The following is a 144,179-nucleotide window of genomic DNA, read 5'->3' as shown; positions in this document are numbered from 1 at the left end:
TCATATCCCCCCCGACTTAATCATGGAAAATGACAAAGTGACACAACACTAATGAAGAGCCAATCACATGATGTTTAGGAGAGCAGAGTCCATATGTCAGACTCCATCTGCAAACGTACATCAACCTTTGAGAATTACCTTATTGATTGAGGAGGGAGGAATCTATAATTCACAAACACAAAGCAAAAAATAACACGCAGCTCATCAATCAAACAAAATGGCAGAAAAGAAAATGTTGGAAAAAAAAAAGTCAAAAGGGAAAAAAGTTTCAAAGTACACCTGTCATTAAAATTCATGCGACGTGGTACCCAAACAAAACTGGCGTCCTTTTTTTTCCACAAATAGAACTTTCTTTTGGTGGCATTTGATCACCTCTGCGGTTTATTTATTTTGCGATATAAACCAAAATTCGCTATAATAAATATCCCCATTTTCTTTTTTTCAAAAAAGCTATTTTTTTCAGAGTTTAGGCCGATACGTATTCTTCTACATATTTTTGGTAATAAAAATCGCAATAAGCGTCTATTGATTGGTTTGCGCAAAAGTTATGGGCCTAGATTCACGTAGGGCGGCTTTACGTTGTGCGGGCGTAGCGTATCTTATTTACGCTATGCCGCCGCTACTTAGAGAAGGCAAGTGCTGTATTCACAAAGCACTTGCGTCCTAGGGGCCAGATCCACGTAGACCGGGCGCAACTTAACTTTCTCGATTTAAGTTACACCGCCGCAATTTTTCCAAGTTAGTGCCCGATCCACAAAGCACTTACCTGGAAATTTGCAGCGGTGTAACTTAAATCCGTCCGGCGCAAGGCGGGCCCAATCGAATGGGGCGAGTCCCATTTAAATTAGGCGCGCTCCCGTGCCGAACGTAGTGCGCATGCTCTGTCGGGAAACTTTCCCGACGTGCATTGCGGCAAATGACGTCGCAAGGACGTCATTTGCCTTAACGTGAACGTAAATGGCGTCCAGCGCCATTCACGATTCACTTACGCAAACTACGTAATTTTTTTAAATCGCGACGCGGGAACGACGGGTATACTTGGCATTGGCTGCCCCTGCTAATAGCAGGAGCAGCCTTACGCGGAACCCGACAAACGCAAACGACGTAAAATGCGTACGCAGGGCGCGCGTAGGGTTGTGAATCGGCGTTAGTATGCAATTTGCATACTCTACGCTGACCACAACGGGAACGCCACCTAGCGGCCATCGTAAGAATGCAGCCTAAGATATGACTGGCATAAGAGCCTTATGCTAGTCATATCTTAGGCTGCAGTCGGCGTATCGAGCTTCCTGAATCAGGAGCAGTCGATACGCCGGCGCAACTAAGCAATTGCGCTGCGTAACTATGGTTACGCAGACGCAATTGCTTGTTGAATCTACCCCATTGTTAACTCAACACTCAATAACATTTTATTTAACCACTTCAGCTCCGGAAAAATTGGCTGCTGAATGACCGGGCCATTTTTCGCGATTCGGAACTGTGTCGCTTTTACTGAAAATTGCGCGGCCGTGTGACGTGGCTCCCAAACAAAATTGGCGTCCTTTTTTTTCCACAAATATAACTTTCTTTTGGTGGCATCTGATCACCTCTGTGGTTTATTTGTTTTGCGATATAAACCAAAATTTGCTATAATAAATATCCCCATTTTTTTTTTTTTTCAAAAAAGCAATTTTTTTCCTCAGTTTAGGCCGATACATATTCTTCTACATATTTTTGGTAATAAAAATCGCAATAAGCGTCTATTCATTGGTTTACGTAAAAGTTATGGGCCTAGATTTACGTTGTGCGGGCGTAGCGTATCTTATTTTCGCTACGTCGCCGCTACTTAGAGAGGCAAGTGCTGTATTCACTTGCGTCCTAAGTTACGGCGGCGTAGCGTCAATCGGCCGGGGTAAGCACGCGTAATTCAAAGTAGGCAGGTCATGGGCGTGTTGTATTTAAATTAAGCGTGACCCCATGTACGTTCGTGAATCGGCGTATCTTGCTCATTTGCATATTCGACGCGGAAAACAACGGAAGCGCCACCTAGCGGCCAGCGTAAATATGCACCCCAAGATACGACGACGTAGGAGACTCACGCCGCTCGTATCTTAGCCAAATTTAAGCGTATCTGGTTTCCAGAATACGCTTAAATATACAACGGTGCAGATTCGGACTTACGACGGCGTATCTACTGATACGCCGACGTAAGTCTCTGAGAATCTGGTCCATAGCGTCTACAAAATAGGGGATTTTTTTTTATTTTTTTTATTAGTAATGGCGGCGATCTGTGATTTTTGTCATCACTGCGACATTATGGCGGACACATTGGACACTTTTGATGCTATTTTGGGACCATTGTCATTTATACAGCGATCAGTGCTATAAAAATGCACTGATTACTGTGTAAATGACACTGGCAGGGAAGGGGTTATCACCATCAGTGCCACCTCATCAGTGCCCCCCAGTGCAGCCTATAAGTGCCACCTTATCAGTGCAGCTTTTCAGTGCCCATCAGTACAGCCTATCAGTGTCCAACGGTGCAGCCCATCAGTGTCCTTCAGTTCCACCTCATCAGTGCCCACCAATACAGCCCATCAGTGTCCATCAGTGCCTACCAGTGCAGCCCATCAGTGTCCTTCAGTGCCACCTCATCAGTGCCCACCAATGCAGCCCATCAGTGCCTACCAGTGCAGCCCATCAGTGTCCTTCAGTACCACCTCATCAGTGTCCACCAGTGGAGCGCTCCCGACTCTGTCCTGCCCCCTCCCCTGGCCACAGACAGAGCAGCCTGAGCGGGCACTGCGGCCGTACTCCATTCAGCCGCTTAGGCTGCTCTGTCTTCAGGTAAGTGACAGGCCCAGCCGGGAGATCCCCCGGTGCTCTTGGGGGACCGGGAGCCCCCGCAACCAAATAGGGGAGACTCCCGCGACTTTGGATGTCTGTAGAGTTTACCATAGAGCAGCTACAAACTTATAAACACTGCCATCTACTGGCTGAAGAATATATCTGTAGTTGTACAAAAAATAAATGAACAATGTATTCCAACATTTCTATTTTCAGAGTGACCCAGCTCTATTGTTCACCTGCAGATGAGGTCACAACTGTGCTGTGTAGCAGATGTTGTCTGGGTCGCAAGACTGGCTGAGCAGAAGTACAAATCCCTTAGCAGGTAAAATATTGCATGTACTCTATGGGCCAGATTCTTAAAAGGCTTACGACGGCGCAACGCCATTTGTGCCGTCGTAAGTCCTAATCTGGCCCGGCGTATCTATGCGACTGATTCTTAGAATCAGTTACGCATAGATATCCATTAGATCTGACAGGCGTAAGGCTCTTACGCTGTCAGATCTTAGATGCAATTTTTTTTCCCGCCGCTAGGTGCCGCCGACGTCGTTTTTCCCGTCGTCTATGCAAATTAGCTATTTACGCGAGATTCCCGAACGTACGCGCGGTCGACGCAGTGAATTTACGACGTTTCCGTAGCATTTGCGACGCGTAAAGTTGCCCCTGCTATATGAGGAGCAACCAATGTTAAGTATGGCCGTCGTTCCCGCCTCGAAATTTAAAAAAGTACGTCGTTTGCGTAAGTCGTCCGTGAATGGCGCTGGACGCCATTTACGTTAACGTCGAAACCTTGCGACGTCATTTAGCGCAATGCACATCGGGAAATTTTAGGGACGGCGCATGCGCAGTACGATCGGCGCGGGAAGGCGCCTAATTTAAATGATCCACGCCCCCTACCTGGATCATTTGAATTAGGCGGGCTTGCGCCAGAGAATTTACGCTACGCCGCCGCAACTTTATAGGCAAGTGCTTTGTGAATCAAGCACTAACGAGATACGTTACGCCGCCGGAGTTTTACTCCATTCTACGAGAATCTGGCCCTTAGTTTGGCTGTCTGCCTGGAACCCATCTTCAATACCAAGGAACTATGGGCCAGATCCTCAAAAGGGATACGCCGTCGTATCCCTGTTTCTATCTATGCGACTGATTCACAGAATCAGTTACGCATAGATATTCCTAAGATCCAGCAGGTGTAATAGTTTTACACTGTCGGATCTTGGGATGCAGTACCTCGGCCGCCGCTGGGGGCATTTCTCGTCGAAATTCCGCGTCGGGTATGCAAATTAGCACTTACGGAGATCCACAAAGCGGTTTCCCTTCGTGAAGTCTCCGTAAGTTGTTAGTTTGCAAACGCAAAATTAGGGCTACTTTTACAAAGTGTAAAGTTAGTACACCATATAAAAGTAGACCCTTCTTTCCCGCGACGCTGTCAAATTTTTTAAAAAAATTTTTTTTTCCCGCTGCATCTCTTTTTTTTCCCGACGCAACTTTTTTTACCCGGCGCGATTCACAAAACTCGGCGTAACGTAACTTCGCGCAATGCACGTCGGGAAAATCGCGTCGGGAGCATGCGCAGTATGTCCGGCGCGGGAGCGAGCCTAATTTAAATGGGACCCGCCCCATTAGATTGGGCACGCCTTGCGCCGGACGGATTTAAGTTACACCACCGAAAATTTCTAGGTAAGTGCTTTGTGGATCGGGCACTTAGGTAGAAATTTTGCGGCGGTGTAACTTAAATAGGAAGATTTAAAGCGGGAGTTCACCCATTTGTGTTTTTTTTTCTCTTTTCCCCATAGCTGGATGCTCGTTCGGTCTAGGGCAATCGGCTATTTGTTTTAAAATATGAGCAGTACTTACCCGTTTTCGAGCTGCATCTTCTCCGTCGCTTCCGGGTATGGGTCTTCGGGACTGGGCGTTCCTTCTTGATTGACAGTCTTCCGAGAGGCTTCCGACGGTCGCATCCATCGCGTCACTCGTAGCCGAAAGAAGCCGAACGTCGGTGCGGCTCTATACTGCGCCTGCGCACCGACGTTCGGCTTCTTTCGGAAAATCGTGACGCGATGGATGCGACCGTCGGAAGCCTCTCGGAAGACTGTCAATCAAGAAGGAACGCCCAGTCCCGCAGCCCATACCCGGAAGTGGCGGAGAAGATGCATCTCGAAAACGGGTAAGTACAGCTCATATTTTAAAACAACTAGCCGATTCCCCTAGACAAAACGAGCAGGAATCTAAGGGGGAAATGTGTTCTCCATGGGTGAACCTCCGCTTTAAGTTAAGCCCGCTGGCTGTGGATCTGGCCCTATATGATCATTTCTTTTTCAAGTGTGTCTCTGAAAACTTTGCTGTCATCTGCAAGGAAGAAAGACAGCCTGGTTAACGGACACATTGTTCATGCATGACCGCAGGTTTCAGAAATTGGTTTTATTCCTGCCACACGTAGACATGCAAACACAACTGGAAGCCCAATGTCATCAAGGCAGGGAAACAGAGGAAGAGAAATTTCACTTGTCACATTCCTTTTCCCCCTCTGATTCTTGGCATGACTGTTGTAACCTTTGAGTCATCTGCCCGGTTCTGCTGAAGGTAGCGCCGCGTTTTACTGACATCCAGATGGAATGGAATAAATAGCACACAACTCTCCGAGGAATCTCTCTCTGTGTGTCTCTGTAAACTTCGAAAACTCAAAAATAATCTCACGGGCAGTCAGGTAGAAATGTGCAAATCTTTTGCTGGGGAGAAAAAAGTAAAAAAAACAAAAAAACAAAACGAACAATGAAAAAAAAAAAAATCTGTCACCAAGAAGGATGGAAAAGTTAAGGGCTCAAAGAAATAGAGAAAACGCGGGCACTGGTTGTTACGCTGTCGTTGCACACAGAACTGCAAGCGGCACGGTTGTCCAAGGTGCGCTCGTTTATCATTTACAGGCGCGGGGACATTTCACGAAGTTGTCAAAGCCATTGGGCATAAAAGGCTTAGAGTGGAGAGCCGACGTGTGAGCCTGCCTGCCAGCTAGTTGTTTTTTTCTCCTAATTTTGTGTTAAGCCATTTGGGCAAAAATTGTTTTTTTCGCTTAGATGTAAGAGACAGCGAAGCGGCAAGCCGCGAGTAAAATCATTCAGTGCTATCTAGGAAAGGTTGAGACTGGCTAAATCCATAACGCCCTTTCAGCTTACCTAGGTTTTTATTGAAAACTCCCATTGTTTGACCGAGCAAGACTTTCAAAGGGTCTCTGGGTGGAGCTTCTTCAAAAAGATCATGCGTAAATATATGCAGAAAAATGTAAGTGAATTTGAGTTTGGAACTGTTCAGAATCACAAGTTTCGTCAATGGGCAAAAAGCAAACTTGCCGGCAATATAAAAAAAAGCCCAAAATATATACAGTACTTGGAAAGAACAGACCAGTCAGCCTAACATCAATAGTATGTAAACTATTGGAAGGAATGACAATTGACCATATCCAAGAATTTGCTGATAGAAAATAGTAAAATTAGTAGTAACCAACATGAATTTATGAAGGACCCTTCTTGCCAGACCAACCTTTTGATATTCTTGTGCTGGAGGAGTCTTGAGAAGTGAACAAAGAGGCCCGGATTAAGATACAATAGTGTATCTCTCGGCGGGCGTAACGTATCTCAGATACGTTACGCCGCCGTAAATTAGGGCGCAAGTTCCGTATTCAGAAAAAACTTGCACCCTAAGTTAAGGCGGCGTAGCGTATGTGGTCCGGCGTTAGCCCGCGGAATTCAAATGTGGAAGATGTGGGCGTGTTTTACCTATATTAATAGCGACCCCACGTATTTGATGTTTTTTACGAATGGCGCATGCGTCGTTCATGAAAGAATCCCAGTGTGCATGCTCGAAATTACACCGCAAATCGTCAATGCTTTAGACGTGAACGTAACTTATGTACAGCCCTATTCGCGAACGACTTACGCAAACGACTTAAAATTTTCAAAATTCGACACGGGAACGACGTCCATACTTAACATAGGATACCCCTCATATAGCAGGGGTAACTTTACGCCGGAAAAAGCCTAACGTAAATTACGTAAAAAAATGCGCCAGGCGGACGTACGTTTCTGAATAGGCGTATCTCCCTAATTGGCATATTTCTCGCGTAAATCTACGGAAGCGCCACCTAGCGGCCAGCGTAAATATGCAGCCTAAGATACGACGGTGTAAGACACTTACGCCGGTCGGATCTTAGGGAAATCTATGCGTAACTGATTCTATGAATCAGTCGCATAGATACGACCCCGCAACTCAGAGTTACGACGACGTATCCGGAGATACGCCGTCGTAACTGCTCTCTGAATCCGGCCCAGAGTGTACATAGTTGTCCCTAGTAACTTTGCTATTATTTCACTGGGTATCCCATAACCCCCATCCCCAATCCAAGTTGAATTTCTCAGATAAAAGTACAAAAACAAAGCCATTGTCTTGGAGTGTCTGGGAATAGAATGCTGGGTCAGGCAGGGTGACAAGTGGGCCACATCACTTAGCAGCCCCTATGGGGGTACCGCTGAATAAAAACCGTGGCTATAGCTAGGCTTAAAACCAACCAATTTGCTCTGTCAGCTACCGACTCATTGCTGATGCTCAGGTTGGGTAGAGTTGTTGCAACCTCAAGGAGATCTTAGCAAAGTCATACAGTATGTAGACTTAAAACATCTAGCTTAGGTTGGCAGAACGTTCCTAGAGTACTGCGTGATAAACATAGGTGTGCGCACAGGGTGTGCCAGATGTGCCCAGGCACACCCTAATCACCCTGTGCTGCACAGATTCCCCCTGCTGCTTGGCTACGGAGAAAGGGGCTCTAGAATCTCTGTCCTCAGCCCCTTTTCTCTGTCTCAAAAGTGATATATCAGGGGTCTGTTTAGGCCCCTGATATCTCACCAAAGCCCCCCAATGGTGCTCCTGAAAAATTGCAAAAGAAAATAATAAAACACTCTTGTAAAAAATATTGTAAAAAAATAATAAAAAATATAAAAATGTAAAAAAATTAAAAGAAATAATGTCTCGTTGCCATCTTCAGCGACATTATATTATTTTTTATTTATTTTTATGGTTGAACTAGATCAGGGGTGCCCAACCTTTTGAAGAGTGAGGGCCACTTAAGCAACTTGGTAACCAGTCGAGGGCCACAATGAGCAGAGCAGGCGGATGACAGGTCACGGCTACTCTATATAGGCCCTCTGATCCACCCAGATGAAAGGGGATGAATTCCCTTCTGTTTTTCAGATTGGAGGTAGGCGGGCCTAAACAGACATCTGTCGTGCTATAGAGGTGAATTGAGGGTCCCATTTGGTTGGGCTGATCGTGTGTAAAGGGCCTAAGACGGCTTTCACACCGATGTTCTGCGGTTTACCTAAACTGCAGGTGCAGCGTATTGCACCTGTGTCTATCCTGCGAATTAGCTGAACTTTGCCATAGACTCCACCTGTGGCAAAAGCCAGCGCTGTAGAGGAGGCATCGGCTTATGGGGCTCTGCTCCGCAGCCGCTTTCTTCCTCTACCACCAGCTTCATTCACAAAACTGATGCTGTAGTATGGGGGGTTGGCAACCTGCGATCTGAGCTTGCCAACCCACCATTCCAGAGCAGGAGGTCACGGGCCACATCAGAGGGCTCCACGGGCCACTGGTTGGCCACCCCTGAACTAGATGGACTTGTGTGTCTTTTTTTTCAACCTGACTAACTAAGGGCCAGATTCACAGAAGAAATACGCCGGAGTATCTACTGATACTCCGGCGTATTTTCAAATTTGCCGCGTCGTATCTTTATTTGTGATTCACAAAGAAGATACGACGGCATTTGGCTAAGATCCGACAGGCTTACGGCTTCGTGCGCCTTCGGATCTTAGGCTGCAATACTTCGGCCGCCGCTGGGTGGAGTTCGCGTCGTTTTCCAGCGTCGGGTATGCAAATTAGCTTTTACGGCGATCCACGAAGGTACTCGCGTGCGTTACGTCGTCGCAAGTCGTTTTTTCCCATCGCAAAGTTAAGCCTGCTTTTTCATGCCTTAACTTTAGACCAGCCATGTTAAAGTATGGCCGTCGTTCCCGCGTCGAATTTAAAAAAAAATTTTCAGCGTAAGTACGTTACGCACGTCGCCATTCACAAACACGTAATTTTGCGCAAAGCATGGCGGGAAATTTCAAAACGGAGCATGCGCAGAATGTTCAGCGCGGGAGCGCGCCTAATTTAAATGGTACACGCCCCATTTGAATTAGGCGGGCTTGCGCCAGACGTCTTTACGATACACCGCCGTAAGTTTACACGCAAGTGCTTGGTGAATCAGGCACTTGCGCTGAAAACTTGCGGCGGTGTAACGTAAAGACGATACGTTACGCCACCGCAGTTTTTGCTGAATCTGGCCCTATGTGACTATGTAACATCGAAGAAAAAATAACATTAAAAATACAAAGAAATGCCAGGTTGGGGGCCTCGTCTTCCTTTGTTGTGAAGCCGTAGCTGATTATGTGCATGTGCGAGACATAATGAACCATTTCCTAAAAGAAGTGTAACAGCATAATGAATTTTTCAGAGGCAAAAATAGAAGAGGCAGGTTTTAAAAATACATGAGGTGCACATTTGATTGCATGTCAAGCCTCTGAGTGGGGGAAAAAAATAAAAAAAAATAAAGAAAAAGTGAAGGTAAACGGCAGAAAAGGTTTTCAATACGCGCTTGGAATTTAAATCATCCGGTCCGAGCAAGCGAGGGAGTGCTAATGACTGATTAGCTAATTACCTTTGCAAAGGAAAAATTACATATGCATACTTGAAGTTGGTGTGTAACAGATCCATTTGTTGTGTCTATAGCGGAGCTATAAAAAGCAAAATAGAAGCTTTTAAAAAAAAGACTTAATATTATAATAAGATGAGTAATTTTTAGACACAAAAAAAAAAAAAAACGCATGCCTCTGGGTTATTTTTCAATAGTCGCTTACGCATTATACATGACAGTATTTTGCATGAATATTATGCGTGCCTGCTGGAAAATTGAATCTTATGTTTCTTTTTTATTTATTTATTTTTGTATTATATTCCCTGGGGTCATTTCTGACGTCTCACCAGTTGCCATAGACATTAGAGAAACACATGATGTCTTTCAATTTGTGTTGATGGATTCTTTATGGTAAGGCTATTTATAAAATAGTGACTCTGACATTCACTAAACATTCACTGTAGGTAAATTAGGGTTGTCCAGATACCGATACCAGTATCGGTATCGGGACCGATACCGAGTATTTGCGGGAGTACTCGTACTCGCGCAAATACCCCCGATACCTAAATAGAATACTTCCCCCCCCTTTCCACCCCCCGCCGCTCCTGCCGCATCGTGCCGCCGCATCGAGGGACATGGCTAGAGGGACATTGCTGCATATGTGAGGGACATGGCTAGAGGGACATTGCTGCATATGTGAGGGACATTGCTGCATATGTGAGGGACATGGCTGCATATGTGAGGGACATGGCTAGAGGGACATTGCTGCATATGTGAGGGACATGGCTGCATATGTGAGGGACATGGCTAGAGGGACATTGCTGCATATGTGAGGGACATGGCTGCATATGTGAGGGACATGGCTAGAGGGACATTGCTGCATATGTGAGGGACATGGCTGCATATGTGAGGGACATGGCTAGAGGGACATTGCTGCATATGTGAGGGACATGGCTGCATATGTGAGGGACATGGCTAGAGGGACATTGCTGCATATGTGAGGGACATGGCTAGAGGAACATGGCTGCATATGTGAGGGACATGGATAGAGGGACATGGCTGCATATGTGGGGGACATGGCTGCATATGGGGGGGGGGCATGGCTGCATTTGGGGACACATTTAAAAAAAGTATCGGTATTCGGTATCGGCGACTACTTGAAAAAAAGTATCGGTACTTGTACTCGGTCCTAAAAAAGTGGTATCGGGACAACCCTAAGGTAAATCTTCTAGGTGCGTGTGTTTTTAATGGCAATAATTCATTCACCACACAGGTTAATGTTTGCTGAAAGTAACAATTACTGCTTGATAAATATATATATATAACTGCCACGGGAGGAACAGTGGATCAGTACCAGTATATGCCACCCCTGCCATCCCTTCTGTCCCTGTTCCTCTTCTTTCTGCTGCCCAGGTCCCCCCCGGGTTCTCCCTTGTTCCCTCCTCCCTCATTGTTTCAGGATGGAGAGCTGGGAAAAGGCCAGTAAAGATGTCACACATGCATATGTGTTGGAGCTTTGAGGTGCACACCCTAATGCAATAGGCTGCACACCAGTGGCGTCGCTAGGGGGTGGCTACTGGGGCTATAGCCCGGAATCTGGGGCCCAGAGTCTTATACCTAGGGTTGGCTCTGGGCTCCATCTGTTCATCTGGTGGCCGGGGGAAGAACATGACTAGTTAATGTTATCAGGCACAGAAGGATCGGGGCTGCTCTGTGCAAAACCAACTGCACAGAGCAGAAAAGTATGAAGTTTGTTCTTTTAAGTATACTTTTAATATCACTATAAAAAGGATAGTTCACCTTTACAAAAAAAAAACTGCCTATTCAGGTAAGGGATGTTTGTATATTAAAACAAACTGTGCAGCTCTGACAAAAGATAAATAATACCCTTGCTATAGAGGTAGGCAGTGGCGTTGCTAGGGGGTGGCTACTGGGGCTATAGCCCCGAATCTGGGGCCCATAGCCCGAGTCTCTTACCTAAGGGTTGGCTCTGGGCTCCATCTGTTCATCTGGTGGCTGGGGGAGAAACATGACTAGTTAATGTTATCAGGCACAGAAGGATAGGGGCTGCTCTGTGCAAAACCAACTGCACAGAGCAGAAAAGTATGAAGTTAGTTTTTTTTAGTATACTTTTAATATCACTATAAAAAGATAGTTCTCCTTTACAAAAAAACTGCCTATTTAGGTAAGGGACATTTGTAGATTAAAACAAACTGTGCAGCTCTGACAAAAGATAAATAATATCCTTGCTATAGGGGTAGGCAGTGGCGTTGCTAGGGGGTGGCTACTGGGGCTATTGCCCCAAATCTGGGGCCCATAGCCCAGAGTCTCCTACCTAAGGGTTGGCTCTGGGCTCCATCTGCTCATCTGGTGGCCCGGGGGAGGAACATGACTAGTTAATGTTATCTGGCACATGTTCTTATCTATATTCAGCAGTTCCGACAATTTAATCATTGTCCCGACGTCCACTTCTATACCGATCTTTTCCCGATTCCTGTTCTGTTAATCACTTCAGCCCAGGAAGGATTTACCCCCTTCCTGACCTTTTTGCTATTCTGTACTGCGTCGCTTTAGCTGACAATTGCGCGGTCGTGCGACGTGTCTCCCAAACAAAATTGACGTCCTTTTTTTCCCCCACAAATAGAGCTTTCTTTTGGTTGTTATTTGAGCACCTCTGCCATTTTTATTTTTGCGCTATAAACAAAAAAAGAGCGTAATTTTTTTTTTATTTGCTAGATTTTGCAAAAAATCGCAATAAGCGTATATTGATTGTTTTGCGCAAAAGTTATAGAATCTACAAAATAGGGGATAGATTTATGGCATTTTTTTATTATTATTATTTTTTTTACTAGTTATCGGGACTGCAACATTATGGCGGACGCATCGGACACTTTTGACACTATTTTGGGACCATTGTCATTTATACAGCGATCAGAGCTACAAATAGCCACTGATTACTGTATAAATGACACTGGCAGGGAAAGGGTTAAACACTAAAGGGCGATCAAGGGGTTAAGTGTGTCCTGGGGAGTGATTCTAACTGTGGGTGGGGTTTGTCTCACTAGAACATGACAGAGATCACTGCTCCTGATGACAGGGAGCCGTAGATCCCTGTCGTGTTGCTAGGCAGAACAGGGAAATGCCTTGTGTACGATCGCGGGACACCATTGAACATCAAGTTTGTGGGACCCGCGGGCACGCGCCCGCCCACTAGGCAGCAAATTTAAAGGGACGTACAGGTATGTCCATTTGCCTGCCATTCTACCAACGTAAATCGGCGTGCGGCAGTCGGCAAATGGTTAAAAGCAAAAACATACTTTGGCGCAGCAGAAGTCCATCAGGTTGCCGAAGGAACCAAAGCGCCCTGCCTTACTCAGTAGAGCCCTTGTATAATAGTTCCTCCTGCCTGCAGCAGACTGATAATGTCGTCTCTGTCTAAGCAAAGTCATTGACTGGAGCTCAAGGACGACTTTTTAATGATAAAAGGTGGAGCGTTCTTTTTGGAAAATTATATTGTTGCTGTAAAGGTCCACTTTCCAGATCCGAATGCCAAAAGAGAAAATAATAAGGATGGATAACCTCTAGCAAGTGAACGGAGATCAGTCTTCAGTAGCTGTTATAAATCAGCAAGTTTATGATCCTGCAGGACACTCAACTATAGAAAAGATTGGCACAAAGAACTTTCTGCATTTTGAATCATGCTTCTCTCTTTACATTAATTCCAATTAAACAAAGCCAAAGTAGTAGCAGTGTACACAATGATGCATACAAACATGCATTGACATATCTCCTCCAGAACGCCAGTCGGCATTGTTTATGGTCAGAACTACAGTGGCATCTCCTCATCTTCCAAGCTCCAACTTTCCTAGGAAAATAGAAAAAGACCAAGTGCTCCACCTGGTCTGTCCACTTTCCCTCAATACACTATGGTTTATCACCTCCCCTCCCCTCACAACCCCCAGGAATCCCCACTTCCCTTCCCCCCTCCCAACACCTGCCCCACATTACCCTCTCCTTACCCACCCCCCTTCTACCTCACACATTCCCCTTCCCCCTCCCCATTTCTCCCCCCTCCCCTCTCCCCCTTCCCCCTCTTTTCTTCTCCCCCTCCCCATTTTTTTCTTCCCCTTCCCTCCTCTTTTGCCCCCTCTTTTCTTCTCCCCCTCCCCCTTTTTTTCTTCCCCTTCCCTCCTCTTTTGTCCCCTCCCATATCCCCCTTTTCCCCCTTCTCTTTCCTCCCCCCTCTCCCTCCCAACTCCATCCTCCCCTTTCCTGTTTTCCTTCCCCTTCCCTCTCCTGCCCCTCCCCCTCCTTCCTTCCCTTCCTCTCCCCCTTCCCCCTCCCTTCCTCTCCCCCTTCCCTTCCTCTCCCCCCCTCCCTCTTCCCTTCCCTCTCCCCACCTCCCCTCCTTCCGTTTCCCTTTCTCCCGCCCTTCCCAGTCTTATCCACTACCTTTCTTTCTGTTTCCCCCCTTCCCTCCTTCCCCTCTTTTCCTTCACGTTTGACTCCCCTTCCCCCCCTTTACTCCCCCCTCTTTTTTCCATTGCCCCCTCCCCTCCTTCTTACCCCTCTACCTTTTCCCGCCTCCCCTTCCTTCCCCTTCCCCCCCCTCCCCCCCCCCCCCGTGCCTTGCACATAATTCACGTGGTGTCCCAATTCAATTAGATACTATGTGTTTTTACATGATTATATTATTTTTGTCAGAGAGCGGCACCTATATTCCCCTTCATTCGCCGCGGGGGGTTTTGTTGTGAGCTTTCGCTGGTTCGCGGCCTCAGCTGGGTGAGCAGGTCCTTTTAATACAAATAATGATTACACATAAGGGGCCAGATTTAGGAACATTGTCGTATCTTTGTGCCGGCGTAGCGCATCTCATATGCGATACGCCGACGTAACATTGAGAGGCAAGCTGAGTATTCACAAAGCACTTTCTCCCATATTTACGCCAGCGTAACGTAAATAGGCCGGCGTAAGCCCGCCTAATTCAAAGTAGGCAGGTAGTGGGCGTGTTGTATTAAAATGAGTCGTGACCCCATGCTCAGAATCACGTTGCATATACTCCCTAAGATACGACGGCTCAATGCGTACGACGTGAACGTATCTTACGCCCAGCCCCATTCACGTACGACTTATGTAAACAACATAAAATACGACGGCTGTTCCGACGTTTCCGACGTCCATACCTTAACATGACTTACCCCTGCTTTATGAGGGGTAAACTTACGCCGGACGTACGCCTTACGTAAACTGCGTTTACGTAAGGCGTTTACGTAAGGATTACTGCGACGGGCGTAAGTACGTATGGGAATCGGCGTATCTTGTTCATTTACATATTCAACGTGTAAATCAATGGAAGTGCCCCTAGCGGCCAGCGTAAATATGCACCCAAGATACGACGGCGTAGGAGACTTACGTTGGTCGTATTAAGCCAAAATTCAGGCGTATCTTATTTCCTGAATATGGCTCATAGATACGACGGCGCATCCTAGTCTAGTTTTATGTAATAAATAATTTTATGATACTACATGTGCTCCCCCATCTCTGTGGCGCCTGGGTGCGGAGCACCCCCTGCACCCTGCCTAGGATCGACCCTGGTTTGCGCAAACGTTATAGCATCTACAAACAATGGGATATTTTGTGAGCACATGAACTGATTGGCTCCTTGTGCTGCTTCTTCGTCTCACACAGCTCTGCTGTACAGGGACTGCAAGAGGCTGATACCAGGTGAGAGTCAGGTACTTACACTGCTTGCATTTAAAAAATCTGTTTAATGATGTATTAGTGATTACAGAGCTGCATTAATTTGTGTCTATTATATCTGCCCAGAGTTCATTTTTAAATCTTGCAGACAGAACATTTGAATCACGGTGCCTTTACTTTTCACTATAGGTCCACTTTGATGATTTTCAGCTATAGACTTATTTCACTTTGTGCCCTACTTTCTCAAAGTTTCCTTTATCTGTTTTAATCTTGAAGCTGGGAAGCGTATTTCTCATTATATATTTGATCTTGTTCTCTGTTCTATACAGCTCGCACGTTCACAATTATGGGCTTAATATCTTCTAGAACACTTGAGAATTTTTCATCTCATTAGCTTCTCCCACCCTTATGTCCAACAGCGGCTGATGTCCCTCATTCATTATGCCTCCTGTGGTCATTCAACGTCCTCATCAAATTGTTCCTGTTGGTGTTCAACTGTTCATTTTCTAGCGAGAGACGATCAGTGAATCCTAAAAAAAAAAAAGAAAAGGAAATTAATGAGAAAATGAGCGGTGTATTTCTTGTAATTATAGGGGGCGAAATGAGGGAACGAAGAAAGGAAGTTAAGAGAAGAGAAAGGGGGAAGGAAGGAAGGAAAAAATGGTGAAAAGAAGTAAGTAAAAGAGGAAGGAAGGACTAGAAGGTTGAAAAAGGGAATGGTGGAAGGAAGCAGGAATGAAAGAAGGAAGAATGGAGAAAGGACTAGAAGGAAGAGGAAGAGAAAGGTGGAAGGTGGAAATGGAAACGAAAGAAGAAAGTAAGCAAGACAGGAAAAAGGAATGGTGAAAAGAAGTAAGTAAAGGTGGAAGGAAGGGTGGAAGAAAGGAAGGACTAGAAGGTTGAGAAAGGGAATGGTGGGAGGAAGCAGGAATTAAGGAAGGAAGAATGGAAGGAAGGACTAGAAGGAAGAGGAAAGGAAAGGTGGAAGGTGGAAATGGAAGAGAAAGTAGGAAGGAAGAGAAATGAGGAAGGAAGAGAAAGGAATGGTAAAAATAATTAAGGAAAGGTTGATGGAAGTTAGGGAAAAAGGATAGAAGGAAGGGCAAGCAAAAGTGGAATGAAACAAGGAGGGGAGGGAAGAAGGACTAGAAGGTTGGGGAAGGAAATGGTGGAAGGAAATAGGAAAGAAGGGTCAATAAAAGTGGAAGGAAGAAAGGAATGGAGGAAGGAAGGAAGTACTAGAAGGTTGAGGAAGGGAATGTTGGTAGGATACGAGGAAGGAAGGAAGAAAGGAAGACAGAAAAAAGGAAGGACTAGAAGGAAAAGGTGGAAGGTGGAAATGGAAGAGAAAGGAAAAGTAAGCAAGGAAGGAGGAAGGAAGGGAAAGGAATTGTGAAAAGAAGTAAGGAAACGTTGAAAGATAGGAAAGAAGGAAGGAAGGAATGAAGGACTAAAAAGTTTGGACGGAATGGAAGGACTAAAAGGTTTAGGAAGGGAATGGTGGAAGGAACACAGGAAGGAAGGAAGGCCAAATGAAGGTGGAAGGAAGCAAGGAATGGAGGAAGGACTGGAAGGTTGAGAGACAAAATGGTAGAAGGAAGGAAGAGGAAAGGTGGAAAGAAGTAAGGAAATTTTGATGGAAGATAGGGAAAAAGGAAGAAGGAAGAAGGCAAATTAAAGAGAGAGGTGATTTTTTTTTGAGGTAAGGAAACATGGAAGGAAGTTAGGGAAGAGAAGGAAGGCAGGATGGAAGGAAGGAGGGAAGGAAGGGAGGAAGGAAGTAAGTTGAAACATAAAAGGGTTATTCCATAAACAAAACATGGAAAGTTCACAACACTTTATATAAAGCATTTGCAAAACCATACAGTTCCACATCAATGCTTAATTTACAAATTGAGGTCTGTTGGCATTGACAATAGGGTATGAACCCGTGTATAAAATTTGGTTACAGAAGCTTGTCCAGAGGGTGGTGATATATGGCATATCTTCGGAATGGACTGAAGTCATAAGTGGGGTACCTCAGGGCTCTGTCCTAGGATCAGTTCTGTTTAATTTGTTCATAGGTGATATAGAGGTTGGTATAAATAGTTCAATCGCAGTGTTTGCTGACTATACAAAGCTAAGCAGGACAATATCTTCACAGCAGATTATAGAAACTTTACTGGAAGACCTCAATAAAATAATGGGATGGGCAACTACATAGCAAAAAGGAGATTCGCGGTCCAAGGGCCTAGACTATGGAACGCTTTACCAACCAGCATTCAGTTGGAGGAGAACCACTTGGCGTTCAGGAGAAAGATCAAAACTCATCTCTTTTGATACCAAAGGAGACAGGAACAACAAGCGCCCAGAGGCGATTAAGTTCGCATGTGCTGCGCTATATAAGTTTTCAACATTGAAAAATGTAAAGTAGGAGCTGCGGTGGCTCAACGCGATTGGCACTGCGCTGACAAGCCATTCACCTCTGCAGCTAGGGGTTCGGATCCCGGTCTCGGCTACATGTGAATTGAGTTTGGTGGTCTCAGCCCGGCTCCCGGTGGGTGTGCTATGCGAGGTAAGCCTGTGCTTAGTACGCCCACCCCCCTCCCACAAAAACCATCACACTTAAACGCACTCGAAATTGGGTTAACATGAACGCACTTTGACCATGCGGTCTCTAAAAAGAGAGGCGAAGGACTAACAGGGCTGGTTGAGCGGGCAAATCCTCTCACTCCCTTATAGGGAGTCCCTCTGCCCCGTTGGGCATCAAAGCGGAGCAGGTAGGGCGGGCTGTGTGGGAGGACCCCCTCACACACCCACCATTGCCACCCGGGGCATGGAGAAAAGTGTTAGATTGCCTCTGGGGGAGGCCTGCCTACTCCCAACTCCTGCAGTCCGGCTCCTCTCTCGAGTACACGCACAAAATACACTTAAAAAAAAAAAAAAACTTGTAAACACCAAATCTCAGAAAGAGCCTCGGCCCCTAAGTGGTTAATATCACTTTAAAAAAATTATTTTTTTAAAGTAATGCATTTGGGGGTAAAAAAAATCGGAATGAAGGTTACAGGGAGAACCTCTGAGAACCGAGGATGGAAATACATCTGAGGGGCCTATTAGATCACAGACTAAGCAATAGCATGCAATGCCAATCTTCAGCAAGCAAAGACATTAACGTACATTAATAAGGGTATTTCCTTTAAAAAGATAATAATTCTACCACTTTATAAAATTTTCGACCCAACGTAGATTTATTGTAGATTTATTGAAACAAAAATATGCTCATGACTGCCACCAAGACAAGAACATTGGAGAGGTGACGCGTTTCGCGCTTCAATAATGCTTCTTCAAATCAGGGTATGGATCGATTTTGCCGGTGTGAAGCCTTTTCTTCTTTTCCTATTGTCAGAGTGATAAGGTTATGGAGTTCCCTTCCACAGCTGGTGGTGGGAAAAGGAAGTGTCGATACTTTGGGAAAACGTTTAGATGAGCATCTTAATGAATGCAATATACTGGGATATGGGTTTTGGTAATGACATAAACACACACCTACACACACAGCTTGAACTGGATGGACTGGTGTCTTTATTCAACCCTACCAGCTGCAGTACGTAACTATGTAATTATAAATCTTTGTATCCTTCACCTCTTCCAGGAAAACTGAGATAATGTTTGCTGTGCGTATGAAGATGTATTGTTGCAATTTATTCACCATAAAATATACTCTGTTACATTTTTAGCAATCCGCTATATCACAGCATGCATTCCAACTAAACAGTGATTACATGTTATTTATTCCCTACCAGCTAGATTTTTAAAAAAAAATAAAAACATCCTTTTATTATACATAACAAGACATACTAAAAACATTCTCACATTTTCCTAAAACCATACAGACGTGTTCCTTTCCCTTACTATTTATGTGCTATTCAATTATATTGGACACCTCATATAGTATAGATTGGTAGCTACCTTGGCAATATTGCTTATAAGCCCAGGAAGGTCAATTTATTATTTCAGCTTAAAGTTCTGTAGCCGGGTGGCCACTGGCTTTGTGTGGATATATCTACTGCCCATTCACCCCCTCCCCTCTTCCGCTGTGTTGGCCATTGAGAGGAGCACCGGGCTATGTGAACTTCAACCGGCCTCCTTCCTCTCAGGCCCCCGTACACACGACCGAGTTTCTCGGCAGAATTCAGCCAGAAACTCGATCGGAGCTGAATTCTGCCGAGAAACCCGGCCGTGTGTACACTTTCGGCCGAGGAAGCCGACGAGTTCCTCGTCGAGCCAAATAGAGAACATGTTCTCTATTTCCTCGTTGTTCAATGAGGAAAGTCGACTCGCCGAGATCCTCGGCGGCTTCACACAGAACTCGACGAGCAAAACGATGTTCCTCGGACGTGTGTACGGGGCCTTACAGTCACTCAGTGTGGGGAAACCAATGTGAGCAGACCTGTGTGCTGTGCTTAAAAAAGATAAAATTAGTGGACAAGTATCAATTGTCAAAAAGCACCTCGCCCCAATTATTATTGAAAAATATGAAGGAGGCAGGGGGGTACCAAAAGGACCCTGGGGCTATTTTAGTGGTGCAGATAGAGATTCACAAAATCAAAGGAATTATTTTATGTAAAAATAGAAAAAACATTTTATTAAGACAATTATATGACATAAATATATGATAAATAAATTCAATCTTGATTAGATACATTATAGAGAATCAAGATAAAGCATTGATTGGTCGATTCGCTCTACATGTTTCACTCTTTTTGAGCTTCCTCAGGAGAGTTTATAGACAATGCTAAGTGTCAAAAAGAAAAACATATAATTAATTGACTGTAAAATAAATTAAATAACAATGTCTGGATAGAGGTAAGTAAATACATTTTTGAAAATATAAAAGGAAAAAGTTAATAGGTTACATCAATTGGGGCAGAAAGTGCATATTATCTGTGTGCTGTGCTTGCCTACATTAAAGGAAAGGAAAAGAGAAAGAGGAAAAAGAAAGGAAAAGGGAAAAGAAAGGAAAATGAAAGGGAAAAGAAAGAAAGGGAAAGGAAATGCAAGGCAAGGAAAGGAAAATAAAAATAAACGAGAGGACAGGAAAAAGGAAAAGGAAAAAAGAATAGGAGGGGAAAGAGGAAAAAGAAAGTAATAAAATGGAAAAAAGAAAAGGAAAGGAAAAGGAAAAAGAAAACCAAGGAAAGGATAAGAAAGGAAAAGAAAACTAAAGGAGAGGAAAGGAAAAAAAAAAGGAAAGGAAGGAAAAGGAAGTAAAGGAAAGGATGGGATTTCATTTATGACCTTTTTCTTTTTAATTTTTACCCTTTTATGTTCTATTTATCACTATTTTTATGCTCATCATACTTAAAATCCTGTATCTCAATCTACCATTCATTAGTACAATGTAAATAAAATAAATCATTTACGCAGAATAAGATAATATGTGCTTTTAACACTTACTATTGTAAACACATTTATAAGATTACTATTTTCTGTAAAATTACATAAGATTATAATATGTTTTTGCTATATGTCACACTGTTATACTTGTTAATTCTCAAATAAAAAGAAAAGGAAAGGACAGGAGAGGTAAGGAAAAAGGAAAAAAGAAAAAGAAAAGGAAAGGAATAGAAAGGAAAGGGAAGGAAAGGAAAAGAAAAGAAAAGGAAAAAGGACAATTGAAAAGAAAGGAAAAATTACAGTAGAAAGGAAACAAAATGAAAGAACAGGAAAGAAAAGGGCATCAAATGGGAAAGGGAAATGAAAGCAAAATGAAAGGAAAGGAGAGGTAAGGAAAGGGGAAAAGGAAACAAGAAAAAGAAAAGGAATAGAAAGGAAAGGAAAAGGAAAGGTAAAGAAAAAGGAAAAGGAAACAAGAAAAGGAAAAGGGAAGGAAAGGAAAGGTAAGGAAAAAGGAAAAGGAAACAAGAAAAGAAAAGGAATAGAAAGGAAAGGGAAGGAAAGGAAAAAGGACAATTGATAAGAAAGGAAAAAGGACAGTAGAAAGGAAACAAAATGAAATGGAAAGAACAGGAAAGAAAAGGACATCAAATGGGAAAGGGAACTGAAAGGAAAAGGAAAGGAAAGGAGAGGTAAGGAAAAATGAAAAGAAAACAAGAAAAAGAAAAGGAAAATAATAGAAAGGTAAGGTAAGGTAAGGAAAAAGGAAAATTAAACAAGAAAAAGAAAAGGAAAGGAATAGAAAGCAAAGGGAAAGGAAAGGGAAGGAAAGGGAAGGAAAAGGGAAACAAGAAAAAGAAAAGAAAAGGAATAGAAAGGAAAGGAAAGGAAAGGAAAGGAAAAGAAAAAGGAAAGGGAAGGAAAGGAAAGGAAAGGAAAAGAAAAGGAAAAAGGACAATTGAAAAGAAATGAAAAAGGACAGTAGAAAGGAAACAAAATGAAATGGAAAGAACAGGAAAGAAAAGGACAGGAAATGGGGAAATGGAAGGGAAAGGAAAAGGAAAAAGTAAAGGCAAAGGCAGGAAAAGAGAAAGGGAAAGGAAACCATTTTTTTTTAAGTGACATCACAACTCTTTGATGTAAGTGGCATCAAAAGATCTAAAGATACTTTTTCCATACAAATGTAACGCACATAGTTTGCTCACTATGATCACAAACGATCACCAAGCAGCTGTGAACTGTGAGCTGAATTTACTCTACTTATTCAGCCTCATCTTCTTGTTTCCTAAACGGTAATTTCTAGTATGTGTCACTGGCATAGCGACAGGGGGGGGGGGGGTGAACGAGGGGTTCTCTGTTATTAACTTATCATATGGAGAAAGTGTAAATTACTTAGCGGATAACCTATCATTCCTTTCTGAGGGATGCAAATAGCAGACTGGCTCCCCATGTATTTCCATTCTGTACGTGGGGGCGGTGTTCTGAAGGGCGCGCTGACTCTCCAGCCATCACATGCTAGATTAAACACGGCTGTACAAGTGATAGCACAGTATTTGATCACACACCATGATTCTGCAGGAAGAACGGCTATTAGAGGATCAATAGAAATCCATCTCATGTACCTTGAGTGAGGAACCAAACAGAGAACGCGGGGAAACATATAATTACAGTGACAGCTTTGTGCTGCTTGCTGAAATGTATCTGAAAGTACAATAATGAACTGCCTAAACTCATTTGTCTTTAAAAGTCATGTATTACAGGTAGATAGACAGACGGATGGACAGAGCGATCAATAGATGGAGAGATAGAACGATGATAGATATTGAATAAATAGATAGATAGATAGATAGATAGAGAGATAGATAGATAGATAGATAGATAGATAGATAGATAGATAGATAGATAGAGATAGATAGTGCCAGGAAAAGGTCATTAGGTCATAGAGCCCAGGGCGAACATGCCAACCCCCCCCTCTATGTATGAGCATTATGTGTCAGCAAAAATTCCTCCCAAAAAATTTAACACAAATCTGCATGTTTACCCCCTAAGCGTAAATTCCCCCTCCTCCCAGGACAAATGCACCCCCCTGCTAAAACCTCCCTTCCCAGAACAATTCCCCCTCCTAGCACAAATACTCCCTGTGACAGAACCCACTGTCACAGTGTGTATTGGAGGGGGCTGTAGGCTGGCCTCCTACCCACAGACTTTGGCCCAGAAGAGACTGAGAGACTCGGGGACACAATGGCATTAAGATAAGGTAATTTAATATAAAGCTACATCCCTTCTCCCCCCATCCCCCCTCTTGTCGATGTGCTTAATTGTGTTGGGTCATGGCACGTAGAGAAAGGATCTGGAGACACATCCCAGCAGGGCATGTGTAAGGAGGGGCTGCCTGCTTATCGTAATCCCTTTATGTGTTTCAACTGTAGTTTCTGTTTCAATGTACCAGTATTGAGTTCCCATTGGTTCTTCCTTGTCCCCTACCCCCCTCTATGACAAGGCTAAGGGGAGTGTCCCTAACTGTGTTTAGAGGTGTATGTTTTGTATTTAATGAACAGTTGATGCTCTGCATGTTTAACCCTCAACACCTTAACCCTTCACACCAATCGGAAGAATCAACTGGCAATCACCTGGTCACCTCCGCCCATTCTGGGAAAAACCATCACCCCTAGCACCAAAGTCAAAAGTCTCGGAGTCATCTTTGACACCTACATGACAATGGATGCACAAATAGGGTCAGTAGTCAGCGGATCGCACCATCTGCTGCGCCTACTACGCAGACTTATTCCATTTATTCCTAAAGAAGACATAGCAGTCGTGGTGGGAACTATTGTTAACTCCAGACTTGACTATGCAAATGCCCTTTACCTCGGACTCCCTGAGTACCAAATCACTCGCCTGCAGGTCGATCAGAATATGGCCGCGCGACTTGTGACTGGGAAAAAAACGTGGGAATCTATCTCACCCTCACTGAAAAGCCTTCACTGGCTGCCAGTGAAAGACAGAATCACTTTCAAAGAACTCTGTCTGACGCATAAATGTATTTGGGGAAATGCCCCCAAATATCTATGCGAAAAAATAAAAGCCTACAACCCCAATCGCGTTCTGCGATCCTCCAACCAAAATTTACTCCAAATCCCCAAAACCAGATACAAGTCCAAAGGAGAAAGAAGATTTGCTGTCCTGGGCCCTCGACTTTGGAACACTTTACCAACCTCCATTCGGTTGGAGGAGAACCACTTGGCCTTTAGGAGAAAGATCAAAACCCACCTCTTCTGGGCTCAAAGGAGAAATGGTCAAACAAGCGCCCAGAGGCGATTCAGTTTGCATGTGTAGCGCTATATAAGTTTTTCACTCACTCACTCACCTGTGTGGCTTGCCTTGTGATTGGGGGGTTAAGGGCTGGTTATGGCGAGTCTTCCAGCTGCGGGTGCGTTTGGAGAACAGGAGACACAGGTCTGGCGTAAGTGCCCAGCCAGGGTATCTGAGATCCGTCACACTCCCCCCTCCAAATAAATTCTCTTCCTAGCACAAATATTAAGTCATCCTTACTAGCACAAATCTCTAGTCTTCGGAGCATTTTGCCAGCAGCTGGAATTTTTCAAGAGATCCGTATTATGTTTTAGGGTCTATGTTAGACCAATACTTTGCAATGTTGCACAGTATCTCACCAGCTTTTTGGTTTCTTCTCAGTGGAAGGCCATCAGATATGTTATGCTTGCAAAATTCCTTGCTAATGCCTCCAGATATTGAAGCAACTCTCAAATAATCTCTTCTTGGCCGGCTCACCTCTTAACTTTTTTTTATTTATATTCATATGGTGATTGTTCCATTTGTTTCTAGTCTTCGAAGCTGAGAATTTTCAGAATATATATATTTTTTTGAAACTATGTGAATCTAACATTTTAACAAGGCAATGTTGTATTTTACAACATCTCACCAGCCTTTTGGTTTCTTTTGGCCGACCTCACCGTAGGCCGACCGGTTATTTTCTGCTCACAAATTCCTTTTCTAATGCCTCCAGACATTGAAGCAACTCTCAAATAATCTCTACTTGGCCGGCTCACCACTTAACTTTTTATTTTATTTTAAATTCATATGGCCATTGTTCCATTTGTTTCAAGTCTTCGAAGCTGAGAATTTCCAGAATATTTTTTTTTTGGCACTTGGTGAATCTAACATTTTAACAAGGCAATGTTGTACGTTACAACATCTCACCAGCCTTTTGGTTTCTTTTGGCGGACCTCACCGTAGGCCAACCGGTTATTTTACGCTCACAAATTCCTTTTCTGATGCCTCCAGATATTGAATCAACAAACAAAGAATCTTTTTCTCGGCCGGCTCACCTCTTAACATTTTTTACTGTATATTCCTATGGCCATTTTTCCATTTGTTTCTAGTCTTTAGAGCATTTTAACAGCAGCTGAAAATTTTCTGGAAATCTGTATTTTTGTTTTTTAGGGACTATGCGAAACTAGCATTTTAACAAGGCAATGTTGTCTTTTACAATATCTCACCAGTTTTTTTTTTTTAGCCGGCTTCACCGTAAGCCGATCGGTTATTTAATGCTTGTAAATTCCCTTCTAATGCCTCCAGATATTGAAGCAACTCACAAATAATCTTTCCTCAGTTGGCTCACCTCTTAACATTTTTGTAGTGTATAATCATATAGCCATTGTTCCATTTGTCTCTAGTCTTCGGAGCATTTCAACAGCAGGAGGAAATTTTTTGGAGATCACGTATTATGTCTTTTAGGGACTATGTTAAACCGATATTTTAACAAGGCAATGTTGTACTTTACAATATCTCACCGTTTTTTTTGGGTTTCTTTCGGCCCACCTCGCCATAAGCCGACCGTAATTTTATGCCTGTAAATTTCTTACAAATACCTCCAGATATCGAATCAACTCACAAATAAGCTTCCCTCAGCCGGCTCACCTCTTAACATTCTTTAGTGTATAATCATATCGCCATTCTTCCGTTTGTCTCTAATCTCCGGAACATTTTAACAGCAGTTGGAAAATTTCAGAAGATCCGTATTGGTGCATTGCATAAAATATTGAGGTGAATTTAATGATTTCTCCTCTCCCCGAGTCCAGAACTAGCTGCAAAAATAAACATTAAATTAAACTCTGTTTAAGGCATCCTGGAAAATAAATGTCAGAGTACATCATGGAAAGAAAAGAATGCAAAAATCAATGCTTTTTAAATTAAACCGACATTCTATATTATGACATTAGCTTAGGATCAGTCTGCCCTTGTATTTTAAATGGTTGGTTAGTTTAGTAAAGTTTTTTTTTTGTATTGTAATTCAAACTTCTGCTGTTTCCTGACATATACCAAATGTTTGCTGATTGGAAAAAAAAAATAGCGTCTCTTAGTTATTGTCAAGTAGAGTTCTAGAGTTAGTTTGGTTCTTCAGGGCCAGATTCACATAGAATTGCGGCCGTGTAACGTAACCCGTTTACGTTACACCGCTGCAAGTTTTCAGTGTTAGTGCCCGATCCACAAAGCACTTACCTGTAAACTTGCGGCAGTGTATCGTAAACAGGTCCGGCGCAAGCCCGCCCAATTCAAATGGGGCGGGTACCATTTAAATTAGGCGGGCTCCCGCGCCGGACGTACTGCGCATGCTCCGTTCGCAATTTTCCCGACGTGCTTTGTGCGAAATTACGGCAGCGCGACGTGTTTGTGAATCGCGACGTGCGTAACGTACTTACGCCGGTAAAAAAATAAAATTCAAAAGCGACGCGGGAACGACGGGCATACTTTTACATGGTGGAGTAATTTTAACCCCTAATTTTGCGACGGGAAACTAAGACTTGCGCCGACATAACGATGGGAAAAACCTTTGTGGATCGCCGTAACTGCTAATTTGCATACCCGACGCAGGTATACGACGCGAACTCCACCCAGCGGCGGCCGAGGTACTGCATCCTAAGATCCGACGGTGTAAGTCAATTACACCTGTCGGATCTTAGGGCTATCTATGCGGAACTGATTCTATGAATCAGCCGCATAGATAGAACAACAGATACGACGGTGTATCAGGAGATACGCCGTCGTATCTGTTCTGTGAATCTGGCCCTTAGTTCCTTATGTAGTAATGGCCCCTCAAGGGCTGATGGATTTTTTTTCCCCATGAAAAATTTTTATTGCAAGAAAAATAACCATACAAAGAAGAGCACATTTATAACAGAATTGAAGTACAGTTAAGAACCGTATATACTCGAGAATAATCCGACCCGAGTATAAGCCGAGGTACCTAATTTTACCCCAAAAAACTGGGAAAACTTATTGACTTATAAGCCTAGGGTGAGTATAAGCCTAGGGTGAGAATGCAGCAGCCACTGTAAGTGGAAAAGAGGGTCAACAATGCCCATTTGCACGCCTCCCTATGCCCATTGCAACCTCACTGTGCCCATTGCCACCTCACTGTGCCCATTGCCACTGTGCCCATTGCCACCTCACTGTGCCCATTGCCACTGTGCCCATTGCCACCTCACTGTGCCCATTGCAGCCTCCCTGTGCCCGAATCAGTGTACCTGAAATTTTTACAGGATGAGGGCGTCCATTCATTGTTTAAAAGTCACAATCTCCTCCTGGTCCCGTTCCGTGATAGGCATTTCCCAGCAGACACTGTGTTCAGTATTCCGCCTATCACGAACATTCTCTTGTCCGAGGATGAATAGACGCTCGTGATTGGCGGAACACTGAACACAGTGTCTGCTGGGAGTCCGGGGATGAGAGGACATCCATGATAGGTGGAGCACTGAACACAGTGTCTGCTGGGAAACGCCTATCACGGAAGGGACCAGGGGGAAGTCGCGACTTTTAAACAATGGACGCTCGCGGGCTTCGAGTATAAGCCGAGGGGGGTATTTTCAGCCCTAAAGAAAGGGCTGAAAAACTTGGCTTATACTCAAGTATATACAGTAACTATTTTCCAATATATAAAAAAAAGAAAAAGAAAAAAAATCATGAAAAGGGAACCTAAGGACTTAATTATGGTGAGTAGGGTTACAGAGTCCTAAGAACCGACATGCATAATAAGTGCTCCAGTTGCCTATATAAAGAAAGTAGGGTGCCTAGGCACCCTCACACAGTGGGAACTCATGACAAAAGGTAAACTTTTCAGGCCAAATTAACATTTCCAAATGTTCCCGATGAGATATGAAATTTTCACTATATTAATTCAGGTTTACTCCTTATTCTCATTAGATATGCATGCACCTGGCCAATCTATAGAATACAGCAACCTTGAGCTACCGATCAAAATCTGTCTTTTAGTGAACAACAGGCAGAAAATCTAAATTTGATCAGTCGCTGTAGATTGTTGGATTTTGTATACCATTTCTTCTCTTTCGTCTGTAGCTCCTCCATGCTACAGGCAGTCAGAGGCCGTTCTGCATACAACTGCCATTTCATCCCCGGATGAATTTCCATCTGTTCAGCAATGGATCCCTGATGGTTATTCATCTGTTGCAGGTTGTGTTGTCTGCCATGACCCCAGCCAAGCACATCAGTGTTTTCACTGACTCCGGTCACCGTTGCATAGATACTCATCATCGTTTGATAGATGAAGATACAGCGCACTATTACAACTCTCTCCAAGGGTGGAGTATTTATCTTCCTCGTATCCTCTGTCTGGTCTGCAAACGTCTGGTAGATGAACACAAGCATGGGTAGACCTGTATGATACATATTTACCACATCTGTTTAATATTTAAATCAAAATTCCAGCATCGAAAAAATATATCGCCCATTGACATTAAAAATAAATACCGTATTTATCGACGTATACTGCGCACTTTTTTGCCCTGAAAATCAGGGCAAAATCGTGGGTGCGCGGTATACGCCTATACCCCCTTTCCCGCGCCGAGTTTTGAATACTGCGCCGACATATACCGAGCACAGTACACTCGGGTATAGTCGGGCAGTCTCGGCTCCTTCCGCGCTCACGTCCTGGACGTACAGGACGTCAGCGCGAGAGTTGCCGAGCATTGCCGACAATACACGAGTGTACTGCGCTCTGTATATGTCGGCGCAGTATTCAAACTCGGCGCGGGAAACGAGCGGGGAGGACGCCACAGAAGGACGCCGGACCCGACGAAGAGGACACCCGAAGCCGCAGAAGGACGCCGGACCCGACGAAGTGGACACCCGAAGCTGCAGAAGGACGCCGGACCAGACGAAGAGGACACCCGCAGCCGCAGAAGGACGCCGGACCCGACGAGGCCGCCGATGGTCGCCGCGCAAGACACCAAAACTGTAAGTACAAAAAAAACTTTTTTCCACAGGATTCGGGGCAACTTTAGGGGTGCGCGGTATACGCGGGAGCGCGTTATACCGCGATAAATACGGTAAGCAGCTTTTTTGCTGCAATTCATACCTATAGTCTGGTGCTGTCCACAAAGTACTGTAATTCCTTTCCGCCATTAGCCTTAGCCCAGGTTGTCATGGGCGCAATCACACAGCCTGGACTCTGGACACTGCACAGCAGTGCTCATGTGCTCAGGGGCGGACTGACAACTCATGGGGCCCCCGGGCAATGGAAGACTATGGGGCCCCTGGGCTTACAGATGGCCACCACGCCAGGAGGCAGTGCAGAGGCGGGGCAGCTAAAATCTCGGGATTTTCACATCAGAAGCATGTTGGTTTCGGACATATCAGGGACAGATGTAAAAAAAAATACAGATTTTTACATACTGTCCCTGGTTTTACTAAGCCTGGCAACCCTGATGGGGCCCCCTAGTGACATGGGGCCTTCGGGCAATGCCCGAGTGACTCAATGGTCAGTCCACCCCTGCATGTGCTAATACATGCACTGCTCAATTTTTTACATTATTTTATTGGATGTGTTTTATAGCAGCAAGTACAAAATAGTGTTTTTTTTTTCAAAATGTATGGTCTTTTTTTGTTTATAGCGCAAAAGATAAAAATCGGCCCAGATTCATAGAGCACGGCGCACATTACGCCGCCGTAGAGTAACCCATATACGCTACACCGACGCAGCGCAGAGAGGCAAGCACGGAATTCAGAAAGCCAGTGCTCCCAACGCTGCGCCAGCGTGGCGTGGGTATCAAAGGCGCAGGCCGGCGTAGGTGGAAGTGGGCGTGACCCATGCAAATGAGGCGTGACCCCATGTAAATGATGGGCCGAGCGCCAGACAAGTACTTATAACGAACTGCGCATGCGCCGTAGCGTGGACGCATCCCTCTGCGCCTGCTCACAACCACGTCAGAAAACAACTGCCTAAGATACGCCGGATCACTGCGTACGCCGTGAACGTAACCTACGCCCAGCCAGAAACGCGTCCAATGTAACATACGCCGGCTTGTGTTCCCTGGTGCAGACCTGAGCATGTCTGCTGCTGGGTTACACCTCCTTTATGGGGCATAACTTTACACCGGACGTACAACTTACGCGCACCTCTCGTAGCCTGCGTCGGGCGCACGCAGGTTTGTGAATCGCCGTATTTTCCTCATTTGCATGTTTGAATAGCTAATCAATGGGAGCGGCACTATGCGCCCAGCCTAAATGTGTGCCCACCCTACCCCGGCGTAGGCAAGTTACGTCGGCGGGTTTAAGCCTGTTTTTAGGCGCATCTTAGTTTGTGGGTCCGGCACACAGATACGACGGCGCACATTTGCACTTACGTCGGCGTAACTTGATATACCTCGGCGTAAGTGCTTTGTGAATCTGGGCCATCAATTCTATTTGTGTACATGATCGCATGACAATTGTCAATTGCAATTGTCGATTAAAGTAACACAGTGCCATTTTGCAAAAAATGGACTGGTCATGGAGGGGGGTAAACCTTCCGGAGCTGAAGAAGTTAAAGTGGATGTAAACCCAATTTTTATTTTATTTTTTGATGTCACAATGTACGGTATAAGATTTTCTATCATCTATGCCCAGTCTTGCCACACAGAGTTAATCCAGCTCTGAGGAATCCTCTTTTATTGTTCAGTGAAATAAAACGGACTTACAGAGAAAAACCTTAATCCGTTCCGCCCCCTTGCTGTGAGTGACAGGTTATTTACATATCTCCTGCACTAACCTGGAGACAGGCATTTTTTTTTTAATTACCACCCCCCCCACTCCTTTTCTGAAGTCATGTGGTTACTTTTCTGGATTTTGACTGGATGTTAGTGATCATAGCAGAATTCAGTGTAAGGGGAGTGTAGAGGTGGGCGGGGAGTCTACTGACATCACGACTCCACCCACCGAGCTCCAGACAACAGATCCACCCACAGAATCTGCAGTTTTTCAGTTCTTATAACAGACAGAGGGGAAACATCTGACGGGTAAGGATACATGCAGGGCATGGGCATCCGCTGAAATTTTTTCAGGAGGGGGGGGCACTTCGGCAGCGGCGATACAGTCGCATTTAACCCTTTCTTCAAGCGCTAGCGGGGTTTAAAAGTGCCCCACTAACGGCCGAATAGCGCAGCTAAAACAATGGTAAAATGCCACTTTTTAGAGGCGCTTTACCGATAACGCGGCCAGCTGGCAGTGTGAAATAGCTCTTGAGATAATTCAGCTTCACTCAATGCCCATATAAATATAGCCTTGAAAATGTACAGACCCCCCTTCAGCACAGACCCCCCATTCTGCACAGACCTCACCATTCAGTACAGATGGACCCCCCATTATGCACAGACCCCTCCATTCAGCACAGATGGACCCCCCTTCAGCACAGACCCCCCCATTCCACACAGACCCCTCCATTCAGCACAGACCCCCCCCTTCAGCACAGATGGACCCCCTTTAAGCACAGACCCCCCTTCAGCACAGATGGACCCCCCCATTCAGCACAAACCCCCCCTTCAGCACAGACGGACCCCCCCTCCCCCATCCCATTTAGTACTTCAGATCAGCCATCAACGCGGCACAGGCAGCAGGTTCCCTCCCCCTTCACTCTGCTCGCTGTGCCTGTGTGACATCCGGCCCAGGACTGCTCAGACAGCCTGCGGCCGCGAGACTCTTCGACACCTTCCTGATTTTCCAGGGGGGGTCTTTTGCCTCCCCCTGCCCTATAGAGCGGATGCCCATGATGCAGGGGGCATCTATATCCTTATAGATCAGCACTATGGCAGTAGTTTAGAAAGGATGAGAGTGGGTTTACATCCACTTTAATTTAGAAAAGGGTTAATATGTCCACCCAGCTAAAAAAACTCAACAACAATATAATTAATTGAAACATGCAATACAGTTTGGTTCTTCTATTAGAAATCCCTCTAGGCGTGTTTTTGGCAAGACTGTGATGGCAATCAGCAGTCCAAAGAGCCTCTTTTCTCTTTGTGGTCCTGAGGCTAGAGGTCCGTCTTGTGTGCATTTGCCTTTACAAGTTATGCTTAATGAGCCGAAAATCCTTGGCAATTTGTTTTTTCTCTTTATGCAAAAATTTTGATTTAAAAAAAAAAAAAATATCTAAAAATGATTCAGTTGACTATTTTTCCCTTTTTTTCTTTTTACCTTTTCCCTTTTCCTTTATTAGAAATGCTTCTAGTCTTGCCTGTCTGATTGTCCGATTCATACGGAGAGACTTTAAATCCGACTGAAGGTCGAGCTATAGCTTAGCTGTCAAGCAGTTGAGTTGTTAAAGAACCCCGCTGGTTTGTCTCAGCATGCACACCTTCACGAGGAGTATTGGAAACCCAAGCTGGACGACACTAAGCCAAAGTCTTTGTACTATAGTCACTACCTAGAAAAATTATTTTAAAAATCAATGTGTCATTTTTATTTATGGGTGGGGAGATTTACTTCTTGCTTTAAAAACTCAAAGACAAATAGATAAATTCACAGATAGCTTGCTTTTCAATGTTTTCACCTAAGATTCACGCAACTTTTTCCCAAGATGAAGACTCAGTTAGAAAAATATCAGAATCTTGGGTGAAATTTGTGTTAAATTGGGAGCATCACACAGCGTCTCCCCACAGGGATGTAGTCCAGTGTTGCCAACCGTCCGTATTTTTACAGACAGTTCGTAAAAACAGGCACTTTTTCCCCCGTTCGTAAATGTCCGTGGTTGCGGAAATGTGCCAGTAAAAATAGCCGAGGTCGGTTCGGCTTGGAACTGCGCATGGAGATAGGAGGCAGGGGCTGATTGGAGGCAGGGGGTGTTAGAGGCAGGGGGTGATTGGAGGTAGGGGGTGATGGTGGCTGCGGTAGCACCGCAGAGGGGGATGGAGGCAGCGGGCAATAAGGGCAGGGGAAGATTGGAGGCAGGGGGTGTTAGTGGCTGATTGGAGGCAGGGGGTGTTTGTGGCACCGCAGAGGGTGGGGGATGGAGGCAGGGGTTGTTGGTGGCACCGCAGAGGGGGGGTTGAGGCAGGGGGCCTGGGGGAGATTGGAGGCAGGGGGTGTTAGTGGCAGGGGGTGATTGGAGGCAGGTGGTGTTGGTGGCACCGCAGAGGGGGATGGTGGCATCACAGAGGGTGGGGATGGAGACAGAGGTTGTTGGTGGCACCGCAGAGGGGGATGGAGGCAGGGGACGATGGAGGCAGGGGGCCTGGTGGAGATTGGAGGCAGGGGGTGATTGGAGGCAGGGGGTGTTGGTGGCATTGCAGAGGGGGTTGGTGGCACCGCAAAGGGGAATGGAGGCAGGGGGCAATGGAGGCAGGGAGTGATTGGAGGCAGGGGGTGTTGGTGGCACAGCAGAGGGGGATGGAGGCAGGGGGAGATTGGAGGCAGGGAGTGATTGGAGGCTGGGGGCCTGGGGGAGATTGGAGGCAGAGGGAGATTGGAGGCAGGGGGAGATTGTGGCACCACAGAGGGGGGGTGAAGGCAGGGGGTGTTGGTGGCAGAGGGGGATGGAGGCAGGGGGTGATGTGACTAAATAATTTGCCCTTATTATATCGAAAATATGTTTTTTTACCTTAAATCACATTTGCCTAGCGTACTTGTTTGTAGCCTAAATACTGAAATTTGCATCTTGCGCCAGTAAATTTCGAGTGTCGTGCCAGTAAATTTCAATCTGGTAGGTTGGCAACACTGATGTAGTCCCAAGGGAGGGGGCGAGCACGCTGACTAACCCACAGCCAGAACGGCTCGGGTGATGGGGACAAGCTTACTGAGGAGGAACAGGAAGTGAGAAATTCAGACAAAGAAAAAACAAATTTGGAAGGAAAATCGAAGGAAAAGGTAAGTGAACCAACAATGCACAAGCTTAAGGGAACCTATTTAGAAAATAAAAAACGAACCTTTACAACCCCTTTAAGCTTCACACGTTAGATCAGCCCCAAGTCATGTGTCTTTTGACCTGAGATTAGCCCCAGTTTTTGCACCTTCAGACTTTAGATAATCCCATATTTCGGCACCTTGACACTTTTGATCAGCCCCTATTCCTGTACCATCAGATCTGAGAGCAGAGCCAATGCCTTGACCAGTCTCCCAGCGCACATCAATGCAGCCTACCAGCACCCATCAATGCAGCCTCACCAGCACCCATCAAATGCAACCTCACCAACGTCCATCAATGCAGCCTACCAGTGCCCATCAATGAATGTTTGCTTGCTTTCATTCATTTGGGAGTCGGGACATAGACACAGTCCTCTGCCGCCGCCGCGCCTCTGACACTATGTGCGAACGGAGCAGCGGTTGCCTGCTAATGCTAAGACATAGTTGCTTGCTGCAGAGAGAAGAGAGTGGCTGTGTGCCCTAGGCAGCAGTGTGCCCTAGGTGACCGCCTAGTTTGCCTAGTGGTGGCCCCGGCCCTGGTGACTACAATGGACCATGCCTGTGTGTTCCACTTCTAGCCGCCATTGAAAGCCCTTGTGACAGGATGACAACCCAGGAGCACAATTAGGGAATAAGACCAGAGCGTTGTTATCTTATAACAGGAAGCGCTTGAACAGGGACATTCATGGCAGGATCACCAGAGATTTATCTAATCAAAGCTGCAGATTTAAATAATATTGATTTTTTTTTTTTTTTAATGGGTTTAACCACTTCCATACCGGGCACTTATACACCTTCTCGCCCAGACCAATTTTTAGCTTTCAGCGCTGTTGCACTTTGAATGACAATTGCGCGGTCATTTTACACTGTACCCAAACAAAATTTTTATAATTTTTTACCCAGAAATAGAGCTTTCTTTTGGTGGTATTTGATCACCTCTGGGATATTTATTTTCTGCAAAAAAAATAAAAAAATGACCGAAAATTTTGAAAAAAATTGTTTTTTTTTGTTTCTGTTATAAAACATTGTAAATAAGTATGTTTTCTCCTTCACTGATGGGCACTGATGGTACTGCACTGACGGGCACTGATAAGGCGGCACTGATGGGCACTGATGAGGTGGCATTGATGGGCACTAATATGCGGCACTGATGGGCGGCACCGATAGGCGGCATGGATGGGCTTGGATAGGCGGCACGGTTGGGCATGGATAGCTGGCACAGATGGGCACAGATAGGCGGCACGGCTGGGCACGGATAGGTGACACGGATGGGCACGGATAGGCGACACGGATGGGCACGGATAGGCGGCATGGATGGGCACTGATAGGCGGCATGGATGGGCACTGATAGGTGGCACGGATGGGAATAGATGGGCACTATCGTATGTGTTGTACTAATGGATGCCAAACAGTGCCAAACAATGCCTGCCAATCAGTGATGCCCATTGTGGGCACTGATTGGCATCCATTATTTGTGTCCTCCTCATCCCTGGTGGTCTAGGGTGGCATCCTTTTATTTATTTATTTTTTATCCCTGGTGGTCTATATGGCCATCCCTGGTGGTCCAGTGGGCATCCCTGGTGGTCCAGGGGGCATCCTCGGGGGGGCTGTGCTGATAATCGATCAGCACAAACCTTCCCCTGTCACAGGAGCAGCCAATCGGCTCTCCTCTACTCGCGTCTGACAGACGATTACCGGCTTTTCCTATTTACATCGTGATCAGCCGTGATTGGACACGGCTGATCACGTGGTAAAGAGTCTCCGTGAGAGACTCTTTACCTGGATCGGTGTTGCGGGGTGTCAGACTGACACCCCGCAACAATGATCGCCGCGATGCGCACCCCCGGGGGCGCGCAGCGGCTCAGAATCCTGAGGACGTCATATGACTTAAAGTCAGGATTCTACAACCACTTTGCCGCTGTCAATATGTCATTGGCGGGCGGCAAGTGGTTAAATTTACTTAAATTTCTATGCCGCAGAAACTGCAGTGAATTGACAGTAACATGCTCATGTTAAAATATCTAGTGAAGTCTTGTGTGATTATAGGGGAACTAGCAGAGGAAATAATCAGAAATCCCGTTATTGAGAAATGGACCTCTCAGCAATGCTGAAGGAGACTGCTGAGAGAACATAATCTAACACTTAGTTGTTTGAAAGAGATCCCAAGTATTATTGAATTATCCGAGCTCCAAGCTTTGCATATTGAGAACAAAGAGCCGGCATCCGTTAATTCAAACTCCAAACCAGCGTACAATGAGGGGTGAACCAAGGGCCGTGTTCTGTCAGAAAAGTGTATTTGTAAAGAGGACAGTAAAACCAAAGCTTATGCTAATGCTAGAAACCCAGAAAATCCTACACAAGTCCTTGTTTTAGGTTTAGGTTGGTTATTTACTGTGCCACATTTATTCCATTTATGCCAACATTTAGTTCCATGGAAATGGGGTGCCATGAAGTGCATAAAGGTACACACCAAGCAATACTAATAAACAATGTGTTGCACTGTTACATATGCCCAAAATATTTATACAGCAAATCAAAAATGTGAAAAGCAAGTCTACACCGAAAAGTTCCAATGTAACTTCCAAAAGGGCATCCACCTGTGAAGTTAAATGTTAGCAACCACTCAACATTTTGCTGGTGACCAGGGCTGCCATCAGTACACCTGTAAGGGGCCCGGAGGTCCCCAGGGCCCCAGATGGCAACCCCCCCTCTTTTTATTTATTTTTTATTAAAAAAAATATATTTTTCAAAATATATATATTTGTTATTAAAGGGCCATCTTTTTTTTTGAGAGGTCCAGAGGTCCCCAGGGGCCCGGAGGCCCCCAGGGCCCTGGATGGCAACCCCCCTTTTTTTAATTTTTATATATATATATATATATATATATATATATATATATATATATATATATATATATATAATATTATTATTATTATTATTATTATTATTATTATTATTATTATTATTAAAGGGCCCAGAGGTCCCCAGAGCCCCGGATGGCAACCCCCCTTTTTTTATATTATTCTTTTATTTTTTATATATATATATTTTTTTATTTAAGGGCTCAGAGGTCCCCAGGGCCCCATGTGGCAAACTCCCCCCCCCTTTTTTGTTTTTTGTTTAAAAAATGTTTATTTTTTTTATTTTTGTATATATTTATTATTAATTATATTATAAAATATTATTATTTTTGTATATATTTATTATTAAAGGGCCCAGAGGTCTCCAGGGCCCTAGATGGCAACCCCCCTTTTTTTCTTTTTTTTTTATAAATGTTTAATAAATAAAAAAAATATATAAAAAATAAACATTTATAAAAAAAAAAGAAAAAAAGGGGGGTTGCCATCTAGGGCCCTGGGGACCTCTGGGCCCTTTAATAAATAAATAAAATATATAAAAAATAAAGGGCACAGAGGTTTCTTTTTCTTTTTTTTTATTAAAGGACCCAGAGGTCCCGGATGGCAACCCCCCTTTTAAAAAAAATACATATATATTTTTTTATATATATTTTTTATTTCTTGTTTTCTTTTTATTAAAGGGCCCAGAGGTCCCCAGGGCCCCGGATGGCTACCCCCCTTTTTTTTATATATATATTCTTTATTCCCTCTTTTTTTTGTAAAGGGACCCCCCCCCGCTTCTCAAATCGCGGCAATTTCAATTTCAATTATAGGCGGCAGCCCCCCCCCCCCCGCTTCTCAAATCGCGGCAATTTAAATTTCAATTATAGGCGGCAGCCCCCCCCCCTCCCCATGGTTCTCTACTCCAGGCAGGGGGCCCATGCCTGAAGCTGTGTAAGGGGCCCCATAATTCCTGATGGCGGCCCTGCTGGTGACCAACATACATATAAACATTGTTGTTTTCTGGGCTGAGAGGCCGCGTGCCAATAGACATAGAGGCGGTGTAGTCAGAGTTGGTCTGCGTAATAGCCAAGAGGCTGTAATTTTGCCCATGGTTTATTTTCCTGTGTCATACACTATACTTTACATATCTAGAGCCACTCTCCATTCTCTGAAGAGCGCGGTCTAGCAGTGGCCAGGAGTCTTCACAGCCAGCGCCAAAGAGAAATCGGGAGGCTACACTGAGGGGAACGTCAACGCAACAACCTCTTCATGGAGTTTTAAAATCCCATGGTTTATTATCCTGTTTCATACACTATACTTTACATATCTGTAACCCTCTCTCCATTCTCCGAAGAGTGCGGTCTAGCAGTGGCTAGGAGTCTTCAAAGCCAGCGCCAAAGAGAAACAGGGAGGCTACACTGAGGGGAACGTCAACGCACCAACCTCTTCATGTAAGGTTTAAAATCCCATGGTTTATTTTTCTGTGTCATACACTATACTTTACGGCCCGGATTCACAGACATCGGCGCATATTTATGCCGCCGTAGCGTGTCTTTTTTCTGCTACGCCGACGCAGCACAGAGAGGCAAGCACCGAATTCACAAAGCACTTGCTCTGAAATCTGCGCTGGGTTTCTAAGGCGTAAGCCGGCGTAGGTGGAAGTGGGCATGAGACATGCAAATGAGGCGTGACCCCATGCAAATGATCGGCCGAGTGCCAGACAGATACATATAATGAATGGCGCATTCGCCGTCCCGTGGCCGCATCCCAGTGCGCATGCTCAGAATCACGTTGAAACAACTGCCTAAGATACGTCGAATCACTGCCTACGGCGTGAACGTAACCCACGCCCAGCCATATTCACGTCCAACGTAAACGACGTAAAATACGACGGCTTGTGTTCCCTGGTCCATACCTTTGCATGGGTTGCGCCTCATATATGGGGAATAACTTTACGCTGGACCGTGTATATATTATGCGCCGGGTGCAAGTTTGTTCGTGAATCGACGTATTTCCCTCATTTGCATATTTGAATCGAAAATCAATGGGAGCGCCACATGCGTCCAGCGTAAATATGCGCCCACGATACGCCGTCGTTTGGAGGAAGCCTATTTTTAGGCGTATCTTGGTTTCTGGTTCGACGCATAGATACGACGGCGCACATTTGCACTTACGACGGCGTATCTGGAGATACATCGGCGTAAGTGCTTTGTGAATCTGGGCCTACATATCTAGAGCCCCTCTCCATTCTCCGAAGAGTGCGGTCTAGCATTGGCCAGGAGTCTTCAAAGCCAGCTCCAAAGAGAAACCGGGAGGCTACACTAAGGGGAACGTCAATGCACCAACCTCTTCATGTAAGGTTTAAAATCCCATTTAGTTTTTTGCTTAGCCTGTAGGGACAATGGCAGCTAAGGGACCGGCACTGAATGTGAAATGATCCTTAAAGGCAATTTGAACCCTCAAAATGAATATACCATTATCAACAGGGTTTCAGCAAATGCATCTCAAATAACAAGCAAGTCAACAGGAATTTCTCTGTAATGGTAAATGTCCTTCGTATGACATACTCCGGGAAAATGAATTCAGTAATTAGATGTCTCAAACATTCATATTCAATTAGGCCCCGAGGGATTGCGCACATTGCATTAATCAAGATATTTTTATAACAAATGTTTTTTAAATGGTTGTTTTTGAAAAAAAAAAAGGGCTTAATTTTGTCCGCTAAAAAGCACGGTTATTAGTTCATGAACAGATTAATATAAAAAAATGGTTTTACATGGCATGTAGCCACGGGCAAATGTAATAACATATTTGTAATTGATACGGTGAATATGGCCCGTAATCAACAACGCTTCAATTTTAAGTGGCAGCGATGACAGAAAGGAGAAAATATTATGAACAACACACAATAGCAAATGATGTTTTCCCTGTGCAAAGGAATTAAAATGTTACTTGGTCAATGAACATGAATTATACGTTGTTTCATATATCTAAAAGGAAACTCCAAACAGCTAATTACACCGATGAAATACATGCATGAGAGCTGGTCTACCTGCCAAAAGATTTATATTTCTGTCCATTCACTCCTGAGAGTTAGGCTGCATTCACATCTAGGCGGACGAAATCGCGGCGTTTTGTCGCCGCAAATCGCGGTAAAAATAGCGGCGTTTTGTACCGCGATTTTCCCGCGACAAAACGCCGGTATTGTCCGCCTAGATGTGCCCCAAGATGACCCCCTCTATGGAGATGATTCCCATCTCCTAGACGAACGCTCGAAGACGCCTGAAAAAAAGGTCCGGGACCTTTTTTCACGCGGCAGGCGTCCGGCGTTCGGCGTGGAGATGTGAACCATCTCCATAGAGGGACATCTGTTTTCAGCCCTTTGGCGGCAGCGGCGTAGCGCTACAGGCGTAAAAATGCCTAGGTGTGAATGCAGCCTTACACAACTCCAGCATACAGCTCAGTTCTGTCTGGCGAGGCAGAAGAACAGATCTGCTGCAATTTCACTTTCACTTTCACTTACGGCCCCCCCCTCTCACTACCCCCACCCAATGAAAGAAAATAAAGTGGAACCTCGGATTGCAAGTAAAGAAGCTTACGAGCGTTTCGCAATACGAGCTGTTTTAAAAAAAGAAAAAAAATACTGACTCGCTTTGCGAGCGTTCTCCAACAAGACGAGCAAGATTCAAGCCTACGCCGCCGTAAATCAGAGAGGCAAGTGCTGTATTCACAAAGCATTTGCCTCTTAAGTTACGGCGGCGTAGCGTAAATGGGGCCGGCGTAAGCGTGCCTAATTCAAATGAGTATGAGGGGGGCGTGTTTTATGTTAATGACTGGTGACCCGACGTGATTGAAGTTTTTTACAAACGGCGCATGCGCCGTCCGTGTACATATCCCAGTGTGCATTGCTCCAAAGTACGCCGCAAGGACGTATTGGTTTCGACGTGAACGTAAATTACGTCCAGCCCTATTCACGGACGACTTACGCAAACAACGCAAAAATTCAAAATTCAACGCGGGAACGACGTCCATACTTAACATTGCGTACGCCTCATAGAAGCAGGAGCGACGTTACGCCGGAAAAGCCTCACGCAAACGACGTAAAAAATTCCACCGGGCGCACGTACGTTTCTGAATCGGCTTATCTAGGTAATTTGCATATTCTACTCCGAAAACTACTGAAGCGTCACCTAGCGGCCAGCGTAAGTATGCACCCTAAGATACGACAGTGTAAGAGACTTACGCCAGTCGGATCTTAGCCTAATTCCGGCGTATCTTGCTTTCTAAATACAGAAAGAAGATACGCCGGCGCAGATTTGAATTTACGCGGCGTATCTATAGATACGCCGGCGTAAATCAATGCTGAATCTAGCCCAATGTGTTTACTGATATTGTTACATGGGGTTGACCAAGTTATGTTGAACATTTTGTGGAAATCAAAAATGTTGTTTCCAGCCAGCACCATAGGATCTAACTGGTGGAGCCAGTGTCTCCTACCGACACCTCCCAAATTTGGTGACAACGCTGGTGACAACCAGAGATTCCCTTGACTCGGAGGAATTACTTTTCACATCCTGTTTTGTCTATGGGACAGGAAACAGGAGTTATAACCTTCTGTTTCTCTATCTGAAATTAAGAAAAAAAAAGGTCTACTTAAAGCCACGACGAGGAGGTCCTTACAATCCCAATACCTCACCTAACCCAGGTAAGTAAACTCAGACTCCTAACAATACATGTTGCACTTTTCTACTTTTACAGAGCTTGGATTTCATCCAGAACATTTCCTATTGTTGTTGAGCCAAGTTGAGTGTTTGTCAGGGCTGGGAGCCCTTCCTTCTCTGAGCTGTCCGCTAATTACCAGCTCCTCTCTCTCCACAGTGACTCAACTGTTGATGATATCCTGCTCGTCAGTCCTGCCTGCTTAAGCCATCCAGCTCATTTGCTCTCTGCCTTCACCTTGGTCAACATCACAGAGACTATCTCCTGCGTTCCTGTTGAAGACTTTGCTTGGCTGACGTCCCTTCTGGCTCCTGACCCTGCTTGCTGTTCTACTACGTTCTTCTCTGGCTCTCTGACCTCGCTTACTCTGTTTATCTTTTTATTATTATTATTATTATTATTATTATTATTATTATTATTATTATTAAACAAGTGTGATTTAACTGTACTTCTGTCTCGGTCTGATTCTTGGTTTCTGACAGTTTTGTTGAGTTGAATGGTTGAAATCCATCATGTAGATTCCAGCTGTAGCGCTCACCCCCGAAGGAGCCTCTGGTTATTGAATGGGATGGCCTGTTACCTCTGTGACTCCGCCGTCTAGGGTAGTTGATGAGAGCCGTAGAATTGGAATGTCCACACAGCAGGTGTCTTTATCTTGTGCTTTTATTTACCCAACAAGGTAAAACAGTAAAACTTGAGGTAGAGAGTAGAGATGTATGAGGAGAAGAAACAGCAGATTCAGGCATAACGATACAGAAACAGTGCTGCTTCCAACAACACTTTGCTTTCGTCGCCACTCCCGCCGGAGTGGGTATAGTGTACCTGGACAGGCCCCTCACACCGACCTGGCAGCCAGAGTATCACTCGGAATACTAAGGGAAGAAAGTCTCTGCCACAGACCCTTCCTGTAATGTAGATCACGGAGACGATTCTCCTTAATATGCTTTGGGCCTGTATCTCCCTCAGGTAGTTTTGCAGTTAGGTACCGACTGGCAGGTGACCAACATCCAACCTTTCAGTGTCTGGGTTACCTTGATCCCCGATGGATTGTCGAGGCCCTGTTGGATCGCTTGCCTCCAGGGCTGGACTGGGACAAAAATTTGGCCCTGGACGTCATCCAGACTGGCCCACTTTGACAGGTCTCTCCCACAGCGGCCGGACAACTCCTGCACCCCCCCGGCCACCCAAGCCCCCTCTCCCCCTTCACTAGCCACTCTAGTTTATTAGCGTAGAACAGCTGGTACTGGTACTCTTATAGGCAGTACCAGTGGGGAAGCTAGACATTATTTCACCTGGGGCAAAGAATCAGTTCGGTGCCCCCCCTTATGGGACAAGAATAGGCAGAAGTGAGAAACTCCTAGGCCATAGCTGTTGAGTCTGTCCCCTTCCTCATTCTCCTCTGTCGTCCCCCTTGCTCCTCTGGTCCTCCCACTGCTTCTCTGTTCCCCTCAGGTGAGCGCTGCGGGGAGGGAGAGGAGGTGAGCGATGCGGGAAGGGAGAGACAGAGGAGCGGAGGGGGGCGGAGGTCCACTGTCACTGAAGCCGGCCCACTGAGCCATCGGCCCACCGGGAAACTCCCTGTAGTCCCAATGGCCAGTCCATCCCTGCTTGCCTCTCTTGGCTCTCCTCAGGCGGACTTCCCACCGAACAGCTTCCCTTCAAAGGAACAACGCTTGGGATCTTCTCAGAATTTGGGGACCCAGTAGATCACTGGGGCCCCGCCACAACTTAAACGTTCCGAACCATCATGGTCACGGAACCAGGAGCAACGCGTGGCACGCGCACCCCGGCCTGGTAGGCCATTCCGCCAGGGGCCGTGAGATGTGGGCACCCTGAAGGTGGGTGCCACACCGGAAGAAGACCCCGCCTCAATGGAGTCTCTTCCAGAAGTACCCCCTCCCAGCATGCCCCGCGAGAGAACCTCTCTCCTCATTGGCTGCTGGCAAACGGCACCCAAACCTCAACTCCACTGCTGCCCCCTGTTGCCCCGAGGTGGTATGACACCCCAGCCACAACAGAATGGGCACACAGCACAGCCAAGCCGAAACATGAAACCCTTTTCAGATTTCAAATTGAAATCAGAGTCACTTACACTCCGATCACCCCTTAAATTTTGTCAGCACCGGTACCTCGAAGTAACCCCGGAGCTACACAGCCATTACTGTAGGATCCAACTGATATCACGCTAAGGCCTCCTCATTTTTTTTTTGTTGTTGTCTGTGGCTTCAGCAAATATTCAGCCCTGAGATAACATCTGTTCCCCGAGGTTACGTTTTTTTTAGCAAAACGCGTCAACGCCATTCATTTTTGGCTTGCGTGTGTAGAAGCCCAAGCCTTTCCCCGTGCCACACCACCTCCGAAATGATTGCCATACTAATGCAGCTGTTGTTTTGTGACAATTTAATTTACTCGAGAGCCTCTCGGGCGGAAGAGGTAGAGGCTATAATGTCACTTCAAAATAATTCCCCTTTGAACGGAATAAAGCACTTTTTTATGTTGCCTTTTAGCTCCAGGGGCTTTTCTGACTGCGAATTTATTCGAGGCAAACTTAGTCGCTACTTATATAATCGTTCATAACAGACCCATTTTAACCCCGGCTAGCTCTATTCCCAAAAGGAGAGGCTCCGGATAAGCCGGCAAAGACGCATTCAAAAACAATATTGATCAAATTGCAGGAGCGGTGGAGCGTGAATATGTTCGGCTGCAGGTTGTTTTTTTTTTCCTACTGATTGACCGTGCAGCCATTAGTGTGAATGTGCTTTCCTAATGCTTTAGCAGAATTGACTTTTGAATGACAATGTTCTTCCCCCCAAGGCTTCTGCCATCCCATAAGTGCAGCGCGAGATGTAATTTTAGTGGACCTTGCTGAACCGAGGTCACTTTATATCCCCCAAACTACAAACCTGCTCCTGTGTCTCGTCTTACACAAAGTCAAATGAAATCAATTGCATTAGCTGCTCCTTTTTATTTTCCAGGAAGACGAAAATAGCAACACTTTACCGAGGAGTAAACAGGTTCCACCAATTAAAGGGGAACCCCACCGGGTCCTGGTAGACAAGCCGAGGCCACCAAAATCTCTAATAGGTAGATTCAGAGAGAAAGGCTTTAACTTGCGGCGGCGTAGCTTAGCGTGTTTAGGCTACGCCGCTGTAAGTTAGCTAGGCAAGTACATGATTCACAATGTACTTGCCTGCTATGTTACGGCGGCGTAGCCTAAATCGGGCGGCGTAAGGGCGCCAAATTCAAATGTGTGTAAGGGGGGCGTGTTTTATGTCAATAAGGCTTGACCTTAAGTTTTTGACATTTTCCATTCACTGCGCATGCGCCGGGCGCCTACATTTCCCAGCGTGCATTGCAGCTAAGTACGCCGCATGGGCCTATTGATTTCGACGTGGACGTAAAAGACGTAAATCGCTATTCGCGGACGACTTACGCAAACGACGTAAAAATTACGAATCTCGAAGCGGGAACGGCGGCCATACTTTAACATTGCTATTCCATCTAATAGATGGAATATCTTTAGGCCTGATAATGGCTTACGGAAACGGCGTAAAAGTACTGCGGCGGCCGGGCGTACGTTCGTGAATCGGCGTATCTATTCATTTATATATTCTACGCCGACCGCAATGGAAGCGCCACCTAGCAGCCATCCGAAATATTGCAATCTAAGATAGGACGGCGCGTATCTCTGTTTGAATATACACTTAAACATAAGTCGGCGTAGATTCTGAGTTAGGTCAGTTGTGAATCTACCTATAAATGTATCTAGATACAATTATTATCTCTCTCCTGGTGATGGGAAGACATTAAACTGATGTCCAGCAGAACAGGCAAAGTCCTTATATGACATTTCCATATCTATCTATCTATCTATCTATCTATCTATCTATCTATCTATCTATCTATCTATCTATCTATCTATCTATCTATCTATCTATCTATCTATCTATCTATCTATCTATCTATCTATCCTTCTTTCTCTTTAGAAAATCCACAGTGCTCTGGGAATCCTTTGTCACTTATAAAGTGTTTATTTGTGAAACAAAAAAGTTATACACGAATGCCCTGTACACACGATCGGTTCGTCTGATGAAAAACAGAGCGATGGACCGTTTTCATCGGGCGAACCGATCGTGTGTGGGCCCCATCCGTTTGTTTTCCCATCGGTTTTAAAAATTTCGTATGGTTAAAAAAACGATCGTCTGTGGGGAAATCCATTGGTCAAAAATCCACGCATGCTCAGAATCAAGTCGACGCATGCTCGGAAGCATTGAACTTCATTTTTCGCTGCACGTCATTGTGTTTTACCTCACCGCGTTTGGACACGATCGGATTTTTAACCGATGGTGTGTAGGCAAGACTGATGAAAGTCAGCTTCATCGGATATCTGATGAAAAAATCAATTGGTTTGTTTTCATCAGACGAACCGATCGTGTGTACAAGGCATTTATGATAAAATATTTATCAAATCAATATTTGGCGTGACCACCCTTTACCTTCAAAACTATGGGGTAGATTCAGAAAGAAGTTACGCTGGCGTATCTATTGATACGCCGCGTAACTTCTAGGATGCTCCGGTGTATCTTTTTTCAGTAGATACGTCGTCGTAAGTCCGAATGTGCGCCGTCGTATCTTTGCGCTCATTCTTAAAATGAGATACGCCTCACTGTTGCCAAGATACGACCGACGTAAATCCCCTACGCCGTCGTATCTTGGGTGGATATTTACGCTGGTCGCTAGGGGCGTTTACGTTGATTTACACGTTGAATATGTAGATGAGCAAGATACGCCGATTCACGAACGTACGTGCGCCCGTCGCAGTAAGCTACGCCGTTTACGTAAGGCGTTTTTCCGGCATAAAGATAAACCACCAAAAAGATGGCGCAGCTCATGCAAAGGTATGGACGTGTCGTCGGATTTTACTTTGTTTACGTAAGTCGTACGTGAATGGGGCTGGGCGTAAGTTAGGTTCACGTCGTACGCATTGAGCCGTCGTATCGTAGGGAGTATTCGCGACGTGATTCTGAGCATGCGCGCGCATGCGCCGTACGAACGGCCCTACATGGGGTCACGGTTAATTTAAATGTAGCACGCCCACTACCTGCCTACTTTGAATTAGGCGGGGTTACGCCGGCCCATTTTCGCTACGCCGCCGTAACTTACGGAGAAAGTGCTTTGTGAATACTGGCCTTGCGGCGTAGCGCAAATGGGATGCGCTACGCCGGCCAAAAGATATGCCGATCTCTCTAAATCTGGCTATATCTATCTATACATATTTCTATTCATCTATACTGAAATATTCTATCTATCTATCTATCTATTCATCCATTATCTATCTATCTATCTATCTATCTATCTATCTTATCTATCTATCTATCTATCTATCTATCTATCTATCTATCTATCTATCTATCTATCTATCTATCTATCTATCTATCTATCTTATCTATATATCTTATCTATCTATCTATCTATCTATCTATCTATCTATCTATCTATCTATCTATCTATCTATCTATCTATCTATCTATCTATCTATGTATCTATCTCTGTCTATCTTCATATAACTAATCTGTCTACACATCCAATGAGCTATATTAACATAAACAATCTATCTTCATATAACTAATCTATCCATCTAATAAACAATATCAATAAAAACTATCAATCTATACATCTGTCTATTCATCTGTACTTAAATAATCTATCTATCTATCTATCTATCTATCTATCTATCTATCTATCTATCTATCTATCTATCTATCTATCTATCTATCTATCCATCCATCTTTCTCTTTAGAAAATCCATAGTGCTCTGGGAATCCTTTGTCACTTATATAGTGTTAATTTGTGAAACAAAAAAGTTATCCCCACCCCACCAAATGATTTGGAGGGTTTGCCCAATCCTTTAGGCAATATAGTGTGGATGAGCGAGTTTGGGGTGGAGGAACTTGACTGGCCTGCACCTCAACCCGATAGAACACCTTTGGGATGAATTAGAGCAGAGACTGCGAGACAGGACTTCTCATCCAACGTCAGTGCCTGACCTCACAAATGCGCTTCTGGTAAAACATTCCCATAGACACACTCCTAAACCTTGTGGACGGCCTTCCCAGAAGAGGTGAAGCTGTTATAGCTGCAAAGAGCGGGGCCAACTCAATACTGAACCCTCCGAACTAAGACTGGGATGCCATTAAAGTTCATGTGCGTGTAAAGGCAGGTGTCCCAATACTTTTGACAATAATATATGTATATATATGTATATATATATATATATATATATATATATATATATATATATATATAGATCTATATATATAAAAGACAGGAATTAACTTGTAAAGGAATATGATGTCATGAAGATTTTGAGACTTTGTATATTTTTGCATACTTTCTATGCTATTCTCTTTATTCTCTTTTACCATTCTCTTGTTCATGACTCTGTTATGAATAAGAAATGTTTTTATATATTTATGTCCCGGCACATATAGGTGAAATCTGGGCCATATTGTAATGTATTATTAACGAGCCCTGCTAAGTGGTGACAACATAATGTCACACATTGACACGACAGAAGGGAGTCTGTTGCATAACTAAAAAAAAAGTTTCAGGGAAGTTGTTTTTTTTTTTTATAACTCTGACTTTCTCTCTGTGGATTTTGTTCTTGCAAAAAAAAAATCAAAAGAGACTTTTGGAAAGATTTGTTTTTTTGGCACGCTATCCTTCCCTCTCAACAAGTGGGAATAATGTTCAGGTGACATGAGGTATACGAGACATTTTATGAACTGGTGTACTGCATCTTCTTATTAACCACTTCAAACCGGAAGAATTAAGGGCCAGATTCACCAAAGAGATACAATGGCGTTTCTCCTGATACGCCGTTGTATCCCTGTTTCTATCTATGCGGCTGATTCATAGAACCAGTTACGCATAGATATCCATAAGATCCGACAGGTGTAATTGTAGGATGCAATACCGCGGCCGCCGCTGGGGGGAGTTTGCGTCGTAAACCAGCGTCGGGTATGCAAATTAGGAGTTACGGCGATCCACAAAGATTTTTCCCGTCGTTACGTCGTCGCAAGTGTTAGTTTCCCGTCGCAAAGATAGGGCACCTTTAACAAGGTGTAAAATTACTCCACCATGTTAAAGTATGCCCGTCTTTCCCGCTTTGCTTTTGAATTATTTAAATTTTTTTTCACAAAACGTTGGCTCGTCGTAATTTCACGCAAAGCACGTCGGTAAATTTGCGACGGGAGCATGAGCAGTACGTCCGGCGCGGGAGCGTGCCTAATTTAAATGGTACTCGCCCCATTCGATTGGGCCCGCCTTGCGCCGGACGTGTTTACGATACACCGCCGCAAATTTCCAGGTAAGTGCTTTGTGGATCGGGCACTAAAACTGAAAAATTGCGGCGGTGTAACGTAAACGGGTTACGTTACGCTGCGCCCGCTCTACCTGAATCTGGCCCTTACCCCCCTTCCTGACCAGAGCACTTTTTGCGATTCGCCACTGCGTCGCTTTAACTGACAATTGCGCGGTTGTGCGACGTGGCTCCCAAACAAAATTGGCGTCTTTTTTTCCCCACAAATAGAGCTTTCTTTTAGTGATATTTGATCACCTCTGCAGTTTTTATTTTTTGCGCTATAAACAAAAAAATAGAGCGACAATTCTGAAAAAAAAAACAATATTTTTTACTTTTTGCTATAATAAATATCCCCAAAAATATATAAAAAAACAAAATTTCTTCATCAGTTTAGGTCGATACGTATTCTTCTACCTATTTTTGGTAAAAAAATCGCAATAATTGGTTTGCGCAAAAGTTATCGGGCCAGATTCAGGTACATTTGCGGCAGCGTAACGTATCGTCTTTACGTTACACCGCCGCAAGTTTTCAATTGTCGCTCTGATTTTGTTTATAGCGCAAAAAAAAAAAAACCGCAGAGGTGATCAAATACCACCAAAAGAAAGCTCTATTTGTGGGGAAAAAAGGACGTCAATTTTGTTTGGGAGCCACGTCGCACGACCGCGCATTTGTCTGTTAAAGCGACGCAGTGCCGAATCGCAAAACCTGGCCTGACCATTTAGCTGCCTAAAGGTCCGGGGCTTAAGTGGTTAAATGTAACCATATTGCTACACTTAGAGGCGCCTCTCTTCTCTTTTATACTCAGTTTTCACATGACGCTACTTGTATATCAGGTCAAAATTTATTAAAAATGTTTGCTTGTCTTGCAAAACGCTCTCAAACCAAGGTTTTACTGTACTGCAGAAAACTGTCAGACTGCAGATATGCAGAAGAGATGGTCAGAAACTGGGGATGTACTACATGAGATTGCTACAGTTTACTAATATTAAAGCTCCTACACAAGTCTATGCTTCCACGTTTGTGCTCCTTGCAAACCCCCGTTTAAGAAAGGGATCTAGGGAAAACACAATTGGGTCACCACAGGTTTAGAAGGTTTGGCATCAGTAGGTAGAAGGTTGGGCACCAATGAGTAGAAGGTTGGGCACCACAGTGTAGAAAGTTGGGCACTAGGGGGTTGAAGACTGAGTACCAGGGGGTATATGGTTGGGCATCAATGGACAGAAGGTTGGACACCAGGAGGTAGAAGGTTGGAAATGAAGGAGTAGAAGGTTGGGCACCACGGGGCAGAGGGTTAGGCACTAATGGGTATAAGGTTGGGCACCATGGTGTAGAAGGTTGGACACCAGGGGGTAGAAGGTTGAGCACCAAGGGGTATAAGGTTGGGCATCAATGGATAGAGGGTAGGGCACCAGGAGTTAGAAGGTTGGACATGAGGGAGTAGAAGGTTGGGCACCGATGGGTAGAAGATTGGGCACCACAGTGTAGAAGGTTGGCCACCAGTGGGTAGAAGGTTGAACATCAATCTGTAAAAGGTTGAAGGTTGGGCACCAGAGGGTAGAGGGTTGAGCACCAGGGGGTATAAGGTTGGGCATCAATGGATAGAAGGTAGGGCAGCAGGAGTTAGAAGGTTGGACACGAGGGAGTAGAAGGTTGGGCACCAATGGGTAGAAGATTGGGCACCACAGTGTAGAAGGTTGGATACCAGTAGGTAGACGGTTGAGCATCAATCGGTAGAAGGTTGGCCACCAGTGGGTAGAAGGTTGAGCATCAATCGGTATAAGGTTGGCCACCAGTGGGTAGAAGGTTGAGCATCAATCGGTATAAGGTTGGCCACCAGTGGGTAGAAAGTTGAGCATCAATCGGTATAAGGTTGGCCACCAGTGGGTAGAAGGTTGAGCATCAATCGGTAGAAGGTTGGCCACCAGTGGGTAAAAGGTTGAGCATCAATCGGTATAAGGCACCAAGGATTTGAAGTTTTCGCACCAGGGGGATAGAAGTTTGGCACCAGGGATTTAGAAAGCTTGGCACCAGGGGGTTAAAAGTTGCGCACCAGGGACTTAGAGAGTACCTGCAGAGTGAACTGTGAATGTTGGCCAGTGTTGATAAGCACTGCAAGTCTCTGAGGATGAATAGAAAACATCCCCCCCCCCCCCCCCCAGGGGTGAAGCACAGTACAGTCCCACTCCCAGCTGACATATCTCAGCCTTGCCAAGTGTTCATCCAGATATCCAATATCTACCAAGGGTTGTGATTATAATGTCAGGATCAGTGGATTAATGTATGCAGAGAGGGCAGTTAAAATATTCCGCGTTGCATTAATATTCTGGGAGAATTTATCTGCTTACAGCCACTTGTGCCCCCCTCTGTGACCTGCAGAATCATGCCTGATTACACCATACATTAAGCTTGCATTTAATGTTAAGGCTTGGAGCATTAAGCCCCTCAAAAATGTTTTTTAATTAAACATACGATACGGAAGAGCTCAGGCTTAATGTCACACTTGAACTATTTCCATTGCTGTTTACAAGATGCGTTTTCCTCCGATGTAGAGATGCCAGGGGATCAGACACTTGACGCGAGACGTGTCACAGTCTCTCAGGATGCAGAAAAAAAAGTGCAAATCTACAAAGTGACTTTTTTTTAAAAAAAAGTTTGAACTTTGCTGATACAGTGAAAAAAAATGATGCTGCGTTCTTTAACCCATTAATTCCAGTTCTGAAACGTTTTTCTTAGTTAGGCACAGTGGCTGCGTTTGATGGGCACAGTGGCGACAATTTATGGTGGCACAGTGGCTGCTTGTGTTGGCACAAGTGGCTGCATGTGTTAGCACAGTGGCTGCGTGTGATGGGCACAGTGGCGACAATTGATGGCACAGTGGCTGCGATTAATGTTAATTCACGCCGCTGAAATGAACCGGCACGACCAACTGAATAGGGGGGGGGGGGGGGGCGCCGAGCACACAAAGTGACAGGAGGAAAGGGAGCCAGGAGCGCACTCGGCAGCCAGGCAGTCGGCACACAATGTGTAAAGTGCCGCTGCCCGTGGCCCCGCGCTGTGACAGTGAGTGACACGCTGGCTGGTTGCGCCCCCCTCCTGCACTAAATGGTAGCGCCCGGCCCTGCCTACTGTTATCACCGCGGCGGGGAACATTACAGACAGCGTTCGTTTGAACAGCTGTTTTCCCCGCCGCGCATAGACACTCCCCCTTGGACGGATCTGTCCAATCGCGAGCAAGGGGGAGTCACATAGACACTCCCCCTTGCTCGCGATTGGACAGATCCGGGGGGGGGGGGCGGATTAAAAGGTCCGCCGGGCCGTATACGGCCCGCGGGCCGTAGTTTGCCCAGGTCTGCATTAGAGTGTCCCATCACCAGCCCCTTACATCAGAGTGTCCCATCACAAACCCCTTACATCAGAGTGTCCCATCACCAGCCCCTTACATCAGAGTGTCCCATCACCAGCCTCTTACATCAGAGTGTCCCATCACCAGCCCCTTACATCAGAGTGTCCCATCACCAGCCTCTTACATCAGAGTGTCCCATCACCAGCCTCTTACATCAGAGTGTCCCATCACCAGCCCCTTACATCAGAGTGTCCCCATCACCAGCTCCTTACATCAGAGTGTCCCATCACCAGCCTCTTACATCAGAGTGTCCCATCAGCAGCCCCCTTACATCAGAGTGTCCCATCAGCACCCCCTTACATCAGAGTGTCCCATCACCAGCCTCTTACATCAGAGTGTCCCATCACCAGCCCCTTACATCAGAGTGTCCCATCAGCACCCCCTTACATCAGAGTGTCCCATCAGCACCCCCTTACATCAGAGTGTCCCATCACCAGCCCCTTACATCGGAATGTGTCCCATCAGCAGCCCCCTTACATCAGAGTGTCCCATCAAAAACCCCTTACATCAGAGTGTCCCATCAGCAGCCCCTTACATCAGAGTGTCCCATCACAAACCCCTTACATCAGAGGGTCCCATCACCAGCCCCCTTACATCAGAGTGTCCCGTCAGCAGCCCCTCACATCAGAGTGTCCCATCACAAACCCCTTACATCAGAGTGTCCCATCACCAGCCCCTTACATTGGAATGTGTCCCATCAGCAGCCCCCTTACATCAGAGTGTCCCATCACCAGCCTCTTACATCAGAGTGTCCCATCAGCAGCCCCCTTACATCAGAGTGTCCCGTCAGCAGCCCCTCACATCAGAGTGTCCCATCACAAACCCCTTACATCAGAGTGTCCCATCACCAGCCCCTTACATTGGAATGTGTCCCATCAGCAGCCCCCTTACATCAGAGTGTCCCAGAAGCAGTCCCCTTATATCAGAGTGTCCCCCCTCTCCTCCTCCCACATGTACTCACAGTTCTGAAGGCAGCTTCTCTTTTTCCTCTCTCCAGTCATGTGATAAGTGATAAGGGGAGAGAGGAAGGAAAGTCTGTTGGCTGTCTATCTCCTCCTGCAGGCTGGAGGGAGCAGAAAGCCTAATCCTCTCTCCAGCAAGTTATGGCAGCTGCTCCTTCTGACAGGAGTGAAATCGCGATCAGCCACTGTTAGAGAGGAGCGGCTCCAGGACTGCACCTGACCGGCCCACTGAGCCATCGGCCCTCCGGGAAATTTCCGGTAGTCCCGATGGCCAGTACATGCCTGTTCAACCCCCCAAGACCGAGGACATCTAGTGGTGGAAATAGATTACTGAGGAACCTCTATGACTGATGCCATCTAGTGGTGGAAATAGATTACTGAGGAACCTCTATGACTGATGCCATCTAGTGGTGGAAATTAAATACTGCAAGGGACAGCTCTGGATTAAAGGTGACTATTGTGGCAAAAGCTATTACTAGGCTCTTTTATCATTATTCTTCTTTTTTTTTTTTAATCATTTTACAGTTCATGTTTTCCTGATGTTCAGCTTTAATAAAAAAAAAAAAACAGAGTCTCTAATTCCCTGGATCAGTATTGTCCTCCTGGCTTGCGTCTAACCTCTCTGTTGTAATTTCATAAAACTGCTCACATAGTTCTGGCTTCAGTCGATCATCACAAAAGACGTGCCGTTATCAGGGGAGCTATGAAGGCAGGCGGTAATGTATGGTGTATGAGCGGAGATGGGAAGTGTTCCAAAGCAGATCCTTAAGTAGAAAACAACATAAAGAGGCTTTTAGCATTTGACTTTGTATAAAATTTCCAGCGCAGCCACCTCATCATTAGAAGAAGGCACAAGGGGGGACTGGAGTTAAGTGCTTCCACACAAGGAACGCATCTTTGAAAAAAAAAAACTGGCAAGCGGCTCGCCAACTGGAGACGGCCCGCGTGTTTACAAAGCTTGGAGAAGTTTGATTATCTTCACATCAATGTGTCTCTCGGCTCGCAAAGAAAAGACGGGGTTTCAACCTCCGCAAATTTCAGTAAGTGGTTTGCTTGGTGGTTATGCGGAGATTGTGGAGAGCTGCCAAGTGCAGATGGGCTTCCACAATCGTATGTTTCTGGTGAGCGCACGGTATTTCTATTTATTTGGCTTTGCACGTTACAGAGAGCATAGGTCAGGTCGCTTCTTTTTATAGGGATCTAGTTATAGGGGCCCAGGCACACTTAAACCATTTGGGGGGGGGGGGGGTTAACTTGAGCAGCATTGTTACCACCCCGCAGCTGCAAAGGCAGTGGCAAAGGTTCTACGCATGTCTCGGCAGCTACTATACCTCTGTTGTGTTCGGTGGGCACAACCTCCTGCAGAATATAGCTCCTTCAAGTGAACAGGGCCGCACTACAACCACCCCACAGCAGGGCTGGACTGGGACAAAAATTTGGCCCTGGACTTGATCCAGACTGGCCCACTTTGACAGGTCTCTCCCATGGCGGCCGGACAACTCCTGCACTCCCCCCCGGCCACTCAAGCCCCCTCTCCCCCTTCACTAGCCACTAGCCGTTTTACTTTATTAGAGTAGAATGGCGGGTACTGGTACTCTTATAGGCAGTACCAGTGGGGAAGCTAGACATTATTTCTCCCGGGGCAAAGAATCAGTTTGGTGCCCCCCCCCCTTATGGGACAAGACTAGGCAGAAGTGAGAAACTCCCAGGCGGCTGTCACTGAAGCCGGCCTACTGAGCCATCGGCCCACCGGGAAACTCCCTGTAGTCCCAATGGCCAGTCCATCCCTGCCTCACAGACGGGTGCAATGTAGCAGTTGCATGGGGCTAAAGTGGTATTAACTAGTTTGGCTCCAGAGCAATTTTTTTTTTTGCATACATGTACAGTAAAAATCGTATTTTTAGGCAAAAAACGACTTAAAGGGATTGTAAAGCTTTGTGTTTTTTCACCTTAAAGTGAAAAAAGACCTTGCAGTCACCGCCCCACCCGTGATCCGAGCCCCCTTTTTACTTACCTGAGACCCGAATCTCCTTGGGCGCGATCCCGCATTGCTTTCACCGAGCTCTATTTGGCTCTTCATTGGATGATTGATAGCAGTGCAGCCATTGGCTCCCGGTGCTGTCAATCAAATCAATGACGCAGCGCGGCGAGGGCGGGGGGGTGAGTGATACATTCAGCGGCTATGGCCGCCGTCTGTATCACACGGGAGCACACCTGCAAGCTAACCCCCTTGGGAGGGAGCTTCCCAGAGGGGGGTTAGCTCTTGAGGGGAGGAGCCGAGACAGCGGCCGAGGGACCCCAGAAGACGAGGATCGGGGCCACTCTGTGCAAAACGAACTGCACAGTGGAGGTAAGTATAAAGCCCTGTACACATGACCGGGATTCCCGGTGGTATAATGTCCGCCGGGAAACCCGAGATGTAATCAGTTACTTAGAATTAACATCTATCTAGTGGTTTTGACAATAACTTAAAAAAAAAAAAACACTCCAAAAAGAAACATAAGGATAAACATCATGGGGCAGATTTACAAACAATTGGATGGGCGCAGCGTATGTGAGATACGCTACGCCGCTGTAACTTACTTTTGGAAGCTTTGAATCCACAAAGAATTCGCCTTGTAAGTTACGGCGGCGTAGTGTATCTCTCGCGGCGTAACGGCGCCTAATTCAAATCGGCGAGTAGGGGGCGTGTTTCATTTAAATGAAGCGCGTCCCCGCGCTGAACGAACTGCGCATGCACCGTTTCTAAATTTCCCGCCGTGCATTGCGCTAAATGACGTCTCAAGGACATCATTTTTTGTGACGTGGACGTAAATTACGTCCAGCCCGGACGACTTACGCAAACAAATTTCTTTTTTTAAATTATACGCGGGAACGTCGGCCATACTTAACATTGAGTACGCCACGAAATAGCAGCTTTAACTATTCGCCAAAAAAAGACGACTAGAGACGACGTAAAAAAATGCGACGCCGAAGTATTGCATCTAAGATCCGAAGGCGTACGAAGCCGTACGCCTGTCGGATCTAACCCAGATGCCGTCGTATCTTGTTTTGAGGATTCAAAACAAAGATACGACGCGGGAAATTTGAAAGTACGCCGGCGTATCTACTGAGTACTCTCTCTGTGGATCTGCCCCCATAGATTTAGATCCCTTTACTACGTGTGACAAGACAGGGTCCTTGCCCGAGGCTTTAATTTTTTTTTTAATGCCACCTGGAAACTAGCCAGCCTTGTAGAAGTTTTTCTTTTTAAGGACGCGCAAGAGCAAAGGTGAAAAATGTCCCTGTCTGGCCGAATTAATCAAACATTTCGCAGCGCGTCTCCAGCTTAAAACACTCCAGATTTCTCAACTGTTTGATAAATAATAGGTATTCATCAAGTCTTTTTTTGTAATCACCATCAACTGAGTCGGCGTGGCAGGGCCATAAATTACCGATCGAACCCGACAGAAGGAAAAGGACTCTTAAAGGGCTGGTTTTTTTTTTGTTTTTTTTTCGCTACAATGTAACTTGTGCGTCTATTGATGCCTTCCTAAAAAGACATGCATAATTTAAGGGCACCATCTTCCGCCTGCCAAGTCAGTGTTATTCTAAAGAGACTCGCTGCCACTTTTAGCTGACTGCGCTCTCCAAAATAATGATTTAAGGTTTTCTTGAGGCGTATTAAAATTCACACAGTTAAAAATAAAAAATGGCTGAATTTGCCCGGCCGCGACGCTGTGAAACCATGGACGGCTTTAAAGATCAACCGTAAAATAATTATAACAACGGAGACTTGTAAAATTAACAAAGGGCAAAAATCTCAAAATAAAAAGTTCCCACATTTGTGCAATTTTCCCCCAATTTGGCCCTCCTTCTAAAAAGTTAAAACGGAACTCCATCAATAGATGTATAAAAGTTTTATACATTGGAGCCCCGTAGATAAAGTTAAACTCTGGGCACAAAAACTTTCATGTTCTTTTATAGCCACAAAGGATATAAATCCAGTTTGAGCGCACCAAATACTTTCCAGATATCAATTTATAAAGTAAATGATGAAGAATCTCTGTGCGCTGCCAATTAACTGCTTGTCGACCAGCGCATGACGATGTACGTCGACACAATGGCACGGGCAGGCAAATAGGAGTACCAGTGCGTCCCTTTAAATTTGCTGCTCAGCCGCGTGCCTCGTGAGAGCGCCCGCAGGTCCCGGGAACTCGATGTTCCTGGACGGCCCGCGATTACGGTCATCAAAGGCAGAACAGGGGGATGCCTTTGTAAACAAGGCATTCCCCTGTTCTTCCTAGTGACACATCAGTGATCTACTGTTCCCTGTGATCAGGAATAGTGATCAGTGATGTGTCACTGGTAGCTCCTCTCCCTAACAGTTAGAATCACTCCCTAGGACACACCTAACCCCTTCAGTGCCACCTAGTGGTTAACCCCTTCACTGCCAGTGTCATTTTCACAGTAATCAGTGCATTTTTATAGCACTGATCGCTGTGACAGTGGTCCCAAAAATGTGTCAAAAGTGTCCGATGTGCCCGCCATAAAGTCGCAGTCACGATAAAAATCGCAGCTCGTCGCCATTAAATTGCCTAAATAAACACCAGTTAAAAAGTTATTGGGCCATTTGATGCTTTGGACTCTCGGAAGTTGGCCAACAGGGTGTGAAGCAGGGAATGTTCTACAGGGCTCTGGGGGTGAGCTGTGCCCCCCTCCTGGTTTTAGTTGCCCCCCCCCCCCCCCAGGTCTCTGAAAGTGCATCCGTTGATCCATGAGCCAGTCTAATGCAGACAGTTGATGTAGGGAGGCACTCTGAGGACAATCCATGTAGGGGACACGCTGATGGGGACAATTGATGTAACGGGGACACCTGATTTTAGGAGGCACTCTGGTGGGGACACCTGAAGTAAGGGGACACTCTGATGGGGACATCTGATGTAAGGGGGTACTCTGATGGGGACACCTAATATAAGAAGGTGCACTGATAGGGAAACCTGATGTAAGGGGGCACTCTGATGGGGACCTCTGATACAAGGGGGTACCCTTGAAGCTGACACCCGATGTAAGAGGGCACGCGGAGGAGAACACCTAATGTAAAGGGCCATTCTTAATGGGGTCACCTCATGTAAGGGGGCACTTTTGATGGGGACACCAGATATAAGGGGGCACACTGATGAGGAAACCTGATGTAAGGGGGAACTCTGATGGGGACCTCTGATATAAGGAGGCACTCTTGATGGGGACACCTGATGTAAGGGGACACTTTTGTCGGGGACCTCTGATATAAGGGGGCACTATTGATGCAGACAACTTATGTAAGGGGGCACTCTGATGAGAACACCTAATGTGAAGGGGCACTTTTAATGGGGACATCTGATGTATGGGGGCACTCTTGATGTGGCACCTGATGTAAGGGAGCACTCTTGATGGGGACACCTGATGTAAGAGGGCACTCTTGATGGGGACACCTAATATAAGAGGGCACTCTTGATGGGGACACCTAATATAAGAGGGCACTCTTGATGGGGACACCTGATATAAGAGGGCACTCTTGATGGGGACACCTGATATAAGAGGGCACTCTTGATGGGGACACCTGATATAAGAGGGCACTCTTGATGGGGACACCTAATATAAGAGGGCACTCTTGATGGGGACACCTGATATAAGAGGGCATTCTTGATGGGGACACCCGATATAAGAGGGCTCTGATATAAGGGGGCACTATTGATGCAGACAACTTATGTAAGGGGGCACTCTGATGAGAACACCTAATGTGAAGGGGCACTCTTAATGGGGACATCTGATGTATGGGGGCACTCTTGATGTGGCACCTGATGTAAGGGAGCACTCTTGATGGGGACACCTGATGTAAGAGGGCACTCTTGATGGGGACACCTAATATAAGAGGGCACTCTTGATGGGGACACCTAATATAAGAGGGCACTCTTGATGGGGACACCTGATATAAGAGGGCACTCTTGATGGGGACACCTGATATAAGAGGGCACTCTTGATGGGGACACCTAATATAAGAGGGCACTCTTGATGGGGACACCTGATATAAGAGGGCATTCTTGATGGGGACACCCGATATAAGAGGGCACTCTTGATGGGGACACCTAATATAAGAGGGCACTCTGATAGGGACACTGGATATAAGGGAGCACTCTTGATGTGGACACCTAATAAAAAGGGGAACTCTTGATGGGGACACCTGTTGTAAGGGGGCACTCTGATGGGGACCTCTGATATAAGAGGGTACTCCTGATGCAGACACCTAATGTAAGGGGACAATCTTTATGGGGACACCTGATGTAAGGGGGCACTCGGTTGGGGACACCTGATATAAGGGGGGGATTTTTGATGGGGACACCCGACGTAAGGAGCACTTTAGTTGTGGACACCTGATATAAGGGAGCACTGTTGATGAGGACACCTCATTATCATTTGGTTCTCTTTCCCAAACCTTTCGGCCTGTACCAACTATGGGCCAGATTCACAAAAGATATACGCCGTCGTATCTCTTGTCGTATCTATGCGGCTGATTCATAGAATCAGTTCCGCATAGATAGCCCTAAGATCCGACAGGTGTAATTGACTTACACCGTCGGATCTTAGGATGCAGTACCTCGGCCGCCGCTGGGTGGAGTTCGCATCGTTTTCCAGCGTCGGGTATGCAAATTAGCAGTTACGGTGATCCACAAAGGTTTTCGCGCTCGTTACGTCGTCGCTAGTAATTTTTTCCCGTCGCAAAGTTAGTCATGATTTTACATGCCTTAACTTTACACGAGCCATGTTAAAGTATGGCCGTCGTTCCCGATTCGAATTTCAATTTTTTTTTTGTTTTTGCGTAAGACGTCCGTGAATACGAAACGCCGTAACTCACGTCGCCGTTCAAAAAAATGACGTCACATCGCGCAAAGCACGGCGGGAATTTCAAAACTGAGCATGCGCAGTACGTCCGGCGTGGGAGCGCGCCTAATTTAAATGGTACACGCCCCATTTGAATTGGGCGGGCTTGCGCCGGACGTGTTTACGATACACCGCCGCAAGTTTACGGGTAAGTGCTTTGTGGATCAGGCACTTACACTGAAAACTTGCAGCGGTGTAACGTAAACGTGTTACGCCGCCGCAATTGTACCAGAATCTGGCCCTATGTGCTTAACCAATTGTCCAGAGCTACCCTTTAAATGTAACCATTCTTTCTTATTCTCTTGAGATGTGTCTGAAAATACAGAGACACATGGGGGGGGGGGGGGGGTCAATGTGACTTTGAAGATGTCAGTCATCAACTATTAGGAGAAGTCACTTTCCGCAGAGAATTGTGGATGCAGATCCGCAGACCGAGTACAGAACATTCCGCTGATGTCATCAATTTTAGGGGAAGGCAGATCAAGTAGTTTATGAACTGCAGCAAATCCCTCTGATTGAATTACAGTTCTCATATCCAATTCACGAGAGTTTATTGTTACCTGACTGCTCCGGAGATAAAAATGAATATTAGTGCGCTCCAAGTACATAAAAATCTATTGAAGTTCGCTAAACTGCCTCGTGTAAGTATGATTTTCAGGCGTCTCAGCCTGGAAGAGAAAAAAAAAAGTTATTAAAATGTTATGTGTTGCAAATGTGCATAATATATCAAGCACTTGTTCATGCACAAATAGCTATTAAAAATGTATAGGCTGAATGGGAAGGCTTTTCAGCGCGCTGTATATTGACTGGGTGAACGCCAAAGATTGCGGCGATTAAAGAGAAAAGCCAAGTGTTGAGTAAAATCTTTGAAAGATTAATGAGCGTGTTCACAATGTCCACTCAGTTTACCTGAGTTTAATGAAGGGAGCCCAAGCATGTCTTCTACGTTGGACTGCCGACTCTCCTCCGATGACTCTGGGCCATATTCTTAAACAAGTTACGCCGGTGTATCTACTGATACACCGGCGTAATTCGAAATTCCCGCCGGCGTATCATTGTTTTGTATTCACAAAACAATGGGCCAGATTCACGTAGCGCAGCGGATCTATAGATCCGCTCGTTCTACGTGAATTAAGATCCGCTCCCACAAGTTTAGGAGGCAAGTGGCTAATTCACAAACCACTTACCTCCAAACTTGCGACGGCGGATCCTAAATCCCCCGGCGGAATTCTAATTCTGCGGCTAGGGGAGTGTACTATTTAAATCAGGCGCGTTCCCGCGCCGATTTAAATGCGCATGCGCCGTCCGGGGGAATTTCCCGGCGTGCATTGCTCCCACTGACGTCGCTAGGACGTCAGTGGTTTCGACGCTTACGTAAACGACGTCCGTCCGTATTCGAGAACGACTTACGCAAACGACGTTAAAAAATTCAAATTCGACGCGGGAACGTCGGCTATACTTAACATTGGCTGCGCCTGATAAAAGAAGGGGTAAGTATACGCCGGGAAAGCCGCTACGGAAACGTCGTAAGAAGACTGCGTCGGGTCCGCGTACGTTCGTGAATTTGCCTATCTCGCTGATTTACATATTATTTATCGTAAATCAGCGGGAACGCCCCCGGCGCCATTTTTAAATGGAAAAAAAGATCCGACAGTGTAACACAGTGTAACACTGTCAGATCTTAGCCATATCTATGCGTATCTGATTCTATGAATCAGGCGCATAGATAGGACCAGTGTAAGTCAGAGATACGATGGTGTATCTGTAGATACACCGTCGTATCTCTTTGTGAATCTGGCCCAATATACGCCAGATTTAGGCTAGGATCCGACTAGTGTAAGACACTTACACCGTCGGATCCTACGAAATCGTTGCGTAACCGTCGCTAAATTCGTTTGCGTAGGCGTAAGGTTAACCCTGCTATATGAGGGGTAACCTTACGCCAGTCCCATGTAAGCCATGTTAAGTATGGCATCGGGTCCGCGTCGTGTTTTCCCGTCGGGTACGCCGTTTTACTAAGTCGTCCGCGAATACGACTTTACGTCAATGACGCACACGTCGGCGTCATTGACGTTTTACACCGAGAACTGGAGCATGCGCACTGGGCTATTTTAAGCCCGGCGCATGCGCAGTTCGTTAGAATTCGGGGGCGCGCTTAATTTAAATACAAGCCGCCCCCCTTGGATTTACGCTGCCATACGCCGGGCCATTTACACTACGCCGCCCCAAACTACGGATCAAGTGTTTGGGGAATACAGCACTTGCTCCTGTAGGTTGGGGCGGCGGAGTGTAAATGGCTTACGCGACGCCCGCCCAAAAACTACGGGAATATAGCCCTTAGTAGAGAGAAATAGGCAACCTTTGCAGAAATCTTGTCGAAATTAGCTACTAGGCTCTTTTTACTAGATGAAATTAGCTTTAAAAAATTGTCATCGCTGTCTGACATGGCTCTGTTTATAAACAAGGCCATGTTAGACCCTTTTGATGTGTGATATGGCTTTGTTTATAAGCAAGGACATGCTAGGCTACATGTACACTAGCCTGCTCTTACCACGGCTGTGGGAAAATGCAGCGAAAGCAATTCTTCCGTGTTCAGGAAAGGAAAGGTTTAACCTCACCTAAACTCTGCCCGAATGGCCCGGATTGACGTAGAACCGCGTATGTTTGTGCGGGCGTAACGTATCCTATTTACGTTACGCCTCTGCAACTTTGGCAGGCAAGTGGCGTATTCTCAAACCAAAGTTGCGACGGCGTAGCGTAAATAGGCCGGTGTAAGCCCGCCTAATTCAAATGTGGTAGATGTGGGCGTGTGTTATGTAAATTTAATGTAACCCCGCGTAAATGACGCTTTTTACGAACGGCGCATGCGCCGTCCGTGAAAGTATCCCAGTGCGCATGCTCCAAATTAACCCGCGAGAAGCCAATGCTTTCGACGTGAACATAAATGACGCCCAGCCCTATTCGCGAACGACTTACGCAAACTAAGTAAAACGTGAAAAATTCTACTCTGGCCCGACGTCCATACTTAACATTGGTACACCTCATGTACGCCTCATATAGCAGGGGTAACTTTACGCCGGGAAAAGCCTAACGTAAATGGCGTACCTGTACTGCGTCAGCCGGGCGTACGTTCGTGAATTGGCGTATCTAGCTGATTTACATATTTCCAGGCGTAAATCAGCGTACACGCCCCTAGCGGCCAGCGTAAATATGCAGTTAAGATATGACGGCGTAAGAGACTTACGCCGGTCGGATCTAATACAAATCTATGCGTAACTGATTCTAAGAATCAGGCGCATAGGTACGATGGCTCAGGCTCAGAGTTACGACGGCGTATCTGGAGATACGCTGGCGTAACTCGTACGAGAATCCGGGCCTATGTGTACATGGGCACATAGGGCCAGATTCACAAAGGAGATACGATGGAGTATCTCAGGTACGCCGTCGTATCTCTCAGAGTATCTATGCGACTGATTCATAGAACCAGTTACGCATAGATAGCATGGCGTGCCGCTGCCAGCCTGCCGCCCCTGTGTATCCATCACTCTCAGTGCCGTCATGGGGCCCCAATTTTGGGGAAGTGTGGACTCAAGGACCAGCTGCTTTGGGGAAAGTGCTGTGGCCCCTGGGCAGTGCCCTGGTGTGCCCTCTCATTGAGACAGCGAAGCCTCCCAGAGCAGAAGGTCGCGGGCCACATCAGAGGGCTCTGCGGGCCACATGTGGCCCCCCGAGCCACTGGTTGGGCACCCCTGCCCTAGGCAATGTTTGCTGGAATAGAACTCAAGGATATGTGCAGACTTGGAAAGTTTCTAAAAGGCCCCCTTTAAATACAGGCATGGTAAAAATTTCCGTAATAAAAATAGATACCGAGTTAGCTCAACGAGAAATACGTCAATCAAATCCAACCTCCTGAAAATGTTCTCACAGATTGGGATCCACAGGAAGCGCACAGAGCGAAATCACAGGTATTCACCGAGGTTTGTTTTTGTTTTTTCGATGCGCCATTTGCAAGAAGGCGAGTGTTGTTCCAGAATGTTTTGATTATATTATATTTTATTTATAAGGTGTCAACATAATGTGTTGCACTCTACGGAAGAGAATACGGTAAATGTACATTACCACCAACGCAGAACATTAAAAAGATCCTTGCTCATCCCACTTTACCATCTACTAAGAAAGAGGCAATTATGCAAAAAGGTATCGGAAATCTACGGGGAGGGGGGAGGGGCAGACATATGTAATGCAGAACATATCAGAAATTTACATGCCCTCAATTGCCACGCAGCTGCCATATACCCGAGTCTTAAGTGTTTCAGCCTAGGGGAGCAGATGTGACTACTGGAAGGTCTTAAAGGATATGTCATATGAATCAGGAGACGTGGCGGTAATAAGGAAAGGAGTATGAAACAAGGATTCCAATAAAAAAAAGTGATTAGAATAATGTGCTCAGTGGATGGAAATATAAAGCTGGCTATTTGGTCTGGAAATGAATCCTCAGGGTAACTACCTATTACACACCATGCAATTCCATCCAGCAAGGTCCAGTCTACTCAAAAGCGATATTTTGGTAGAGGTGGAGCCTAACGGGCAGAGTCAGCCCCTGGATTCTTATATGCCGGGCTTTTTCTCAGAGAATAGGTGCAGGAACTCCCCATTTGCGAGTCACCCCTTTTCTCGGCCCCCTACCCACCTCTAAACACCATTCCTTGGTTCCACCCCTTACCAGTGGTGGCTGGTGCTCAAAACAAACAAACCCATCAATTGCAGTCACTGTGCCATCAAACACAGCCACTGTGCCGATCAAACGCAGCCACTGTGCCCATCAAACGCCGCCACTGTGCCGATCAAACGCAGCCACTGTGCCATTAAACGCAGCCACTGTGCCATCAAACGCAGCCACTGTGCCCATCAAACACAGCCACTGTGCACATCAAACGCCGCCACTGTGCCCATCAAACGCAGCCACTGTGCCATCAAACGCAGCCACTGTGCCCATCAAACGCAGCCACTGTGCCATCAAATGCTACCACTGTACCCATCAAACGCCGCCACTGTGCCCATCAAACGCAGCCACTGTACCATCAAGCGCAGCCACTGTGCCCATCAAACGCAGCCACTATGCCATTAAACGCAGCTACTGTGCCCATCAAACACAGCCACTGTGCACATCAAACGCTGCCACTGTGCCCATCAAACGCAGCCACTGTGCCATCAAACGCACCCACTGTGCCCATCAAACCAAGCCACTGTGCCGTTAAACGCAGCCACTGTGCACATCAAATGCCACCACTGTGCCCATCAAACATTTACGCTACGCCGCCGTAAGTCAGAGAGGCAAGTGCTGTATTCACAAAGCACTTGCCTCCTAAGTTACGGTGGCGTAGCGTAAATGGGGCCGGCGTAAGCGCGCCTAATTCAAATGAGGATGAGGGGGCGTGTTTTATGTTAATTATTGGTGACCCGACGTGATTGACGAGTTACGCAAACAACGTAAAATGTTCAAATTTCGACGCGGGAATGACGGCCATACTTAACATTGGCTACGCCACCTAGGGGGCAGCTTTATCTTTACGCGGCGTATCTCTTACGGAAACGGCGTATCTTTACTGCGACGGGCAAGCGTACATTCGTGAATCGGCGTATCTAGTCATTTACATATTCTACGCCAAAAACAACGGAAGCGCCACCTAGCGGCCAGCGGAAAAATTACACCCTGAGATACGGCGGCGCAGGCCGTCGTATCTTAGCTAGGTTTAAGTGTATCTCAGTTTGAGAATACACTTAAACTTACGACGGGCTTAGATTCCGAGTTACGCCGGCGTATCTACTGATACGCCGGCGTAACTCTTTATGAATCCGACCCAAAAAGTAAATTAGGGATATATGGTGTTGAGAAATGCAAACTTGGTAATACCGAAGCCTTGATACCTCTGTCTGGCAAGTCGATCTTTTCTGCAAATTGCACAAAGCAGACATGGATGAAGAAAGGATATTAGCAATGTGTCTGAGAGGCAGAAGCAAGTTAATTTCGGTTCACACGAGGTGGTTTAACATACAAATTATCACCAAGTTTAGCGAGAACCAGAAAATAACGGGGGCTGGATGGCTTATTTATTGCTTGTAATCCACAGATGAGACGTGGCAGTATTCCCAGAGAGATTAGCATAACGTGTCTTTGCATTTTTAAAAGTAGCTTATGGTTGATCTCTAGACGAAACTTCATCATCAAATGGCTTTGGGTTGGATGGAGCCATGGCACTGCTGTGCGGCCAGGCACGGTGCCAGGGCTGCAAATAAATTGTTTACGCGGAAGTATTATTGACTAGTAGTGCTTGAATTTTAAGTTGTGCGTCGCTCCGAGTGTTTTTTTTTAGTGCTGCCCTCTTGTGGCTGATCAGGCCGTGGGCAACAGATTTAGTCCTTGCTGATTCGTTGGAAATGTCTGAACCCTGTCTCCTGGTAATCGCACAGCAAATGGGGGCTTTAATATTGATTGGACCCTGGGCAAATATTTTCTCGCTCCAAGTTACTTACTATACTCACATACTCCTAGTTACTTCAAATTACTCACAGTATTACTCACAGTACCCCTAGTTACTTCAGATTACTCACAAATAGCTGGATTCAGGTAGGGCGGCTTACTTTTGAGGCGGCGTAGCGCATCGCATATACGCTATGCCGCCGTAAGTCAGAGAGGCAAGTGCTGTATTCACAAAGCACTTGCCTCCTAACTTACGGCGGCGTAGCGTAAATGCGGCCTGCGTAAGCGCGCCTAATTCAAATGAGGATGAGGGGGGCGTGTTTTATGTAAATTACTCGTGACCCGACTTGATTGCCGTTTTTTACATGCACCGTCTGTGGACATATCCCAGTGTGCATTGCTCCAAAGTACGCCGCAAGGACGTATTGGTTTCGACGTGAACGTAAATTACGTCCAGCCCCATTCACGGACGACTTGCGCAAACGACGTACATTTTTCAAATTTTGACGCGGGAACGACGGCCATACTTAACATTGGCTAGGCCAGCTATTTGTTCGACTAACTTTACGCCGGAAAACGCCTTACGTAAATGGCGTATCTTTACTGCGAAGGGCAAGCGTACGTTCGTGAATCGGCTTATCTCGCTGATCTACGTATTATAGGTGTAAATCAGCGTTCACACCCCTAGCGCCAGCGGAACTAGACAGCTAAGATACGATGGCGCAGGCCGTCGTATCTTAGATAGGTTTAATCTCAGTTTGAGAATACACTTAAACTTACGACGGCTTAGATTCAGAGTTACGACAGCGTATCTACTGATACGCCGGCGTAACTCTTTGTGAATCTAGCTAAAAGACTCCAAGCTACTCATAATATTACGTGCAATATTCCAAGGTACTCTAAAATTACTCACAATACTCCAAATTACTTGCAGCACTCCAAGTTACTCCAGACCACTGACAGTGCTCTGTTTACTCACAATGCCTCAAGTTATTCACTATACTCCAAAAATCCTCTCAGAACTATAGGCTGCTTCAAAATCATTCGCAGTACTCCAAGTTACTCGCAATGCCCCAAAGTTACTCCCTATTCTCACAATACTCCAAGTTACTTCAAATGACCCACACATTACTCTGAGCTACACCAGATTATTCACAGTTCTACAGGTTAACCACTTACCCCCCGGACCATATTGCTGCCCAAAGACCAGAGTACTTTTTGCGATTCGGGACTGCGTCGCTTTAACAGACAATTGCGCGGTCGTGCGACGTGGCTCCCAAACAAAACTTTTGGTGGTATTTGATCACCTCTGCGGTTTTTAGTTTTTGCGCTATAAACAAAAATAGAGAGCCAATTTTGAAAAAAATGAATATTTTTTACATTTTGCTATAATAAATATCCCCCAAAAATATATAAAAAAACATTTTTTTTCCTCAGTTTAGGCCGATACGTTTTCTTCTACATATTTTTCGTTAAAAAAAATCGCAATAAGCGTTTATTGATTGGTTTGCGCAAAAGTTATAGCGTTTACAAAATAGGGGGTATTTTTATGTCATTTTTATTATATTTTTTTTACTAGTAATGGCGGCGATCAGCGATTTTTTTTTCGGTATTGCGACATTATGGCGGACACTTCGGACACTTTTGACACATTTTTGGGACCATTGGCATTTTTATAGCGATCTACAATAATCTACATTTGTCTTGAGCATCGTTTCTATCCACATTTAATGATTTTTTCTTTATTTTTGGCCACTTTAAATGCCTTTTTCGCCACTTATTTTCAAGAAACCTTTTTTTCATAAAGCCTTTCAGTTGTTTTGACACCCTGTTGGTTAAAAACCTCAATTTCTGTACAATTCTATCTAATTCTATAGAATTGGCCTTTGGGAATATTATTTATCCACTTTGTATGATGGTAGCTCTCTGCTCTTAGTAGACCATTACAATCAGCGAGATTCTGGAAGGCTTTGGTTTGCCAGATTCGTATATTTTATTTCAATTCTCAAAAAAAAATAAAAAATGAACCACTTGTGTGTTACAAAGTTCCACATATCAAGCTGGAGTATTAAAGGGGTTGTAAAGGTACAATTTATTTTCCCTAAATAGCTTCCTTTACCTTAGTGCAGTCCTCCTTCACTTACCTCATCCTTCCATTTTGCTTTTAAATGTCCTTATTTCTTCTGAGAAATCCTCACTTCCTGTTCTTCTGTCTGTAACTCCACACAGTAATGCAAGGCTTTCTCCCTGGTGTGGAGTGTCATGCTCGCCCCCTCCCTTGGACTACAGGAGAGTCAGGACGCCCACTTACACACAGCTCCTTTCTCCATCTGCAACGTAGAGAGCGTCCTGACTCTCCTGTAGTCTAAGAGAGGGGGCGAGCACGGCACTCCACACCAGGGAGAAAGCCTTGCATTACTGTGTGGAGTTACAGACAGAAGAACAGGAAGTAAGGATTTCTCAGAAGAAGTAAGGACATTTAAAAGCAAAATGGAAGGATGAGGTAAGTGAAGGAGGACTGCACTAAGGTAAAGGAAAAAAAAATTTGTACCTTTACAACCCCTTTAAATTGTTCTAAAATGGTTTCAAAGTTTCTTCTCAACCTCTTAATTTTTTTTTTCCAATACTGGTAAATTGGTGGCTGGTGCTCAATTTTTTTTGGGGGGGGGCGCAAACAAACAAAAAATAAAAACATCAATTGCAGCCTCACTGTGCCCATCAATTGCCGCCACTTTGCCCATCAATTGCCACCACTGTGCCCATCAAACGCAGCTACTGTGCCCATCAAACGTAGCCACTGTGGCATAAAATTGTCACCACTGTGCCATAAAATTGTCGCCACTGTGCCATGCCATCAAACGCAGCCACTGTGCCATCAATTTTTGTGACTGTGCCAATCAATTGTTGCCACTGTGCCATGCCATCAATTGTCGCCACTGTGCCATGCCATCAAACGCAGCCACTGTGCCCATCAATTGTCGCCACTGTGCCATGCCATCAAACGCAGCCACTGTGCCCATCAATTGTTGTGACTGTGCCAATCAATTGTTGCCACTGTGCCATGCCATCAATTGTCGCCACTGTGCCATGCCATTAAACGCAGCCACTGTGCCCATCAATTGTCGCCACTGTGCCATGCCATCAAACGCAGCCACTCTGCCATCAATTGTTGCCACTGTGCCAATCAATTGTTGCCACTGTGCCATGCCATCAATTGTCGCCACTGTGCCATGCCAAACGCAGCCACTGTGCCATCAATTGTCGCCACTGTGCCATCAATTGTCATTCCCACATTCTGATAAATCAGCAAATTCCAGTGTAAAATTGCACCCCATAGCTCAGTGTTTCTCAACTCCAGTCCTCGGGGCGCACCAACAGGTCTTGTTTTCAGGCTTTCCATTATTGTGCACAGGTGATTTTATCAGTTTCACTGCCTTAGTAATTACCACAGCAGTTTGATCTGAGGGAAATCCTGAAAACATGACCTGTTGGTGCGCCCCGAGGACTGGAGTTGAGAAACACTGCCATAGCTGATCCTCATTTCTGATTTTAACATTCCCCATCAAACCAAAAACAATTATTATTCAAAACAAATTTCCACAAAATTTTAAATAAAAGTTATTTTTCTTGTATTTCCATACCAGTATAGTTGTTCCGAAAAATGTCCTACTGCTTATATCCTCTTTGTATGTTCAATACATAGAGAGCGAAATTTTACATCATTCAAAAGCAGTTTCTTTTTCTTAACTCATGAAGTGGTCTTGGCATGGCTGCTACCCCCAAAATCAAAGAACCATAAAAATGAACTCCAATCAGAGGCGGTTGATAGGGAGGAGATCCATCCATCCCAAGCCTTGTCAAATTTGAAAGGTCCACTCCTATTAGAATAGGTGACAGCGATTTCCAGGCTGTCAATGTAGGCGCTTTGCTCTTTTTCCAAGACAGAAAAATGAGCTTTCTTGCATAAAATAATAGCAAGGTAAGGAGAATGTGAATATGAAGTTCAGCTTTTATATGCAAATACTGCATGTCTTTTCTTCCCTACTAATAATCTCTTCCTTTAGCCCCTATTTTACTATTTTCTCACGAGCCTTTTCAACGTTTTCACACTCAATGTAGTTTCCCTGGAAAGAGTTAGTAAGTCTCCTTACCGCTTAATTATTGTTCTATTTCTTTTTCATAATTTTCCATTATGACTAATGCCCCCCCTGCCCCCTTATCGGCTGGATTAATAAGAATGGCTTTATCTCTTTCTAAATTATGCAATGCCTCTCTCTTTCTCCCCTTGAGAGGTTAAAATGTTTTGGCTTTTTAATCTCTAATGTTTCTACATCTTTCAGTTTTTTATTAAATGGATTGTTTAATTAATGCATTCCCCCCATTCTTATATCTTGGATAAAAAGTTAATGTATTCCTTAAAGTGGTACGTAACGGTATGTAACGGTATGGCCCGTGGGACACAGAGGCTCTTGAAGGGTGTGGGGTACTCCTGGTTCAGCTTCACCAATGACTCTTGTGTCTAGGGTCATCCTATGTCCACTAGGGGCATAGGATGACTGAGAAATGATATCTCGGATTACATGAGATGGGACAGTAATGATAATTCACAATGTATTGCAGGATATCTTGAAATATTACAAGTGGTTAATTCTGAACCCAACCGGTCAATAGAGTGATTCATTCAATGTGGGGACACATACTGTTAAGGTGTTAATTAAGTCTGGCTCCAAAGATATTTCATTGTGTGATGCTAATTAACATTGTATTGTGTGAAAGTTCTATTGATGCTAATATGTGTTGTGAGTTAGCACAGTCTAAAGGTCAGACGTCTGACTTATGTTTACTAAAGGAATGTGTATTGTGTAGCAGGTGAGAATAGCATATCGCTTATCGCGGAGTCAGAATGTCTGTCTAAGATGTGGACACATTATGGTGGACACATCGGACACTTTCGATGCTATTTTGGGACCATTCACATTTATACAGTGATTAGTGCTATAAAAATGCACTGATTACTGTGTAAATGTGACTGTCAGGGAAGGGGTTGACTACTAGGGGGCTAGGAAGAGGTTAAAGGGGTTGTAAAGGTACAATTTTTTTTCCTAAATAGCTTCCCTCACCTTAGTGCAGTCCTCCTTCACTTACCTCATCCTTCCATTTTCCTTATTCCTTCTGAGAGACCCTCACTTCCTGTTCTTCTGTCTGTAACTCCACACAGTAATGCAAGGCTTTCTCCCTGGTGTGGAGTGTCGTACTCGCCCCTTCCCTTGGACTACAGGAGAGTCAGGATGCCCACTAACACACAGCTCCTTTCTCTATCTGCAACGTAGAGAGCGTCCTGACTCTCCTGTAGTCCAAGGGAGGGGCGAGCACAACACTCTATACCAGGGAGAAAGCCTCGCATTACTGTGTGGAGTTACAGACAGAAGAACAGGAAGTGAGGATTTCTCAGAAGAAATAAGGACATTTAAAAGAAAAAATGGAAGGATGAGGTAAGTGAAGGAGGACTGCACTAAGTTAAAGGAAGCTGTTTAGGAAAGGTGACCAGATTTTTTAAATGAAATCCGGGGACATATTTTTTCTTTAGTAATGGCAACAATCAGCGACTCTCTGGCAGTCGCCGCCCGCCTCACAGCCTCTCAAGTCTTACTCTTCGGACCCCGGCTACTACTGGATGGCGGGTGGAGGAAGATCACTCCGCCAGGGAAGGCAAGGAGAGGCAGGTGGCTGGCCAGGATTTGAGCCAAGGCAGAAGAACATGCGAGCGAAGCTGAAGAAATATTCCCTCCGCTCCGACCAGCACATGATCATCAGAAAGGGGCAGAGATAATGGGAAAAATACACCCCCTATGCTAGTAGGCACGGCAGAGCGGGGGGTGTAATTCTAATTTTTTGTATTTTAATTCTGCACTGAATGTCTTTGAAATTGCCCCTGCCCCCTATTAAAACCAATCTGGGGACAAAAACCAGGGACAGACTTGGTCCGGGGACAGTGTCCTCAATCAGGGGACTGTCCCTGAAACTGGGTATGTCTGGTCACCCTAATTTTCGGGACCTTTACAACCCCTTTACGTGTGTCCTAGGGAGTGATTCTAACTGTGTGAGGCGGGGCTTACTGGGACACGACACTGATCACTGCTCCCGATGAGAGGGAGCAGACGATCAGTGACTTGTCACAAGGCAGAACAGGGACACGGGACACCGGACACCGGACACGGGACACCGGTGGACATCGAGTCCGCAGGTCCCGCGGGCACGGTCACGGCAGCAAATTTAAAGGGTCGTATACATACACGCCCATTTGCCTGTCCGTGCCATTCTGCCAATGTAAATGTTCGTGCGGCGGTCGGAAAGTGGTTATTGTAGCAAAGAAAAAAAGTTAAAAAAAAAAACGTTAACAATACGATAAAAAAACAGATGATTGGATTCTTTTCCTTTGTTGTCTGTATGCCAGGAGTTTGGCTCACATCTATTTTGTTCTTTCTTTCCTTCTCTTCTGTGGCATGTTGAAATATCCAGCAGACTTGTGTCTCTTCCTTTCCTGCAGACCTGATCTGGAGCATGCCGTAATATCCCATGACATCTCTGAGTAACAAGGGCTGTAGGACTCGAATTCCCTTTTTTACTTAAAGTTCCACCTTGAAAGCTCATTACTTGCGGATCTCCAGAGGGAACGACTTGTATTGTGTGTAGTGATGGTCGACAAGTTCTGACATGTTGGCCGAGAGCTGATGCATGTTGCTATTTTAATTAAACGAAGCGCAGATGCACTATGCAATGCTTCCTCCCAGAAGTTATGAGAGATGACTGCGGAAAATAAACTTTGCCTCTAAAGTGATATTCTCTCTCTCCGATGTCTCCGAGAAAGAGAAGAAGAGGGGTGGAAAGAATCTGCTTATTCTTCTTACCAGTTCAAACTCATTCAATGCACCATTTACGCAAAAGAGTTTGTGCGCCTGTCGCCATGAATTACACGCATTGAGATAACCTACAATTAAAGAAAATGCACATCGGTAGAAAAATTAGTCATGTTTATTTTATTTTCATTTTTTACCCTTCAAGAGATTTATATTTCTGTCCATCTAGACTACCGGTAGTGATCTCCAAGCTGTGGCCCACGGGCCACATGCGGCCCTTTGCATAATGATCTGGCCCTTCCAGTAATTTTCCCACTGGCACCAACAGGTGATGTAATTCCTCCCATTGACACCAATGATAGGGCACTGATCCTCCCACTGATTGACACCAATGATGGGGCAAATTCCTTCAATTGATACCAAGGATGGGGCACTATTCCTCCCACTGATATTAATGATGGGACACTATTCCTCCCACTGATACCAATGATGGGGCACAATTCCTCCCACTTATACCAATGAGGGGACACTATTCCTCCCACTGATACCAATGATGGGACACTATTCCTCCGATTGACACCAAGGATAAGGGCACTGATCCTTCCACTGATACCAATGATGGGACACTATTCCTCCCACTGATATCAATGATGGGACACTATTCCCCCCACTAATACCAATGATGGGACACTATTCCTCCCACTGATATCAACGATGGGGCACAATTCCTCACATTAATACCAATGATAAAGCACTATTCCTCCCACTGATACCAATGATGGGACACTATTCCTCCCACTGATACCAATGATGGGACACTATTCCTCCCATTCACACCAATGATAAGGGCACTGATCCTCCCACTGATACCAATGATAGGGCACTGATCCTCCCACTGATACCAATGATAGGGCACTGATCCTCCCACTGATACCAATGATGGGACACTATTCCTCCCACTGATACCAATGATGGGACACTATTCCTCCCACTGATACCAATGATGGGACACTATTCCTACCACTGACACCAATGATAGGGCACTGATCCTCCCACTGACACCAATGATGGAGCACACTTTCTCACCTTAATACCAATGATGGGACACTATACCCCCCACTAATACCAATGAGAGGGCACCGATACTCCCACTGATACCTATGATGGGGCACAATTTCTCACATTAATACCAATGATGGGAAACTATTCCTCCCAATAATACCAATGATGGGGCATTGGCATCTTGTCCCTTTGCTCTCTCCTTACATCAGCATGCTCCTTGCACTGCAGTGCAACTGATTGGTGCCTTACATTGCTTCTAGCTCTCCCAGCCTGAGCTCTACTGTACAGGGACTGTACCAAGTCAGACTTCAAGAATTGACACTACTTGCATTTTAAATCCTACACTCAGTGATGTACCAACCAATACCGACCTGCATTCATTTGTGTCTTGAAACATCTTCCTAACGTTTAACTTTACTAACGAGGTAATTTCCCGAGTCAGTCCCCGGCCTTTCCTTGTCTGGTCTTGTCTTCCTTCCTCCACTGTACATATTGCCTGACTCAGACTGGTATAGGTCAGAGCGGCTGACAGGCGGCCAGTGTGCCGTACTCATTACCAGGGCAATGACGGTAATGGAGACTCGTTGTGTGGGGGAGATTGATCAGTGTACATTTCATGATTAAACATTACATTGTGATGCCCGGTGACTTCACAAGAGACTTCCGCTCGGTATCCAGTGATAAATGGAAATTCCTTTTATTAGTCATTCCTCACAGATCCATCGTAGCATAAATAATAAAGTGCCTGTACGCAGCCTGTGCTGGTTGTACGCAATATGAACCTTACAATGTTACTATAAATATTCATGATCGCTGATGCCATTTGGGTAGATTCAGGTAGGGGCGCGCACTGACACGCCGGCGCAGCGTATCGTCTTTATGCTACGCCGCCGTAAATTACAGGAGCAAGCGCTGTATTCACGAAGCACTTGCTCCGTAATTTGCGGCGGCGTAGCGTAAAAGGGGCCGGCGTAAGCGCACGTAATTCAAATGAGCCGGTAGGGGGCGTGGATCATTTAAATTAGGTGCATTCCCGCACCGAACGTACTGTGCATGCGCCGTCCCTAAAATTTCCCAACGTGCATTGCGGTAAATGACGTCGCAAGGACGTCATTGGTTTTGACGTGAACAGCGCCATTCACAGACGACTTACGCAAACGACGTAAAATTTTCAAATCGCGACGCGGGAACGACGTCCATACTTAACATTGGCTGCGCCTCCTAATAGCAGGAGCAGCCTTACGCCGAAAACGAGTTACGCAAACGGCGTAAAAAACTACCGCCGGGCGCACGTACGTTTGTGAATCGGCGTAAGTATGTAATTTGCATACTCTACGCTGACAACTACGGAAGCGCCACTTAGCGGCCAGCGTGAGAATGCACCCTAAGATACGACGGCGTAAGAGACTTATGCCAGTCGTATCTTAGGCTAATGTCGGCGTATCTAGCTTTCTGAATGCAGAAAATAGATACGCCGGCGTAGCTTTGAATTTACGCGGCGTATCTTTGGATACGCCGGTGTAAATCGTTCCTGAATCTACCCCATTGTATTTTACCACTTAAGGACCGCCTAACGCCGATACACGTTGGCATAGCGGGCACGGCTGGGCATAAGCACGTACAGGTACGTCTCCTTTAAGATGCCCAGTCGTGGGTCACGCACGCACCTCCGGCGGCACGCTCGCGACCCGGTCCTGAGCTCCGTGACCACGCCCGCGGGACCAGCAGACCCGATCGCCCGCCCGTGTTTCCAGCGATCGGGTCACAGAGCTGAAGAACGGGGAGAGGCGAAGTGTAAACAAACCTTCCCCCGTTCTTCCTAGTGAGAGTGTCACTGATCGTCTGTTCCCTGTCATAAAGAACGATGATCAGTGATGTTACACGCCAAGCCACGCCCCCACACAGTAAGAATCACTTCCTAGGGAACATTTAACCCCTTCAGCGGCCCCTACAGGTTAACCACTTCACTGCCAGTGTCATTTTCACAGTAATCAGTGCATTTTATATCTTTTATATCTATATATATATATATATTGATCGCTGTAAAAATGACAATGGTCCCAAAATGGTGTCAAAAGTGTCTGATGTGTCCGCCATAATGTCGCAGTCACAATTACATGCATTCCTTACTCCTGCCCTCTACAATCTGTTCCTTCCTTTTTCCTGCCCTTTACACTCTGTGCATTCCTTACTCCTGACCTCTACACACTGTGCATTCCTTACTCCAGCTCTCTACACACTGTGCATTCCTTACTCCAGCTCTCTACACTCTGTGCATTCCTTACTCCTGCTCTCTACACTCTGTGCATTCCTTACTCCAGCCCTCTACACTCTGTGCATTCCTTACTCCTGACCTCTACACTCTGTGCATTCCTTACTCCAGCCCTCTACACTCTGTGCATTCCTTACTCCTGACCTCTACACTCTGTGCATTCCTTACTCCTGACCTCTACACTCTGTGCATTCCTTACTCCTGACCTCTACACTCTGTGCATTCCTTACTCCTGACCTCTACACTCTGTGCATTCCTTACTCCAGCCCTCTACACTCTGTGCAGCACTTACTCCTAGCCTCTGCACTCTGTTACTTGCTCCTGGCCTCTGCTCTCCATGCATTACTTATTCCTGCACTAATAGCAAATACCTAGACAAGGACCTTCTTGGCAGGACCAGCAGATATTATTCCAATAAAAGCTTCAAATGTAAAAATGCTGAAAACGTTTAAAGTTACAGTGAGGGTTTAAGGCCCATATGAAGTTGTAATCGTTGGGTATTTCGCTCTTTTTTGGGGGGTTGGGGCAAAAATTGATAAACCAGACCTAAAAAAACATCAATAATTAAGGAAAACAGAGGGAAATGCATCCTAAGGGGAGACCGCTGTTTCCAAAGAGGGACAGTTTAAAGCAGCAGAGGGAGCAGAGTCTCGCTGTCAGCGCCAGACGTGGGGTACGGGCCGGATCCATATGACACGTGCCCCCAGAAGTTTACCAGGCATAGCACTACAAATTGAGAGAGACAGTTGGGAAGAAGAGGTAGTATAATTTATGCTAATTTAAAATGACAGAATGGGAGCGCACCGTATCTCCTTTCATATCCATTCACAAAATGACATGATTATCACTTTCCTGAGCGCTGGGCCAGGCTCACTAAATGGGGCTTTATGTTCAAAGTCTACACCATGCTGAAGGAACACGCAGCTTGCAGTTGTTCATGGCTCTGCCCGAAACTACAAGCAGCTGTGCCGCACTTTCCCGATGTGCTCCTCTACAAGCTGTAATGAGATTTTCTATGTTTCAATATGTTGAAACTGTAATTTTTCTCTGCATATTTCTTTTTACTTAATTAAAAATTTACAAAGTTTTATGTATTAAAGTAGCAAAAGATGTGTGATACCTGCATGCTTGAGTATTACTGTTTATATACTTGGGGGCCTTAAAATTTGTTAGCATGTTATATGTTGTATATACTGTATTTATCGACAAAATCAGGGCAAAATCGTGGGTGCGCGGTATACGCCGATACCCGCTTTCCCGCCACGAGTTTGAATACTGCGCCGGCATATAGCGAGCGCAGTACACTCGTGTATCTTCGGGCAGTCTCGGCGCCTCTCGCACTGACGTCCTGAGCGTACAGGATGTCAGCGCGAGAGTTGCCGAGCCTGCCCGACGATACACGAGTGTACTGCGCTCGGTATATGTCGGCGCAGTATTCAAACTCGGCGCGGGAAACGAGCGGGGAGGACGCGAGGACGCCGCAGAAGGACGCCGGACCCGACGAAGAGGACACCCGAAGCCGCAGACGGACGCCGGACCCGACGAGGCCGCCGATGGACGCCGCGCAAGACACCAAAACTGTAAGTACAAAACATCTTTTTTCCACAGGAATTCAGGCAACTTTAGGGGTGCGCGCTATACGCGGGAGCGCACTATACCCCGATAAATACGGTATATATATATACACACACATACACTATATTGTCAAAAGTATTGGGACACCCGCCTTTACACGCACATGAACTTTAATGGCATCCCAGTCTCAGGCCTCGTACACACGACCGAGTATCTCGGCAAAAACCAGCAAGAAACTTGCTGGGAGATATTTTTTTGCTGAGGAAACCGGTCGTGTGTACATTTTCGTCGAGGAAACTGTCGAGAAACTCGACAAGCCAAAAAGAGAGCAAGTTCTCTATTTCCTCGACGGGATTGGAGAAACTTGCCTTTTCGAAGTTCCTCGACAGCCTGACAAGGAACTCGACGAGGAAAACGATGTGTTTCGCCCGTCGAGTTCCTCGGTCGTGTGTACGAGGCTTTAGTCCGTAGGGTTCAATATTGAGTTGGCCAACCCCTTTGCAGCTATAAGGCCTCGTACACACGACCAAGTTTCTCGGCAAAAACCAGCAAGAAACTTGCTGGGATTTTTTTTTTGGCCGAGGAAACCGGTCGTGTGTACATTTTTCGACGAGGAAACTGTCGAGGATCCCGTCAAGCCAAAATGAGAGCATGTCTTCTTTTTCCTCGACGGGAATGGAGAAACTTGCCTTGTCGAGTTCCCCGACAGCCTGACAAGGAACTCGATGAGGAAAACGATGTGTTTCGCCCGTCGAGTTCCTCGGTTGTGTGTACGAGGCTTCACAGCTTCAACTCTTCTGGGAAGGCTGTACACAAGGTTTAGGAGTGTGTCTATGGGAATGTTTGACCATTTTTCTAGAAGTGCATTTGTGAGGTCAGGCACTCATGTGGACGAGAAGTCCTGGCTCGTAGTCTCTGCTCTAAGGTGTTCTATCAGGTTGAGGTCATGCCAGTCAAGTTCCTCCACCCCAAACTCGCTCATCCATGTCTTTATGGACCTTGCTTTGTGCACTGGTCAGAAACATTTGGTGGAGGGGGGATTATGGTGTGGGGTTGTTCTTCAGGGGTTGGGCTTGGCCCCTTAGTTCCAGTGAAGGGAACTCTTAAGGCGTCAGCATATAGATAAATCTAGTACTTTAGACACAGAAAACAAAAACTCCTGCGCACGAGTGGATTGTCCAGTGATCAATGTTCCAGGGAATAAATGCCAAAATCGGTAACAGTGGCCTTGCTGCCCTTCATGAATGGGAAATATCCTAGTAGCATAAAGGAGGGAAGAGAAGAAAAAAGACGCACCAGCCTAGTGTGTTACCGTAGATAATTTAATGAATTAAAAATGTAATAAAAACTACTCACAAAGGAAGCAACATAGTTGGCTTGTCGACAGCACTGTAGTAGATACCCCTCGAACCGCACTCCAAATAGGGGGAATGAAGGTGTGTCACTGCCGGCTGACGCGTTTCGAGGCTACAGAAACCTCTCCATCAGAGCCCAGCAGTCTGCCTGGTGCGCCTTTTTTCTTCTCTTCCCTCCTTTATAGATAAATCTATATCTATATATTTTTTCTTGAGTTAAACATTGGAGTATATTATCTAAGAGACAATAGCCACAACAATTAGTGGCTAGAGAGTATGTAAACAGTTTGATTAGGCCTCAATATAAGAGAGAGAGATGAAGAATTGAGTTATATATCAGAGTATATTATCTAAAAGACAATAGCCACAAAAATGGTACAGTGGATGGACAGTGCAGAAGGCATCAGCTACCATCTGGAGCAGCTAAAAAAAGGTTGGGGTGACAACAACGGCACTAATCTTCTGGCTGCCCTCAACCTAAGAAAATTTTTAATTTTGGCACATGTCCTCAACACGGTGTTGCAGTAGTTTATTATGAAATGCCCTGACTTCCAAGAGCTCCTTTGTCAGGCCAGATGGGGTTTGTTGAGGGCTTATTCGTAGAGGCCTCTACGAATAAGTCCTACACATCTGAAACACATTAGAAGGGTTATTCTGACGGGTGGAGAGCCAGCTAAAGCCAGTTTGTGAAGATTTGTTTTGTGGTTTACTTTATTGGTATTCGGTCCTGTGGTCCTATGGATGAGCTTGACATGTTCTTATCAGTGACCTAGCATCCTAACAGCTGTGTGTGAACAGGCCGGTATCTGACAGGAGCATGTGAATGGTGCTGTTTTTCATTTGATTTAAGGGAGATCTCACAGTTGGAACATCCAAAACATATAAGAAGACATGGGGAGACCCATTAGGCCCCGTACACACGGTCGGTTTGGTCCGATGAGAATGAACCGAAGTTCATTTTCACCGGACCAAACCGACCGTGTGTATAGGCTATCGGTCTGGTTTCCTTCGGTCCAAAATTTCTAAACATGCTTCAAAACCGAACCGATGGACCGCTGCCCCATCGGACCAAACCGATGGTTAGTACAGAAAAGCATCGGTTCAAAACCCGGGCATGCTCAGAATCAAGTCGACGCATGCTTGGAAGCATTGAACTTCGTTTTATTTAGCACGTTGTGTGTTTGACGTCACCGCGTTCTGACCCGATTGGATTTTGGACTGATGGTGTGTACACATATCAGGCCGTACGGCCACTTCAGAGGTGAACCGATGAAAACGGTCCGACGGGCCAGTCTCATCGGTTTGGTCCGACCGTGTGTACAAGGCCTTAGTTTCCACCTGTAACCAAAATATCACTCTTGGGTGGACTGACCATTTAACATGTCTGCATAGCTTGTATTGACAATGCCTAGAACAGCAGTCCCTTCTTTCCACTCATCTGATAGGAGGGTCAACACACACCGGCTTCACTCATAAAACCACAAATTAAACCTTTAGCATTGATTGCCGTAGGGTAGATTAATTTATTTCTTGTAATTAGCCAGTCAGAGATCTTTGTTGGAGGTTAATGCCAATTTTAAGTAATTTCACCTATTATAGCAAGTAGCCATTTCAAGTGTCAATTCCGATTAGTGTGATATACGGGAGAATAGAATTATGGCGAGGGAGCCCCAGTGGTCTCATAAAAGTAGCTCTCTGCTCAAAGCACTTTTAGGGTCATTTACTAAGTCTATAGCCAGGGCTGCTGTTAGAAATCACGGGGCACCGTACAGCCTACCTGGCAGGGCCCCCCAAAAATATATATAAAAAAACATTTTCACAATAAATATACTAAAATTATTCTTAGCAGGCACACATATAGCAGAGAAGCTGTGTGAATTAGCCCTTTTTTTAAATAGTTTTCACCATTTTATAATTTTTTTAAAATAAATTATTTTATTTTACAATTTTTACAAATTATTTTTTTCACCATGACAAGGAAGCCGGCAGTCTGTGTCTCTCCCTGCAACAGCTAAAAGACAGCAGGAGGGTTTTCAGCTGCTGCCAAGAGCCGCACAGGGCATCCTGTAATTGTTCCTCCTTCCCTCTGGTGTTTGGGCCCCCCCTGTGTGCCCAGGCCCCCTACAGGAGGACTGGTGGTCCCCCCCTATCAGCAGCCCTGTCTATAGCATAGCGGTGGTGGTGGACGGCACAAAAGCTCTCTTTGCGCATGGAGTACAGCCAGCGCTCCATTTTCCAGCAGCAAGTCCATGTGCATTTTTTGATTCCAGGCTCTGATCATTTATCAGCAATTTTTGTTTTTACAGATGGCAATCATTGGTTTAGACATTCTGACAGTTTCTAATCAATCTCTGCTCACCTTGATAATTAAAAGCAAAATTTTATTTTACTGTCATTACTTACAGCTCATAATTAGAGACGAGGTTAACCACTTAAGCCCCGGACCGTTTCGCTCGCCAAAGACCAAGCCACTTTCGGCACTGCGTCGCTTTAACTGACAATTGCACGGTCGTGCGACGTGGCTCCCAAACAAAATTGACGTCCTTTTTTCCCCACAAATAGAGCTTTCTTTTGGTGGTATTTGATCACCTCTGCGGTTTTTATTTTTTACGTTATAAACAAAAATAAATCGTCAATTTTGAAAAATATTCTATTTTTGTTACTTTTTGCTATAATAAATATCCCCAGAAAAAATATAAAAAAATGTTTTCTCAGTTTAGGTCGATGTGTATTCTTCTACATATTTTTGGTAAAAAAAAAACGCAATAAGCGTTTATTGATTGGTTTGCACAAAATAGCGTCTACAAAATAGGGGATAGTTTTATGGCATTTTTATTAATAATTTTTTTTTACTCGTTTTTTATCGTGACTGTGACATTATGGTGGACACATCGGAAACTTTTGACACCATTTTAATACCATTGTCAATTTACAGCGAACAGTGCTATAAAAATGCATTGATTACTGTAAAAATGACATTGGCAGTAAAGGAAGTAACCTGTAGGGGGGAGCTGAAGGGGTTAAGTGTGACCTAGGGAGTGCTTCTAACTGTTAGGGGCGTGGCTTGCCGCGCCACGTCACTGATCGTTGTTCCCGATGACAGGGAACAGACGATCAGTGACATGTCACTAGGAAGAACAGGGGGATGTTGCGTTTACACTGACATCTCCCCGTTCTTCAGCTCTGTGACATTGACCGCACGGCCGGCAAACTAAAAGGGACGTGCGGTCCTTAAGCGGTTAAGGTACTCCGCTACAATGGGTATGCAGTGTACCCTGACTTATAGGCACTGGCAGGTCTTTTAAACACCTCCAGTCTGGGCCAATTCTGACATTTTTCCTCATACATGTAAAAATTACGGATGGGCCTGTTCGGTTCCCCGTGGAACGGCGACAAACTACGGTACCTAAAAATCTCCATAGACGACTATTTAAAAGCTTTTACAGGTTGCCAGTTTAGAGTTACACAGGATATCTGGCAGTAGATCTATTACTCTCAATTTTGCTTGCTCTCCCTTGTGATAGCATTGGTCATGACAGTTCCTCTAATAAACCCCAGATCTCTCCTGCCCAAAGCATCTGATCAAACCAAGATAGCTGTGATCAGATGCTCTACAAGTCGGTAACAGCTTGCAAACAAACAAACCAAAACTGGAAGTGCCAAAATCCTCGACGCTCCTGGATTCTGACATCACAGTGTGAGAGAAACAGCAAAAGTTCCTCTCACTCTGTCTTCTGCATCGGATCAGACTGGTCGCATCATTATCGGGCTCACCATTGGGGTGGGAGTGTTTGGTAAAGGGAGTGGGTGGGAGTTGCCCGGCTGCCATGGGAGAGACCTGTCAAAGTGGGCCAGTCTGGATGAAGTCCAGGGCCAAATTTCTGTCCCAGTCCATCCCTGACAGTGAGGCGTGGGCACAGTGAGGCATGGACACAATGAGGCATGGACACAGGGAGGCATGGGCACAGTGAGGCATGGGCACAGTGAGGCATGGACACAGTGAGGCATGCACATGGACACAGTGAGGCACAGTGAGGCACAGTGAGGCATGCAGATGGACACCCTAGGCTTATACTCAAGTCAATTCCTTTTTCTCCGTTTTTTTGTGGTAAAATTAGGTGCCTCGGCTTATATTCGGGTCGGCTTACACTCAAGTATATACAGTAACGGTAGTAAGAAGTCCAATGTACATATTTAATAGTTCACCTCATGCTGGCAACAATAGAATATTTGCACCTGTAGAACGAATAACAGGGTTCGCAATGCCAAACTACCGATGGAGTAATGTTCTATTATTCGCTCATTACTATTCACTTTTTTTGTGTCTCATGTCGCGTTGAAAATTGTATTATAAGTGTTTATTGACTCACTTCCTTTAAAGCAGCTAATTGAGGTTCAACCAAATAGCACTTACCTTTGCCGCCGTGTTTGCCATTGTGATTGTTCTTCTGGACATGTGTAGAATAGTAAAATATGAAACCCGACCATCCCCACTCCTCTCTATGTATCTGTAAATGTTGTGACATGTTTTATTCCCTGGAGGCCGATAATAAAATATGGATTTAATTTCAGTTGAGAAGTAAAGTAAATCTGTTGAGCGCAGCCTCTGTGTATTCTTTCCAATGGATATGGTGAAACGTTTGTTTTCTTATTGATTAGCTGCTGGGTCCCTTGCAGCAAAACCCCAGGTCACGGCTCATCAAGCGTCACTATTAATCTGTCCAAGGCAGTTTTAGAGCCTCACATCTCTGAGAACGCAAGAATCCCATTATTGGCCGAAGACGACGGTCATTCATCATCAGTTTTTACTCCTGCAGTAGGCTGGTGGCAGTAAAGTCATGAAAAGGATACAGTATGGATGTTTAGTTACATATGGAGCTTCCAGAACCAATAAAAGAAATATATTTCACTTGGGAAGTGCTAACAATTTGTCTTGAGTTTCATCAATAACGCAACAGGGAGGGTTGGCCGCTGCCTTGGAAAACTGTACTCAACTGTCGACTGTCTTAATGGAGCTTGAGGTTGACTAAACTCAAAGGGAGTGATTTACTCAATGAAAACCCGTCAGCAGTGTTTAAAGTGGAGGTTCACCCAACATTAGATTGAGGCTCGTTTTGTGAAGGGGAATCGGGTAGTTTTTTTAAAATCGAAGCAGTACTTACCTTTTTAGAGAGCGATCTTCTCCGCCGCTTCCGGGTATGGGCTGCGGGACTGGGCGTTCCTACTTGATTGACAGGCTTCTGATGGTCGCATACATCGCATCACGATTTTCCGAAAATAGCCGAACGTCGGTGTGCAGGCGCCGTATAGAGCCGCACCGACGTTCGGCTTCTTACGGCTACCCGTGACGCGATGGATGCGACCGTCGGAAGCCTGTCAATCAAATAGGAACGCCCAGTCCCGAAGACCATACCCGGAAGCAGCGGAGAAGATCGCTCTCTAAAACGGTAAGTACTGCTTCGATTTTAAAAAACTACCCGATTCCCCTTCACAAAATGAGCATCAATCTAATGTTAAAAAAATGTTTTCGGGTGAACTCCCGTTTTAATGCTGCTGTGCCCAGGTGCGCCAAACCAATCAATATATGCCAATTGCGATTTTTTTTACCAAAAATATGTAGAAGAAAACGTATCGGCCTAAACTGAGGAAAAAAAAAAATATATAAAAAATGGTGATATTTATTATAGCAAAAAGTAAAAAATATTGTGTTTTTTTTTTCAAAATTGACGTTCTTCTTTTGTTTATAGCGCAAAAAAAAAATATATATATATATTTTTTGGGGATATTTATTATAGCAAAATGTAAAAAATATTGCATGTAACAGTCAGGGGTTAACACCGTTACAATAATCCATTCCACCAACCCAAGACAGCTTCCGACACACCACAATCCAGCAGACAGGACCCATTGGATTTCCCCCCCCAGAATAATGAGACACAGCTCTGTTCTCTGGTTCCAAACAGACAGACTTTAATGATAAACTCAGATTTCTTATATACAGTTACAAAGCATGCTGCAGTAAGAAAAGGGACAATGACACACTCCACCCACAACATCACACAATGGGTGCTAACGAGTCCCCCTCAATCCACATCTTAGACAGACTTTCTGACTCCGCGTTAAGCTATTCTCACCTGATACACAATACACATTCCTTTGTAGACGTAATTGACATGCTAATCCACTACAGCTCAAAAGTCAGCCATTTGACCTTTCAGACTGCCAACCCCCAACACATCTATCATCAATAGACTTTCACACAATAGAATATCTTAAGAGCCAGACTCAATTAACACCTCAACAGTATGTGTCCCCACATGAATGAGTCACTCTCCTATTGACCTGTTGGGGTCAGAATTAACCACCTGTAATATTTCAAGATATCCTGCAATACATGAATTATCATTACTGTCCCATCTCATGTAATCCGAGATATCATTTCTCAGTCATCCTATGCCCCTATTGTACATAGGATGACCCTAGACACAAGAGTCATTGGTGAAGCTGGCACAGGAGTACCCCACATCCTTCAAAAGTCTCTGGCCCAGATTCTCAAAGGAGATACGACGGCGTATCTCTGAGTCTGAGCCGTCGTATCTATGCGGCTGATTCTTAGAATCAGTTACGCATAGATTTGTATTAGATCCGACCGGCGTAAGTCTCTTATGCCGTCGGATCTTAACTGCATATTTACGCTGGCCGTTAGGGGCGTGTACGCTGATTTACACCTAGAAATATGTAAATCAGCTAGATACGCAAATTCACGAACGTACGCCCGGCCGACGCAGTACAGATACGCCGTTTACGTTAGGCTTTTCCCGGCGTAAAGTTACCCCTGCTATATGAGGCGTATATGAGGCGTACCAATGTTAAGTATGGCCATCGTTCCCGCAACGAAATTTGAAAATTTTACGTTGTTTGCGTAAGTCGTCCGTTAATGGGACTAGACGTAATTTACGTTCACGTCGAAACCAATACGTCCTTGCGGCGTACTTTGGAGCAATGCACACTGGGATATGTCCACAGACGGCGCATGCATAACACACGCCCACCTCTTCACAATTTGAATTAGGCGGGCTTACGCCGGCCTATTTACGCTACGCCACCGCAACTTTCGTTTGAGAATACAGGACTTGCCTGTAAAAGTTGCGGAGGCGTAACGTAAATAGGATACGTTACGCCCGCACAAAGATACGCCATTCTACGTGAATCCGGGCCTCTGGGTATCACGGCCCATTTCGTTACATTGCTTTTTTTCAAAACTGTCGCTTTTGTTTATAGTGCAAAAAATAAAAAACACAGAGGTGGTCAAATACCACCAAAAGAAAGCTCTATTTGTGGGGAAAAAAGGACGTTGATTGTGTGTGGGTACAACATCGCACGACCGCGCAATTATCAGTTAAAACAACGCAGTGCCGTATCGCCAAAAAAAATGGCTTGGTCATCGGGCAGCCAATTCTTTCGGGCCTGAAGTGGTTAAAGAGCTGCAAAATTTGTCGGTATAAAAAAAAAAAAAAAAAAACATTTTAGGTCTAGTGTGTTAAATTTATATCTGTGAGAAACAGTTTAGTAATGGAAATGTCAGCGGCTGATGTGTGAGTTTAAGTCCAAACAAAAAGACCTTTTAATCTGGGTGAGCCAATTTTTACCTTAAATCAAATGCCACCTTTGAAACAGAGCAAAGAGGACAGCTTCCAAAACTATCCTGTTAGCGGCTTACAAGCGCACAGTAAGGACAATCCACTCCGGAGGCTGTGCTAGCCTGGCACCGTGCCCTTAATCTGAAACTTCATTATTGGAGCCAAGGGAATCAATACATCTTCCATGAGCCATCTTAAAGACTGGAAATATTTACTGTACATCATTACGTGGTAAGAGGCTGATGTGAAAGGGAATATTTTCAAGTCATTGGCACTGAACAGTTTCATTTCCACTCCAAAGTCTTAGGCAGACCATATGCTGACTTCCCACTGTGATGTCATGCGGTGAGCGTAACCTTTAAAGAGGCCCTGTCACCAAATTTTAAATAAATGCTAGGAAAAGCACAAAAGATCAAGGGCTAGATTCAGAAAGAATTTACGTCGGCGTATCTATTGATACGCCGCGTAAATTCAAAGCTGCCCTGGCGTATCTTCTTTCTGTATTCAGAAAGCAAGATACGCCGAAATTAGGCTAAGATCCGACTGGCGTAAATCTCTTACGCCGTCGTATCTTAGTTGCATATTTACGCTGCCCGCTAGGTGGCGCTTCCGTCGATTTCAGCGTAGAATATGCAAATGAGCTGGATACGCTGATTCAGAAACGTACGTGCGCCCGGCGGATTTTTTTACGTCGTTTGCGTAAGGCTTTTTCCGGGGGAACGTATTCATGCTATATGAGGCATAGCCAATGTTAAGTATGGATGTCGTTCCCGCGTCGAATTTTGAAAATTTTACGTCGTTTGCATAAGTCGTTCGCGAATAGGGCTTTGCGTAAATTACGTCCACGTCGAAAGCATTGACTATTTGCGACGTGATTAGGAGCATGCGCACTGGAATACGTTCACGGTCGGCGCATGCGCCGTTCGTGAGAAACGTCATTTACGTGGGGGTCATGTGTTATTTACATAAAACACGCCCACCTCTTCTGAATTTGAATTCGGCAGATGTACGCTACGCCGCCGTAACTTAGGGCGCAGGTTCTTTGTGAATCCAGCCCCAGCCTCACTTAGGCCCCTTTCACATTGAGGAGTTTTTCAGGCGGTACAGCGCTAAAAATAGCGCTGTTATACCGCCTGAAAAACTCCTGCCCAGCTACCTCAATGTGAAAGCCGGCATCTTTGGAGCGGTGAGAGGAGCGGCATGTATACCGCCCCTTCACCGCTCCTTCCCATTGAAAACAATGGGAAACCGCGGCAATACCGCCCGCAATGCGCCTCTATAGAGGCGCATAGCGGGCGTTATTAACCCTTTATCGGCCGCTAGCAGGGGTTAATACCGCACCGCTAGCGGCTGATTCCCGCGGCAATCTCGGCGGTATAGCGCCGCTATTTTTAGCGGCGATATACCGCCACCGCGGCTACAGGTCCAATGTGAAAGGGGTCTTAATTACGGCGGCATAGCGTATCTGAGATACGCTACGCCCACACACACTTACGTTGGGCTTTCTGAATCTAGCCCTATATCTTCAGGCCTATTAGCACGTCTTCACTCATTTTATTAGTGTCGAGCATTCACATATGGCAGCCAATGACTAATTTTTTCGCAATACCTGATTTAGACCTGAACAGCTAATTAGAACTTTAAAAGAAAACTTCTCTGGCTCAGCTGTAACCTCCTGTATGGAGTGTTCCGCACATACACTCCACACTCATTTCAGCCATCTGGATGTTTGATGTTATCTTATCTCTTGGTTAATGGGCAATTTTTAATCACCTTGTCAAAAGGAATAGCTGATATGTTTTAATCTTTCGAGCAAACTGAAGTGGTAATTAATTGCGGTAATAAATCTGTAATATAAAAATTGTATTTATGTTCAGATAAGAAAAGGGGAAAACTTCCTATGAATTTGATGCAAATGCCTATACACACAGGGCCAGATTCACATAGAAGAGCGGCGGCGTAACGTATCGTAGATACGTTACACCGCCGCAATTTTTCATCGCAAGTGCCTGATTCACCAAGCACTTGCGATGAAAACCTACGCCGGCGGCCTCCGGCGCAAGGCGGGCCAATTTAAATGGGCGTGTGCCATTTAAATTAGGCGCGCTCCCGCGCCGGACCTACCGCGCATGCTCCGTTTCCGAACTCCCGTCGTGCATTGCGCGCCGTGACGTCATTTTTTCGAACGGCGACGCGCGTAGCGTAATTCCATATTCCCGGACGGCTTACGCAAACGACGTTGATTTTTAAATTTCGACGCGGGAACGACGGCCATACTTTAGACAGCAATACGCTTGCTGACTAAAGTTAGGGCACCTAAAACGACGACTAACTTTGCGACGGGAAACTAGACTAGCGGCGACGTAGCGAACGCGAAAATCCGTCGTGAATCGCCGTAACTCCTAATTTGCATACCCGATGCTGGTTTACGACGCGAACTCCCCCCAGCGGCGGCCGCGGTATTGCATCCTAAGATCCGACAGTGTAAAACAATTACACCTGTCGGATCTTCTGGCTATCTATGCGTTACTGATTCTATGAATCAGTCGCATAGTTAGAAACAGGGATACGACGGCGTATCTCCACTGTGAATCTGGCCAACAGATACTCACTTGTTTTGTATTATGTTCAGGAGTCAGGACTAAAAATAAAATGTTGCTTTAGGCCAGTTAAATGTGAAATAATTAATTAAAATAATAAATTTTTTTAAATTTTTAACCAGCAGTGGAATCTAGGACATTTTTGACTTTTGATTTGCTGAAAATATTCCTGTTTTGTATTTACATAACATGTAGATGAGAATGAGACATGACTCAATATTGTACAAGGTTACTATTAGAGAAAGCAGTGGCGGTTGGTGCTATATATATTTTTTTTTGGGGGGGGGGCGGCAAATAATCTACCCGCCATACCCCCATCAGCCCTGGTCGGTCGGGTGGATCACCTGCACCCAGAGGCCGCTCTAGGCTTTGTGAGGCCTTAGGCAAAACTTTACATGGGGCCCACTCACGCCCATGATGGGAAAAAGAATTTGAGGACAGGAGCCTCTTCCCCACAACCCTGTGGGGGTCTGCGGCAAGGAGCTTATCAGAATATGGAAGCCCCCTTTAACAAGGTGGCCCCAGATCCTTCTCTTTAATAACTAAGGGGTGGGGGCCACCTGGTGATGTCATTGACTGAGAGCATGCTGGGTAATTGACGTCACAAGGGGTGGTGTCACCGATATTTACTGGTTGTTGGGGACGCTGGCGGCCCCCTGCTCCTGAGTCAGGGCTCTTAAAGCGGGAGTTCACCGAAAAAATTTTTTTAAACATTAGATTGAGGCTAATTTTAGTAAGCAGAATCGGGTGTTCTTTTTAAAATGAATGCAGTACTTACCGTTTTAGAGATTGATGTTCTCCCGCCGCTTCCGGGTATGATCTTCGGGACTCGGCGTTACTATTTGATTGACAGCCTTCCGACGGTCGCATACAGCGCGTCACCAGTTGCCGAAAGAAGCCGAACGTCGGTGCGGCTCTATACGGCGCCTGCGCACTGACATTCGGCTACTTTAGGGAACTCGTGATGCGCTGTATGCGACAGACGGAAGGCTGTCAATCAAATAGGAACGCCCAGTCCCGCAGCCCATACCCGGAAGCGGCGGGAGAACATCGATCTCTAAAACGGTAAGTACTACATTCATTTTAAAAAAAACACCCGATTCTGCTTACTAAAATTAGCCTCAATCTGTGAGTGTGAGGCCTTAGGCCACCGCCTAATTTTCCTACCGTATTTATCGGCATATAACACGCACTTTTTACCCCTTAAAATCAGGGGGAAATCGTGTGTGCGTGTTATACGCTGATCCCTGCTGTCTGAGGGAAGAGGAGCGAGAGCCGCTGAATTACATAGAGCCATGATCTCCTTCCTGTGTATCCGGCGCTCCGTCGTGCACAGCCACGCCTCCTAGCACCGCATTGGACCACTGTACTGTCTATCATATGAGCAGGGGCAGGAGGCGTGGTTGTGAGTGACGGAGCGCCGGGTACACAGGAAGGAGATCACGGCTCTATGTAATTCAGTGGCGCTCGCTCCCCCTCTACCCTCGGAGACAGCAGGGATGATCTGACAAAAAAAAAAAAGGTGAGACTGCAGATGGGCACTGAACAGGCAGGGCATTTTGGTAAATGTATTGGCTGCAGATGGGCACTAATCAGGCTGTAGTGAGGAGCAATGTTGCAGATGCACAGATCAGGCTGCCCTGAAGCTGCAGATGGGCACAGATCAGGCTGCATTGAGACTGCAGACGGGCACAGATCTGGCTGCATTGAGACTGCCGATGGGCACAGATCAGGCTGCACTGAGGCTGCAGATGGGCACAGATCAGGCTGCATTGAGGCTGCAGATGGGCACAGATCTGGCTGCATTGAGGCTGCAGATGGGCACAGACCAGGCTGCATTTAGGCTGCAGATGGACACAGATCTGGCTGCATTCAGGCTGCAGATGGGCACAGATCAGGCTGCATTGAGACTGCAGATGGGCACAGATCAGGCTGCATTGAGGCTGCAGATGGGCACAGATCAGGCTGCATTGAGGCTGCAGATGGGCACAGATCAGGCTGCATTGAGGCTGCAGATGGGCACAGATCTGGCTGCATTGAGGCTGCAGATGGGCACAGATCTGGCTGCATTGAGGCTGCAGATGGGCACAGATCAGGCTGCATTGAGGCTGCAGATGGGCACAGATCTGGCTGCATTAAGGCTGCAGATGGGCACAGATCAGGCTGCATTGAGGCTGCAGATGGGCACAGATCTGGCTGCATTGAGGCTGCAGATGGGCACAGATCGGGCTGCATTGAGGCTGCAGATGGGCACAGATCAGGCTGCATTGAGGCTGCAGATCAGCACAGATCTGGCTGCATTGAGGCTGCAGATGACCACAGATCTGGCTGCATTGAGGCTGCAGATGGGCACAGATCAGGCTGCATTGAGGCTGCAGATGGGCACAGATCAGACTGCATTGAGGCTGCAGATGGGCACAGATCAGGCTGCATTCAGGCTGCAGATGGGCACAGATCTGGCTGCATTCAGGCTGCAGATGGGCACAGATCTGGCTGCATTGATGCTCAGATACCATCATTTTGCTTCAAAGTGGTTTATTAAAAAAAAAAAAAAAACCCTGAAACTTCCCTCTTAAATTGGGTGCGTGTTATTTGCCGGCGCGTTATACGCCAATAAATACGGTAATAAAAGAGCTGCCTCTGCAAGTGGACCCTCTGGTTCATTATATGCCCCTCAGAGATTCAAAATCATTTTCCAATGATATCAGGGTATTTGTCTGCATTTAACATTGTATCCATTATTTTATATAAAAAAAATAAAAAAATAGATGCTAGCACTTTTAATTAGAGAACTTTTTGGCGAGTGAAGTGAAGAAATGTCAAACAAAATGCTATACAAAATGTTCGAAGAGGAAAAAATAAATAAATAAGTGAATCGAAATGATAACTGCCATTGAGCTCTAGACCTACAAAAGAGTATTTGACCTTTAAATAGGGCACACTTAGAAAATGCTTTTCCCCGAACAAACACAAAGAACAATTTTCATCTCCTATTAAAATTAGCATTATGAAACCGGCGCAGACAATATAACCTGCAACACAGTTACTGATGTTTAATCATCTATAAAATTCAAGAGCTTTCTTCCGCTCTTTGTTCTGTAAAAATTATCTCCACACCAGAAAATCCTCGTATAATGCATAGAAAATATAAACCTCCATTTGTGACACCAATATAGCATTTTTCACTCGATTTATTTATTTATTTTCCTCCCGCAAAGGCAATTTTCGGTGAAGGTGGAGTCCATTACTGTGATATTAACCCCTTCATGCCTCTAATGCCTCGTACACACGACCGGTTTTCCCGGCGGGAAAACTGCCACGTTTGCTTTTTTGTCGGGAAAAACGGCCAAGTGTATGCTCCATACAGGGCTCAAGTCCTGCCGGAACGCATGTGAACGGAGGGCCAGATTCACAGAAGAGATACGACGGCGTATCTCCTGATTCGCCGTAGTATCTCTGTGATCCGCCCGTCCTGACTATGCGGCTGATTCATAGAATCAGTTACGCATAGCTAGCCCTAAGATCCGACAGGTGTAATTGACTTACACCGTCGGATCTTAAGGATGCAATTCTATGCCGGCCGCTAGGTGGCGAGGCCATTGCGGTCGGCGTAGAATATGCAAGTGACTAGTTACGGCGATCCACGAAGATCCGCGCGTTCGTCGCAATCCCGTACGTCGTCGCTAGACGTTTTTACCCGTCGCAAAGTTATACCTGCTTTAACATGGCTTATCTGTAGATCAGCCATGTTAAAGTATGGCCGTCGTTCCCGCGTCAAATTTCGATTTTTTTTTTTTGTGTAAGACTTCCGGGAATACGAAACGCCGTAGCGCACGTCGCATTTAAAAAAAAACGCCGGGGCGCCGTAATTTCACGCAATGCACGTCGGGAAATTTCCTAACGGAGCATGTGCAGAACGTTCGGCGTGGGAACGCGCCTAATTTAAATGGTGCCCGCCCCATTTGAATTAGGCGGGCTTGCGCCGAACGCATTTACGTTACACCGCCGCAAGTTTACAGGTAAGAGCTTTGTGAATCGGGCACTTACGCTGTAAACCTGCGGCGATGTAACGTTAATGGGATACGTTACGCCGCCGCGGAGTAACGTAATTCTCTGTGAATCTGGCCCGGAGTTCCTGCACTTTTTTCACAGCAGGAACTCAGGGCCAGATTCACAGCAGAGATACGACGGAGTTTCTCAGATACTCCGTCGTATCTCCTGATACTCCGTCGTATCTTTCAGAGTATCTATGCGACTGATTCAAAGAATCAGTTACGCATAGATAGCCCTAAGATCCGACAGGTGTAATTGTTTTACACTGTCGGATCTTAGGATGCAGTACCGCGGCCGCCGCTGGGGGGAGTTTGCGTCGTAAACCAGCGTCGGGTATGCAAATTAGGAGTTCCGGCGATCCACGAATGTTTTTCGCGTTCGCTACGTCGCTGCTAGTCTAGTTTCCCGTCGCAAATTTAGTCGTCGTTTTGGGTGCCCTAACTTTACACAGCACACGTATGTGCTGTATAAAGTATGGCCGTAGTTCCCGCGTCGAAATTTAAAAATTCACGTCGTTTGCGTAGGACGTCCGGGAATACGGAAGTACTCTTCGAAAAAATTACGTCACTTCGCGCAAAGCACGGCGGGAATTTCTAAACGGAGCATGCGCAGTAGGTCCGGCGCGGGAGCGCGCCTAATTTAAATGGCACACGCCCATTTAAATTACGCGGGCTTACCCGCCAGCGTAGGTTTTCATTGCAAGTGCTTTGAATCAGGCACTTGCGATGAAAACTTGCGGCGGTGTAACGTATCTACGATACGTTACGCCGCCACACTTCTACGTGAATCTGGCCCTCAGTTCCCTTTGCAGGACCAGAGCAGCCTCAAGCAGCCAAGCCAATCCCTCACTAAGCGGCGATGCCCAGCTCGAGTCACTGTCAGGGGCAGGCGAACCTTAGTAATCCTTTATGTTACTGGCCGCTTCCTGTATATGGATTCATCGGGTAGTGTGCGGGTATTCCGTCACTTCCTCGATGCCGCAATGTCTCCTGGGAGCTTTTGTCATTGTTCCCAGGAGACATTGCGGAGGTCTGCCGAGAGTTATCTCGGGATTTAGAAAGAACTTGCGGTTTAGAAATTATGCATATGAGCGTATCATTTTTTTTTTTGTGGTGGGGGAGTGGATCTTGGGTGGGAGTTCCCACACTTTTTGCCCCAGGACTTGACCCCTGCCTCCATAGCAGTTTTCCCGACAAGAAAACTGGCAAGCAAAAAACATTAGAACCAGCTCTCTCTTTTTTTCCCGTCGTGATTCCCGGCGGTCTTTTTCCTGTCGCGAAAAACCGCTCGTGTGTATGCTTTTCCGAGGGGAAAGAAAACGCGCTTGCTCAGAATCAAGTACGAGATGGGAGTGTTTGTTCTGGTAAGACTAGCGTTCGTAATGGAGATAGCACATTCGTCACGGTGTAACGGACTGAAAAGCACGAAGACGGAAAAGCGCAAACCGTCTCGTAAACTTTTAGTAACACGAGGATCAGCAAACGCAGCCCAAAGGGTGGCGCCGTTTAAAATGGAACTTCCCCTTTATAGTCCCGTCGGTCATCCAGCACTTACCCCATCTATGTTCTGGGCGGGTAGCGCTGCAACGGGCAACAGGCGGGCATCTCCTTCTCCTTTGCATCACGGCGGCTTCCACCGTCCGTCTCCTCGCTCCTCCTCCTCCTAGGCGTCCAATAGGATCGCCTGTCCTTTCAGCCAACCGGGTGACAGGTCTCACAACCCGCTTCCTTATTGGCCGGGAGGAGGATCAGTGTGAAAATAGCGAATATTCATTTGTTATTCTCACACAACTGTTTTTTTTTAAGCACGTGATTAGAACCAGAGGGCTGGATTCAGATACAATTGTGTATCTATGTGCCGGCGTAACGTATCTGTGAAAGAACTTGCGCCCTTAGTTACGGCGGCGTAACGTATTTGGTCCAGCGTAAGCCCGCCTAATTCATGGGGATGATGTGGGCGTGTTTTATGTATATTAACTGTGACCCCCCGCGTATTTGACGTATTTTACGAACGGCACATGCGCCGTCCGTGGAATATCTCAGTGTGCATTGCTCCAAAGTACGCCGCAAGGACGTATTGGATTCAACGTGAATGTAAATGACGTCCAGCCCTATTGGCGAACGACTTACGCAAACATTGTAACATTTTCAAAACTCGGCGCGGGAACGACGTCCATACTTAACATTAGCTACGCCTCATATAGCAGGGGTAACTATACGCCGAAAAAAGCCTAACGTAAACGACGTAAAAAAAATGCGCCGTGCGGACGTACGTTTCTGAATCGGCGTAAATACCTAATTAGCATATTACTAGCGTAACTATACAGAAGCGCCACCTTGCGGCCAGCGTAAATATGCAGCCTAAGATCCGATGGTGAAAGACACTTACACCTGCCGGATCTTATGGATATCTATGCGTAACTGATTCTCTGAATTAGTCGTATAGATACGACGGCCCGCACTCAGAGATACGACGGCGTATCTGGAGATACGCCGTCGTATCTCGTATCTGAATCCAGCCCCGAGGCTCTAATAGGCTTTAAAGGAGGATGGGCTCGGGGCGCAGAGCACTGCGCCCCGAGCCCACCCTCTTTTGAAGCCTATTAGAGCCTCGGCTCTATTCATGTGCTTAAAAAAAAAACACCCCCCTCTATGGAATCCATGCATCCGGCGCCCCTGAATGTAGATTAGGGGGCCAGACGCATGGACAGGCGGGGGCGGCGCCCCATGCTCCCCTGATGGATGGGCCACCACTGGCTGGTACCATTTATTTGTGTGGGGGAGGGAGTCTACAAATATATATATTTTTTTAATAGCAAGACAAAGAAAAAGCGTTTTTAGGAAAATATTGTGACATTTGTTGATTCAAACATAGAACATTGGAGTGGATTGGACAATTTTTGCCGGTAGAATTCATTTCAAACTTCATTCATCTCTGTGACTGAAGTATTAAATGTGAGCAGACAGACCCTTTTACAATCTTGTATAACCTTGAAATATGTACATCTATATCCTTCTGTGACCTTGTAAAATAAATCTTTTAACGCTTAGCGCCTTTAATTAAAAACATTTTTTATAAAGATGGACTCTACTTCACATTTCATGGACAGGGAGAATGAATATAATAAAAATTAATGTGCTTCCAAGATTAGTGCGTTTCACGCAGACAGTGCCAGACGAACTCCCGAGTTCCTTTTTTTTCTTCTTCTTTAATCACTTCAAACCCCGGAAAGGTTTTGCGCCCTTAATGACCGGGCCATTTTTTGCGATACGGCACTGCGTCGCTTTAACTGACAATTGCACGTTCTTGCGACGCTGTACCCAAACAAAATTGACGCCCTTTTTTTCCCACAAATAGAGCTTTCTTTTGGTGGTATTTGATCACCTCTGCGGTTTTTATTTTTTGTGTTATAAACAAAAATAAAGCGACAATTTTAAGAAAAAAACAATATTTTTTGCTTTTTTCTATAATAAAAATCCCCCAAAAAAATAAAAAATAAAATTCTTCATCAGTTTAGACTGATATGTATTTTTCTACATATTTTTGGTAAAAAAAATCGCAAAAAGTGTATATTGATTGGTTTGCGCAAAAGTTATAGGGCCAGATTCTCGTAGATCGGCGTATCTTTGCGCAGGCGTAACGTAACCGATTTACGTTACGCCTCCGCAACTTAGACGGGCAAGTGCTGTATTCTCAAAGCACTTGCTCCGTAAGTTGCGGCGGCGTAGCGTAAATAGGCCGGGGTAAGCTCGCCTAATTCAAATTTGGAACAGGGGTCGTGTGTTATGTAAAATAACCATGACCCGACGTGATTGATGTTTTTCACGAACGGCGCATGCGCCGTCTGTGGACATATCCCAGTGTGCATTGCTCCAAATACGCCGCAAGGACGTATTGGTTTTGACGTGAACGTAAATTACTTCCAACCCCATTCACGGACGACTTACGCAGACGTCGTAAAATATTCAAAATTCGACGCGGGAACGACGTCCATACTTAACATTGTTACGCCGCATGTACGCCACCATATAGCAGGGGTAACTTTACGCCGGGAAAAGCCTAACGTAAACGGCGTATCTGTACTGCGTCGGCCGGGCGTACGTTCGTGAATTCGCGTATCTAGCTGATTTACATATTCCTCCCACTGACACCAATGAAGGGACACTATTCCTCCCACTGACACCAATGAAGGGACACTATTCCTCCCGCTGATACCAATGATGGGACACTATTCCTCCCACTTACACCATTGATGGGGCAGTATACCTCCCACTGACACCAATGATGGGACACTATTCCTCCCACTGATACCAATGATGGGACACTATTCCTCCCACTGATACCAATGATGGGACACTATTCCTCCCACTGACACCAATGATGAGGCATTATTCCTCCCACTGGCACCAAAGTTGGAACACTATTCATCCCTATGACAACTATGACACCAATGATGGGGCACTATTCCTCCCACTGACACCAATGATGGGGCACTATTCCTCCCACTGATACCAATGATGGGGCACTATTCCTTCCCCGAATAGCAAATTGGTTACTCCCACTGACACCAGAAAACGTCCTCTATGATTTTTCAGCTGGAAAAAATCCACTTTTTTTTAAGAAACTTTATCTGACCTTACATGAATAAAGTATTCACGTTCTGAATGCAGCATTTTATCCTTTTTTTTTTCTTTATAAAATGTGGCAAATTCAAACGTTTAGTATAATGACCATTGTTGCTGCACACTGGGCATAATTATCACATCTCTGTTTAGGACTTTTTATTTTATTTGTCCTGCTGAGAGTACAATTACAGGATAATTATCATCCATTTTCTATTTATATTATATTTAAGCCGGAGTTTCGAGAGAATTTGTGACTTGCATTTCGTTTCCTGCGGTGGATAATGCCTTTAGATGTATATTGGGTCTTTGACACCTAGGTCTTGTTTTCTTCCGGTTAGGTAATTACATTTCTCAGAACTAAAACTCAAAGAGTAAAAAAAGGAAAAAAAAAGGACAAAAAAAAAAAAGGAAAAAAAAAGAAAGAAAAAGTTAACTTAGGACATGCAGTAATTTTGTCAATTAAGGCTCGATTTATGTAAAGAGTCGTTTTTTTATATGACTTCAGGGAGTCAATAGTTATTGCAAACTCCCACGCTGCTTAAAATGGAACTTAAATTCCGCGTACACATGATCGGAAATTCCAGCAAGAAAACCGTGGATTTTTTTCCGATGGAATTTTGGCTCAAACTTGTGTTGCATACACACGGTCACACAAAATTTCCGACCGTCAAGGACGCGGTGACGGTTTGGACCGATGAAACTGAACTTCAGTCAGTTTTCATCGGTTTGGACCGGTCGTGTGTACGCGGCCTTAAATCTGACCTTCAAGAACGTGGTGACGTTAAACACTACGATGAGCCAAGAAAACCTTTAGTTTGCCCTAGCCAATAGTCTTTAATCACAGATCATTTTCCTCCAACATACATTCACAAAAAGATATTGACAAGAATCCTTTACTTCTGTGAGTAAAAGTACTTCATGACTAGACATACAGGGCCAGATTCACAAAGAGATACGACGGTGTATCTACAGATACACCATCGTATCTCTGACGTAAACTGGTCCTATCTATGCGCCTGATTCATAGAATCAGATACGCATAGATAGGGCTAGATCCGACAGTGTTACAATGTGTTACACTGTCGGATCTTTTTTTCAATTTAAAAATGGCGCCGGGGGCGTTCCCGCTGATTTACGATAAATAATATGTAAATCAGCGAGATTCGCAAATTCACGAACGTACGCGGACCCGTCGCAGTGTTCTTACGTCGTTTCCGTAGCGTTTTTCCGTCGTATACTTACCCTTTCTTTTATCAGGCGCAGCCAATGTTAAGTATAGCCGACATTCCCGCGTCAAATTTAAATTTTTTAACGTCGTTTGCGTAAGTCGTTCTCGAATACGGACGGACGTCGTTTACGTAAGCGTCGCAACCACTGACGTCCTAGCGACGTCAGTGGGAGCAATGCACGCCGGGAAATTTCGCGGACGGCGCCTGCGCATTTAAATCGGCGCGGGAACGCGCCTGATTTAAATAGTACACTCCCCTAGCCGCGGAATATGAATTCCGCCGGGGGATTTAGGATCCGCCGTCGCAAGTTTGGAGGTAAGTTGTTTGTGAATTAGCCACTTGCCTCCTAAACTTGCGGGAGCAGATCTTAATTCACGTAGAACGAGCGGATCTATAGATCCGCTGCGCTACGTGAATCTGGCCCACAACAGCCTTTTAAACCTCTATAGATGATGATGGACATTTGGTTTGCTGTACATTGCTTCATCCCTTCCAATGTTCCTTCACCACAGAACATTTACCACCAACTATAAATTACAAAAAGATATTAAACAGAACCGTTTACTCTTGTGAGTAGAAGTATTTCATGGCTAGACATATACACCTTTGGACCTCTATAGATGACAGAAGACCTTCGGCTTGCCGTAGATTGCTTCTTCCCTTCCAATGTACTTTCATCACAGATCATTTACCACCAACTATAAATTACAAAAAGATATCGACCAGAACCATTTACTCTTGTGAGTAGAAGTACTTCATGGATAGGCATATACACCTTTGGACCACTATAGATGACGGTGGACCTTTGGTTTGCCATAGACTATTTCTTTTTGTCCAATGTTCTTTCATCACAGATCATTTACCACCAACTATATTTTAACAAAAAAAATATGACCAGAACCCTTTACTATAGTGAGTAAAAGCACTGTGTGGCTAGACGTATACACATTTGGACCTCTATAGATGACGGTAGACCTTTGGTTTACCATAGACTGCTTGTTCCCGTCCAGTGTTCTTCCATCACAGACCATTTCCCATCAACTATAAATTAACAAAAAGATATTGACCAGAACCTTTTACTCCTTTGCGTAAAAAGTACTTCATGGCTATACATATAGCCCTTTGGACCTCTATAGATTATGATGGATCTTTGGTTTGCCGTTGCCGTAGACTGCTTCTTCCCTTCCAACGTTCTTTCATCACAGATCATTTATTACCAACTATAAATTAACAAAAAGATATTGAGTAGAACCCTTTACTCTAGTGAGTAAAGTACTTTTATGGCTAGACATATAGCCCTTTGGACCTCTATAGATGATGGTGGACCTTTGGTTTGCCGTTGACTACTTTTTCCCATCGAATGTTGTTTCAGCACAGATCATTTACATACCAACTATAAATTGACAAAACAATATTGACTAGAACTACTCCTGTGAAGAAAATGACTTAATGGCTAGACATAGAGCCTTTTGAACCTCTGTAGAAGACGGTGGACCTTCAGTTGGTCGTAGACTGCTTTTTCCCATCCAATGTTGAGTAAAACTACTTATTGGCTAGACATACAGCCTTTTGAACCTTTGTAGAAGATGGTGGACCTTCAGTTTGTCGTAGATTGCTTTTTCCTATCCAATGTTGAGTAAAAGTACTTCATGGCTAAACATATAGCCCTTTGGACCTCTATAGATGATGGTGGACCTTTGGTTTGCCGTTGACTACTTCTTCCCATCGAATGTTGTTTCAGCACAGATCATTTACCACCAATTATAAATGAACAAAACAATATTGACTATAACTACTCCTGTGAAGAAAACTACTTAAAGCGGATGTGCCACGGGAAAATAATATTAAAAGCCAGCAGCTACAAATACTGCAGCTGCTGACTTTTAATATTAGGACACTTACCTGTCCTGGAGTCCAGCGCCGATCGCAGCAGAGGACGAGCGATCGCTCGTCTCTCTGCTGCTCCCCCCGCCATCCACGCTGAGGGAACCAGGAAGTGAAGCGCTGCGGCTTCACTGCCCGGTTCCCTACGGTGCATGCGCGAGTCGCGCCACGCCCGCCGATTGGCTCCCGCTGTGTGCTGGGAGCCGAGTGTTCCCAGCACACAACGGGGGACAGACGGGATGTGACGGAATGCCCGTCTTTTGCCCGTGAATGCCGGGCCGGAAGTGGGTGCAAATACCTGTCTTTAGACAGGTATCTGCACCCCCCTCCCCCCTGAAAGGTGTCAAATGTGACACCGGAGGGGGGGAGGGTTCCGATCAGCGGGACTCCACTTAAGGTTGGAGAACCGCTAGACATACAGCCTTTTGAAACCTCTGTAGAAGACGGTGGACCTTCAATTGGTCGTAGACTGCTTTTTCCCATCCAATGTTGAGTAAAACTACTTAATGGCTAGACATACAGCCTTTTGAACCTTTGTAGATGATGATGGACCTTCATTGTCGTAGACTGCATTTTCCTATCCAATGTTGAGTAAAAGTACTTCATGGCTAGACATACAGCCCTTTGGACCTCTATAGATGACGGTGGACCTTTGGTTTGCCGTTGACTACTTCGTTCCATCAAGTGTTGTTTCATCACAGATCTACCACCAATTATAAATTAACAAACATATATAAACCACAGCCCCTTGCTCTTGTCTGTAAAAGTATTTCATGGCTAGACATATACACCTTTGGACCTCTATAGATGATGGTGGACTTTTGGTTGACATAGACTGCTTCTTCTTCACATCCAACATTCTTTCATCACAGATCATTTACCACCAACTATAAATGTACAAAAGAAGATATTTAGCAGAACCCATTAGCCCCCATGCCTCAGCAGACCACTTGTATGTGATAATGGATCCACCACCACGAATCAATAGAAAATCAATGAATATTTTGCTACTTGGTTCCCCTGATGGACATTGAAAATAAAATTCACTTGTTGTGTCAGCACTGCATAATGACTTGCACTTTGTTGTATTGATGGCTTCAGAAATATAAATGAACCCTTCGAGTGAGAAAAATAAATGGCAATAAAAGTCCAAAACAACAGAAAACAGCCCCTCCTTGCACTGCTGGTTCTTTGATTTGTGAACCCAATGCGATGGCAGCCAGGGAACGCCCCATTGCCTCTTCTCGATAAGCTATGTCAACATGTTTACGGAGCATAACGCTAAAGTCAGCCCTTATTGGAATCTATTTTTGACTAAGAATTATCTAGTTTGTCCATTTGCAGCCAAACCTATTGATTTTTTTCACGGAAGGTGAGAAATTAGCAAAGTTGATGCTCATTTATGAAAGTGCCAGGTTTGCTGACACTGCAGACATGAATGAAATATTGAAAAACACTTAATTAATGTCTTTGACTTTCAGTGGCTGCTGGATCTGCCTTAGGCATCTCAATATAAGGAACGTAGGTAATGGATATAGGTGCTAATGGGGCCACTCTGATGTGAAGGGGGGTGTTGATGGGGACACTCTGATATAAGGGGGTGATGATGGGGGCACTCTGATGTAAGGGGGTGATGATGGGGGCACTCTGGTGTAAGGGGGTGCTGACGGGGCCATTCTGATGTAACGGGGTGCTGATGGGGCCATTCTGATATAAGGGGTTGATGATGGGGCCATTCTGATGTAAGGGGGTGAAGATGGGGGCACTCTGATGTAAGGGGGAGCTGATGGGGCCATTCTGATGTAAGGGGGTGCTCATGGGGACACTCTGATGTGAAGGAGGGTGCCGATGGGGACACTCTGATGTAATGGGGTGATGATGGGGACACTCTAATGTGAAGGGGGTGCTCATGGGGACACTCTGATGTAAGCTGGCGCTGATGGGGAAACTCTGATGTAAGTGGGTGCTGATGGGAACACTCAGATGTATGCGGGTGCTGATGGGGAAACTCTGATGTAAGTGGGTGCTGATGGGAACACTCAGATGTATGCGGGTGCTGATGGGGAAACTCTGATGTAAGGGGGTGATGGTGGGGCTAATATGATGTAAGGGGGTGCTTAAGGAGACAATCTGATGTGAAGGAGGGTGCTGATGGGGACACTCTGATGTAAGGGGGTGCTGATGGGGACACTCTGATGTAAGGGGGTGCTGTTGGGGCCACTTTGATGTAAGGGGGTAATGATGGGGCCAATCTGATGTAAGGGGATGCTGTTGGGGACACTCTGATGTAAGGGGGTGCTGATGGGGATATTCTGACGTAAGGGGGGGCTGATGGGGCCACTCTGATGTAAGGGGGTGCTGATGGGGACACTTAAATGTAAGCAGGTGCTGATGGGGACACTCTGATGTAAGGGGGTGCTGATGGGGACACTCTGATGTAAGGGGGTGCTGATGGGGCCACTCTGATGTAAGGGGGTGCTGATGGGGCCACTCTGATGTAAGGGGGTGCTGATGGGGCCACTCTGATGTAAGGGGGTGCTGATGGGGCCAATCTGATGTAAGGGGGTGCTGATGGGGCCAATCTGATGTAAGGGGGTGCTGATGGGGCCACACTGATAAAAGGGGGGTGCTGATGGGGACACTCTGATGTAAAGGGGGTGCTGATGGGGCCACTCTGATGTAAGGGGGTGCTGATGGGGCCACTTTGATGCAAGGGGGACACTGTTGGGGACACTCAAAATTAAAGAGGGCCGGTCTGGATGAAGTCCAGGGCCATATTTTTGTCCCAGTCCAGCCTTGCCCGCTCCCCTTATGAGTGGCCGCCACTGGTATGGAGTGTTGCTTGACAGTTGTGATGTTCTAGCCACTTGTTTCATGATTACCAACTTATCACTGGAATGTGGCTCTCGTCTATAATACAGTCTGGGAATGTTTCACAGCCGGCAGCAATCGTGACATTGTGCAATAACATTATTCTTCCTTCTTCAACAAATTCTTTCAAAAGAAGAAGTGGAAGATTACAGTGTCCCTTTTATTCTGAAATGCATTCCAGATCTTCAGTTGAAAATAATAATCTTGCTCTACAATGGTACATTAGATAATGGCACGTTTGCCTTGTGCAGTAAATGGATGCAGGTTTACATTTGTTTAACAATGACAGCAAACGTCTGAATGGCGGATAATGCAGAGCTTCATTGTAGCAGGTGATGATCGGTAATTACAGGAAAGGGGGGGAGTCCAAGAGTATAGAAAAGAGGCATTCAAGCCATAATAAGACAAGAGCACCGGATCTATTTATAAATGGCTTCACCCAAGGTCCACAACTTTTGCCCAGGATTTTTTTTTTCAAACAAATCATATAAACATAATGGCCCAGATTCAGAGAGCAATTGCGCCTGCGTAACCATAGTTACGCAGCGCAATTGCTTACTTGCCCCGGCGTAACGAGTTCTCCTGATTCAGAGAGCTTGTTACGCCAACTACAGCCTAAGATATTTGTGGCATAAGGCTCTTATGCCCTTATATCTTAGGCTGCATTCTTATGTTGGCCACTAGGTGGCATTCCCGTTGTGGTCAGCGTATAGTATGCAAATTGCATACTAACGCCGATTCACAACGTTACGCGAGCCCTGCGTACGCAGTTTATGTCGTTTGCGTACGTCGGGTTTCGCGTAAGGCTGCACATGATAAAAGCAGGGGCAGCCAATGCTAAGGATACCCGTTGTTCCCGCGTCGCAAGGTTTGAAATTTACGTAGTTTGCGTAGGTGAATCGTGAATGGCGCTGGACGCCATTCACGTTCACTTTGAAGCAAATGACGTCCTTGCGACGTCATTTACCGCAATGCACGTCGGGAAAGTTTCCCGGCGGAGCATGCGCTCTACGCTCGGCGCGGGAACGCGCCTAATTTAAATGATTCCCGCCCCCTACGGGATCATTTACATTAGGCGCCCTTACGCAGGGCATTTTTGAAGAGCGCCCACGCAAATTACGTGGCTACTGCTTCATGAATGAAGCGTAGCGCAAATAATTTGCGTAGGCGCAGGGTAAAAAGGGTACACTGCGCCTCCGTAAGGAGCGCGCAGCTTTACCTGAATCTACCCCAATGAGGATAAAAAAGGGGCCAGCCTGAGTGGGGAGTGCAGAAGAGGCGGAGTTGTAAAGGGGTTGTTCTTGTTTAAAAAAAAAAGTATCCTGTTCTCTTTGTATTGCTTCCTTTGTGTGAAATCCCTGGTGTTCCTGCCAGTCCCCTTGCTTTCTTATTAAAACTGACCGCACTAGGCACAATAGTACAGCATGGTCAGTTCTCTAGCTATGCTGGAAACTCAGCTTGCTCTCCTCCAATGATCAGACTTGTCCTGACACACCCCCACTGTATAGCCATTCACTATGACGTTCAGTGTACTGTTGCTTCTCCTCCCCCATGTCTTATGCAGCTGAGAGCAGAGGGAATGTGATCCCTTATTAAAAAAAAGGGGAAAACTGTATTTATGTTTCTTTAAAGTGGTTCTAAAGTCAGAAGTTATTCCTTCTGTGTGCAGCAGCCCCCCTCAGCCCCCTAATACTTACCTGAGCCCCATCTCGACCCAGTGATGTTGCACAAGAGTCTCGGCTGTTTGGGGAAACCATTGGCTCCCACTGCTGTCAATCAAAGTCAGTGAGCCAATGAGGAGAGAGAGGGGGCAGGGCTGAGCCATGGATCTGTGTCTGAATGGACACACAGAGCAGCGGCTCAGCTTGGGTGCCCCCAATTGAAAGCTGCTTGATGTGGGGGTATTCGGCAGGAGGTCATTTGTCATAGCAGCAGGCAGGGGTCTCTGGGTCTTTGAAGCAGGGCTGGGAGAAGGGTGGGCAGGGGGGGAAGCTGCCCTGGGCACAGCAGAGCAAAGGGGGCAGGAAAAGAACACAAGGCAGTAAACCCATTCTACTGCATGCATTAACAGCGGGGGAGAGGGTGCAGTTCTGCATCCTTGCCCTGGGCGCTAGACGTACCTGTCCGGATACTGCTTTAAAGGCGGTGCTGGTTTAAAATTTTGGGGTCGCGACACACGACCGTTTTTTTTCCGACGGGAAAACTGCTATGAGAGCTTTCCGTCGGGAATCCCGGCCTTGTGCATGCTTCACCGCAGTTTTTCCAGCAGGAAAACTGCCGGACAAAAAATGAGATTAGGATCTCTTTTTTTCCGTCAGGCCCAAAATCAGAGCGGGAAAATCGGTTGTCTGTATGGCTTTCCGACGGGCAGAAATGCTCAGAATCAAGTATGAGATGGGAGCGCTCTTTCTGGTAAAACTAGCGTTCGTAATGGAGATATCACATTAGCCACGCTGTAACAGACTGAAAAGCACGAAGACTGATAAGCGCGAATCGTCTCTCACCAAACTTCTACTAACACGAGGATCAGCAAAAGCAGCCCAAAGGGTGGCGCCGTTGGAATGGAACTTCCCCTTTATAGTGCCGTCGTACGTGTTGTACGTCACCGCGCTTTGGACGGGTGGACTTTTGTCTGAGCCAGGGCTGTCTTATTAGCATCATGGTCCCCTGGGCAAAGTAATGCACTGGGCCCCTACCAGCCTGCCCCAATTTATGCACTTACTCTCATTAATTAGTTGATAGAATTATATTTATTTGTACTTTCAATAAAATTTATTTTAAACACTATAAAAAACACAAAGGGCACAGTACAGGGTTGGAGACAGAAGGGCATGGTGTGATGGGGGGGGGGGGGGGGGGGTCAAGAGGGCACAATACTGGGATCAGGAAGGCACAGCACATGTTCCAGAATGCTGCTCAAGACATGGCCATCCTGGGACAGCTTAGTAAAAAGCTTGACTGGTCTGGGAAATCCGGGACAGTTGCCATGTATGATATAATGCAAGATTCTCATGGGGCCCCCTATGCACCTGGGGCCCCAGGGCAGTGCCCAGGGGTGCCCATGCATTAACACAGCCCCGGATTGAGCGTGTGTATGAAAGGCAGGCTGAGAGGAATTCTGTCTGGAAAACCGTTGGTTTATTATCCGATGGAAAAACCTGCTCGTGTATACGAGGCATGTCACTAAATTCTGCTATGATCACTAACATTCAGTCAAAACCCAGAAAAGTAACCACATGACTTCAGCATGCCCAATCATGCTGGGGTGTGGAACAGCCAATCCTGGGAGAGCTGCAGAAGAAAGTGTCATGGATATGCAGTAATGTTTGTCTGTCAGCTTACCTCCTCCATGTGTTCACCTTAGAGGCCAGCCACTCCCACCTCGCTGCTTAACCACTTGCTTACTGGGCACATAAACCCCCTTCGTGCCCAGGCGAAATTTCAGCTTCCGGCACTGCGTCGCTTTAACTGACATTTGCGCGGTCGTGCAACGTGGCTCCCAAACAAAATTGACATCCTTTTTTTCCCCACAAATAGAGCTTTCTTTTGGTGGTATTTGATCACCTCTGCGGTTTTTATTTTTTGCGCTATAAACCAAAAAGAGCGACAATTTAAAAAATATATATATATTTTTTACTTGTTGCTATAATAAATATCCCAATTTTTTTTTCTAAAACATAATATTTTTCTTCTCAGTTAAGGCCGATACATGTTTTTCGACGTATTTTTGTAAAAAAAAAAAAAAAAATCGCAATAAGCGACTGGTTTGCGCAAAAGTTATAGCGCCTACAAAATAGGGGACAGAATTATGTTCTTTTTTTTTTTTTTTACTAGTAATGGCGGCGATCTGCAATTTTTATTGGTACTGCGATATTGCGACGGACGTATCGGACACTTTTGACACAAATTTGGGACCATTCACATTTATACAGCAATCAGTGCTATAAAAATGCACTAATTACTGTATAAATGTGACTGGCAGTGAAGGGGTTAACACTAGGGGGTGAGGAAGGGGTTAAATGTGTATCCTGGGTGTGTTCTAACTGTGTGGGGGGAGGGGGTGACTGGGGGAGGTGACCGATGCTGTGTCCCTATGTACAAGGGACACAGATCGGTCTCCTCTCCTCTGACAGCACGTGGAGCTCTGTGTTTACACACAGAGCTCCACGTCCCTGCTGTGTTCCAGACGATTGTGTGTACCCGGCGGACATCGCGGCCGCCAGGTACACGCATCGGCTTCCCAGCGATGCGCCGGGACAGTGTTTACCCGCTGCGCACCGCCCAGAGGCGCGCGCGGGTAATGCACTTCAAATGACGTCCAAAGACGTCCAGTTGGCACCTGAGAGCCGCGCTGTTGACGTCTTTTGTCAATAGCGCGGGTCTCAAGTGGTTAAGTAATCTCTCCTCTAGCATGGCTCCACCCCAGGCTCTATCAGGGAACTCTATATTAACCTGTGCACTGTAAGCCAGCCATGCTGATCAACAGTGTTTGTTAAGCTATTGTGTGTTTGAGTTCCTGCTTGCCATGTGCTACGTCTGTCTCTGTTTTACCGATCTTGGCTTGTTCTCGACTATCCCTGTCTGCGTGTGACCTTGACCTTTGGCGTGTCCTTTGTTTATCCTTGTCTGCTATCCCCTCACTATCTCTTGTATCCTGAGCTGCTGCTTCCCCTCTATCCTCTATAGCAGGGATATGCAATTAGCGGACCTCCAGCTGTTGCAAAACTACAAGTCCCATCATGCCTCTGCCTCTGGGTGTCATGCTTGTGGCTGTCAGTCTTGCTATGCCTAATGGGACTTGTAGTTCTGCAACAGCTGGAGGTCTGTTAATTGCATATCCCTGCTCTATAGCCTACTGTGAGCGTGAGCTGGGGGACTCAGGGGGCCGCGACCTGGATCCAGTTGCAGCCCAGTCCATCCTCACCACTAGAGGCTCTGGTGAACACCTGCTGGATCTTAAACTTTGCGCCCTGGGGAATCTTAGGCTTTAGCTGTGGGATCCCTGTTAGTGCTCCAGTGGACCTGCCTTCCTTTGCCACCCAGTGTTCCGTCTGTAGCAGTCAGCCGTAGGATCCACTACCTTAGCGGTGCACACCTGACCCCAACGGTGTGCACCTGTCACCTGACCGCAGGTGACCTGACAGGAAGAAGTGGGGTGGGAATTAAAAAATAATGCCTGTCTCAGGCTAGTGCATGAGATATGTAAATCACCTGTCACTCACAGCAGGGGGGAAGAACAGACAAGGTTTTCTCCATTTGTCTGTTTTATCTCACTGAAAAAAAGATAAGAGGATTGCTCAGAGCTGGATTAACTTTGTGTGGCAAGACTATCCTAATCCTATACTATACATTGTGCCAGCCAAAATATTTTTTTTTTTCGGGTTTACATCCACTTTAAATGAATTGCAAGAGTATAATGGTATCCTCTGCATTAGAATACTCTCAGCTGCAAGACTATTTGAGCTGTCTTGAATTCCTACCACATTCCTCCTTTTCTTTTTCTTTTTTTTTTTGCTTTTACACCTCCATATAAATGTCCTCAGGACAAGATGATCTAATTAGTAAACCTTGATTTCTTGTTACTGAGTGTGATATGTAATCGTGAGACAGCAGAAGTAATTATGAAAATATACAAGGAGAAGATTTTGTGGTTCAACTTGAATCAAAGGAATGAATAAAAAATATATATATAAAAAAAAAAAAAAAGTAATGTTTTTTTCCAGAAAGTTCCTTTTCTCATTAAAAATGGAATGTACGGAAGCATAAACTTTACCACTGAGATTCTTTGTTTTGTCTATGGTAAACATCTACTTTTTATATTATGTTAAGGTGACCAGATTTTTTAAATGAAATCCATGGACATATTTTTTTTCTTTACTAGTAATGGCAACAATCAGCGACTCTCTGCCCGCCGCCGCCCGCCCAGGGCCGATCCTAGGGTCACAGACGCCTGGGTGCAGAAATATTTCCGGCGCCCCACATGGGCGTGGTCATCTTACTATCTCCTCCCCTTTACAAATGTTTCTATGGCATACTTGCCAACTCTCCCGTTTTTAACGGGACAGTCCCGTGAAATAGGACCTAGTCCCGGCTAATTTAGCCTGCCGGGACTTGTCCCGGTTGTAGGGGTGAAACGGATCGTCACCGATCCACGGAGCACTCCGGAGCCTAGGAAAGTCCCCGACTTTGGCCTAGCTCCGGAGCGGCGGCCATCTTGCTCCACCCAGTGTGCTTGCCAGAGCCCAGAGCACAGCGTGACACGCCTCCCCGCCTCAGCGTGTTGACTTCTGTAGTCAGCGCGCGGAGGCGGGGAGCCATGTCACGCTGTGCTCTGGGCTGAGGGCTCTGGCAAGCACACTGGGTGGAGAAGATGGGACTGGGCCATGTCATTCCACCGTCATCCGTCCGGGCCAGCCCAGTAGTGTAGCGTGGGGGGTGAGCAGCCAGTGCTCATTCCAAACCTGCCTCTGCGCTGCTGTGAATGACTGAATGTCATTGCTATCCCAGGGTGACTTCCTCCAGGCTCTGAGTCCAGCAGCCCCTATTATCACTGCACACAATCAATAAATCAATCAATCCAGTCCTCAGCACCTGCACCCCCCCCCCCCCCCGCCCAGGGACTCCAGTGGTCTGGTCCAGCCTGTCCTGTCCCCCATGATTCCTCAGGCAGTCCGTGTGTGTGAGTGGGAGGGGCGGTGCTCTGTGCAGACGAGCGTGTGGAGGCTGCTGGTGGTGTTCTTGGCCTGCGGGGGAGGAGTGCTTCCTCTGAAGTGAATAGTGATCCATCTCAAATTATCCCTTTCCTCATGGCTCAGTTATGTCACCCTCAAGAAGGGACTGGTGGATAGCAGTTATCTATGGATGGAGTCCTGGCCTGGAGTGGTGAGTGAAATCCCCCGATCTACCTGAGGGGAAGTAGTCTGAGTACTGCAAGACAGAGTGTAGTGGGCAGGTAGGTCAGTGTAGTGGGCAGGTAGGTCAGTGTAGTGGGCAGGTAGGTCAGTGTAGTGGACAGGTAGGTCAGTGTAGTGGGCAGGTAGGTTAGTGTAGTGGGCAGGTAGGTCAGTGTAGTGGACAGGTAGGTTAGTGTAGTGGGCAGGTAGGTCAGTGTAGTGGACAGGTAGGTTAGTGTAGTGGGCAGGTAGGTCAGTGTAGTGGGCAGGTAGGTCAGGGTAGTGGGCAGTAAGAATGAGCTCCGGCGTGTTCGCATAGAACACGTGCGGAACCCACCAGGAAGTGGGCACGGCGCTAATCACAGCCAGGGAGACTTTGTCCCGATGCTCGGCTGCAGGGATCGTGAAATGTCTCCCTGGCTGATATTAGCGCAGCGCCGTGCTCACTTCCTGGCGGGTTCCGCACGTGTTCTATGTGAACACGCCGGAGCTCATACTTAGTGGGCAGGTAGGTCAGCGTAGTGGACAGGTAGGTCAGCTGCCTCTCAAAGTGACTGACTGGTAGAGCAGTGGACGGTATGATTATTTTTTTCATTTTTATTTTGTTTTTTATTATTTTTACAGAATTTTTTTTTTTTTTAGGAATCATTAGAGGACTTCAGTGAAATACCAGGGGTCCAAACAGGGGGATTCTGCGGCACACAAGGTGATTAGGGTGGGCCCTGGCACACCCTGGCGCACGCCTATGATCCTGACACCATATCAAGCATGGTGTTGGGATGATATGAGTGCTAAAACAGCCATTCACCTGACCCCCGGTCATTGGCAAAATTGTCCCTGAATGGCAGTTTGGAAATGTGGTCACCCTAACAAGGGGGGACATGGAAGGCCGCGATCGGCAGCTGTATAGTGCCCACGAGCTGCGGGGTCTCCCTGGGGCTTGTAGTTCTCTCTCCTACTGTATCCACTGAAGAGGGGAGGGGCCTCTGACCCGGGCATAAATCAGCTTCACTCTTAAAGCGGTAGTTCACCCTCCTTTCCATCATTAGACCATTACATTCGGCATCGTAGCGCGAGCTACGGTATGCCGGTCTTAAATTTTTAATCCCCGTACTCACTGTGCTATCGATGATTGAAGAATCCGACTCCCGCGGGGAATGGGCGTGCCTATGGAGAGGGAGGATGATTGACGGCCGGCTCTGGCACGTCACGCTCCCCGAAGACAGCCGGAGTAGGTCTCGGCTATTCACGACGCCTGCGCACAGGCTATGCGCAGGCGCCGTGAATAGCCAAGCCTATTTCGGCTATTTCCGGAGAAGCGTGACGTGCCAGGGCCGGCCGTCAATCACCTTCTCTCACCATAGGAACGCCCATTCCCCGGAATCTTCAATCATCGATACCGCAGTGAGTACGGGCATAAAAAATGTAAGACCGGCATACCGTAGCTCGCGCTACGATGCCGAATTTAATGGTCTAATAAAAAAAAACTTTTTTTTTTTTTTTTTAGCAGGGTGAACCCCCGCTTTAAGTGAGTCGCTCTGCTTCTACACTTTTGATGATACATGCCCGGGTTAGAGGCCCCTCCCCTCTTCAGTGGATACAGTCAGAGAGAGAACTACAAGCCCCAGGGAGATCCCGTGGCTTGTGGGCACTATAAAGCCGCCGATCACTGCCTCCCATCTCACCTATGGAGAAGTCCTGGGTGTTCAAGGTGCACAACGGAGACTAGCCAGGTACAGGGAAACCTCTGGAAGTGGGGGGGGGGGGGGTGTGACTGTCTGGGGACCCTGATGTAAGGGTCCCCAGCTGAACTGGGGGTGTCGGTAACATATAATGACACTCCCTAGCAGTTCGTATCGGGTACGATGCGGGAACCCACAGTGGATTTGCAGGGTTCTCGCATTGCACCAGTGTGAACCGGGCCTAAGAAATATTTTTTTTAGTTTACAAAATGCATGCAATGACAGTTGATAAGGATTAACGGCTTGCCAACCGCCGCACAACGATGTACGGCGACGGTACGGCTGCACACATGGGCGTCCAGGTATGTCCCCTTTAAGATGCAGAGCCATTGGTCGCGAGCGCAGCGGCATGTTCATAGCTGTGCTGCAAAGTGTCCCTGGAATTTTTTTTCAAATGTTGGCAACTATGCTATGGCTACGACTCAAACACAGAGATTCTCCCCTAAGAAGTCCCCCAGCAGGTGTCCCCCATCAGAGCCCCCCACAGCAGGTGTCCCCATCAGAGCCCCCCACAGCAGGTGTCTCCATCAGAGCCCCCCACAGCAGGTGTCCCCATCAGAGCACCCCCACAGCAGGTGTCCCCATCAGAGCACCCCCACAGCAGGTGTCCCCATCAGAGCACCCCCACAGCAGGTGTCCCCATCAGAGCCCCCCACAGCAGGTGTCCCCCATCAGAGCCCCCCACAGCAGGTGTCCCCATCAGAGCCCCCCACAGCAGGTGTCCCCATCAGAGCCCCCCACAGCAGGTGTCCCCATCAGAGCCCCCCACAGCAGGTGTCCCCCTTCAGAGCACCCCCACAGCAGGTGTCCCCATCAGAGCCCCCCACATCAGATTTCCCCATAGATCAGTACTTGTCCAATAGATCCCTGTAGCTCGGGCGCGCTGGGAGCAGAAGCAAATTACAGGGGGGCGGGACATATGTTGCATCTTTGGTTACTTGGAGGGTGGCACTCGGAGAGCATTTCTGGGAGTGCACGGGATGATTGGCAGCAGCTCCGGCCAACCCAGAAGCCTCTTATCAAACCGCCTATGGCAGAAGAGCCGACACACGCACAGGGGGGCGGGCAGACAGGAGACTACTCCATGCACACGGGACAGAATTAATTAGTGGAGCCTAGTGCCGGAACGTGTTCCGGTAATGAGCTCCGCTGCGGTACCCAGCCCGGATTCCGGGGACAGCGGGAGGTATGCGCTCTTGTCAGTTGCCAGCGGAGAGACTAAGCGGGATGGGGAAACCGCAGCACCATCTACATGCGCTCCACCTGTGGACACAGACAAGGAGGAGGGAGGGGAGCAATTTGGAGCTTTGGCGCCCCCACCTCTGCGGCGCCTGGGTGCGGAGCACCCCGTGCACCCTGCCTAGGATCGGCCCTGCCAAGAACAATACTGTTTGAGGAGATATTGAAATGGATTTCATTTGCATGGGTTGTTTAGGGAGGACCTTTTATAAATGATGTGGGCAGCTTCAGGTTGACCACAGATGGTCCAGAGAGTATAACAGAGAATGATGAAAGGTGGGACATCTTTTCATCTTCAACCCCCCAATAAATAAATCTGCAAAGATGTTCAGCAAACCAGCCAATGAACTAATGGGGCTTGGGCATTAAAGTGGAGGTTCACCCGAAAAGTTAATTTTTAACATTAGATTGAGGCTCATTTTGTCTAGGGGAATCAGGTAGTTTTTTTAAAATCGAAGCATAACTTACCGTTTTAGAGAGCGATCTTCTCCGCCGCTTCCGGGTATGGGCTGCGGCACTGGGCGTTCCTATTTGATTGACAGGCTTCCGACGGTCGCATCCATCGCATCACGGTTTTCCGAAAGTAGCCGAAAACGTCGGTGCGCAGGCGCCGTATAGAGCTGCACCGACGTTCGGCTTCTTTCGGCTACTCGTGACGCGATGTATGCGACCGTCGGAAGCCTGTCGGAAGACTGTCAATCAAATAGGAACGCCCAGTCCCGAAGACCATACCCGGAAGCGGCGGAGAAGATCGCTCTCTAAAACGGTAAGTACAGCTTCGATTTAAAAAAAACTACCCGATTCCCCTTCACAAAATGAGCCTCAATCTAAAGTTAAAAAAAAAATTTCGGGTGAACTCCCGCTTTAACACGGGTACGCTCCATTCTCTCCAAATCAGTCGGCCATAGATTTTTCCAGCATGTCAGAAAATATCTGAGCTTAATATTGAGCACATCCAAAACGGAGACGCATGGATTTCGCTTGCTAGCTTTCATTAGGTCATGTACGGTACGGCGATCCATTTTCAAAAGTGAAATCATTTTAGGGCAAAACATTGTAGCAACTCACTCACCTTGAAAACATCAAACTTTTATTTTCCGCTATAAAGTAATTGTAAAATAAAATGCTTCCTATGCTGAATAGATCTATTTACTGGGGACCCAAGTTCAACAGCACAGCACCCTGCCTGTTCATAAAAGCATTTACGAAAAGCATAATTACAGCAATTTTTTATATTTTTAAAGGGTTTCGTCAGGCATTTTTACCAAATCATTTTCAATAGGCCCTATTCATGCTCTACCATTTTAGTATGCTAACCATCATCTACTAAAATACAGGTTATGTAATTATTACTTTGTGACGGTTGAATATTTTAGAGAAAAAGTATAATAAAATAATAATATGCATAAATAATATATATTTAATCATATAAAAAAAAAAAAATATATATATATATATATATATAGATATATATATATATATAATGAATTAAATAATCATTTAAAATGATCATTTTAAATAAAACATAATTTAAAATGTAATATTATAAACAATATAAATATAATATTTTAAAAATATAAATATAAAGCAATCGATCAATCAAAAAATACATATTTAAATATTAATAATAAATTAATAGATAATAATAGAATGTGCGATCGAGACCTTATATATTTTAACATGACCGTTTTCTATTTTTTTGTTTTCTTTTTTTTAAAGAAAGCATCAGGAAATAATATAATACAGGCTATGTAATTATTGCTTTGTGATAGTTGAATATTTAGAGAAAAGGTATAATAAAAAGGTATAATAAAATCTTAGATGCAATATTTCCACGTCCGCTGGGTGGAGTTCTCGTCGTTTTTTCCGCGTCGAGAATGCAAATTAGCTATTTCCGACGATCCACGAACGTACGCGCGGCCGCCGAATTCTCTTACGTCGTCTCTAGTCGGCTTTTTCCGAAGCTGGTGTTTTGCGGCATATAGGTAGACTTGCCATGTTAAGTATGGCCGTCGTTCCCGCGTCGAAATTTGATTTTTTTTTCTTGCGTAAGTCGTCCGTGAATATGGATGGACGTAACTCACGTCTAAGTTAAAAAAATGACGTTGTTGCAACGTCATTTCGCGCAAAGCACAGCGGGAAATTTCAAAACGAAGCATGCGCAGTTCAATCGGCTTGGGGACGCGCTTCATTTAAATGAAACCCGCCCCCTACACGCCGATTTGAATTCCGCCGTAAGATACGGCGGCGTAGCGTATCATTGATACGCGGCGCAAGTGCAAATGTCTGTGAATCTGGCCCAGTGAGTGATCTGTACTGATTGCTCCTGTGTTTATTCTTAACTGAAGCATAGTAAACTGTGTTTGTTTGTGAGACATCAGGGGTCTGTTTCACCAAAAGGGGCTTCTAAAAAATATATATATATTATTATTATTATTATTAAATTATTAAAAAATAAAAATTGTAAAAAAGAAAAAAAAAAAGAATTGTAAAAAATTACCATTTTTTTTTGTTGTAAAAAATAGTAAAATACATTTTGTAAATATAGTAAAATAAAAATCTTCTGACACGATCCACTGCCCTACTGGCACCCATCTCGGCTCTACTAACACCTTCCACTGCTCTGTTAATATACACGCATGTGCGTTTGTGCTCTGGGGTGCACAACCTAATGTAATAGGCTGCACACACCAATGTAAACAATATAAATATAATATTTAAAAAATATAAATATCAATCAATCAAAAAATAAATATTTAAATATAAATAATAAAATAATGGATGACAATAGAATGTGTGATCGTCACTTTATATATTTTAACATGGCTGTTTATTTTTATTTTTTTTGTTTTCTTTATTTTAAAGAAAGTATCAGGAAATAATATAATGTACAGCAAGTATAAAGCCTAAAAGGAATCAACAACAAACTGAGCATACTGTATAAATATATGTATATATATATATATATATATATATATATATATATATATATGTGTATATATATATACTATCTATCTATCTATCTATCTATCTATCTATCTATCTATCTATCTATCTATCTATCTATAGAGATATATAGACACACAAAATATTTCCTGTAAATGATAGTTTACAATTCCCAACACCGGCACTATAGAAAGGGCGGAAAAACATGGAAGGAGGGCAAACGGCAAGCTGTGCGTTGGGTTGATGGAGGATTTGAACATGTAAAAGATGAAAGTGTTGCTTCACAGAGGATGTGATGAAGCCCGTGAGAGATGTACATTGCTTCTTTACTTTATGTGGAACATCATTTTTAATGTTTGCCCAATAACACATCACAAGTTCCTCGATGTTCCATTTCCATCGCAACTATAATATGTGCAATAACAGTTATATATTCAACTGCCTGACATGCTGAGAAGTAGCTGTGATACATCTCTGCACCGCCTCTAAAGCGCAACTTCTTTGTGAATCATTCCCACTCGTTTTAACCACTGCGCATCCGGGGCAATTTTTTAAAAATGTTAACACACGTTAAAGCCAGCACTTCTTTTTTTTTCTGCTAAAAAATAAATTACTACTTCCCGCAAACCGCCGCCATTGTACGTTGGCACTTTGACGTAGAATACCGGGGTTATGACAGCAAGAAGCTACAACCACCACCCAAGGCCCAATTTTTCTGCCCCTCTTTACCCCTGCATGCATGTACCAGTAATTACATTTTTTGGATCTAACTTAACTACTAACTATTAAATTATAGGTATTGGAATTTACTTTCAAATTTGGCTGTTAGTGAATGTGACGAATACGAATTTATCCAAAGATACAAATTATCCGAAATAACGAATGCAGCCTCTAAACAAATGGAACAGAATGAATTAATAATAAATAATAATAATTATATTAAAAAGGTTTTATTATTATTGTTATTTATTATTATGAATTATTAATTTCTGAATTGTATTTCGATTTTTTTTTTTATATATATATATATATTTCTGAATTGCGATCATAATGAATGACCCGGAAAAAAAAAACAAAAAAACTAACACATTTTTTGGCAGTGCACATGTCTACCAGAAAGTTTTAAAAAGTCCTTCTTTAGATTCCTGATGCCTTTAGGCCTTTGTTAAAACTTTCTGGTAGACATGTGCACTCCCGAAAAATGTGTTCGTTTTCGTATTTTTTTTTTTTTTCGGGTCATTCATTATGAGCGCAATTCGTAAAAAAAAAAAAAAAAAAATTCAAAACAAATCTGAATTAATAATTCATAATAATAAATAACAATAATAATAATAAAAACATTTTAATATTATTATTATTATTATTATTATTAACAATAGTAAAATGGTTAAACTTTAAGGCCTCATGCACACTGAACGTTTTCGGCTTCAGGCGTTTTTTTTTTCTGCAGCCAGCCACTACACTATATATCCTAGACTATATTGTCAAAAGTTTTGGGACACCTGCCTTTACACACGTGAACTTTAATGGCATTAGTCTGTAGGGTTCAATATTGAGTTCGACCCAACCCTTTGCAGCTATAACAGCCTCCACTCTTCTGGGATGGCTGTCCATCTCTGTCAACTTCGGCAGAGAAATGCGACTTTACGCTCTAATGACAAACTCGAAAAACTTCTGCGAATCAGGATCAAACTTGCGTAACAAAGTCAAAAGTTTTCTCTTTTTTTTTTTTTTATTCCTCTACAAAATGTTGGTTTGGTGAATCACCCTTGTTATGTCAATCAAATACAGCGATCGGCTTGAGGTTCCTTGTATTCCGGGGGACATTATCCAGACAGTATGAATGTACCTGCGTGATGACTCTACTTAGCTCGCTTTTCCCTATAAGATTTCACCGCTACGCAGAGGCCAGTCACAGCTCATCCACAGAGCCATCAATCTGCGCGGCGGAGCCTGTATTAAAATATCGCGGCGATGCCGAGAACAGGTCTTGTCAGGGAGCATGACAATCACTTCAGGGGCTTAAAGGGGAAAGTAAACAAATGCAGTGAAGCAGGTGAAATGCTCGAGAGAGACGCGGCACAGGCGGAGGTAACAGCAATATAAGACGCGGGAAGGAGCGCAACTCTGACAGCTCAAATCCCTCTTGGCTTCATCTGCATGCGTCTGGTAAATCATCGCCTTATCGCAATCCTCCACCAGAAAACACAACATTATTCCCTATTAAAGGAGATCTCCGAACATGTTGCCAGGAAATTTACCCGAAGCGGGCTAAGAGGACCCGCCGCTTCCGTTCTTGACTGCGAGCTGCCGCCTTTCTACACTAATAGCTGGATTCAGATAGCTTTACGCCAGCGTATCAGTAAATACGCCGGTGTAACTCTGAATCTACGCCGTCCTAAATGTAAGCGTATTCTGGAAACCAGATACGCTTAAATTAGGCTAAGATACGAGCGGCGTAAGTCTCCTACGCCGTCGTATCTTAGGGTGCAATATTTACACTGGCCGCTAGGTGGCGCTTCTGTTGAATTTGGCGTAGAATATGCAAATGACTAGATGCGCCGATTCAGAAACGTACGTGCGCCCGGCGCATTTTTTTTACGTTGTTTACGTACGGCTTTTTCCGGCGTAAAGTTAGTCGAACAAATAGCTGGACTAGTCAATGTTAAGTATGGCCGTCGTTCCCGCGTCGAAATTTGAAGATTTTACGTCGTTTGCGTAAGTCGTCCGTGAATGGGGCTGGACGTAATTTACGTTCACGTCGAAACCAATACGTCCTTGCGGCGTACTTTGGAGCAATGCACACTGGGATATGTACACGGACGGCGCATGCGCCGTTCGTAAAAAACGTCAATCACGTCGGGTCACCAATCATTTACATAAAACACGCCCCCCTCATCCTCATTTGAATTAGGCGCGCTTACGCCGGCCCCATTTACGCTATGCCGCCGTAAGTTAGGAGGCAAGTGCTTTGTGAATACAGCACTTGCCTCTCTAACTTACGGCGGGGTAGCGTAAATACGATACGCTACGCCGCCTGAAAGATGCGCCGCCCTACCTGAATCTAGCTATAAAGGTTGCATTTCAGTTCCCAGCAGCTGTTGCAGAATTCCCTATAGCTGATAGAATACGACTTATCATTTATTTAACCACTTAAGACCCGGACCATTATGCAGGTTAAGGACCTTGCCCCTTTTTGCGATTCGGCACTGCGTCGCTTTAACTGACAATTGCGCGGTCGTGCGACGTGGCTCCCAAAACAAAATCGGCGTCCTTTTTTCCCCACAAATAGAGCTTTCTTTTGGTGGTATTTGATCACCTCTGCGGTTTTTATTTTTTGCTCTATAAACTAAAATAGTGCGACAATTTTGAAAAAAATTCTATATTTTTTACTTTTTGCTATAATAAATATCCCCAAAAAAGATATATAAAAACATTTTTTTTCCTCAGTTTAGGCCGATACGTATTCTTCTAAATTTTTCTGGTAAAAAAAAATCGCAATAAGCATTTAACGATTGGTTTGTGCAAACTTTATAGCGTTTACAAAATAGGGGATAGTTTTATGGCATTTTTATTAATAATTTTTTCTTTACTACTAATGGCGGCGATCAGCGATTTTTTTCCATGACTGTGACATTATGGCAGACACATCGGACAATTTTGACACATTTTTTGTGACCATTGTCATTTTCACAGCAAAAAGTGCTATAAAATGCATTGATTACTGTGAAAATGACAATTGCAGTTTAGGAGTTAACCACTAGGGGGCGCTGAAGGGGTTAAGTGTGACCTCATATGTGTTTCTAACTGTAAGGGGCGGGGCTGAACGTGTGACGTCATTGATCGTCTTTCCCTATATCAGGGAACAGACGATCGATGACAGTGCCACTGTGAAGAACAGGGAAGGTGTGTTTACACTCACCTCTCCCCGTTCTTCAGCTCCGGTGACCGATCGCGGGGCCCCTAGCGGTGATCGGGTCTGTGGGTCCTGCGGCCGGGGTCACGGAGCTTCAGACTGGCTGGGCTCTTAAAGGCGACGTACCTGTACGTGCCTGTGCCATTCTGCCGACATATATGTGCAGGAGGCGGTCCTTAAGTGGTTAAAGCGGAGTTCTGCCAAATTTTTTTTTTTAAGTCAGCAGCTACAAATACTGCAGCTGCTGACTTTTAATATATGGACACTTACCTGTCCTGGGCGCCCGTGATGTCAGCACCCGAAGCCAATCTATCCCTCGGCTCTCGGGTGCTTGCTGCTGCCGCCATCTTCAGTAAGGGAATCAGGAGGTGAAGCCTTGCGGCTTCACTTCCTGATTCCCTTACTGAAGATGGCGGCGGCAGCACCCGAGAGCCGAGGGATAGACCGGCTTCGGGTGCTGACATCACGGGCGCCCAGGACAGGTAAGTGTCCATATGGTTCCCTACAGCGCACGTGCGGCTCTCGCGCTGCGCAATCCCACTGGTCCCTGCTGTCTTCTAGGACCTGTGTGTCTCCCAGAAGACAGTGAGGGGGGGGGAGTAGGCGTCGGACACGGCGTAGGTCACTGCGGTCATCTATGCCTGGAAGTGGGAGCAAATACCTGGATTATACAGGTATCTGCTCCCTCCCCCCCTGAAAGGTGCCAAATGTGACACCGGAGGGGGGGGAGGATTCCGAAAAGCGGAAGTTCCATTTTTGGGTGGAACTCCGCTTTAAGATCAGTTATAATTTATACCTAAAGTGATCTTAACTGCTTTTCGACCAGCCGCCGTCATTATAATGCGGCAGGTTGGCACGGCTGCGCGAATCGCCGTAGGTGCATGTCAGACGCTTTAAGAGTGATAGGGGCGCGCGGCGCCGGAGCCGGTGCATGTGGCCGGCGGCCACGATGTCCGCCGGCCACCCGCGATCGCTCCACAGAGAGCCAGAACGGGGATCTGTGAATGTGAACAAACAGATCCCCGTTCTGTCAGGGGAGGAGAGTGAGATCCGCTGTTCCTAGTGATCAGGAACAGCGATCTCTCTCCTCCTCCAGTCAGTCCCCTCCCCTCACAGTTAGAAACACCTCCCAGGGAACACTTAAAGCGGAGTTCCACCCAAAAATTGAACTTCTGCTGATCCGGTTCCTCCTCCCCTCCTGTGTCACATTTGGCACCTTTCAGGGGGGAGCAGATACCTGCCTAATACAGGTATTTGCTCCCACTTTCGACGAAAGATGGCCGCAGTATCCGCGGTGATCTACGCCATGTCCGGCCATGTCCCTTAGAACATGCAGCGCAGTAGGGATCCAGGGTGTGATCAAACCTCCATGGAGCCTGTTTTGAAAGAATAAATATTTTTTATAAAAAAAAAAACATAACAATAAAAATATTGGCCTGGATTCTAGAAGCAATTGCGCCTGTGTAACCATAGTTACACAGCGCAATTGCTTACTTGCCCCGGCGTAACAAATGCTCCTGATTCAGGAACCTTGTTACGCCAACTGCAGCCTAAGATATGCGCGGCATAAGGCTCTTATGCCCGCATATCTTAGGCTGCATTCTTGCGATGGCCGCTAGGTGGCGTTCCCGTTGTGCTCAGCGTATAGTATGCAAATTGCATACTAACGCCGATTCACAACGTTACGCGAGCCCTGCGTACGCAGTTTACGTTGTTTCCGTACGGCGTCTTTCGCGTAAGGCTGCCCCTGCTATTAGCAGGGGCAGCCAATGTTAAGTATACACGTCGTTCCCGCGTCGCGAAATTTCAAAGTTACGTAGTTTGCGTAAGTGATTCGTGAATGGCGCTGGACGCCATTCACGTTCACTTTGAAGCAAATGACGTCCTTGCGACGTCATTTGCCGCAATGTGCGTCGGGAAAGTTTCCCGACGGAGCATGCGCTCTACGATCGGCGCGAGAACGCGCCTAATTTAAATGATTCCCGCCCCCTACTGGATCATTTAAATTGCGCGCGCTTACACCGGGCATTTTGCCGGCGCGCACACGCAATTTACGGAGCTACTGTGAATCAAGGGCAGCGCAGTAAATTTGCGGGGGGGGCGGGGCAAAAACGTTGCCCTGCGCCTTCGCAAAAAAAGCGCAAATGTACCTGAATCTACCCCATTGTTTTCATTTGTTAACTAAAAAAAAAAAATCATATAAAGCCACTTTACAACCTTTTAGGTCATGTAGACAGACTGTAAAGGATCTCAGTCCAGGAAGCAACATGGATGAACAAAGATGGAGGCGTCCATCAAACCAATATATCTGATGGGTTCTCTGTACGTTGTCATCCAAATCATTGCTAAAAAAAAATGTCTGCTCTTTGAATCCATCACTGGAAGAAATTCGGACCAGGCGTCTCCGCGACCAATATGCTGCAGGTCAGCCGGTTACTGTAAAGCCTGCACTCCCCTCGACCTCGACAAGTCAGCGGCGTGTTGCAGCGTAGATTCCTTCACCTTTTTGCCCTTTGATTTTTGGTAATCTCCCTTCGACAGCTATTATTTGTTGGTGTAATTTCAAGTCTTATAAATGTGATAACCTTTCATATGGTGGCGGGAAAGTAAAGCGCCGGGTCTATAATCATAGAGGAGCAAACATCTTGATGTGTTTTTTTTTTCTTGGGTGACATTTCAGATGACCCTTCTTACTCCTCCGCCGGGCCTCACTTCATTCTTCAGTGCAAATTTAATCCTGAAATCTCAGGATGCCGTGTTATACCAAAATAACACCGAAACCTTTTTTTTCCCCTTAGCTTCCTCGTCCAAAAAGAAAGACATATCCTAAAATGAAGACATAAATACCAAGAAAACACTTTTTGTTATAAAAATTAGAAGCTTTTTGTTGTTGCGTGTGCCGCCATGAGGGGGGATTGACCCCACTTCCTGTCTTGACAGGAAGTGAGAAGAAAATCATAGTAAATAGCAATGGCGGCTTGACCATTAGGGGCGCAGGGGCGCCACCCCTGACTCCATGCCACTACCTGTGCCTGAATATATTAACTTCTCTTGCCTGGCTCCTGCCTTGACATCTTCCTGGACAATGACTACCCTTGCCTATCCTCTGCCTAGACCTCCGCCTGGCCAATGACTACTCTTGCCGGCACCTCTGTCTGGACAATGACTACCCTTGCTTGCACCCTGCTTTAACCTCTGTCTTGACAATGACTACTCTTGCTTGCACCCTGCTTCAACCTCTGTCTGGACAATGACTACCCTTGCCTGCCCCTGCCTAGACCTCTGCCTGGCCAGTGACTACTCTTGCCTGCACCCTGCTTCAACCTCTGTCTGGACAATGGCTACCCTTGCCTGCCCCCTGCCTAGACCTCTGCCTGGCCAGTGACTACTCTTGCCTGCACCCGGCTTCAACTGTTGTCTGGACAATGACTACCCTTGCTTGTACCCTGCTTCAACTTCTGTCTGGACAATGGCTACCCTTGCCTGCCCCCTGCCTAGACCTCTGCCTGGACAATGACTACCCTTGCTTGCACCCTGCCTAGACCTCTGCCTGGACAATGACTACCCTTGCTTGCACCCTGCTTCAACTTCTGTCTGGACAATGACTACCCTTGCCTGCCCCCTGCCTAGACCTCTGCCTGGACAATGACTACCCTTGCTTGCACCCTGCTTCAACTTCTGTCTGGACAATGACTACCCCTGCCTGCCCCCTGCCCAGACTTCTGCCTGGCCAATGACTACTTATTCCTGCACCCTGCTTCAACCTCTGGCTGGACAACGACTACCCTTGCCTGCCCCCTGCCTAGATCTCTGTCTGGACAATGACTACCCTTGCTTGCACCCTGCTTCAACTTCTTTCTGGACAACGGCTACCCTTGCCTGCCCCCTGCCTAGACCTCTGTCTGGACAATGACTACCCTTGCTTGCACCCTGCTTCAACTTCTGTCTGGACAATGACTACCCTTGCCTGCCCCCTGCCTAGACCTCTGTCTGGACAATGACTACCCTTGCTTGCACCCTGCTTCAACTTCTGTCTGGACAATGACTACCCCTGCCTGCCCCCTGCCCAGACTTCTGCCTGGCCAATGACTACTTATTCCTGCACCCTGCTTCAACCTCTGGCTGGACAACGACTACCCTTGCCTGCCCCCTGCCTAGATCGCTGTCTGGACAATGACTACCCTTGCTTGCACCCTGCTTCAACCTCTGTCTGGACAATGACTACCCTTGCCTGCCCCCTGCCTGGCCAGTGACTACTCTTGCCTGCACCCTGCTTCAACCTCTGTCTGGACAATGACTACCCTTACCCTGGTAAGGGTAAAAAGCCGAACGGAAACGACGTAAAAGAATGCGACGGCCGCTCGTACGTTCGTGGATCGTCGGAAATAGCTAATTTGCTCGACGCGGAATACGACGGGAACGCCACCCAGCTGACGCCGAAGAATTGCATTTAAGATCCGAAGGCGTACGAAGCCGTACGCCTGTCGGATCTAACCCAGATGCCGTCGTATCTTGTTTTGAGGATTCAAAACAAAGATACGACGCGGGAAATTTGCCGGCGTATCAGTAGATACACCGGCGTACTCTCTTTGTGGATCTGCCCCACAAAGTTTTGTTTTTGGATTTCGATACACTTCAATCTCTCTGCAGTTTTAATACTGGAGTGAAATGGTATAAGAGGCTACAGGTTAATGCCGTATGAAATGTGTCCGCTTGCTTTGAAAAAAATATATAGTTCTTCAGCCGGTGGCTTTGGCTTGCGCGCTATTCCAGACTCGGGAGTTCAGACGCATCGATTTAGGCATCTTTCTACATTTTTCTACATTATTTAAAGATGACAGGTTTTTGGAAAAGTCCCAAACTCTTTTCATCTTCCTCAGATTATACATAATATATCTGCTTCCCACGATGCTTTTCACAGGCACTACGCTCCGTCAGCTTAACGACGAAGCGGGGCTTGGAACTTTCCGCTGTGAACGTCAGGCTCAATTTGTTCCGTCTTAAGACATCTTGTAAATAATCTAAAGTATTCCATGTGCCTTTTTTTTATCTTGCTTTAAACACTCATGACATTTCAGGCTTCTTGATCAAATGATTTTTTTTTTTTTTTTTTTTTTACTTTTGTCCAGAATAACAGAGTTTGTTTTTTATTATTTTATAAAAGAATCTTATTGTTTGCTTTGAGCAGCGGGAAACCCTTAAAATTTTGACTTCTTAAAAAAAAAATATCTGTAGTAAAGGAGCTTAGTGCATCTGTACCAGTTACACTGCATCACCAAAAGTATTGGGACGCTTGCCTTTACATGCACATGAACTTTAATGTAGGGCTGTTACTGATCAAAATTTTTGTGTTCGATTAATCGACTAATTTCGATTAATTATAACGCACATACAGATCCAACTACTTTTAGCTGATCTACTCCTTGCAGGCTGATTCCCAATGCAGCTACCAACAACTGGAAAAATGGATAGCAGGATACAAAAAACACACAAAGGCAGCGCTCGATGGGAATAGCATTAAAACTTTTATAGTCTTCAAGTAGGTAACAAAATAAATATTGCACTGGAGATAAAATCGATGTAGCTACATAAACTGTAAAAATGGTGCGAGTAATACCAAACGATACCAAAAGCAGTCATAAAAACATGTAGCTAAGTATGATACTGGTATAAAAATGTGTACAACGATGCCACTGCTGAATCCAGATGAGGAGAAGTTAACATCAGTCCGTCGGCATGTAGATGTCCCATGAAGGGAACTATCACAACTCCCAGTGGATGGTTGTAGAATCCCAGGTTGATAGAGGGAAGTGATAGAGGGAAGTGTAACAGCCCCTGCGTGTGGCAGATAGTAGGGTCCCGCCGGCATGCAGATATGAAGGCACAGCAAAGGAGCCCTTCAGATGGACTCGGCAAGCCCCGCTGGTGTCCGTGATGTCACCAGATCTCCGACGGAATTCCCTGAAGGCCCGGAAGCCGGCGGAGAGGTGAGTACCAATCAAAATAATTTTGATCGATCAAAAAAATTAAAGATTAATCGATTAATTAATAGTTAATTTTCACAGCCCTACTTTAATGGCATCCCAGACTACACTTTGTCTTTCAGGGGAAGGCTGGAGCTTAGAAGGACAATTAAATGGGAATAGAGCGGGAAATCATGACAATATAGGATTAGGTAGTACCACAGCACCCCTCCTATAACACCCAGCAGCAATAAGACCGACTTTGTGACCCGCTGGAGCATCTCTCCTGATAGTTGAAGGTTTGCCAAAAGTGTGGGAACTCCCACCCAAGATCCAATCCAAAAAATTAGACGCTCATATGCATAATTACTAAACCAAATGTTTTTTTTTCGATCCACTATACCTTAGTAATCCTTTATGTTACTGGCCACTTCCTGTATATGGATTCATCGGGTAGTGTGCGGGTATTCAGTCACTTCCTCAATGCCGCAATGTCTCCTGGGAGCTTTTGTCATTGTTCCCAGGAGACATTGCGGAGGTCTGCCGCTTTTAAGCAAGTTCTAAATCCCACGATAATTTGCGGCAGACCTCCGCAATGTCTACTGGGAACAATGACAAAAGCTCCCAGGAGACATTGCGGCATTGAGGAAGTGACGGAATACCCGCACACTACCCGATGAATCCATATACAGGAAGCGACCAGTAACATAAAGGATTACTAAGGTTTGCCTGCCCCTGACAGTGACTCGAGCTGGGCATCGCCGCTTAGTGAAGGATTGGCTCGGGCGGCTCGGCTGCTCTCGGCTGTTCTAGTCCTGCAAAGGGAACTGCGTTCCTGCTGTGAAAAAAGTGCAGGAAATCCGTTCCCACGTGTTCCCGCAAGACTTGAGCCCTGGTGCTGATGGTTACCACCACCGAAGGGATGTTCTACAGGAGTCATAGCCACACCACGGACACGTGGTCAGCAGTTTCTCTTAGCCTTATATTTGTGGTAGGCACGACCTGCCTTCAGGATGGGCTTATCAATACGTCCACCACCAGCAACCACTCCAACAATTGCTCTGTTTGCAGAAGAGATAACTTTCTTGGAGCCAGAGGGCAGCTTTACTCTGGTCTTCTTTGCTTCAGGATTGTGGGAGATGACTGTAGCATAGTTGCCAGATGCACGAGCCAACTTGCCACGATCACCTGGCTTCTCCTCTACACAACGAACAATAGTTCCTTCAGGCATGGTGCCAACAGGGAGAACATCAGGGCTTTTGTCATTGTTCCCAGGAGACATTGCGGAGGTCTGCCGCGAGTTATCGCAGGATTTAGAAAGAACTTGCTTAAAGTTCTTTCTAAATCCCGCGATAACTCGCGGCAGACCTCCGCAATGTCTCCTGGGAACAATGACAAACATGCGGTTTAGTAATTATGCATATGAGCGTATCATTTTTTATTTATTTTTTGGTGGGGAAGTGGATCTTGGGTGGGAGTTCCTACACTTTTTTTCCCAGGTCTTGACCCCTGGAGAACATTACCAATGTTTAGCTGAGCTTTCTTGCCACAGTACACAAATTGACCGGTATGGATACCCTCAGCCGCAATGAAAAGTTCAGTCCTCTTTTTGAACCTATAAGGGTCACGGAAGGCAACTTTAGCAAGTGGAGCACCACGGCCAGGATCGTGGATAATGTCTTTCACAATACCCTTGATGTAGCCATGCCTTTCTGCAAAGTCGACAGCCCTGAGCTTAGCAGGTCCTTTCCTGTGCTTTACATGGGCTCTGAAAACAGACCCAGCACCTTTTCTCTGTCCCCCGATTACACGTCCCATGGTGCACTAGGCCCGGGCTGTTCGCGAAGAGCGCTAAATCATTTTTTGCCAAAACCACTCTGCTCATCTCTCATCATGATTGCTCAGAAACTGTTTTTCCATGCAGACCAGAAAAACCTACATGGTAAAACCAAAGCAACGTTAATGATCTAGCAGTTGTCCTTGTCTCAGCCATCACTAGTTGCTATGTATTAAGTGACTTCAAAAATAACACTTCACTTTTCCATTAGAGGTTTTTACGTAGGCTTAGGACATGGAGACGGGGCAGGTTTATTGAATTTGTCTGCCCTTCAGCTATTAACGCAAAAAAATAAAAAATAAATTGACTATCAATTTTCCTTCAACATGAAGAAATCTGAACACCGTAGCCCATGTAATGGTCGCAAATGCAAACGTCTTTCATCTTGGAAATATTTTTCGATGTTCCATCAATTTCGTTCTTAGTGGCCACCAATATCTCTAACAAGAATCAATTCACTAATAGCTCTAAAATCTTGTCCTCTCCGTCTGAAAGCTTTCGACGTGACTGTTGCTTATTAATTTAAACCAACTCAACTCTTGTTCCTTTTTTTTTTTCCATCTTGACATTTACAAGGAATCGTAAGAGTGTTGACCAGGAAAGTTCCATCACTAAAATACAATGTTGTACAGCAAATAAATCATATATTTCAAGCTGATCTTGTTTTCTTCGTTCTTGTTTCATGAAGACACGTTTCTTCCTTCCAGAAAGGGCCGATGTTTCTTTTCTTCGCAGTGTTTCACAAACCAATTACCTTTACATCTTGGTAGTCTGTAGGGTTCAATGCCTTTATAACTAGCCATTGTTTGCCCAGTTGGTCTTGTTGATGTAATTGCTGTTCTTGTTCCAGGACAATGTAGGTTTTGTGGTTAGTTCTCACATTTTCAGTGTATTTCTTTTTTTTTTCCTGTCCTAAATGAACCAACACCTTAACGGGGCAGAAATGACGCAGCACTATACAATTGATGTTCTTGTTGAGCAGTGTGACAATAAAGAAGCTGAAAGCTTACTCAAACAATGGGAGCCAAGTAAATCGCTAAATACAAGATGGTCTAAGGAGAAGCTTGAAGAGTGATTGGTATTCTTCTTTGCTGTTTTCGAGAAGACTTGGCCTTGGTTTCCTGACACTCGTAGCTTGTGGGCTTCGGTAGACCTCAGATGAATAGACAGGAAACCAAGCTAAGTAATGAAACATTACGTATGAATGGGGGGGATTATATTTTTGTCCCTTATTGTTCTCTTTTTATAGAAGAATTCCAGGTATAGATATTTTTTATAGAGATACAGTGCTGGTTTACGCCATATGTTGGAGAGAAAGACACACTAATTAAACAGCTGTGTGTTCAGCTATTTAGTTGTGACCTGACTATAGCTCAGGGCCCCACCCTACAGACAGGAAGTCTGTCCCGGGAATTAGGTGGATTCCCAAATCCCTCTGAGTGGAGTCAGGGGCATGTCTGCAAGAGGCAGATGTCATTTGGAGTAAGCGAGGTTTGAGCTTATCTCTAGGAAACTGTTTGGTTCTGAGGAACAGACCCATGGCCTAGGCTACAGGCCTGAAACAGCCGGATAGCAAGTTTGATAGCCAGGAGGCTAAACTGTTGATTTGGCAAGATACAGAAATGGTGGAACCCCCTGCGAGGGCTGCTATTGTGTTTGTGAACTTTCTTGTTTTTAAATAAAAGTGGGCTAGCAGGCCCTTAAAAACTCAGTTCTGGATCACTTAAAAACGCATCTATCGCTGGAGTCTAATAACCCCAATCTTACAGTATGTAGATGAAAACGTCATGTTTATTGTCCATGTGTTTGGGTCCATGAAAGGGCAGTTTAAAAAGAAGGTTCGGTATGGTGACAAGTCCACTGGCCGCTTTAAAGTTTGTGTAAAGTTTCAACAAAATAGCAGTTTAGTAAACAGGTACAAAGTTTGAAGCAATAATGTAGAGGTTTAGGATGGTAAATAGCATGCATGTGTAGGCAGGTGGCCTATTGTGCTAGTTAGCCCAGGTTAGGGGGAAGGGGTTAATGCTTTTTTCACCTTTCCTGATCATGTTTACGGGCTTTCTGGGGTTCAGTCTCCCTCACGTGTAATATAAAAAAGAGAAGAGGTTTGGGTCCCAGGGGGGGCTAGAAAGCAGAAACTTTGCAGAAGTATAAAGTGAATAATTCAATTAGAAAACATATAAATCAATCAATGTATATGCCACTCCCTGAGTAGCTAGCTAAATAGCATATATAGTGTAAATAGAAAAATGAAAAATGAAGAAAAGTCCATAGATTAGGTTGAAAGATGTCAGTCCACAAATCACCGGAAAACACCAAATTGAACAGTGCACCAGGGCCATCTTTAAAGGGGTTGTAAAGGTAAAAAATTTTTCCTAAATAGCTTCCTTTCCCTTAGTGCAGTCCTCCTTCACTTACCTCATCCTTCCATTTGCTTTTAAATGTTTTTATTTCTTCTGAGAAATCCTCACTTCCTGTTCTTCTGTCTGTAACTCCACACAGTAATGCGAGGCTTTCTCCCTGGTGTGGAGTGTCGTGTTCGCCCCCTCCCCTGGACTACAGGAGAGTCAGGACGCCCACTAACACACAGCTCCTCTCTCTATCTGCAACGTAGAGAGCGTACTGACTCTCCTGTAGTCCAAGGGAGGGGGCGAGCATGACACTCCACACCAGGGAGAAAGCCTCGCATTACTGTGTGGAGTTACAGACAGAAGAAGAGAAAGTGAGGATTTCTCAGAAGAAATAAGGACATTAAAAAGCAAAATGGAAGGATGAGGTAAGTGAAGGAGGACTGCACTAAGGTAAAGGAAGCTATTTAGGCATTTTTTTTTTACCTTTACAACCCATTTAAGGCAGGACAAAAGGTGCAGCTGCCCTGTCATTATTGTGGAGCCCAAAGCTCTGGCAACCAATTGCAATCACTGCCTGATCTGATACAGTAAACTGATTTTAAGTCTAGCTGATATTTATTGTATGTCTCAGAGCAGGTGGAGAGCAACATTGCATGGGGGGGAGGGGGGCAAGATTTTTTTTAGGTCAAATTAACATTAAAGACGACCCTGGTTGTGACCCATAAACATCAACATAGCAAGCAATTCCGGAAACTCAATTGCTTCTTCTTAAATCTTTATTGAGTACTAACGGCAGTGCGACATCTAAAATGCTAACATGTTTTGGCCAGAGCCTTCCAGTCACGGCATGACCCCATCTAGAAACGGCACAGCGTGCCCTTTCTAGAGTGCGCATGCGCCGAATACACCGGCGCATTCGCAGAAGACATCGCCGTACCTCTGGAGCCCTTTACATTACACAGCACCCTGCACCTCTGGACCCCTTTACATTACACACTACCCTGCACCTCTGGACCCCTTTACATTACACAGCACCCTGCATCTCTGGGCCCCTTTACATTACACAGCACCCTGCACCTCTGGACCCTTTTACATTATACAGCACCCTGCACCTCTGGACCCCTTTACATTACATAGCACCGCACCTCTAGACCCCTTTTACATTACACAGCACCCTGCACCTCTGGACCCCTTTACATTACATAGCACCGCACCTCTAGACCCCTTTTACATTACACAGCACCCTGCACCTCTGGACCCCTTTACATTACACAGCACCCTGCACCTCTGGACCCTTTTACATTATACAGCACCCTGCACCTCTGGACCCCTTTACATTACATAGCACCGCACCTCTGGACCCCTTTACATTACACAGCCCGCCACAGTTTGTTACACAGACACCCCCCTAACAGTTCTGGACCCCCTGCATGTTACACAGACCTCCCTACAGTGCAGACCCCCTCCCTACAGTGTAGACCCCCTCCCTACAGTGCAGACCCCCTCCCTACAGTACAGAGCCCCCTACATTACAGACCCCCTCTACATTACAGTCCCCCACTACAATACAGCCCATACAGACCCCCCCTACATTACAGAGACGTGACCTGCGGACCGCTGCGGGCTGCTGCGGGCCACCGCGGCCCACCGGGCATATGCCTGGTATGCCCTATGGCCATTCCAGGCCTGCTGTGACTAAATCTCCTGCCATACTACATCACCCAGGTCTTCTTCTGGCCATGACTTGTGCCACCCCGTTTCCTGTTATCAACCTTGGGGAGAAAAAGGACTGGAGGTGTAAGGGAGAGCCCTCAGATCAGTTCGGCCTCAGACATGCCAAAGGTACACAATTTTAAAATTCCTATTTCATTTTATTATGAATGATGATGCAAGTTATATTTTTTTCAAATCAATATGAATGTTGAAGAAAAAAAAATATATATTTAGAGGTTGGGTTAAAACATTTGTCTGTGTGTATTTAAAACAGTTGTATAAAAGAGAGACCTGTATATCAGTCTCCAGTCATTGCTGCTGGATTCACGTAGGGCGGCGTATTTTTGAGCCGGCGTAACGTATCGTATTTACGCTATGCCGCCGTAAGTCAGAGAGGCAAGTGCTGTATTCACAAAGCACTTGCCTCCTAAGTTACGGCGGCGTAGCGTAAATGGGCCGGAGTAAGCGCGCCTAATTCAAATTGTGAAGAGGTGGGCGTGTTTTATGTAAATAAACCATGACCCGACGTGATTGACGGTTTTAACGAACGGCACATGCTCCGTCCGTGGACATATCCCAGTGCGCATTGCTCCAAAATACGCCGCAAGGACGTATTGGTTTTGACGTGAACGTAAATTACGTCCAGCCCCATTCACGGACGACTTACGCAAACGATGTAAAATTTTCAGAATTCGACGCGGGAACGACGTCCATACTTAACATTGGCTAAGCCAGCTTTTTGTTCGACTAACTTTACGCCTGAAAACGCCTTACGTAAACGACGTATCTTTACTGCGACGGGCAAGCGTACGTTCGTGAATAGGCGTATCTCGCTGATTTACGCATTCTAGGCGTAAATCAGCGTTCACGCCCCTAGCGGAACTAGACAGCTAAGATACGACGGCGCAGGCTGTCGTATCTTAGCTATATTTAAGTGTCAATTTGAGAATACACTTAAATTTACGACGACTTAGATTCCGCGTATCTCTTTGTGAGTCTAGCTAATTGAACTAGAATGGAAGGTTATGGAATTACAGTCGCAGTCGAGAAACAAAACGTCATTACAGGAGGACTATTGTGAGAAACGTAACGTTTGAGTAGATCAGATGACTGCCCATGGAAACAGTTTCATTTATTTCACAGTGATAGCACCAAAAAAAGAAAAAGAAAAAAAGGGAGGACGACCCGTTCCCAACGTGAAACCATTCATCAAAATCTAGCCCGAGATTGGATGAGTAATGGGCGATTCACATTCAATTCTAGCCGGAGCCGTGGTTGAAGCTGCTGGTTATCTGAATTGCATTCATAACATCAAGTCACTTTTCACTTTTAGTAAAAAGGGGTGACAACTTCACAAGCGTTTATAATTCTCTTCCATTCACATCCAATATATTTCAGGAGTTTGGCGACAATGCTTATGCTGCTTATGTTTAACGATGACTTAAAGCCAAACTCTGGGCAAATAAAGGGTTGAAATACATACACTATGGGCTAGATTCATAAAGGAGTTACGTCGGCGTTACGCCGTCGCATCTCGGCGCCTGATTCATAGAATCAGATTCGCCTCAATGTTGCCTAGATACGAGCGGCGTAAGTCTCCTACGCCGTCGTATCTTAGGGTGCATATTTACGCTGACGGCTAGGGGCGGTTCCGTAGATTTCCAGAGTAGAATATGCAAATGAGATAGATACGCCGATTCAGAAAGGTACGTCCGCCTGGCGCATTGATTTATGTCGTTTACGTAAGGCTTTTTACGGCGTAAAGTTACCCCTGCTATATGAGGCGTAGCCAATGTTAAGTATGGTTGTCGGGCCAGCGTCGAATTTTGAGTCGTTTGCGTAGGTCGTACGCGAATAGGACTGTGCGTAAGTTACGTTCACGTCTAAAGCATTGACTATTTGCAGCGTAATTTGGAGCATGCGCACTGGGATACTTTCACGGACGGCGCATGCGCTGTTCGTTAGTAACGTCAATTACGTGGGGTCACGATTATTTAGCATACAACATGCCCCCTACCAGCCTATTTTGAATTAGGCGGGCTTACGCCGGCCCCTTTATACGCTACGCCGCCGTAACTTCGGGCGCAAGTTCTTTCTGAATACGGGACTTGCCTCTCAAAGTTACGGCGGCGTAGCGTATATGCGTAATCCCAGTGCGTATGCTCGAAATTCCGCCGCAAATCGTCAATGCTTTAGACGTGAATGTAACTTACGTACAGCCCTATTTGCGAACGACTTACGCAAACGACGTAAAAATTTCAAAATTTGACGCGGGAACGACGTCCATACTTAACATTGCGTACGCCTCATATAGCAGCAACCTTACGCCGGAAAAAGCCTAATGTAAACGACGTAAAAAAAACGCGCCAGGCGCACGTACATTTCTGAATCGGCGTATCCAGGTCATTTGCATATTCTACGCTGAAATCAACGACAGCGCCACCTAGCGGCCAGCGTAAATATGCACCCTAAGATACGATGGCGTAAGAGACTTACGCCAGTCGGATCTTAGCCTAATTTCGGCGTATCTTGCTTTCTGAATACAGAAAGAAGATACGCCGGCGCAGCTTTGAATTTACGTGGCGTATCTATAGATACGCCGTCGTAAATTCTTGCTGAATCTAGCCCTAGCTGGAGCTGGAGTGCGGCGATCGGTCCCCGGAGCTGAAGAACGGGGAGAGCTGTGTGTAAACACGGCTTCCCCGTTCTTCACTGTGGCGGCTGCATCGATCGTGTGATCCCTTTTATAGGGAGACGCGATCGATGACATCACACCTACTGCCACACCCCCCTACAGTTGTAAACACACACTAGGTGAAACGAAACTCCTTCAGCGCCCCTTGTGGTTAACTCCCAAACTGCAACTGTCATTTTCACAATAAACAATGCAATTTAAATGCATTTTTTGCTGTGAAAATGACAATGGTCCCAAAAATGTGTCAAAATTGTCCGAAGTGTCCGCCATAATGTCGCAGTCACGAAAAAAAAACGCTGATCGCCGCCATTAGTAGTAAAAAAATAATAATTAATAAAAATGCAATAAAACTATCCCCTATTTTGTAAACGCTATACATTTTGCGGAAACCAACCGATAAACGCTTATTGCGATTTTTTTTTACCAAAAATAGGTAGAAGAATACGTATCGGCCTAAACTGAGGACATTTTTTTTTTTATATATTTTTGGGGGATATTTATTATAGCAAAAAGTAAAAAATATAGAATTTTTTTCAAAATTGTCGCTCTATTTTTGTTTATAGCGCAAAAAATAAAAACCGCAGAGGTGATCAAATACCACCAAAAGAAAGCTCTATTTGTGGGAAAAAAAGGACGCCAATTTTGTTTGGGAGCCACGTCGCACGACCGCGCAATTGTCTGTTAAAGCGACGCAGTGCCGAATTGTAAAAACCCCTTGGGTCATTTAGCAGCATATTGGTCCGGTCCTTAAGTGGTTAAAAGTCAGCAGCTACAGTGTTTGTAGCTGCTGACTTTTATTTTAATTTTTTTACAGCTGGACCTCCGCTTTAATCTGTAATCCAATTTGCTCCAACAAGGAAAAAAAATCATTCCTAGCCCTAAAAGGTTGATGTTTTTGTACTTTTCGCTTATATAAAATATGACTGACTCTTTATAATATCACTGGGCTGTATTTAGTGGAGCACATAAATATGATTGAAGGAGCCTCGTGTTTGCCTGGAATTCTGGTGTTTGTCTCCATCTTATAAATAGTGAGCGAGAACGACACTGCATTGGATGTGTTATTGATTCCGAATGATCTTATTTGACCTTTGCGAAATCTGCAGAGAGTTTGTTGGCGTTCTCAGCCTGGTACAAATAAGTCCTGACATGTTCTGGGAGACAGAATCTCAAATGCGCCAGGATTTTAGATATTTTTAAGTGAAAGCTGTCAAAGAGATATTCACACTCTCCTGGAAGTTACAGCCGAAAAGTTGTTGAAAAAAAAGATGGCTTGGACAAAAAAATAAAAATTTCAGAGGAGACGGGGACATCGCAGGAGGTCTTGTGGTCTGATGCCGCGTACACACGACCGTTTTTCGGATTGTAAAAAATGTCGTCTTTTTTTTTATTGTCATTAAAAACGAATGTGTGTGGGCTCCAGAGCATTTTTCACGATGTAAAAAATGGGCATTAAAAATTTAGAACGTGCTCTAATTTTTCACGACGTTTTTAACGTCGTAAAAAATGGTTGTGTGTTGGCTTTAACGACGTAAAAAAATAGCATGCTCAGAAGCAAGTTATGAGACGGGAGCGCTCGTTCTGGTAAAACTAGCATTCGTAATGGAGTAAGCACATTCATCACGCTGTAACAGACTGAAAAGCGCAAATCGTCTTTCACTAACACGGAATCGGCTAAAGCAGCCCCAAGGGTGGCGTCATCCGCATGGAACTTCCCCTTTATAGTGCCGTCGTAAGTGTTGTACGTCGCCGCGCTTTGCTAGAGCATTTTTTCCCCACGATCGCATGTAGGCAAGGCCGTTTTAACGATTGGGTTGAAAAGAAATTCATTTTTTCTAGACCCTTTAAAATGGCATTTTTTACAACCCGAAAAACGGTCGTGTGTACGCGGCATGACACTCTTCAAAACTCTTTACGGAAGTGGGTCTTACTGCGTGATATATGCATAGCCAAGTGCTGGACTACTATGTAATGGAGGAGAGGAGACATTTCTCAACTGTTACATAGTTACCGTACATACTCGAGTATAAGCCCTACTCTTCCTCTATAAGTTTGTTGTCCGGGGGACCTACAGCCGGGGAGCACTGATTTTTCAAAGCCGGGCACCCCTTCCATAGACTCCCATGTTAAACGGTAATTTCTCTGGTGAATTTGTGGACCCGGTAATGACCGGTCGTAGGTTCCTTGGACCCGAATATTGACACAGATGTAGCCCCATTTCTCCTCTACAAGTGTACAAAGTTTGTTGTCTGGGGGACCTACGGCCGGGGAGCACCGTTTTTACAAACCTGGGAACCCCTTCTATAGACTCCCATGTTAAATGGTAATTTCTTCTGTGAATTTGGAAACCCAGTACCGGCCAATCGTAGGTCCCCTGGACCCAGAACGTATGGCCCCACTATTCCTCTACAAGTATGCAAAGTGTTTTGTCTGGGGGACCTACGGCTGGGGAGAACCGATTTTTCAAAGCCGGGCACCCCTTCCATAGACTCCCATGTTAAATGGTAATTTCTTCTGTGAATTTGGGGACCCGGTACCAGCCAATCGTAGGTCCCCTGGACCCAAACCCTGGCACACATATAGCCCCAGTTCTCCTCTACAAGTGTGCAAAGTTTTCTGTCTGGGGGACCTACAACCGGGGAGCACCGATTTTTCAAAGCTGGGCACCCCTTCTATATACTCCGTAAGTCTAGTCATGGGCACAGTGAGGCATGCACATGGGCACAGTTAGGCAAAGTGAGGCACAGTAAGCCATGCAGGTGGCCATCCGGGGCCCTGGGGACCTCTGGGCCCTTTTATAAAAACAAAAATTAAATTAAAAAAAATATATATAAAAAAATAAATTAAAAAATAAATTAAAAAGGGGGGCTGTTATCCGGGGCCCTGGGGATCTCCGGGCCCCTTACATAAAAAACAAATAAAAAAATGTAAAAAAAGGGGGTTGCCATCCGGGCCCCTGGGGACCCCTGGGCCCCTTACATGTGTATTGCCTGTACCCCCTTATGGCGGCCCTATCCGCCCCCCCAAAAAAGGGAGCACTGGTTAGGGACTTTAGACTGTAATCTCCTTGAGGACAGGGACAGGTGTCAATACGTATGTAAAGCAAATTGTTGGTGCTGTACAAGTACTTGTAATAAATAATGGTACACAGTATTTTTTTTCACCGGAGATTATGTGCTTCTGTTAGCTAATTGTATTTTTTTGTCCCAGGATTTGTTAAATCGCCCTTCCGAAGGGCCTACTTGTGAAACGGCCACCTATTACCCAACCAAATGAGTGCAAATAGTTTACCAGCAAAGTAGGAAAGAGCCGCGTAAACATTTCACATTCCGCGGATTGAAGACTCCAAGGAAATCAATAAGAGAATGATATTTCCGAACGCCGATATTAAATCAAATTTGTTATGCGATTCATTTTGATGATTAAAATGCAAATTGTTCAGCTAATGAAATGCGGTGATTTGAGTGGGGAAATCCGCTGTATTTTATCTCATTTGATTAGTAATTCAACTTCTATTAAATAAGACCTGTCGCGTGTCAGGCGGATCCGGCTAATGAGAACTTCTAAGCTGACATGGCGACCTGCGTATTAGATGTAGGAGTTGTTCGTATTGTTCGTATCAAGCCAGCCGACTCTCTCCTTCAGATCTGAACTCCGGGGCGGCCAGCAAAATTACAGAGATGAAGGGCATGCAAAAGAGAGCTGTCAAAGGACTTTCTGTCCATCCAGTGTGGAAATTTACACAGCTATGCCATGCAGCAAAAGAGGGGTGATAATTGAATCCTTTAACATCTTTCCATCCCCAGTTTATAGCCGATTGATGACTGGGCAGTGGAAGAACGGGCTGCTGTTGCGCGCCCCCAGGGGTTTGCACCGCAACGATCGGTGGTGTATTGTGTCCTTTGGACATAGGGCATCACAGATCATGGTAAAGAGCCTGTGATTTAGGCTCTTTACCTTGTGACCAGCTGTGTCTAATCACAGCTGATCACAGTGTATATAGGAAATGCCAGTTATCGGCATTCCTCTACTCACACTGACAACGCGTGAGGAAAGGAGAGCCGATAAGCGGCATTCCTTAGTGGGGACATCTGCACTGATAATCAGTGCAGCCCCATGAGTGCCCATCAGTGATGCCTTCAGTGCCCATCAGTGATGCCATTCAGTGCCCATCAGTGATGCCCATCAGTGATGCCCTTCAGTGCCCATCAGTGATGCCCTTCAGTGCCCATCAGGGGATATATTAGTGGATATTACAGTGGGGGAGATGTCTGCAGATATTACAGTGGGGGGGGGGGAAATGTCTGTGGATATTACAGTGGGGGGAGATGTGGATATTACAGTGGGGGAGAGGTCTGTGGATATTACAGTGTGGGAGAGGTCTGTGGATATTACAGTGGGGGAGATGTCTGTGGATATTACAGGGGGGGAGATGCCTGTGGATATTACAGTGGGGGGAGATGTCTGTGGATATTACAGTGGGGGAGATGTCTGTGGATATTACAGTGGGGGACATGTCTGTGGATATTACAGTGGGGGAGATGTCTGTGGATATTTCAGTGGGGGAGATGTCTGTGGATATTACAGTGGGGGAGATGTCTGTGGATATTACAGTGGGTGAGATGTCTGTGGATATTACAGTGGGGGGAGATGTCTGTGGATATTACAGTGGGGGAGATGTCTGTGGATATTACAGTGGGGGAGATGTCTGTGGATATTACAGGGGGGAGATGTCTGTGGATATTACAGTGGGGAGAAGTCTGTGGATATTACAGTGGGGGAGATGTCTGTGGATATTACAGTGGGGGAGAGGTCTGTGGATATTACAGTGGGGGAGATGTCTGTGGATATTACAGTGTGGGAGATGTCTGTGGATATTACAGTGGGGGGAGATGCCTGTGGATATTACAGTGGGGGGAGATGTCTGTGGATATTACAGTGGGGGAGATGTCTGTGGATATTACAGTGGGGGAGATGTCTGTGGATATTACAGTGGGGGAGATGTCTGTGGATATTACAGTGGGGGAGATGTCTGTGGATATTACAGTGGGAAGATGTCTGTGGATATTACAGTGGGGGGGAAGATGTCTGTGGATAGTACAGTGGGGGGAAGATGTCTGTGGATAGTACAGTGAGGAGATGTCTGTGGATATTACAGTGGGGGGAGATGTCTGTGGATATTACAGTGGGGGAGATGTATGTGGATATTACAGTGGGGGAGATGTCTGTGGATATTACAGTGGGTGAGATGTCTGTGGATATTACAGTGGGGGGAGATGCCTGTGGATATTACAGTGGGGGGAGATGTCTGTGGATATTACAGTGGGGGAGATGTCTGTGGATATTACAGTGGGGGAGATGTCTGTGGATATTACAGTGGGGAGATGTCTGTGGATATTACAGTGGGGAGATGTCTGTGGATATTACAGTGGGGGGAGATGTCTGTGGATATTACAGTGGGGGGAGATGTCTGTGGGTATTACAGTGGGGGAGATGTCTGTGGATATTAAAGTGGGGAGATGTCTGTGGATATTACAGTGGGGGAGATGTCTGTGGATATTACAGTGGGGGGGATGTCTGTGGATATCACAGTGGGGGAGATGTCTAATTTTACATGTAGGAGTGAAGTATCAGAATTGGCCTGGATGGGAAGTACTTTGGCCTACGTGGGCCAAGATACTGTGGCAAGGTTTTCCTTTCAGCCAATCCAGTCCTCACGGGAAGAATAGAATTGGAAGCAAAGTGTTTAAAGTAAAGACATTATACAGCAGGGAAGAGATTGTGGGGAAGAAATGGATGGGGGATGGAATTCAGGTGAGAAATGGAATATGTATTAGAGGCAGTGAACCCAATCATCCAGCCGCAGAGAACCACGAGAAAAGGGTCCTGGCCCTGAAACAAAGAAAGAGATTAGACGTGATCTGAGGTTACAGAGCGGCGCAGAGGGAGAGATAAGAAAACATTCCATGAATCTAAATTTTAATTCTTCCTTAATCCCTTTTTATGTAGAAATGATCTCTCTCAATCTTATTGTAAAAGTATTAACAATATTATTTTTACATTATTTTCTTTTTGCCTTAATTATCTGTTAAACGCATTGTTATTAAAAAGGGAAAAAAAGAGAAACAAAGTTTCGATATCAGGAATTTTATTCCCATTTGGAGATATATACGTTACATTGTATTACAATTTACTGTAGCAATGTCTTCATTTTTTTTTGTATTCTGTCTACAATGAATGTCCTTGAACCCCCCCCTTCCCCATGGCTACTTTAACCACTTCAGCCCCGGACCATTTTGTTGCTAAAGGACCAGCCCCCTTTTTTGCGATGCGGCACTGCGTCGCTTTAACTGACAATTGCGCGGTCGTGCGACGTGGCTCCCAAACAAAATTGACGTCCTTTTTTTCCCACAAATAGAGCTTTCTTTTGGTGGTATTTGATCACCTCTGCGGGTTTTTATTTTTTGCGCTATAAACAAAAAAATTGCGACAATTTTGAAAAAAGCAATATTTTTTACATTTTGCTATAATAAATATAAAACATATATATATATATATATATATATATATATATATATATATATATATATATATATATATATATATAAAACAATTATTTTTCTCAGTTTAGGTAAAAAAACAATGCGTTTACATAATTTTGGTAAAAAAAATCGCAATAAGCATATATTGATTGGTTTGCACAAAAGTTATAGGCCCAGATTCACAAAGTCCGATGGAAGTCCGATCATGTGTATGAGGCTTCAAATATACTTTAAAGAATCTTTTAAGTACTATTTTTTAATGGACAAACTCACAACCATGAACGTTTTTTTTTTGTAATACATTTTCATTCTTGTAATATACTAATTCCTAGGGATAATGCCCAACACATCCAAACAAAGCCCCGGTATGATAGCACAGGGCTGATGGCAATGATGGACTGGCCATTGGGACTACAGGGAGTTTCCCGGTGGGCCGATGGCTCAGTGGGCCAGCTTCAGTGACAGCGGGCCCCCGCCCCCCTCTGCTCCTCTGTTTCTCCCTTCCGGCAGCACTGACCTCCTCTCCCTCCCCTCAGCGCTCACCTGGGGGGAACAAAGATGCAGGGGGAGGACCAGAGGAGCATGGGGGAGGGGACAGACATCTGACTCAACAGCTATGGCCTGGGAGTTTCTCACTTCTGCCTAATCTTGTCCCATAAGGGGGGGCACCGAACTGATTCTTTGCCCCGGGTGAAATAATGTCTAGCTTCCCCACTGGTACTGCCTATAAGAGAACCAGTGCCAGCCATTGTACTCTAATAAAGTAGAACGGCTAGTGGCTAGTGAAGGGGAAGAGGGGTCTTGGGTGGCTGGGGGGATGGGTGCGGGAGTTGTCCGGTCGCCATGGGAGAAACCTGTCAAAGTGGGCCAGTCTGGATGAAGTCCAGGGCCAAATTGTTGTACCAGTCCAGCCCTGGCTGATGGCACCAACGAGTGATCACGTCTTAAGTAACGTATTCCACTAATGGTGTGTTTGGCAAACGCAATCTAGGAGAAAAAAAAGTGACAAGGTGAAAGATGAAACAGTGGTTCCCAAACGGTGTCGGTTTCATAAATCCTTCTTAATCAAGCTTCTTTTACGTGGCGAGATGAAGTCGGAAATGAGAGGCAACTTCCACTCGCTCTCCAGGGAACACATGAAAGTCTTTCAGATGCTTAAATAGGTAAAAATTCAAATTCTGTATTGAAATCTGAAGAATTCATCTCTTCGGCGGAGGAGATTACCGGTGGCTATGAATAGGATTTATAGCCGTCGTAAGTAACGTGTTAGGTTTTAGGGGCCTCCAAGGCGATTTCCCAATGGTTTCCTCTGCTACGTAGGACAAGTAGTTATTATTTTACTTAGAAACGGAGATGGGAGAATTGATCAACCAAGTTCAAAGGTTCAACCTGAATCGGGATGGTAAAAGCCCACTGGGGATTTATTGTTTTCAGCCGATCCAACGGTATATCCAAAGTCAAAACTCACAGGTGTCCCTTCACTCAAGATCTCACCTTCTGTTCTGGTGACAATCATAAATCAGGCTTCTAAACCTTCTTAGAATAGAATGAGGAACAGCTTTAACCACCTCAATACCGGACACCTTTACCCCCTTCTTGTCCAGGCCAATTTTTAGCATTAATCACTTGCCGACTGCCTTACGACTGCCGACTGGCACCAGCGGACTCAATGTCTGCTGGTGTCCCGCGATCATGTCACGGAGCTTCAGAACGGGGAGATGCCTATGTAAACAATGCATCTCCCTGTTCTTCTTAGTGACAGGGCAGTAATCTACTGCTCCCTGTCATCGGAAGCAGTGATCAGTGTCGTGTCACTTGTAGCCCAGCCCCCACACAGTTA

General features: G+C 45.6%; 1 pseudogene; it reads right to left on the bottom strand.

The window, feature by feature from the left end:
- Positions 1–27,898: 27,898 nt before the first annotated feature.
- On the bottom strand, positions 27,899–129,053 carry LOC120916842 (annotated as a pseudogene).
- Between the last annotated feature and the right edge of the window lie 15,126 nt (positions 129,054–144,179).

This window comes from Rana temporaria, chromosome 11 (assembly GCF_905171775.1).
Source record: "Rana temporaria chromosome 11, aRanTem1.1, whole genome shotgun sequence".
NCBI lineage: Eukaryota > Metazoa > Chordata > Amphibia > Anura > Ranidae > Rana > Rana temporaria.
The sequence above is the reverse complement of the archived record's forward strand: the minus strand, read 5'-3'. Positions and strand labels throughout refer to the sequence as shown.